Genomic DNA, 141,092 nt, shown 5'->3' with positions numbered 1-141,092 from the left:
GGCACTGGAACAGATGAGATACATTTAGGGACCCCGCTGGGGCTCCCTGGTGGCCTAGGGGTTAAGTCTCAGTGCTCTTACCACAATGGCCTAAGTTTGATCCCCCGCCAGGGAGCTGACCTACCTGGCATAGCAGACCTCTCCTGGCTCGCCAGCTGCTCCCCTCAGAGCCTCCTGTTCTGCTCCCCACTCTGTCTCTGGTGAATCCTCTCAGCCACCGCACCTCTGGCCTGCACCCCAGTTCTTCTACACATACACAAACACACAAAAAAAGATTTAGGGACTCAGTTACTCATGGGGAGAAGGTGCCATTGGAGGTGCCTGACCTCCAGCTGGAAGAAACCGAATATTCCAAAGAACATTCGAGCTTTTCTTCCTCACCTGAAGGAAAACAACAGGCTCTTCCACCCTGCATATAACCACCTTATATATAACCCAGAAGGACAGAGAAGGCTCTGGACTATGTCGTCTCCTCACTTCACTGCTATTCAGTTTCCTGTGTGCCCTTGAGAAAGTTACTCTCCCTCTCTGGCTCTTTTACCTTCTGTTCAGTGGGAAATCCAAGAATCCTTCCCCCTCTATACGGGTATAGTGAGAATGGGTAGAAATAAAATGCTTCCTATATAGAAAAACACTTGCAAACAGACAAAAACAGAAGAATATTTGTTTGGAAAAGGAAAAAAGTGATCTTGATGTCCCTGCCTCCTCAAGTGATTGTTATGCTTTGGGATATTGGTAAATTTGGGGGAGTCGCCGAGCCCCCATAACCGAGGCCACCCTGTGAGGTCAGCCTCCTCTTTCCTCCGAGTTTCTGAGGCAAGAGTTTAGACGAGGTGACCTTAGTGATGGAAGGAGAGTGTCACTGGCAACGGAGGCGTCACCAGAGCTGGAAATCATCAACCTGATGACTGAGCCACGCTTGAGTCTTGCGAGTCCGGGATTACACAACCTCAGGCAGAAACCGTGAAATTAGAGCAGAGGGCTGAGTAATGAGTAGACCTGGGGGTTGCTTCCAGGTGAGTGGTGTTGTTGCCCAGCAGGTGAGCTTGTCTTACACCGAGACTCAGTGCTAGAGTTAGAACCACATCTGCCCGACCCTGCTCGCCCAACAAGGGCCTTTCTCAAGGTGTTCTAAACTGTACCCCCAGCCCCCTCCCAAGAGCATGCCTCTCAAACAGGACTGTGCATGCCAATCACCCGGATGCTGTTAAAAGGCAGCTTCAGGTGCTGTGAGGCCCAGACACTGCAGCTCTGCCCAGCTCCTGAGTGATGCTGCGGTGTGTACAGTGGAGGCCTAGACTGTCCCCATGGACACTTGGGCCTGCCCTTCACCTGATAGAGCAGGGGTCCCCCAGCAGTTTGCATTCCAGAAAGTGGACCAGTTCAAGGAGCCAGCAGCGCTACTATAAACTAGATCCCTCATAATTTCTTATTTTGTTGGGGAAGGTGGAAGATGGGGTATAAAGTGAATGATGTGTAGTCATTGGTGGCAGGGAAATTTAGTGAAAGGTATTTTCCCCCCAGGATATCCACTCCCCCCATCCCCATCCCCACACAGCCAGGTAGCAAGACTCTGGTGCTGTCTCACCATAGAGATTTTTAAATTACAGCTAATTACAGTAGTCAGATGCTTTGCCTTAAAAACCAGAAGGCTCTGGATAAAGCTAAGTCCTCTATCACCCCTTCTCCTAACCCCTGCCTGAGGACTCCCTGGCTTATGCAAAAGTATTTTAAAAGAGGGGTTTTGTGGAATAATCTTGAAGTGGCTCTTTCTTTGCTTTTTTTTTTTTTTAATGACCTGAGTGCAGTATTTCTTTCTTTTCTTTCTTTTTAAGATTATTTTATTTATGCATCCAAGAGCTGGGGTATAAGCCAGAGGTGCGAGGGTGAGAGGATTCACCAGAGACAGAGTGGGGAACAGAACAGGCAGACTGACGAAGTACACTGCTAAGGGGAGCAGCAGGCAAGACAGGAGAGGTCTGCTGCGCCATGTGGGTAGCTCCCTGGCCAGTCGGGGATCGAACTTGTGCTGCAGAGGCTACAGATTGCTTCATAATGCGGTGCTTAACCCTTTGCGCCACCGGGGAGTCCCTCCTCTTTCCATTTTGTATAAGATGTAATGGTGGCAAGAGCAGTTAAGTCTCCAAAGAGGGGGTATCGACTCCACTGGGACCCCCTCCCTAATTCTTGAACATAGCTTAGCCATAGCATTCTGGGGGTGTGGGTGCCAAACACCCAGAGGATTCCCACCCATGGGGACCAGTCCTGCAGGGGGTAGCAAAGCTGTGCCCATGGCTGAGATGGCCAGGGCTGATCCTCAGATAGGAGCTCCCAGCTCCTTGGGTCAAGTGGTTTCCCTACGGCACCCCAAGACCCCAGGATCCAGAGGCAGGGCGCCATTGTGCCAGCATCAGAGACCACGACACTGACCACGAGGCCCAGCCCCTGACTCTGGGTGAGCTCCCCAATTCTGCAGAAACATCAATTCATTAGCAAAGCTCAAGCGCTGGCTGTCACTGCCCACTGTTTTTCCCCAGGAAGCAGATCTAGGGAGGTCCAGCGGCCCCAAAGCTCTTACAAGGAATCTATGTTCACCCCTCTCCAAGGGAGTTTGGGGAAAGAAGCTAAGAGCTTCAATAGCGATTTTTCAAGTGGTGTCATACCCCCCACTGCACTCAGTCTAACGATATTTACTATTTACCACTTTATTTATAAAGCAATACATGAGCCATGGTTTAGAAACACATTCTCGAATAAATTATCTGATAAAAAAAATTGTTAAAGATGACCATCTGTTAAAATAATCTCTTAGTGTTGTTTCCTAGTTCAGCTCTCCATGCTTCAACTCTCCTAGACCCAGGAAGCATCTGTCTGTCCCTGAGCAAACTGCCCTCTCTGACTTTCTTCAAACAGTTAAAAAAAAAAAAAAAAGATTGCAAAGGTTATACATTATCACCCAGATCGTTTATTATTCAGTAAAACGTTCACCTGATCCTTTCTTGGAAGCTCTAAAATTCTGAAGTCTCTGTACAATAAAAATACCTTTAGAGCCTCCCTGGTGGTGCAAGAGGTTAAGACACAACCTATGAAGCTGTCTGCAGCCACCGCAGCACGAGTTTGATCCCCGGCCAGGGAGCTACCCACATGGCACAGCAGACCTCTCCTGACTCGCCTGCTGCTCCCCTCAGCAGTGTATTTCAGTCAATCTGCCTGTTCTGCTCCCCGCTCTGTCTCTGGTGAATCCTCTCACCACCACCCCCACACCTCTGGCCTGTACCCCAGTTCTTGTATGCATAAATAAATAAATCTTAAAAAAAAAATGCCTTTAGAGATACATTGAGGGGGTGTGTCTACCGCACTCAATTCTGCAGAAACATCAATTCATTAGCAAAGCTCAAGCCTTGGCTGTCACTGCCCACTGTTTTTCCCCAGGAAGCAGATCTAGGAAACAGGAGGAGGTACCTGCCTGGGATAGTAAAACTAGGAGGAATAAAAGAGCAACAACAAAAGCTTCCTTCCTTGGCTTTCCTCTGTGCCAAGCCTGACAAGATCCCTGCAGGGCCCCTCCACCCGGTGAGTAAGCTCGGAGGATGATCTCTTTTGTTCTAGGCATGCAGTCATGGGAGAGCTGCTCCTCTTCCCCCAAGGCGTTCCAGCACCGATATTTGAGTCAGTGATCAGCAGTTTTCCTCATCAGGTTTTGGCAACAGTCAAACAAAACAAAACAAAAAATATCAATATCAGGGGGCCTCCCTGATGGTGGCCCAGGGGTTAAGTCTCAGCACTACCACCGTGAAGGCCCACCACGATGGCCTGAGTTCGATACCCAAGGCAGGGAGCTACCCACATGGCGCAGCAGACCTCTCCTGCCTTGCCCGCTGCTCCCCTCAGCAGTGTATTTAAGTAGATCTGCCTTTCTGCTCCCCACTCTGTCTTTGATGAATCCTCTCACCCCCCGGCACCTCTGCCTGCCCACAGTTGTATGCAAAAATAAAAAATAAAATAAAAAATCTTTAAAAAATCAACATCAAATCAGCTCATTTATCCATAGGGGAGAGAAAGAAACAATTGCCTCTTGCATCCTGGCCTGCTTTGAAAGGCAAAGGAGGGTGAGTTCCAAAAAGCAGTGAGGACGCACACATGGGAAATAAAGCGCCTGCCCTACCACTCTGATGGTTTGCATTACAACTCTCTGTGTGGATTTCCTGGCGTGACCAACGCGGCTTGAATAAGCGCACTTGTCTATTGGGTATTTCTACATAGGGTGTCTTCCGTGACTTCTCATGTAGAACAGCTCTATGAGATAACCATTACTCTCGCCTGTCCCGGTTCACAGACTAACAGACGAGTCAAGTGACTTACTCAAAAGGTGCATGACTAATAAAACTCAGTTCCAACCCAGACACTTGCTCCTCACTTTGGACGCTGGCGTGAAACCCAGCCAGGGTCAGTGTGGAAGCCCCTCCACCACTCATGGACCTTACCAGACCCTCCTGGAAGAGTTAAGAGTATTATTTTCTCTTAAAATACTGCATGGTCACACTCATAGCAGGAATTTAGAAAACCTAAATAAGGGACCAGGAAAAAGACTAACTATAATAAAGAAAAAATCAAAATCAACAAACAACTATAAACCAGAGACACACTATGGGGGGAGGGGGAAGTGGGGAGAGGAAGGATTGGGGTCAAAATAAGGGGGGTGGGAATTGTATGGGGAATATAACCAAAATAAAAATGCACACATTGTGCAAAAAAGAAAAATGATGTAAGAATTATATAAAATAATGGGCCTCCCTGGTGGCGCAGGGGTTCAGACGCAACCTACGAAGCAATCCGCAGCCACTGCAGCACAAGTTCAATTCCCGGCCGGCCAGGGAGAAACCCACATGGCAGACAGACCTCTCCTGTCTCGCCCGCTGCTCCCCTCAGCAGTGTATTTCAGTCAGTCTGCCTGTTCTGTTCCCCGCTCTGTTCTCTGGTGAATCCTCTCACCCCCCACATCGCTGGCCCAATTCTTGTATAAAAATAAATAAATCTTTTAAAAAAATTATATAAAATATTTTTTTAAAGTATAAAAAAAAACAAAGAAAAGAAAAAGGATGTGAGGGCAACCAATATGCAATAGTTCAGAGAGTGAGAGGAAGGAGGGCAGGTCCCAAGAACAACAACAACAAAAAAAGCCACAAAAATAAAACAACTGCCAGATTACACAGATGTGATTGAATACTGACTGAGGAGATACACACTTAAATTGAGCAGTTTGAGGATAAAATGGGATTTCTTGACAACCAAGCAAATAAAAAAATGAAATAATCATTAGCTCTGGGGGAACCAAAGTTGTGTATGAAAGGAAGTAAAACAGTACTCTGCATGACTAATTCACGAGTTATATTTATGTTATAACATATAAATACTGAATATTGACCTTGTCAAAAATTATGATCACTGTTTGAAGGCTGGGGGTAAATGAAACAGGTATGAAGAGAGAAGATGAGAGAGCTAAATTATCTTCCTCCTACGTAGGAAGTTTTAGACCTTGTCATAAACAAGGGCAAGGATGCAACAGCTAAAATAATCTGATAAAGGGCTAAAGTTGCTGAAGAAGTTGGAGAGCTCATCCAAGGTGAGAAAGAAAGGATAGAGGGCCTTCCCGGTGGTGCAGTGGTTGAGCTTTGGGCTACGAAACTGCCCGCAGCCTCTGCAGCACCAGTTTGATCCCCGGCCACCGGTGAGGGTCCCACATGGCGCACAGACCTCTTCTGCTGCGCCCGCTGCTCCCCTCAGCAGTGTACTTCGTCAGTCTGCCTGCTCTGCTCCCCGCTCTGGCTCTGGTGAATCCTCTCACCCTCCCACGCCTCTGACTGTACCCAGTGTTTGTATAAATAAATAAATAAATCTTAAAAAAAAAAAAGAAAGAAGGATGGAGTTTTTCTGGTCTCAGGCTGAAAATTCCCTACATGTTATTGAACTGTCCCCAAAAGGCACAAAAAGAACACAAAAATGTACACACTGGCCCCCAACATATCCTTTGGGGTTTTCTTTTCAGTTCTTTAAAGAAACCCCACAGGCTCTGTTAGTCTCCACAGGTTTCCATGTGTGTAGTGTGTAGTGTGTGTGTGTGTGTGTGTGTGTGTGAATGCTCATGAGTATGTGTGTTTTGCAAGAGAGACAGGGCTGGGGAAGGAGGCAACACGGAGGAATTCAGTCACCTCAGTGGGGAAGAGTGATCACAACACTGCAAGTGTAGCAGCAAACAGGAGCTCGTGTTGCCTAGCAACCATTTAATTGACATTTTCATTTTTGCAGCATTTGTTCTGGGGTGGGGTGGGCACACAGGTGTCCTCAGGGATGTATGAGAACGAGAGGGAGCCCATTTTCCACTGGTGGCGTTCACAACAGGGGGGTTGGAGTCGAGGTCTTGGGCGGTCAGTTCACACAGAACCCCGCGTCTCCTCCTAGCAGCCTTGTGGGCAGAGCATTGTTGCAGTGGAAGAGGTAGAGGCTGAGGCTCATGTGGAGAGTCATGAAGCGTAGTTGTGGCAATTGTGGCTCTGGGCTCGGACCCAGAGCCGCTGACTCCCAGTGGCTGATCCCCACTCACTCGCTGAACCAGGATTAAGTAGTTGGGGTTGGGGGGCAAATAGGAGGTGAGGAGGCAGCAAAGCACAGCTTCCATCCTTTGGCAAAGCAGGGACATCTTTTATTTTCTTGAGGCACATTTTCCGTACCAGGCTATGCACTGCCAGCAAATCTGCCACCCAGGGACAAAGAAAAGTAAAATGGGGGTGGGGCAGGGGGAGGCAGGAGATGAGCAGCACCCCCAAAAACAGCGATCAGAGGTGGAACTAAACTTGGGTTCACCTACAAAAGCAGCTGATGTTTTAGCTGCAGCTAAAACCTGCAACCAGCTTCTGAGATTGGGAATTCAGGGCTCTGTGAGCTGCGCAGTGGCTGAGGCAGTCGGGACTGGGTTCTGGCAGCTCCACGCACTCAGAATACTAAGCACTCCCCGGGAGTTCCAGACATGCCACCCGGCTCCAGCCCTGCCTGCGCTTGTCTGCTGCAATTTCCCTCAAAGGCGAGGCTGCATGCGAATCTGTTACCAGGCAGGGCTCCGAAAGCACAGCTCCGGGAGGGAAAATATGAGCCATCAGCGAGTCATTTTCACAGGGGCAGGAAAATCTTTAGATGGAAATTATTGCTTTATGACTTCTCCAAACGGGCTGAAATTGCTATGGGGCTGCAGCTTCCACTTCCCACAAAGCAAGAGGCTTTCCTGGGTTTGGTGTTGTCATCCTGCTTCTGGAATGGTGCCTGCATCTTACAATTGCAGCAAATCTCATCCTGGAAAGATCTGCAGCGTCTGTGTGTGTGAAAAGCGAGCAGCAAAAAGGCCCTGCACGCACAGATGTGGGAGCTCCTGGTGGAGTGGAGACTTGGCTGGAAGGCTTCCAGGATGAGGAGGAGGCCTGGCTAGTCCCTGCAGAAGGAAACTCAGTGGCCGGGCCCTAAAACCTTATTGGGGGTGGTATCCCTCCCCTAAAATAATAAACAGTGTCGGTAATTATCTCTGTAACCGAAAGAGGGAAAAAAAATTCCTCTCTATTCAAGACTTCCCTCCCTGGCATTCCCTTCGCTTTATTTTAGATTTTATTGACATTTATTTGAAGGTAATGAAATGTTGGCTAACATTATTATCTGAAGCTTTGTGCTCAAATGGAATCAAAATGTCAGTTTTATCTAAATTTGCTCAGATCAACTTTTGGATCTTTTCTAAAATTTCATGATCGTTGAGCAACACATAACTGGCAACTTGACTATTTCTCCAGTGGTGTAAGTGCTTTCTTTTCCACCAGCATCTTTTTCCACTGGCAACATCGCCTCTGAGTCTCGTGTCTTCTCGCTGGCTTCTCCCTCCCCAGCTGTTCAGTGTCGTCCTCAGTTGCTCAAGTTGTTATAGGACAGGGAGAGGGGCAGCCCAAACCCCGCAAACCTGCCTATTCTAAATGGGTTCTGCCATCCGCCGCATCAACACAAAACATAGGAGACTTTAATGGGAAGGAACTTTAATAAAACTAGGAAACAATACAGGTAAGGCAAAGAGTCTAGTTTCTAAATGAAGCACCCAAAGTTACCCGTCCCCTCGTGGGTAAAAGTCCATCCCTATGGGATCGGCCCAGAGCAAGGCCCCAAAGCCTGCCCCAAGTCTCAAGCATCTTCCAGTGGGGACCCACAGCAAAGGGTCAGAAACAACCAGACAAGCCCGGAAGGAAAAGAGCAAAATCAACATCAAGATAAAAGCTGCCATTGTCACCTCCCCACGGGTCTCACCCACATCTGTGTCACCCAGTCCATGACCAAAAGACAAGCACAGTTTCTTCACGTGTCTCTAGGCTCCATGCGCCTCCTCCAGGTCTCCTGGCTCCATCCTGCTTCCTTCCTCAGTCTTTTCTGCAGCTTCTCTTCTTCCTGCTCAGCTCCACCCTCCCTTGGGTGGGGCAGGGAACCTCCCCCTTTCCTGGGGACCACCCTGTTACAAAGTCAGAGATCTGGATCGAGTCCTCTGACTCCAAAAACCCACCCGCCAGCCACTAGCAAGTCCAGCAGGCCCTACAGGCAAGAAGTCAAACCAGACCACTTCCCACTGCCCTCATCCTAAAAGACAGTGGGAGCCTCCTCTCTAGGTTCCCTGTGTCCCCCAAAACCTGCTTCACGGGGAGTCAGAAGAACCTTGTAAAAGCAACACTCACAACATGTCACTCTTCAATGTGCATTCAACAAATATGTGTGCATCTGCTCTGGGCCAACACTTTCTAGATCTAGACCTTTCTAGTCCTTTCTAGACCTGGACCATTCTAGAACTGGGTCATTCTAGATCTTGCATTCTCATCAGAGAGTGAAACAAAATCAAAGACTGAAACATAGAGTGTGTTCAGGAGACAAAGAGCTGTGGAGACAACACCACCAGGTAGGAAGGCTGGGGTGGTAAGTGGCTGGATTCAGGCCTGTAAATAGGGGGTTGCAGTTTTAGGCCAGGTGGCCAGGGAAATCTTCACTGAAAGTGCTTTGAGATCTGAAGGAAGTGGGAGATGTAGCCACATGATACTTGGGGGAGGGGGTGGGTTACTACCCTCCAACAGCTCCCAACACATTCAAATAAAACCCAGATTCCTTACTATTACCTGTTAGGTGCTACAGGGCCTTCCCTATAGCTCCCCTCATGTGCTTTACCCCCTGTTCTTCACAAGGGGCCTCTCTCAGGTCACCACACCAGACTCTTTTCCATTTCAGGGTGTTTGAGATTCTGTCCACCCTGTCACCCCGCCACACACACTGCCACCCCAGCTCTCCCTTTCTCAAGGCAGCTCCTGTGCATCCTCGGGTTCCTCAGGATGTCACCTGTTCAGAGGGCCTTCCCTGACCACCCCAGCCTCCAGCACCTGCCCGCCTTCTGCGTTCTATTCTCATCATGATTCTTGTTGCCATCTGGAATCATCCTGTTGTCTTTCCGCCTCCCCACCAGGAATGCAAGCTCCAACAAAGACAGCCCTATTAGCCTGCTCACAGCCGGGACAGAACAAGCATTCAGTACATATTTATTGAGGGAAGAGCTCAATCGATCAAGTAGCGCAAGATAACACACTTGTAAATAATTAACACGATCCAAGGCCACAAATGGGGAATCACTCAACAACTCATCAACCCCGTCTCAGGCTCTGTCATTTCATCAACAGTAAGAACAACAACAATAGCAAAAAAAAAAAAAAAAAGAAAAATCTACTCCATAATAATTCAATAATTCCATTTCACTAAAACAGGTCAACCACACACTAATAAGTTAGGTCCATATTCCAAGCACTGACTATCTCTTTTTATCTCCATGCAACCCAGTGAAAGACAGTCTTTTATTTCCATTTTAATAGGTCCCCAAACTGAGGTTTAGGAGAGGTTTTGTGACTTGCCCAAGGTCACACAGCCAGCACAGGGCCCAGCCAGGATCCTAACACAATTATATTCAAGTTCCTCTAAACAAACATGGTGGTGTTCCTGGAACTGAAAGAATTTCAAAGATAAGTTATCTCAAAGGCAAATTAGATAAAAGGATTTTCAATTCATTCTGAACAACTTGGAGTTCTAAGGCAGTATCTTGAGAACAGAATACTAACCACCAGTAATTGAGCGCCTGCTGTCAACCAGGCCCTGGGCTATGCCCTTTCTATGCTTCTCCTCATTACCTACTTTACAAATGAGGAAACTGAGGCACAGAGCGATTAAGAGATTTGCTCAAGATTCCACGGCCAGGAAGTGATGGAGCAGTACTGAACTCAACCCCGGCTGCATAGACAAACCTGATCCCCAGCTCAGAGTTGTGCAGTTAACAGCTTTCTGAGAACATGCTAGAACATGCTAGAAATGCCCACATCTGTCAACCTTCAGATGTGTTTGCAGGACAGATGTCCATACTCTATCCCGGAGAAGCTTCTCTCCTCCTTACCTGCAAGTTGCAGACTGTTACCTCTGAGAGCTGGATGCTTTCTGGGGACGGGGCTTGGAGCTGGGTGAGAACAGCTTCGTTGGGGGCACCAGGTTCAAGCCAGTGCCAGCAGTGACAGCTGGGGGTGGCCTCCTGGCCTGTGACTGGGTGCCTCTCCCCTGGTTTCCACCGCCCCCGCCACTGGGCCCAGCAGTTCGAGCTCAGCCACACCAGGGCTGGAACCACAAACATGACGGCCTCGCCCAATGCAGGCTATGAGCAAAGTCTTCCAAACTGGAGCCTGGGAGAGCCTGTGCCCTGGAATTTTCTGCTCGGTTCACCAATTCCCTGTTGGATCAGCTGTAGCTTTGGCATTGAACAGGCAGGCATTCAGTCTTTTGTCCAGCAATTAAAAGGCTTTGAGAGCAGTCTCTCCCTCAGCTTCCAGGGAACGACCCTCGTTTCAAGCAAGGGTCTTGAAATGCTGTTCTCCAAATTTTCTAGCCAGTGAGTCCTTTGGGGTTCATCAGTCTCGAGAAGAATTAGCATTTTTAGAGCGGGGTGGGGGAGCAAAATAAAGTTAATTAGGTTCCTAACATGCAAGTGGAAACATAAGACATCCGAAATTAAATGCTGATTTCTATCCCCCCCCAAATCCTGCTTCACCCCCAGCCTTCCCACCCAGCTAACCACAGCGACATCCTTCCTCAGGACGCAGGGAACTTTGCAGGCATCTTGGACTGTCTCTCTTTCACATCCACCTCCCAAGCTCTTCCTGCCCAGCTCCGAGTTACAACTTGTAACTTGTCTCCAATCTCATATATTCCAGAATCCGACCCCTACTCCCCGCTGGCACTGCTCCCCCCAGCTCTACCTGGATTCCTGCAATAGGGGCCACTGGTCTCCCAGCTCCTGCCCTTGACCCACTAGGAACACTTTCGGCTCAGTAGCCAGAGTAAGCCTATTAAAATCAAAGTCAAGCCATGTCATCCTCCTGCTCAGAACCTTCCACGGCTTCCACATCACTTCAAGTGAAAGCCAGAGACTTCTAGTGGCTGCTGCTCTAAACCTCCCACTCCTTCCAGGGCTCCTGAAGTCCACCAGGACCTCAGGGCCTTTGCACAGGCTGTTTTCCTCCCCTGAACGTTCCTACCCCAGGTACCCACCTGGCTCCCTCCTGCCCACCTTCACCCTGTCTCAAACATCTTGACCTCAGCGCAGCTGCCTGCCTTATTGAAAATGACAACCCTCTCCTGCCTTCTTGCCTTCCACTTCTGCCCACCAGCTCCCTGACTCCCTCACCCCTATTCCACTTTTCCCTAATTCCTTCTGCCAGGCCTAATGATATCTTTAGTGGTTGTGTCCACTATTCCTTGTTTTCCTCTGCAGGGGTTGGCAAGACACTCTACAAGGTGGAGCTCTGTGTCTTTTTTATTTTGTACAGTACCTGGCATGGGAAGGGGTTCAGTTAAGATCAGTAAAATGAAGGGAGACCCCAAGAAGCATGCATTTCTGTCAAAGATGAGAAAGAGACAGAGAAATAGTTTTGACTTTTCTGCTCCTCCGGGAGAGGAGCTAGAGGGAGAGGGGCTGGGACTGGAGACCATGTAGGCGGCCCCCCATCATCACCACTTGGAAGCCACCACACCCCAACAGAGGTAGGGGGTCTCTGAGCTTAGGAGCTAGTGGCTGGGCAGAAGAAGCACCCTACCCTTGTCCCTGGGTGGGGCTGGCCAGGGGAGGACTCCCACCCACTGTGTCCTTGCTTGCCTTGAGAGCTCTGTGGTCTCCTGTCTCTGGAGCCGAGCAGGCCGGAGAAGCAGAGCGTAGGACGTGTCTTTCCCTACCTGTGGCCTCTCCGCTGCCTCCAACCTGAATGCGGGGCATCTGGGCACTCAGCTTTCTAAATAAAAATAAGGATTGCAGAAGAGAGCGAAGGGAAAGTGATCCCATTGGGAGTGGCTCGCTGCAGACTCTGGAATGTGCCATCCTGGGGGAAATGAGCTGCCGGGCCAAGAGGGATGGGGGCTTCAGCCCTAACAGGTGCAGCACCTCAGCAAACCCTCCCGCCCCGACTTTAATGCGCCAGTCCCAAGCGGCCCGTTCCCTGTCCTTCCTCTCCCCCTCCATCTGGGCTTAAGGAGAAAAGCAGATTAGAAATTTCACTCCTGGGCTGGTTCAAAGTGGTACCACCACGTGTGTCCCATGCCAGCAGCTCCAGTTTCCTTCCCAGACACACCCTTGGGTATTGGGTTTTGAGAAACCTCCGACTTACATGAATCTCACGAGCTCGACTATGACCTGGGGTCACTCTTTTATGAGCAAAACAAAGAAATGACCTGCAAAGGAACTTGTTTTGCTCTGATTCCAGATAGAACAGGTGTGTTTCTGACCCACGACGGGCTGCCCATCTTTTTTTTTAAAAAAATTTAAGATTTTTATTTATTTATGCATATAAAAACTGGGGTGTAGGCCAGAGGTGTGGGGGGGTGAGGACAGAGTGGGACAGAGTGTCTCACCAGAGACAGAGTGGGGAGCAGAACAGGCAGATCTACTGAAATGCACTGCTCAGGGGGGCAGCAGTTGAGACAGGAGAGGTCTGCTGCGCCATGTGGGTCATCTCCCTGGCCGGGGATCGAACTCAGGCCACAGTGGCTGGCGACAACTTAACAGCCCTGAGACTTTAATCCCTGTACCACCAGGGAGGCCCTGCCCACCTTTCTGTAATAAGCAGGGGACACGGGTCTCCAGAAGGGGTCTGCAGGTGGTGGGGGCATAGAAAGGGAGTTGAAGATTTCTTTTCCTCTCTCTTATTGTTCAAGAGTGTGTCTTTTCAGATTAAGTCTAGATGTGTCCAGAGGAGTCCTTTGCAAACCCTTTTAAAATACTCAAACAATTCTTGCCAGCTCCTGTCCCAAGGCTGCCCACCTGTGACTATGCAGGCGTCCCTCTAATCAACCTGTCTCTTTCAGGGGCAGCTCTTTCTGCCAGACTATGTCTCCTTTTTTCATAATAAACTTGCCCTTTTGGATATAAATAAAATAATAAAATAAAATACTCCAAAAATTATTGTTGGAGCGTCTTTGTGGTTCATGAAAAACCAAATAGAAGCTAACGCTGTGTTAAGTTATTATTTTAGAACCACAGCCTTGAAATTGAGGCCTATTTTGGGGGATCCACTAAAGCTGTAGGCTCACTCTGTCCAGATGGGTGTTCATCTGTTTCTATGACACCCTTGGGAAGTGAGAGGTGTGCTGCTTCTGCTATGTCGTCATTGTTTTCTTTAGTGTAAAGCTGGAAGCGAACAGGGAGTGATTTACCTGACTGGAGGAAGACCACACACACAGCTGAAATTCAAGGCCAGCGTGAAGATGCACATGAATCTCAGTTTCAGTTCTGTGTATAGACACGATAGCGTCTCTCACTCTCAAGAAGCCCCAGGAATGACTACGTAGTGGTTTTTGCAAAAAGAGGGGCGTGTTTTAGGACTTTATGCATGGGGTACTCTCAGGCAGCCTGAAAGAGAAAGCTTGCAGAGTTTTAGACTCTGTTCAAGGTTGCACAAATCTGTTGGAAGAAAAAAAAACTAAAGGGCCTCCCCGGTGGCGCAGCGGTTGAGCGCTGGGTTGCGAAGCTGCCCGCTGGCTCTGCGGCGCCGGTTCGATCCCCAGCTGCTCCCCGGCCACCGGAGGAGGGTCCCAGATGGCGCGCAGACCTCTCCTGCCGCCCGCTGCTCCCCTCAGCAGTGTACTTTGGTCCTTTTGCCTGCTCTGCTCCCCGCTCTGGCTCTGGTGAATTCTCTCACCCTCCCGCGCTTCTGACTGTACCCAGTGCTTGTATAAACAAAACAAACAAACAAACAAACAAATAAATAAATATGCCTCTAAAAAAAAAAACAAAAAAACTAAAGTATTTAGATTCCCTGGAGTCAGTGATCTTGAATGTCACTTGGTTCTCAAGGTGGAAAATATTTACATAAATTCCAGCTTTGTGGGAGAATTCCTGTGATGACTTCATTTCTTCTCTTCTTGTTCTTCCCTGGATGAAACATTAATCCAAGAGTCCTAAAAATGTTTTCCCTTTAGATGTCATGATGAATAACGCTCTTTGGATGTGCTTTTTAACAAGCAGACAACAATAGCGCCGAGAGAGCAGATGGTGCAGGGATTAGCCGAGAGGTTAGTAATAAGCTTTGAGGTTTAAACCTGTAGCTCCATTAATCTGGGCGACGAAAACCCTGTTAGCCAAGTCAAGGCAGCTACTGGAACAGTTTCTGATCCTGGTGATGTCCGCAGAAAGGCTAAGTTAGAAATAAGCACAGAGATGAAACCTAACTTCACTCATCGGTGTATTCCCTACACACCAGTTTCATTGAGACGAATTACCTGGCAGAGAAGGATGGCAAACTTGCCCACACCAGGTCCACGGAGATCAACTGCTGGGTGTGTGTCACAAAGGCGCTGACGTGCTCATGACCAATGGAACTGTCTGAAAACACTTTTCAAAGTGCTTGGTGGGCACAGGGCGGCCCTTGTCCAAGAATCAGAAAGTATCTTCAACTCCAGAGTCAATGCCCCCCTTTGTTTAACGAAGGGAAGAAATAAACTTTGCTCTTAACAGCTTTTGCACAGAGGTGCTTAGGATGGGGCTGAATGTGCTCTTCCCGGATAAGTTTTAAGATTGCAAAGGATTTCCAGGGGTGCACTTTTGTTTGCAATGGGGATTTTTGTTTTGTTTTTATGGCTTTCTTGCTTTATTGCTGCTCACTTTTGTGCAATATTTGATTTCTCCCCTCAGGGATAACCCCCACAAATCTCCCATCACATCACCACAGTCATCACCACAGTCCCTTGTGTTCCTCTAGCCTCTGTTTTGACCCTGCCGCCTCCTCTTCCCCTGCTTTTTGTCCCAGATTTATAATTTGCCTATTGTCTTTTTTTTTTTCTGACTCCTTGTTTGGTTTCCCTATATTTCTCCTATAAGTGAAACCATCCGATACTTTTCTTTTTCCTTCTGACTTATTTCACTCAGCATGATCCCTTCCAGCTCCATCCATGTTGCTGCAAATGGCAGGAGTTCATCTTTTTTGATGGCTGAATAGTATTCCATTGTGTATCTAGACCACATCTTCTTGATCCAGTCATCTGTTTGGAGGCATTTTGGTTGTTTCCATAGCTTACCTATTATAAATGGTGCTGCAATACACACAAGAGTGCAGGCTTCCTTTCGAAGGAATGTTTTTATGTCCTTTGGGTAATTCCTAGGAGTGGAATTGCTGGGTCATATGGTAGCGCCATTGTTAGTAATTTGAGGGTACTCCACACAGCTGTAATGGGGATTTTTTTAAGGGGGCTGGGGCGCAGAGCCTGGCACCCTTGTTGTTGGAGCCGGGGGTCTGCTTCCTCTTCTCCCAGGGATGCAGTTCAACATCAACCTGCCCAACTGGAATCTTTATGTAAGAGAAGGATAAGCTCCTTTTCCTCCTGCCCTGAGAGGTGGGATGCTAAGAGAAAAACCCACTGCAGAGATGGCTGTCCAAGATGTGACTCCCCCCACCCCCAGCAGGGCACTTGCTGCCTCCATTATGGGAAATTTCCTGTGTTACTTAAATATTTCCCTCCCCTTCATTTTCTTGGTCCTCTCTGAAACACACATGAGTCTGTTTTTGGGAATCCCCGATTTGCTGGTCTCTTTCCTTTCTCTTCTATTTTTCATTTCTCTTTCTCTGTTGCAGCTCTAGGAAAAATCCCTCAGCTTGAAGTTGCAACCCGCCCTGATTACCCCCTAATGTTATATTTTTAATTCCCTAGAGGTTTTCTTATTTTTTTTAACTACTCTTTTATTAAATAACATCTCAGGAGTACAAGTGGATCTCACCTCTCTGGAACTATTGATGATAAGGTAGGTGTTTGTAATGATAAGGTGGGTGTTTATTGTTGTTTTTCTGCCTCTCTGGCTGTCAATGGGATGTTGGCTTTGTGTCTTGTTTTTCCTGTTTGTTTTGGCATCTATAGTTCCATTAGAGACTTCTTTTGGCTTGACCTGATGTTCTGTTAAGGGTGGAGCCCCCCAAAGTCAGCTGGCAAATCTGTGGTGGGTAGAGATGGGGATTGAGGATTTCCTGCAGGGCAATGGGGGGATCTAGACCTTGCTTGGAGGGACTCTGCTGTCAGGAGCTCAAGGTCCTTTCTCGAGCTGATCAGTCTCCCTAGAAGTGAGTTGCCCCGGTTCCAAAGTTAGGCATACACCTCACCACCAGTCTCCTGAGACTCAAGAGAAGGAATGTGGCCAAGGGCTCATTGTTCTGAGTCAGAGTTTCACTTCACCCCTGTTTTGGGTTCAGTGCCTCATCGCTCCCTCCTCTGGGCCAAGTGTCCCTAAATCCAGATTCCCCTACACCTTTAATCAGCTATTGTTTCCCGTTCTGGTATCTTCATCCTTGTGGGGTTTCATCTTTTTAATCCTTTATGGTCATTGCATTTGGGTTTAGGAAGGGATGAGAATAAATGCGTATATTCAAACTCCCACACTGAACCGAAGTCCTGCACATTCATGTTCTACTTCAAGAGGGTTAGTTGAAAGCACACTTGTGTTAGCAACCATCACTGTTCCACGAGCTGATGGGGGAGGGGGAGGAAACCAGAACGTCAGAAGGTTTCTACATTCCACTCAGAGTGATGGGGTATCAAATAACCTAAAAGAGGGCAAGGAAAGGCAAATACAGGAAAAAAATGAAGGGAACTAACAAAATAATAATAATAAAATGGTGGATCTAAAATAAAACATACTTGTCATTACATTAAATGTAAGAATCTAAACACACCAATTATGACACAGAAAGTGTTAAAGCTACTCTATGCTACTATAAAAACTCACTTTACTATAATGGTATAAGGTGATCAGAAGTAGAAAGATGGAGGGGCCTCCCTGGTGGCGCAAGGTGTTAAGACACAACCTATGAAGCTGTCCACAACCACTGCAGCATGAGTTCCATCCCCGGCCAGGGAGTTACCCACGTGGCACAGCAGAACTCTCCCGTCTCCCCTGCTGCTCCCCTCAGCAGTGTATTTCAGTCAGTCTGCCTGTTCTGTTCCCCACTCTGTCTCTGGTGAATCCTCTCACCACCCACACCTCTGGCCTGTACCCCAGTTCTTGTAGGCATAAATAAATAAATCTTTAAAAAAAGAAAAAAGTAGAAAGATGGGAAAACGCATCCCATGCAAACGAAGCCTGGAGTGGCTGTATTAATATCCAGATAAACTAAATTTCAGAGTAAGGAAAATTATCAGGGATAAAGAGGGACAATACATAATGATGAGTCCCTTCACTAAGGAGAGAGAACAATCCTAAAAGTATATGCAGCAAACAACAATTCCTCAAAATACATGAAGCAAAAACTGATAAAGCTAAAAGAAGAAATAGACAAATCCAAAATTACGGTTGAAGGTGTCAACACACTGAGCTCAGTATTCGATAGAACAGGCAGAAAACTGCGGATCTAGAAGTGAACATGATCAACCAACTGGATGGAATTGACACTCATGGAACATTCTACCCCCTGTCATAGCACAACACACATTCTTTTCAAATCCACATAAAGCTTTCACAAAAGCAGGCCACATTCTGGGGCATAAAGCAAACCTTCTCATCCCAGTCTCTTCTCTCATTCCTCACTCCCTAGGAGGCCCCAAAACTTCCTTTCTTCTCATTTCAAACATCCTGATACTCAAGCAGAGAAATTTAGCTTTTTTTCATCTCAGAACCTCATCACCCCAGTGAGAGGCCTCAATAAAGTCTTCCTAGAAGCAGCTAATGCCAGTCTTTGTTGCATTTTAATTTGCTTTTCATTTCATTTATTTTTTATTTTTCTTCTGGATACACTTGAATGGTGGAAAGACAATGTGCGTTCTGTGTGGACGCAAACCCCAGCGCACATCCTGACAGTCAGCATTGTTTTTCTCTGGTCCTGCTCTAAGTGTGTAATTAAACACCACTTGCTTCCTATTGTTCATTAATTTACAAGCACGCCTGTATTTAACCCACCCCTCCCTCACACATGAAATGACAATACCTATTTTATTTCTTGAAACAAATTTAACTCCCCTGGGTATCAACAAACGCACAGGAAAATAGTCAATGAAATAGCCTTTGGTTTTATGACAAAAGGGAGTAAACAAAAAGACACCTTTATTTTATATTCTTAGAATTTTGTCAATAAATAGGACCACCACCCCCTTTTTGATTTCAGAAGACTGAACCAGTTTCTATTCTGGAGAAATTAAAGGAAACTTTCTTTCCAGATGTGCTTACACAAACTGCTGGACTCGGCAGCAGAGGTCATATTAGGCCTGACTCCAAAGAGAAGAGGCAAAGCTTTTCCAGAACCTTCTATCTAAAAGACACTTCCCGCACACTAAAAATAGATTGTTTACTAATGTATATGCTTTGAGTATTATTCCTGCTTCCACTTCCAAATTTAAGAAATCGCTGTCTCCAGTGTCCCTCCCCCACAACTTTGTTTGGAGCTGTTAAAATGGCACGAACAGCTTTAATTAAGGGTAAAAAGGATATTACTTTAAAAGATCCTAATTACAGCTGTTTTCACCAAGCTTTCAGAAGCCCCACCAGGGGGCTCACCCATTCGTGCTGAGCTGCCAGGGACCCCGAGATTATGTTGTCTACATTGGCCTCGGAAACTCCCCTCCCACTGTTCTCCCACCGCACCCCACCAAGGGAGGGCCACTGTGTAAATAAGCAGAAACGCTGGAGTATTGGTTTCATTTCAAAACACATCACCTACAAAAATAAAAACAAGGCTTGAAATGGAAGTCTTTTCTCGGCTCCCAAGGAAAAGAGGTGAGGACAGAACGAAGTGTACAACGTCTCCATGGACACGCAAGTGAAATTAACTTACATGTTGTCACACATCACCGAATCTGGCTTCCATCGTCTTGTCCGACCCCCTTGAAAACTTAGGGTGTTCATTCGTCCATCTCATTAATTAGATGGGACCAGCCTGGAAGTGCTGGAGGAAACTCGCGGCTGGCAGGAATGAGTGAAACTAGAGGCCCCTCCCCACAGCACACTCAGAACACAGTGCTGTCTGCAGTATGGAGGTGCTACAGGACAGGGTGAGGGGCCCCACATGCCCCAAAACTGCCTGCTCTAAATAGGTTCTGCCATCCGCCCCCTCAAGACAAAACATACTCTAGGCCTTTTAATGGAAAGGAACATTTATACAAGTTGTGTGCAATAAAGAGGACAAGAATATAGTTAAAATAGTCTTCACAGGGCCTCCCTGGTGTGCAAGGGGGAAAGCACACCACTGTGAAGCTATCCGCAGCCTCTGCAGCACGTGTTCGATGCCCGGCCAGGGAGCTACCCACATGGCGCTGCAGACCTCTCCTGTCTCTCCCGCTGCTCCCCTCAGCAGTGTATTTCGTCAGTCTGCCTGTCCTGTTCCCCACTCTGTCTCTGGTGAATCCTCTTACCCCCCTCAAATCTCTGGCCTGTACCCCAGTTCTTGTATGCATTTTTTTTTAAAAAAAAGTCTGCACATGGAACACCCAGTTACCCATCCCCTTATGAGAAAATGCACAGATAAACTGGGTTGGCCCAAAGCCAACCGTTGGACCGTTGAAGCCCAGAAGTGTGTCTCATATATGAGGCACCTTCTGGTGGGGGCCCATAGGAAAGGGGAGAAGGTGCCAGACTAGTCTTGGACGAAAGGAGCAAAGTCAAAATCGAGATAAAGGTTGCCATTGTCAATAGTGGGTGCAGGAGAGAACAAAGGTGTCCTCAGTCCTCATCAGTGGTGGCAGCCAGAAGACTCTGATGGAACAGAATTTGGACAGTTTCACTTTCCCAGAAGATACGGAGGCTGGAGAAGGCGGCAGGGAGAGGTCTAGTTCTTCCTAGTGCTGATTAGTCAGAGCTGAGGGAGGAGGCTGGGGCGGTGGATAAGTGATCCTTTTAAGTTGGGGGGTGCTCTCCAGGGTTGTACTTCAACTTGGAAGGCTATCAAGATGCATTTTAAAAATAACTTTGAAGACATTATCCAAGTAATAAGTGCATTTACTTAGAACAGTTTCGCCCACGCTTTATAAGTAATCCAAGAGGTAGAGATGCAGCGACCCTCTAAAGACACCGGTTACAGGGCCTCCCTGGTGGCACAAGGGGTTAAGCACTGCACTATGAAGCAATCTGAAGCCTGCAGCATGAGTTTGATCCCTGGCCCACCAGGGAGCAACCCACATGGCACAGCAGACCTCTCCTGTCTCCCCCGCTGCTCCCCTCAGCAGTGTATTTCAGTCAGTCTGCCTGTTCTGCTCCCCAATCTGTCTCTGGTGAATCCTCTCACCCCCCGCATCGCTGGCCTGTGCCCCAGCTCTTGTATGCATAAATAAATAAATCTTTTAAAATAAATAAATAAAAATCTCATATATTTAAAAAAAAAAAAAGATACCGGTTACAATCCCAAGCACTGTTTTGTTTTTTTTTAAAGATTTATTTATTTATGCATACAAGAGCTGGGGTACAGGCAAGGGGGGGGTGAGAGGATTCATCAGAGACAGAGTGGGGAACAGAACAGGCAGACTGACTGAAATACACTACTGAGGGGAGCAGCGGGTGAGACAGGAGAGGTCTGCTCTGCCATGTGGGTAGCTCCCTGGCCTGCTGTAGCGTAAATGGTTTTCAGGCTTCTCTGCCCTCCCACCATTAGGATTGCCCTGTCTGATGGGGCACCTGCAGTTGGTACATTGTTGTGTTATTTACTTCTGTGGGCCATGGGAATATTGAGATAGTCTGCAAGAGAAGCAGAAGCAGGAGAGAAGCAGGAGAGAGAAGGGGAGAAAGAAGCCAGAGAAGACCAGAGTGAAGACTTGCCAGGGGCTTAGAAGCCTGGTGGCCTCCTGGCCCCCCAGCACTCCTGCCTGCCGTGTACCTGTTAGCCACACTACATGTAAAGCTCAATAAAAGCCTGAGAAAGCCACTGAGGGCTCCAGGACTCTCCTTTACCCGGTCTGCTGGGATCATAGAGAACCTGCCCTGTGCCCATCCTGCCCCTGCACCGGCTGGGATCGAACTTGTGCTGCAGAGGCTGTGGATTGCTTCCTAGTGTGGTGCTTAACCCCTTGCATCACCAGGGAGGCCCCCAGGCATTGTTTTGCAGAGGAATCTCTGGGTTCTACCCCTGAACTCTCTCCCCTCCCATCATAACGCTGCATCCCTGAGGCCTTCAGCCACCCCCCACCCCACCCCACCCCAGCCTTCCCCAGATTTCCTTGCCTCTGCCTCCGGCCTGCAGGCACTTGCCACCATGCTCTGAGCTCTCCTCCTTCCTGGGCTGTCACACGACCTCAGGATCAAGGGCAAATTCCCAGCATAACATCAGGATAAGGCCCTCACAGTGGTTCCCTCCTTCCAGGATTGCCAGACCCCTTGGCCTTCAGTGTCAGCCACACCCCAGCCCCTGCACCTCCACTCAGGGTTTTCTCTGACTTCGAGCCCCCTCCCTTCTCAGGAGCCTCTGTGTCCTCAGCCTCAGTCTCTCCATATCTCCCCTTTAAATCCTCATGCATTTGCTTGAAAAGTCCTCTAAGCAGAGTATACTACCATACCCTCTCTCAGAACATCTTTCATTTAGGGTATGATTGTTTTTTTCTCATTTCTGTATTTCCTAAGACATTGTGAGTTCCCGGGACCCTCTTTTTTTTTTTTTTTATTCCCCTGCCTAGCACTGTGTGAATAAACGAAGCCCCACAGCCGCCAAGGTGCTCTTCTACAGAGGAAATCTAACTGCATCACTCTGAATTTTATCCCTTCCTGCACTCACTCTCGGGTGATGAGGTTACACTGGAGCTGTTAACAAGCAAACAAGAAAAAAAATGCAGCACAAGGAGAGGTCAACAGTACACTAAAAAATTAGTTATTTTCACTGAGTTCCTGTTTCCTCGTTTGTAAGGCAAAAGTGCTACCTGGATGAGATTTGAAGGGAGTTTCCAGTTCTCAAATTCCAGTCCACTTGGCTCAGAGCTGGACCACTGATGCCCTGAGTCTCTGCAGTGATGAGCCAAGGCTCAGCGCCACCTCGTGGCAACTAGGCACCATAGCAGTGAGGAGAGCGTCGACAAACCCCTAGCGTCATTATTTCACCAACAGCAAGAAATTAGGTCAAGTGTGAAGTCAAACCCAGAGGCCTGACTTTAGTGACTTTGAGTCCTTTATCCTGGTGATGGTATAACTAATTAACCTGCATAAAGCAGCCAATTAGGATGCCTGAAACGTGAGAAAGACAACAAAGCATTTCCTGTTTACCCTGGTCTCCTTGTTCTTTTATCAATTTACTGCTTGTTATCCTAATTAAATATTTTCCTTGGGAGGGAAGAACCCATAGCATTGTATGAAGAACCCATAGCATTGAATGCTAATAACCCAACAAAACCAAAGTGTTTCATTAAGAATATATATATGTATTTTTCAAATTGTTTTCATCTTTATCGGAGTGTGGTAAGAAATGTTAAAAATCCAAACGTGGCCGATGAAAATATTATAGAAGATATTGAGGATGATGTGAGAGAGGCAGCAAAACAATAATCAGACTCTAGTTCAAAATAACGTTCATGTGTAAGTTCCATCAAACTTTCTTCAGCCCAGTATTTGTTTTCTAAATTACTTTTGTTAGCATAATCAAGAACCAACCAAATTTGCTAAGTGATTTTTTTTTTTTTCAATTGAACATTTGCTGAAGAACAAGGACTCTGAGGCTTGCAATAATCTGTCCACAGGTCCAAGCTTTACCCCCACTTTCTGGGCAAACATCTAGACACTTAAGAGGCTTTCTATGGGGAGCAAGACAAATCAGACCCACATTTAAACAATCTGTAAAGGAAGATTCCATTGTGGGGCATAATTACACTTGCAAATAATAATAACCCCATCACAGAGTGTGTTCGTTTATAAACCCCTTCTTAGGCATCGTCCGTTCTTGGGGTCTGGGAAACTGTTGATGCACAAGCTGTGCTTATTACGCCCTTGGAAATTCTGGCCCATCTGGCCCTGCAGTGACCATCTCTTCGAAGGCCAAAGCCAAGGCCCTTCGTAACGACGAGAATGTTATGTGGCTAGAGACAAAGAGGAAACTGAGAAAGCCAAAACAGACCACCCCAGATATTTCTCCCTTGTGATATTTATAACCTGGAATTATTTGGAAAGGGAAAAGACTCCAGGAGAATAAAGAGACTTTTTTTTTTTTTAACTGGGATCAGAACCCAATGGGTAGATTTTGGAAGCTGCTTTGAAGGAAGGGCATGATGACTGGCTGGCCCAGGCTAGCACCTTACAAGAATGTAGCAAGTTCTGGGTGATGGACTGAAGAGGCAGGCTGGTGCCTGATTTTTATATTTTACCTGCCATTAAATACAAGCCTCGGCCCGTCTGCTTGCTAGATGTACCTTTCCTTTGCCTAATACAGTTACATAAAGGATGAGATGTTCTGTTTGGATCGGCTCAATTTTAGCTGACAAATTCAGAAAGAGTTTCCAGCACGCAGAATTGAAAAACAAACTTCACAGAAATAAAATGCTTAAATTCAAATAACGCTTACCTGGGTAACCAAAGCACTTCCCAAAGAGGGTCCACCCGGGAGCCCAGGGCAAAGCCATCTGCTTTGTAATAAAAAGCGAGACAAGGAAACACCTGCAATTAATTTCATGGTGATTTAAGATAGATTAGGTTGTTGTGAAAAATTACCTTCTGAGCCGGCTCCCGTTGAAATGTAAATGTGTTCCTATTCTCCAAACTCCCCCATTTTATCCTAAGATTCCATTTGGAAATTCTGTGTCTCCGTGGGTGCTTTTTTGTTGATAAGTGGGTTCTGCTTGGCGGTTTTCAGAAGAGTCATTTTTCCCTGTAATGAACACTCAGCAATCCAAGCCCGCCTCTCCGGCTTGCGGGATATAAGTGTCCCTTGATTAATGGACCTGTCACCTCAATGAGCTGATGCCACACAACAAAGACTCAGCTGGAAAATGTCACTTCTTATCTTGGGTGTCCAAGGCCCTCTGAGGCACCCTATTTGTGCACCTATCAGCTGGACCGAGCATTTCATTTTGGGTTTTCTTAATAGTAAGGAAAGTTACATTGAGTGGATAAGTGAATTATTTAATTCGACAGAAATCATTTCTTTTGTTCAGAGAATGAGCTTCCTAGGATGGAGGCTGATTTTTGTGTGGGGTTTTTTTTCTCTTCTATTTTTCTTTCCTGTCGGCTAAACTGCTAACCATTTAAATAAAAATATAGATGAGCAGATATGCCCATTTTTTCCATTCCCACCTGGAGCTAAAACTGCACAAGAATCAAGTTGTTGGAAACAGAAAAACTAAAGTCCTCAAATGAAAATGTTTTGCTTCAATCAGTCAAGGTCAGGATCAGTTAAAGTTTAAGCTGGATGAGTTGATGGTCAAATTTGCTGGTGCTTTTTATGTTGTCAGTAAGATTCCATTTCACTGGAAGAATTAGAATGCTCAGATTATAAATGAACAGAACTATCGGCTACTCTGAGCTTCTAACAGACACTATTCTTGAAAAATTTCATGATCATTTGGGCAGAATAAATTATAGGGGAATCATAAAGACTAGTGGTATCAAAGTTATAAAACAATGGACTACCCCATATGAGAAGAATAAAGGAAAATTCCAGATGCCACACTGGATCCCAGATTAAAAAAAAACAAACAAAAACCCACTTCTTTGATGTTTGGGTTCTTTCTTGCACGCGTAAGATCCACATCCTAAAAATCTAAAATGCTATGAAATAATAAGAAAGCCAGAGTCGAGATTGCAAGACCCAGAACCCAATGGAAAGGAAGCACAGGGCAGTGCATCCGGGGCAGAGGCTGGGACCCAGATCAGGCACAGGACTACAGTGCTCAGTGAAGCAGTGCAGCTCACACAAGTCCAAGTATGAGCAATGTCAAGACTAACTTCAAGGATCCGATGAAGAACCAGGGACAACATAGGCGACATTGCAGAGATGGTTCACAACCGAACAGCACCCAGGACAGAGGAGCTCCCCTGCTCTGCCTAAGCATAGAACACTCGGTATGCAATGGGAGCAAGCTCACTGAAGATGCCACAGAGATGCAGCCTGCAGATACACAGAATATAGAGTCAAAGCAAACTCAGCAGGAACCGATGTTTATAATGAAACAAAACTCTCAGGAAAGGCATAAGGTCCCCAGAGCTGACCGCTTCTGTTGCTGTATTGTTCTCAGAACGTAATTCTCTTCTAGGTATGCCACCAAGGTCAGAAGACGTTGTTAAGCAGAACAAATCCAGATCCCAAGCGCACATAACTGTAAGTGTTGTTTGTAATGAGCCAGGAAGGCCCAGAGCAGGATCTCTATGATCCAAGCAGGTTGGTAAAGGGTCCTGGAGGTTGAGGGTCTCTATGATCCAAGCAGGTTGAGGGTCCTGGAGCCCTCAGTGGCTTTTCAGGCTTTTATTGGGCTTTTACGAGGCAGGGGAGATGGGGGTGGGGGGGTGGGGGGGTGCTGGGAGGCTGGCAGGCCTCCCAGCCCCCGGTGAGTCTTCACTCTACCTGGGCTCTCTGGCGTTCTCTTGTAGTCTCTGCTTCTCCTTTGCTGCTCTGCTGATTCTGCTCTCGTTCTGCTAGTCTCTTCCTTCTCTCTCGTTCAGCTCTCATCCCTGTGATGCTGCCTTTAGAAGCCCAGTCTCAGCCCAGGTGTGCCCACCTATGCACGCCCACACCCTACCCCAAGTGTCCGCCATCAGGCATGCATGTAGGATCACAGGGTTCCATCATTAATGCTAATGGCAGGAGGTTGGAAAAGCCTGATAATTTTTCACTTACCCTACAGCCACTCACTGTGAAATCACTTGCTGACAAGAGCAATATCTTATATATTTTTTTCATTTTAGCCATCTTGTGCAGATAGTATAAGGGTCCTGCAATTAAAGGTGGGTGGGTCCCCTCTGATGGCTTTCTAAGCAAGTAGGAGACACCCTCTGACTCAATGAGCATTAGTCTTTGTTTCAGTTATTATCTCCAGGGGCATTACTCATATCTGGAAGAATTACCCCAGACTGCCATGGAGAATTCAGACCTGAATCACAGTTTGTAATCTCCAATTTTGGTCTGCAAGCACTTATTCCCCATTGTCATCTTGTAACGTTGCAAAAAAAAAAAAAAATCTACCTACATCCTCAGTTCGATCCTTTCAACTAAACTTAGATTCTGGTTAGCACTGTATTCTATAATTGAAATTTGCTAAGAGAATTTAAGTGTTCTCGCTCTCTGCGAGCTCGCACACATGCACACACACAGACACACACATGGGAGGTGATGAATGTTTTAATTAACCAGAATCCTCACAAGGTACACGTATAGCAAACCAGCCATGTGTGCACTTTAAATATCTAACCATTTTACTTGTCCATTATACGTCAATAAAACAGAGCAAATTAGCTTCTGATAAAATGCAAATGAATCATTTTCTGTACAAGCTTTAGTGGCTCATTCACCTTCCCCCTCCTGGAAGTTTTCCGTTTTTGGTGGGTGCTGCTGGTTACAAATTTTCCGAAAGTCACCCATTAGATTCTGCTCCATGGACTTGAGGTCAATCTCAAGATTATAAACCTTTTTACTTCTTTGAGGCTCACACATACACGAAGTCTTCAGTGTGATCTGATTTATTCTCTTGGACTTGTCCAGAAACATTTCACATTCGTTTTCCCTTTTCTTTGAAGAGCAAAATGCTTTTGGTTTCAGCTATTTGAAAAGTGGAGTTGACCATTGCAACCTCTACTGTAATTTTAATGGAGACGGAGAATAGGGAAGACAATTTCTGTGGCTTTCTCTGTGTTCTGGGGAAAGAGCCCTTATCTCCTGAGATTCTTCTCATGCTGTGATCATTAGATATGTAGCCATTTACCTGGTTAATGGCTCTCCTCTGAAAGGCGGACAAAGTTCCCCTTATCCTGGGGAGAGGCCAAATGACTGCAGCTGGGCTGGGTCCCTAGGCTAAGGCCCAGGTGTGTGAAGTCTCCAGGGAGACTCCCTGTATATTTACCTGTCACAGGAGGCGAAGTCCTAGAACTCAGAGACTTGACCTGATGAGACTTTATATACCAAGGGTTGGAGTCAGGTTTCAGGCCTGAGAAGTTCCCAAGAAGGTGCTTTCAGGAAGGGGGAATCGTGGGGGCCCTTGGTTGAGGAGTCTTCCCATCACCCTTACAATTCCATGGTGGGAACTGGATCAAGTGGCCCCCTCAGCCTCAGGCGGGCAAGTGGGTGCCAGATCAGAAGGGCAGCCGTGGCCTAAACCATTCCCCTTCCTGAAAGAGCCTCCTTGGGAACTTCTCAGGCCTGAAACCTTGGCTTCGTCTCCCACTGGGCTGGGCATGTTGCTCCCCAAAACTAAATCAAGGAAGAGGGGGCAGCCAGGGGCTCTAGTTCTCAAGACTCAGCTCCCAGGACAGAGAACCAACTGGCCTAACCAGGGTCCCATGCACAAGTGAGAGATGACCTTCCAAAAGGGACGCTGGATCCTGTGGCTGGAAGGACAGAGAAGCTGAGCACCCAAAATACACATCTCCCCCTCTCCCTTTCGGATATCAGGGGAGATCCCAAGCAGGCCAGAACAGGTGATTTCAATTGTGGGGCCCAGTGTAAATACAGAGGTGGGAGCCCTTGTTCAAAAAAAATTAATCAGAATTTCAAGGCAGTGAGAGCAGAGCATTAAGCAAACATAGGCGCCTTCTGAGTACAGGCCAGAATGGAGTGATCGTCTCCAGAAGATAAGCTGAGGTGTTTTCCAGCCTGATTTTGTATGAATTTGAATTAAATACATTTGTGGCTGGTGGGGAAAGCTGTGATCTATATTATTATCATTAACATATGTCCAGGCCTGCCTTTGCACAAACTCTCAGTTGAGGAAGAAAGAATGAGCCGAAACCCAGGCAGAGGCAGAATTGGGACTAGATGGAGTTCTAGGGGGTTTCCTCTCTACTTCAACCGCAGCAGAGTCAGAGGTGGAGAGCTGGCTTTTTTTTTTTTTCATGCCCATTCAGACTTGCCAATGCCTCTCTACCCTTCCAGCAGCTCAGTGCAGGGCAAGGTGTTATGTCCATGGAGCTCGCCGGGGTCATGGTCAGCAGTGGCTTGTGGTCCAGCTGGGCTGGGGGTGGCGGCCAGGCAGATCAAATCCAGAGCTGAACCTGTCAGTATTCTGCATCACTGAACAAGTCCAAGTGCAAGGGGGTGGGGAATCGGAAGCTCACAACTTGGTTAGACCACTAGGTGAGATTAGACTTAAAGGGCTGGTTTTGAGGGTTCAGGATCCTAGGGAACTCGTGCAGGTTTGATGGGGTGTGTCACAGGAAACCCCTCCAGCAACAGGAGTGCAGGATGGATTCCAGCCCCGTGGTGTCTGCAGATCAGCTAGGGAGCGAGTGCAGAAATACACTTAACTTTTCTTACCACAGTGTTTACCATTCTCATCCATTTCCAAAATGAAGCCACAAGTCAGGAACACTTGTCTAAATGCTTTAATTAAAATGCACTCTGATGGGCCTGCCCGGTGGCGCAGCGGTTGAGCGCTGGGTTGCGAAGCGGCCCGCGGCATCTGCGGCGCCGGTTCGATCCCCGGCTGCTCCCCGGCCACCGGAGGAGGGTCCCACATGGCGCGCAGACCTCTCCTGCCGCCCGCTGCTCCCCTCAGCAGTGTACTTCGGTCCTTCTGCCTACTCTGCTCCCTGCTCTGGCTCTGGTGAATTCTCTCACCCTCCCGTGCTTCTGACTGTACCCAGTGCATGTATAAACAAAAAACAAACAAACAAATAAATAAATAAAACATGCCTCTATTAAAAAATAAATAAAAAAAATAAATAAATAAATAAAATGCACTCTGATATGATGAAAGCCAGACTGTAAATGCAGTATTCATGTTTACTAAGAAAACAGAGAAAACTATTCCAGGTAGTGGAATACATTTTGATAATAGCATTTTAAATAGGTTCTAGGTTTTGGATCTCATTTAAAATAGTGATGTAATTAACAAAACAACTTGCTATTTACTTTCTACTGAAATGCAAGACATGATGAGCCATTTTAAATGAGTAGAGGTTCGATAAACATCAATAAAGGGCCTGTTTCAGCTGCAGAATTTCAGAATCACTGTCTTCCTGAACTGTGCCAGCCACACGTTGGTCACCAACCAGTCCAATTCTACTTGGGGCATAAGACCAGCCTCAAATTCAATTTATCTACTATCCCAGTTTTATGAAAGTGTCAAGTTTAATGAGATAGTTCAGTGAAATTAAGACACTGCTAATCTCATTTCAAAATCAATTTTTCTCTCTAGTACAATTTTCAGGAACCTCGAAAACCTCTTGCTTCATATAATAAGCAGCATATATTCAAGGGTTGATAGCTAAAGGTTGAAGTACATTCATATAAAAAAAAGATTCCTTATAAAATAGGATCTCACAGTGCAGGTGCCCTTGAAATGTTTTGCCATCTACTCTGAAGGGCAATACATTTACTTTATTGATGCATCAGAAATACTTGCTAGAATTGGAAGCATTCGCTATGCTTGTATCTCAGAATATGTCTTACAAATATGGGAATGGTAAAGGAAAAAAAAATTGCACAAACTGCCAGACTTCCCTTCTTTAAAAAACAGAGTTTACCAGTGAAATTATGTCTGTGTAAGATTTTTGGTTGCAGCAATATTTTTTTAACAGTGTGAGATGGGAAACAGCAAAGATGCCCATCAAAGGAAAAGCAGTGAAATGCTCTGATTTCTCCACACAACCAACTGGATTGCAGTCATTGAGACACCCTTATGTGCCAGGAAACAGAGACGCCCTTATGTGCCAGGAAACAACCTTCGAAAGAAATCAGGTGAAAAGTAACAGCAGCTTGAGTATGTTACCATTTGTGTCACAAAGAAATAAAAAGAGAAGGGAGCAAAAATGAATTTACACATTTCCTGTGTAAGCTCCAAAAATCACTCAAAGGATACAAAAGGGACAGATTAACAGTGGTTGCTTTCATGGAGGGGAATAGAGCAGTCGGGAGTCAGGGAGAATTTTTTCTGTGAAGGCTTTGCATCCATGTAAATGTGCTGTTACCAAACGAGAAGGAATTAATATAAGTCTTTTTAAAGGATAAAATAATCACATCCATTATTGTTCTATTCCATATGACGATTACTCAGATCATGAGATGTGTCATTGAAAAGACAGATCTGTTTGTTACTCTGGGATTTAGTAATGTTTAGGCCAGCCTGGGAGCTTCCATATTGTTTAATTTTTTTCAAAGGAGAAGTGAGTGTTCTGTTATTAGCTTGATGAGCAAATAACACACATTTACAAGCACCCTTCTGCAGTTTGCAATGTTCCGTAATTTTATATAAAGTGGGCAGCACCCATTGGAATGGCAGACCTTTTGGGTCTATTGATGTTGGTGGAAACAAATGGTCCAATACAAGCTTTTGTGTTTAATCACCCATTCCCCTAAGCATCAATCAATATGCAAATAAAATCTTCTCAATAAAATATTCATTGACTGAATGACTTTTTCCTTCTTGTTTTGAATCATAAAAGCAGCATGACATGATCTGGAGAAAGCTCGGAAGCTTACGCTGTGAGATTTCTTTCATCTTCTCAGATTAATTGAAGTCTCTACCATCATCTCTATGCAAGGGTGTCAGAAAGAAGCAATAGATTAATCCGTGCAGATGAGAGTGGGGTGACAGGCAGAAGGGTGTGCCCAGAATCACTCACAGCTCCTTGCCAACAAGCCCTTTCCATTTAATCTGTTCTGAGATAATGGTGTCCACTCTGAAATGAGCAGAGTCTGGGGGCGATCAAGTTCTCAACACCCTAACCACGCCTAATGTGACTGCCCGGCAAAGATAAATGACATGGGCGGATGGGATCAGGTTTGCTATATCCCCCCTTAGCCAAACCCAGTACATTTCTGCCAGAATGTTTCCTACCCTTGAATGGAAGGAGTCAGCGGTGAAGGAGAAACCCCCAAGCACTCAATACCCCTTCAATTCTCCAGCAAAGCTACGGATAGGGGCTGGAGTCCCATTCTGTTTTCTGCCTGTGAACTTTTAGAGCAGGAAAGAATTTTTTTTTTCTTAAAAATAATAGCTGTGGGGGCTCCCTGGTAGTGCAAGGGGTTAAGACACAACCTATGAAGCTATCTGCAGCCACTGCAGCACGAGTTCGATCCCCAGTCAGGGAGGTACCCACATGGCGAGGCAGACCTCTCCTGTCTTGCCCGCTGCTCCCCTCAGCAGTGTATTTTCGTAGATCCGCATGTTCTGCTCCCCACTCTGTCTCTGGTGAGTCCTCTCACCCCCGCACCTCTGGCCTGTACCCCAGTTCTTCTATGCATAAATAAATAAATCTTTAAAAAAAAGATAACAGCCATGGAGGGAGGTAGGGCTCTCAAGGGAGGGGCTGGAACACTATACGAGTTGATATCCAGATCCACCCTGGAAGAAGCTGAGGTCAAGGCAGGAATGTTGGTGGCCACTACTGACAACAGGCGCCTTGGCCTGGGGCATGGATCGGGGGTGTGCAGCAGGGGCGGACCCCAAGTTGCACCTGCCAGTAGCTGTGGTGGCGGTCACCTCATTCCGTGTCCTTCTTCTCCTCCGGGATCTCCACCGACAGGGTCTGTTCGCCGGGGTCCGGGCCGGGGCTCATGTGAATCCGAACCGAGTGCTCCTGGGGTCCAGTCGCCCTCTCCCCTCCTCCCTCTGGCTTCTGAGAGGAGGCAGGTGGTGGTGAGCGCGGGGCTGGGGCTTCTGCGGGCACAGGAGGCGCGGGAGGCGCAGGAGGTGCTGGAGGTGCGGGCTGGCCCGGGGCAGCAGCCTGGCCAGCTTCTCCACCATCGCCCTCTGAGTTCTTGGCCTGCAATCCAGAAAGGGTGACGTATGAGACAGAGAAGACCCGAGGGTTCTTAGAAGGGCCAGGACATCTCTGTTCTCGCCTTCTCGGACTGCCCCAGTGCAAGGAGGGGGATCGTGTACCACACAGGGGGTAGGAGCCCATTAGGGTTATTTGGCAGAAACCGGGTATTATGGAAAGTTTAAGAATGCCAAGCCCTGGTTGGATTTGGAGGGAATCGTGGGACTATCTCAGGCCTCAGTTGAATTGCAGAGCTGGGCCCTTGTGTTTAAGCCTCTGAGCTTTTGAAGGAGGAGAGGCTGTGACTAGGAACCCCCCAACCCCCTCAGCCTTGGCAACACTGAGCTCCCCGCCCTGCCCACCCACAAATGAATGCTCTTGGGTGAATGAAAGAAACTTGAAGCCAACCAGGGAAAAGCTGACGAAGGCAGGAGCTGTTATGGCTCCTTCTGGAAGCTCTCAAAGGTGGAGACCCCCAGGGGTAGAATGGGCTGGGGACCAACTGGCACTAGGCTGGACTCAGCCCCCTTCAGCGCCCTGTTTGGGGACTTGGTGGGACCCCAGCCTCCAGCCTGCTGGTTCCCATGAGAGCCGGTGGCTGTCTGTGTATCTTTGCGGACACCCGCTCTGTCTGACTCCATGGAGGAAGCTGGGGGGGCGGTGACACCAGAGGAGGGGGTCCGAGTGGTCCACAGCCATCCAACACCCGCCTGAGCAGTGATAGAGCATTTAAGGCACCCCTGAAGTTGACTCAAGTCATAGGGCATTAAAGGAAGGGCAGTGGAGCGGGGACCCGAGGCAGCTTTGGGGACCTGCTACCCTTGTCCCATGTTTCTCTAGGTCTTGGGGTACCTGTTCCCCTCCCCTGTCCACCTGAACACTCAACACACACTTCCAGGGCAGAATGCCCAGACGGGGCGCATTTCAGGACTTCTGGCAGCGTCCGGCTGAGACGGAGCCCGGAGCCCCCAGGGCAGGCTGCTCAGGTGCCTCACCGTGTTCCAGTGCTTTCCTGAGAGGTGTCCTGCCCCATGCCTACAACCCTGGCTGGCACCCTGAGTAATGTGGTGTTCAGAAAGCTTGAGGGGCTTCCCCAGGCGACAGAGCTGGTGGCGACAGAGCCAGGATTGGGGCCTGAGTCTTTAGACTTGCTGTTTCAGAGCCCCTTGCGCTCGCACCTGGTGCCCGGGCTGTTCTCAGTTGCAGGTGGGTGAACTTTCCGTAGAACATGTGTGCAAATTTCATCTCCAAGCTGCCTCAACACTTCAGAGCCACAAGTCCTGCTTCAGAGGAAGCCTCTGGCTGCCCTGAGGCTTGGAGCTCATGCCCACTCAGTCCCACTGAAGACCCCAACTTGCCAGCCCGACCTTGGCCCTGACGGGTGTTGAGTCAGGCACTCACATCTGCCCCGAGTCCAGGGCCACGGGGGTGGGGGGCTGAATCTGGAGAATGTCTTAGAAGCCCAAATGTCATCGATAATCACTCATCAAACTCCTGCCATCAGGTGGCCTTTGGACAGGTGCCACACTGTGACAACAGTCTAGCTGAGACTGAGTTCACGGGATTGCTGCCCCGTCCTCGAAAGAGGCCTTGCCACTGAGCGCCTGCCGGGCCCCACCCCCAGTTCCCAGCAGCCTCCCCGAAGGACGGTCATGAACAGCCATAATTAGCGCAATCATTCTAATTGGCGTTCTTGGCATTAGTCACAGACAAGAGTCCCAGAACTAATTTTAAAATTCCCTTTGGATTTATGGGGGTAGGGGCAGACAGCACTGTGCCTGTTGGCAGGGCTTTCTCCTTTCAAATCTTTTAAATTGTCACAGACACGATATTAAATATGAGAACATGACTGCCATCTGGGGAGGGACATTCCCTGCGCAAAGCAACTGTTCCTGCCTCTGCCACAGCAGCAGGACTCCCTTTGGGGAACCCCCCCCCTCCAACTCTCAGACCAGGCGAGGCATGTGAGCCAGGCCTCTCCAGAGCACCCCACTGAATGGCCCAGGAATTGACCTATAACCCAGTCTGGCCAAGGGCAGTGAACCTGGGATTTTTGTCTGGAATCACCGGGTCCACTTTTTACAATGGTGTGAAAGCAACATGGATTCAGTAGGTTGGGCTAAAGCTCAGTACGTACCGAACCATGATGTTCGGTGGGGAGGTGGCAAATGCATTATTTTTAGCCTAAGGTGGATGGTTTATCAGGAGAAGCCTCATCGCGAGGCTTTATATAAAATGGGGCTTGTTCTGTTGCAGTTGCTAAACTGGAAGGATGCAACCCTTGAGCTCTTGGGGGCCTGCCTCTTGTGGGAGCAGGGGGGCATCACTGAGAAAGCTGGGTGCTAGATGCCAAAGCCAGCCATTGGCATTGTGCAAACTTCTGGATCTAGCCTTGCCAAGCTTTGCAGTCCTTAGCCCAGTAAATTCCTTGTTTTCTCAAGCTAATTTGAGTTGCTGTGTCACTTGCAACCAGACAAGTTCTGATTAATATAAAAGGGGGAGCATTAAATGTATGGTCCACTCTGGGAGACCCCAGCTCTCTGGCTAGCACACAGCTGAAGTGGATGGGAGGGCTGGGCGGCCGCCAAGTTACCTGTTCCAGCAACTGTTGCTGTCTTGCTGCCGCTTCCAGCGCTGCCAGTTCTTTGAGTCGAGCTCGGAGGTGGGCAAGCTTGCCACCCTTCCCTCTGGCGCCCCTTCCTGCTAGAGCCAGGGCGGCATTGAAGAGCTTGGGAGTGCCGGTCCGTGGCGGGAGGATAAGCACACTTTTCTTCTCTTCTTTGGACTTGTTTTTCTTCAGCATGCGCCTGAAAGAAAGCAGCCTCTGCTTATATCACGTGCTTGCTCTGCGAGAGGAAATAAGGTGCGTGTGCACGGACTTCATGGTGGAGTTGTGTGGCAGGGTTGTTTTGCTAGCGATTTTTCAATGCTTTTTCTGGAGCAAGAGCCGTGCTCAGTGTTTTATGCCTAGTGTCTCGCTGAGTGATGGAATAACCACATTGACATGGGTCTTATTGTCTGCAAGAAACTCAAGCTCAGAGAGGTGGAGTACATTCTCTGAAGTCACACAGTAAAACACTGATTCCATTTTTAACATATGGAATCAGAAATAGGATGCCCGGATGAAAAGGGCCCAAAACTTTTGCTTCTTTTTCTTCTGCTTCCTAGTCATTTTGCCATCAGCACCATTTTCCATGGGTCCTGTCAGACCCATGCTTATCCCCAACAGGTGACCCTGTGATCTTATTTCTGGAGTTCATGCCTCTGTGTGATCCTCTTGGCTTGAAGGGAAGTGGGACATGTGACTTGCTCTCGGCCAACAGGATAGAGCAAGGTGCTGAACATCACTTTTGTGAATATCACATTGGATTGTCTCCCTGCTGGCTTTGATGATACAAGTAGCTGAGGGGAGGGGAGAGAGGGAGGCCCAACTGGCAGGAACCTGAGGGCAGCCACCAGCCAACACCCAGTTAGGAACGGAGACCCCCAGTCTTACAACCACAAGGAACCAACTCAGCTACCCTCTGCCGATGAAAACTTGAAATGAGACTCAGCTCTGATCAACACCCTGATGACAGCCTTGGAACAGACCCATCTACACTGTGCCTAGACTTCTGATCCACAGAACTCTGAGATAAGACATCTATGTGGGTTTACAAAATAGACAAATGGATCAAAAAGTTGTGGTATATTTATACAATGGAATATTACTGAGCAATCAAGAAAGAAAACCCATAGCATTTGCGGCAACGTGGATGGACCTGGAAGGGCTTATGCTAGCTGAAATTAGCGAGAAGGAAAAAGATAAATATGGAAAGGTCTCACTTATATGTGGAATACAAAGTAAGCAAACAAAAAATCAAGGAAAAGTCGAAACTAGCAAACGGACTGCAGAACCGAGGCATATAGCAAAGCAGAGGGTGTGATGGGGGCAAAGCAGGGGAGGAATAAACACAGAGGAATACAGTGATGGTTCTTGAGTAATATGGTGGCAGGAGAACTATAAGGACTACAACGATGTAAGAAAAAAATTTTAATGAATAAATAAAATTATAAAACAGAAATCTTTGTGGGGTTTAGCTGCCGAATTTGTGTTGGTATTGTTTTGTAGCAATAGGTAACTGGTACTCTGTCATTTAAGTCTCCCAGTCATCTTCGGGGATGGGTCCTGTTATTCTCCCTCATTTCAAATGAGGATCTGGAAGTCCAGAGAGAGTAACTTTCCCAAGGCCTCACATCTAGGAAGCAGCAGAGCAGATTCCAACCCGCACCTCTGACCCCAGCACCCCAGATTGTAATGGTCACAAAGCAACATCATGGTCACTACCTTCTAAGACACTGACAATACTCCTGTGACATGGGAAAGATTAGGATTATTGCACCTATGACAGTTGGGGAAACTGAGGCTCAGAGTGGCAGGGAGCAACTTGCCCAAGATTGGTAGGAAGTAGCAAAGGCGGAGCCACAGCCCAGATCTAAATGCAATACATCACCCTGCTTCTCTAAATTAGGATAGAATTTCCCATCAGACAGCCCTGGCCTTTTATAAGGAATTTTTCACGCTACAAATACATAATGAGTAGTTTGATTCAAGAACAAATGACTCTGGCTTGCAATCTATCTAGCGGGCCTATGCCATTAATTGGCAAATTCATTCATCAGGGTTCCAGCAAAACTTGTTTGTTTAAAAATGAGCCATTACTGGCTGCTTATCTAATCCGAGGCAATGGATTTAAATTGTGCATATTGATATTAATTGCCCAAGACTTGCATTTTCTAGCCTGGGCCCTGCAGGAGGACACAAACATGGTAATTCATCAGAGGCCTCTCACAGGCCTGGCACTGCCACCTGTGTCACTGGAGTCCATAACTCAGAGCACGCTGGTCTGTGGGGAGGCTCAGTGGGTTATTGAAATGACATGCTGATCGCTAATGGCTGTCTCTGTTTAGAAACATTGAGCTGGCTTCTGGAACCCATCCAGATAAATCCAGGAAATTGATCCTCATTTTCAGATGGTATATGCTTCCCTACAATTAGGATTGAGCTCTTGTCCCCAGATAAAGTAGCTGGCAGGAGAGCTTTTTGCCCCAGGATGGTCAAACCAGAGAGCCGAGCACTTTACTTAGTTGGGTCCCCCATCTATAAAGCGGGGAGCTTGGACAAAATCTCATGCATGACTCTTGCCAACCCAGATGTGCCTCGGCCCTGTGGCTCTCAAACCACACCTCTCCTTTCAAGGGCACGGCCCGTCCATGACCTTCTGCCTCTCTCCTGGAGCTTGCTTGTCTAGAAAGCCAGCCTCTCTGATGAATCTGCCAAGACCCCCAGGCCCAGGGCCTTCATCCTACAAATTACACTAGCCCTCGACCTTCTCCAGCACCGGGCGCAGGCTCACCACCCGCACAATCAGGCCTCTTCAGAATTCCAGCTGATTTGCAAACCTTTGCCTAACCAGCAAGAGGAACAGAATGGCAGCTGAACTTGGCTTTGCTGAGACTTGCTCCTTCTACAGGGGAGCAGAAAGGGGGAGTGGGATCCTGGTGCCAATTCTCAGACATAAACAGTCCATTCTCATTATTCATGGTATTTAAGTTCCAGAAAGTGCTTGCAAACAACGCATTAGTGACTAGTGAACCATCGCTTCTGGGGAAATTACAGGGTTCATTTCCACCAGCCTCTCATCCCATTTTCATCAACCGATCAATACACAAGCCTGCCTCATGTGCGTTTGTTTAAAGTGTGTTATTTAATATGCGCTGTTGATTCATTCACATTGAGCTTGTGGTGGACAGCTCAATAACTCACTTCTGAGCCCACCGCAGCCTTCCTGCCCTTAGCACAACGCCTAAACTTGGAGGCCACTTGAAACAGTGCGATCACACACAACAACAACAAAGACTGAAAAACGTGGCACATAATGGCCCAGAAGACACATGTTTAGAGTGGGAGCAGAACCAAGAAGGCAGAGTGTCACCTGCTCAACCTCAGATGGGAGCGTGCCCTTTGGGTGTCTCTGTACATGCCCACGAGTGACTAGGGAGGCCCTCAGGTATTGAGTTGGGGGTTACAAAGACATTTTAGTGAGTAGGCGGATTACAAATACAAAATCTGCAAATAATGAGGATTGACTCTATTTCCCTCTCCCTTGGCCGAGGAGGGAGACGCGGGCAGATTCTGCGGGACAAGTTCAGAATGACCAGCCTTTGGAAGGGCCCAATGTCTTCCCTGAGAACAATCAGGTAACTCGAGTCACAGAGCAGCTTCCTTCCCTAGGGGACCCTTCTGTCTTGTGTGTGTTATATGCTGATGCCAAGGCTATATCCACTTGCCACCTTTGGGGGTTGCTAAAGGGACCCTGTAGAAGGGCTGAGTCCCATCCAATCACTCCTCTGTGTAAAATTCTGCCTATCTTCCCTATCATTAAGCGTAAAAGCCAAAGCCACTGTGAGGCTTCATCCACAAAGCTCTACAAATCTCATCCATGCTTGTCTGCACACACACTATGCCTGTTCCTCCTTGTGGCCTTTGCACATGCTGTTTCCTCTGCCTGGAATGCTTTTCCCTGCAGTCCCCCAGCTCACTCTCATTTCCTGCGACTGACTTGACTCAAATCACTCCCTCCTGGACTCTGTCTCCTAACATGGTTTTACTGTTTTCTCAGCCCTCATCCCCAGTGGATACATTATATAATCATTGTTACTCCACTAGAATGTAAGCTTTGTTTGCTTCCTGCTGAGTCCCCACAGCCTGGAATTATGACTCAATAAATTATTGTGCTACATGTGTGGATGTTGGTGAGTTTGTTCCCTTTGTCATCACCACTCTGTGTCATTTACTCATAGTGTCACCTCATAGGACAAAGCAAAAATTAAGAATATGTGATGAAAGGCAAGGGGGGAACAGATGTGTGGATTAAAAAGACTCTATCCAATTGAAAAATTCTAGAGTATATTTAATGGATAAAGAAGAGCTATTGTTATTGTTATTATTGTTATTGTTATTGTTAATATTGAGTACTCCCAAATACCAGGGACCCTACTGGAGAAATCCACATACATTATTTTGCTTAATCTTCTCAAAAACAAAGCCAGGACTTATTAGTCCTATTTTATAGAAATATATATGATTTGGGCCTCCCCTGGTGGTGCAGTGGTTGAGCACTGGGCTGCGAAACTGCCCACAGCCTCTGCAGCGCTGGTTCGATCCCCGGCCCCCGGCAAGGGTCCCACATGGCATGCAGACCTCTCCTGCCGTGGCCTCTGCTCCCCTCAGCAGTGTGCTTCATCAGTCTGCCTGTTCTGCTCCCCGCTCTGACTCTGGTGAATTCTCTCACCCTCCTGCACTTCTGACTGTACCCAGTGCTTGTATAAATAGATAAATAAATGTTTAAAAAAATAAATTTAAAAAAAAGAAAGAAATATATATGATTTTACAGAAAACAGACCAGAACGGTTAAGCAACTTTTTTACGGTCACACAGCCAGTGTCACACATGGGTGGGATTTGAGCCCTATCAGTCTCCCAAGCCTATCTGGGTTTTCTTCTATACCATGCTGCCTTCATCACTCAATTAAAATCTGATCTTATGTGGTACATATACACAATGGAATATTACTCAGCAACCAAAAAAGATAAACACATGCAGTTTGCAGCAACATGGATGGAGCTGGAAGGGATCATGCTCAGCAAAATAAGCCAGAAAGAAAAAGAAAAATACCGGATGGTCTCACTCATAGCAGGAATTTAGAAAAACCTAAATAAGGGACCAGGAAAAAGATTAATTAATACAAAGCAAAAATAAAAATCAACAAGCAACTATAAACCAGAGACAAACCACGGGGAGGGGGTGAGGGGAAGGGGAGAGGAAGGACTAGGGTCAAAATAAGGGGGGGTGCAATTGTATGGGGAATATAACCAAAATGATAATGCATACATTGTGCAAAAATGAAAACTGAATGGCCTCCCCGGTGGCACAGCGGTTGAGCGCTGGGTTGCGAAGCTGCCCGCAGCCTCTGCAGTGCCGGTTGGATCCCCAGCTGCTCCCCGGCCACCGGAGGAGGGTCCCGCATGGCGCGCAGACCTCTCCTGCTGCCTGCTGCTCCCCTCAGCAGTGCACTTTGTCAGTCTGCCTGCTCTGCTCCCCGCTCTGGCTCTGGTGAATTCTCTCACCCTCCCACGCTTCTGACTGTACCCAGTGCTTGTGTAAATAAATAATCTTTTTTAAAAAAAAATGAAAACTGATGTAAGAATTATATAAAATAAAATATTAAAAAAATAAAGTAGTCACTTCTCTTGATAAAAATTTTTTTTTTAAAAATCTGATCTTAAAGTTTCAAAACCAAAAAACCTGCTTTTCCAAAAAAAAAATCACCCATCCCAACACTACAAAACAGATGCACAAGGTTATATATTGCAGTGCTGTCTGCAACTGTAAAATATTGGAATACCCTGGTGGTCATGGGTAGGTATGTTCTCTGCAGCTGTCAAAATGAGGAAAATGAGGAATAGGAAGCTGAGCTGGTAGAGGATGTTTCCCAGGATTTGTTGCCACATGAGAAAAAGCAAAGTGCAAGAGCAAATCTACAGTACACAATCTTTTGTGTAAGACAGAAAGGGCAGTGAAATATCCACAGATCCGCCTATTTTGGGCCAAAGGAAAGTCAGGAGAGAGAAAGCAGACACTGGTGAGTTGGGCACCATAGGGGGTGGGCGGGCACAGGTGGGGGAGTCGGGACACTTCTCTGTGTATACTATTTTGTAGAATTTTGATTTTTGGTACCATGTTAATGTTCCACATTTTCAAAACAAACATACAAAAATCAACACAGATCGGGGTACCCAAAATGGAGCACAAACCAGAACACACAAGCCTAATTGTATTTCAAGTGAATTAAATAACCCATAAAAGGGAAGAAAAAGAGAACGTACCCAGAAAAGTTTGAACACAACACTTACATTATCTGTGTCAAATAAAAGACAACTTTCTTTATATGGTAAGACTGATCAAATGAATACTTGTTATGAGGATGAAAACAACCATGGAGAAGAAACATACAAATGTAGAAAGGGAGAGTAGATGGTGTTATATTAAAATAGAGACATGATAGACAGTTGATAGATGGGTGGATGGATGCATGGGTAGATTAGATAGACAGACAGACAGACAGCTCAATAGAAAGATAGATAGATAGATAGATAGATAGATAGATAGATAGATAGATAGATAGATAGATTTGATTGATAGATCCAGAAAACAGATGTGACTATACATTTCAGCATATGTGTCTACATGTGTGGGTATATACTTGGGTACATTTCCCAGCTCTGTCTCTGTTGGAGCCTAGTAACACCCCATAGTAATAAGCACACTTAGTATTCAGATATTGGTTTTTAAAACCATTCTCCTCTAAAAGGAATCAATCATCCTTGGAGAAATGGCCATTTCCAAGGGTGAGGCAGGAAAAGCAGGGATGAGGCTGGTGTCAAGCCCAAGCTGTGCTATAAGCAAAGCAGTGCCTGGACAGGTGGAGATATTAGCAAAGGGTCACAAGAGCCAGACTCAGGGGGTGCCCACTGGCCATATCTGGAGCCTTTGAACATCAAAATAATGATTGGGATAAGATACTGTAATACAATAGGATTGTAATATAATCAAAATAATGATTTAATAGGGTGTTCATAAGGTAACTCCATACTGATACAAGTAGAAAAATGAAAAAATTCTTGCCAAGAGTAGAAGGCTAGCTAAGAAATGCAAAAGGGGGCCTCCCTGGTGGTGCAAGGGGTTAAGATACAACCTATGAAGCTGTCCGCAGCCTCTGCAGCACACATTCGATGCCCCAGCCGGCCAGGGAGCAACCCACATGGCGCAGCAGACATCTCCTGTCTCGCCCGCTGCTCCTCTCATGAGTGTACTTCAGTCAGTCTGCCTGTTCTGTTTCCCCCTCTGGTGAAACCTCTCACCCCCCCCCCACACCAATGCAGAATGCTTGATGGGGTGAAAAAAATTATCATTCTACAGCCATCATGGTGATCCCTGATTTTGCAAAAACCTTCCGTAGATTCTGCAAGCAGAGGGAACAGAATGGGAACAGGATCTCTATGGCATCTTAAATGACATCCCATTAATTACTGATTCATTGTGAGAAGAAAAATAGTAACCCGAGAGTACAGAAAATTTAACCAAGTGATCAAGGTAAAAATTGTCAGTCCTAGGAAAAAACAGTGTCCTAGGCCTCTCAGTACACAGCACCGAAAAGGAGACAACACTTCTGAGTGTTTCCTGCCCCAAATGCAGAAGCAGAAGGTAATCATGAGAAAACACCAAATAAACTTAAGTAGAGGGGCATTCTTCAAAATAACTAGCCTGTCCCCTTTAAAGAAGCTGAAACCATTAAAGAAAGAGGCTGGAGAACTATCTGCCTAGAAGGAGACTGCAGCTCCCTGGGGACTTAGTGTAGCCCGAAGGCCCTCAGCTGGATGCAGGGATGGAAAAGGAGAATTAGACAAGCCCCTGGGGGCAATTAGCAAAATCTGAATATGGACAAGGGATGACAAAATAGTATGGTTTCAATATTGAATTTTCTGATTTTGATCTAGGCATGACTGAGCTCGCTAAAGGTTATGTAAGAGAAAGTTCTAGTCCTGCTAAAATGCACACAAAAAGTTAAATGGACTTTTTTTTAATAAGGAAAAAAAAAATGTACCTGGCCTTCTTTCGGAGTAACTTCTGAGACTCAGGATAATGCACCAAAATCTCATTCAGATCCTTCTTATCCAGAATGAAGAGGTTGGTAAAGCCGTGGGCCACCACGTTGGCCGTGCGCCGGTTGCCCCCACCGATAGCCAGCAAACTGGGGCAGAGAAAGGGGCAGGTGAGACCCTCAGGGGCTGCGGCTTTGACCCCACTAAATTCTTGACTTTACCTTGTCACATGCAGGCAAGGGGGGTGCACCCTGCCGTGTCAGCTGGCACCTGTGCAGCATTCTCAGATCCCATGAGGACAGGGTCCTATCGATGGTCCCCCACCCCCAACCTCAGCCCAGTCCCCCCATTTCACCCCAGTTCCCCTCTGACCTTATTTCTCCAAACACAGATCCGGCTTTCAGCGTCACCAGCACAGACTTGCCATCCGGGCCACCCAGGACCCGCACCTGCCCCGCCTGGATGATATACATCTCACGGCCTATCTCCCCCTGAAACAGAGAAGGGGGGCCCTCGTCATAGCCAAAGACTACAAAAGCAGCGGGAGAGGGTGCAGAGGCGGGTGGTACAGTGAGAAGGAACCTGGGCTGGTATCCAGCCCTGCTGTCTACACGGGATGTGGTGTGGGGTCAGACACTTCTTCCCTATGCCTCAGTCTCCCCATCTGTGAATGGAGGGCCGTGACCACCCCCAGCCTGCATGACCCACAGGTCTGTGGAAAGGAATTAGCTAGATGTGTTGTGAGGTGCAGGTGTGATCTGCAAAATCTTAATTGTATACCCTGTGGGGTGCCGACCAGTGCCTCATACAATAAATGGGCACCTGTGCCCAGCACACAGCACACCAGGGGCTCAGCAAGTATTTGCAAAAATTTGAAATAGGAATAAGCAATAATAATGTTCATGCTTACACAGCAATTCCTTGCACCAGGCACTGTTCTAAGTGTCTTATGTAGCCGAGCCTACTTAATCCTAACAGCCCACTGAGGCAGGGACACTTTGCCCAAGGTCAGAAAGCCAGGCCTACACAGAGCCAGGATTCAAGCCCAATGTCTGGTCCCAGACCTCATGGTCACCATGAATGGGAATGTGTTCCCCTGAAAGTCATATGCTCAAGTCCTAAGCCCCAGTTCCTCAGAATGTGACCTTACTTGGAAATAGGATCATTATAAATAACATTTGTTAAATTGTAGGAGGTTATACTGGAGTCAGGAGTGCCAACATGTTAATCTTGGACTTCCAGCCTCCAGAACTGTGCAACAATGAATTTCTGTTGTGTAAGCTTTCTGGTTGGTGGTCCATTGTTACAGCAGCCCTTGCAGACTAATACACAGGTCTAACTCTAAATTAAATCATAATGAATGAACGAATGGTTATTGAACTGCAGCTTGGACTGCAATCAGAAATACCCAGGCTGCTATGTACTTCCAATCCTCATGCCTTAGAGGTCCCTGCCCTTACCTGCTACCTGTCAGTCACACCTGGCACGTATAAAGGGAACAGACAGGTCAGGATTACATTTGTGATTCATTTGACAAATGTCTGGGCATCTCATAAATGCATGTGCTTCTTTAAAATAAAGGGGGGGCTCCCCTGGTGGCGCAGGCAGTTGAGCACAGCGTTGTAAAGCTGTCCGCAGCCTCTGCAGAGCGGGTTCAATCCCAGCCAGCCAGCGAGAATCCCACATGGCGCGGCAGACCTCTCCTGTCTCACCCGCTGCTCCCCTCAGCAGTGTATTTCATCAGTCTGCCTGTTCTGTTCCACGCTCTGTCTCTGGTGAATCCTCTCACCCTCCCGTGCACCTGGCCTGTACCCCGGTTCTTGTATGCATGAATAAGTAAATCTTAAAAAAATAAAAAAGAAGCTCTAAAAAAATTTTAAAATTAAAAAAAAGGAAGGAGGTTTCATTTCCCTGTTTCTGTGTCAAAGTTAACACAGCGTCAAAGTGGGTGAGACCTATGGAGCTTCCCCTCACCTCACTAACTAGCCTTGGATTGCCCCAGGATAGCCTGGGGTGTCTCTGTGAGACTGTCACTGAGCAAAACCAGACAGCAGAGGGCGCCATTCACACATTCACCAAGTACTCCAACTACCTGCAAGCTGATTCACTTTTCCTGGTCTGGAGCGAATTTTATGTTACCCACAAGGATGATTGCAACAGCAGAAGCACCTGCTCCATGCCAGGTAAGGTGCCAAACTCCTATGTATGTCCTATTCAGTTTTCACAACCACCCCATGAGGGAGGCCCTCGCAATATCCCCACTTTATCCATAAGAGAGGGCAAACTACCTGCCCAAGATTGCAGTGACTCCAATGTCAGACAGATCACTCTAATGTTCCCAAATATCTCTTGGACTCTCAGGCTGCAGCTTGAGAATTTTCAGCCTCCTGCAGCAACTTTTCCCCGGCCCTCTGCTTCCAGAAACTTCAAACAGCATGGATAGGTATTCCAGAGTCTTCCGGGGGTTGCGTGAACAATTATTTTCATCCCAGTACACACATCTAGTCTTATTAACAGCTTTTTAGTAAGAGGAATGAAAACTAGTTCTTCGCCCCCTCCCTCAAGCACTCACCAGGTGACCTTGATGAGTCTGACCTTGAATCCCAACGAGTGAGAACAGAAAGTGCCCCAGACACCACCTAACCCCAAGATTCAAACCCAAATGTTTTCCAGGCTCAGGGGGGTGATATAAAGGAGTGAAGTGGGCCTTGTGTGGGCCAATGGGGAGTGGCAGAGTCTGTGGCATCAGGAGAGATCATGACGTCCCTCCAGGGGCAGTGCCTTCTCCACTCCTGTTGACTCCTGTTATTTGGGACAGTGTGGCCCAGCGCTAGCAGATTTTCTGTTTTCAGCCAGAAACTGGATTGTTATGCGACATCTTCTAATTTTTAGAACTAATTCAACTTTTCTTTAAAAATAGGCATTTTAAAAAACCCACAAAACATGGTTCTGAAACCAGCATGGCCAGTCTACAACCCCTGGCCTGGCCCCAACCCTTCTTCCACCTGATGGGAGGGCCAGGCCGAAAGCAGTTCTACCTACACTGCTTTCCTACCTTTTAAGGCTCCCAACTTTCCTTTTCTGTAAAATGGGGTTCCTAGTGCTGACCCCATGGTCCCCCTAAGGGAAATGTAATGCAGATATAATGCAAAACTGCAAGCACATCCAAGTTCATTGCACAGAGCTGGACAAAGCCCCCTCGTGCCAAGCACCCAGAGCCCGGGACTCCCTGACCACATCGCAACTGCTCCGCACTCACCTTCTTGCACACGTAGTCGTTAGGCAGGTAGACGACAGAGCGCAGCCTCTTCAGCATGTCAAAGATCATCTGCCGGTCACAGCCCTGCCCCAGAGTGGGGAAAGGAGCCCCATTTAGAGGAAGGTGTGGGCTCTGGGTAGCCCAGGGCCCTGAGGGTGGGGTCGCCAGGATGGCACTACCTGGAAGAGGGCCACTTTGCTGACAATGTCATAGTTCACGTCGATGGCAAGGTCCAACCGCATCTTGTCTGGAAGCTGCACCATTAGCTCTGACTCATCTGCAAACAAGACCCTGGCAGAGGTCAGAGGTACAGCCAGGCGCAGGGTGAGTCTGCACTGGCTGGTTGGCTCTATTCCCTGTGGCTCCAGGTGAGGAGAGGACCCTCTCTCACCCTTGCTGATGTTTCTGCCAGGGACGTCCCTGTGCATCCCCCAGCTAACTCCTACTCATTCTTCAGAACCCAGTGCTAATGTCACCTCCTCCAGGAAGCCCACCCTTAAGATCCACCAAGTAGCAATTATGCAAGCGTCCTGTGCTGCAGTCCTTGTCACTCCCTTTATGGAAATTGTGGATGAACTGTCTTCCCTATTCACACCATAGAATGTTAGCAACAACTGTTTCTACAAAGTGTTTTACAAATATTATTTTATTAAATCCTCCTAGCAGCCCACGAGGTGCCTGCTACATTAACCCCCACTTTACAGACAAGGAAAGAGAGGCTCATTGAGAGCAGTGACTTATCCACAGCTCTGTAGTCCTGGGGGACAGAATCAAAACCCCCATCCAGGCCATGCAACTCCACAGTCTGCCCCAGGAGAGCAGGGATGGAATTGGCTTGGCCACAGTGGAGTCTGCAGGGCCCAGCAGAGAGCCTGGCATGGAATGAAAGTGGGTAACTGCAGACAGGAAATGTGCTACCTGATCCCAAACCCAGAGCCCCTCCCGCTGTGCCACCATTATTCAGGGGCCCAAGCACTGAGGCTGTGTGACATAAGGCAAGTCAGGGCCCTCTCTGGCCCTTCACATGTGCCCTTCTGAAAAGGAACAGCAATGCAGGTGTCACAAGGCTGTCACCAGAATGGAATGGGGCAACTGGGGGGAACACGCCTGTAAACTGTAGAGTCATGTGCACTAGCAGTGAAGGGTAATGGAGATTCTGCCATTCAGTGTCCACAGACTTGCCAATACCTGGCCCCGTATCCCACCCCAGCTGGCCAAACAACTTCAGAAGCAAAGTATAACATAAAGGTTACCAGATATATATCTGTCTACCCATCCATTCATCTGCAGAAAGAGGGTGGTGAGAGGGAGAGAATGCCTTCTCTCCTGATTTCGACCCCTCCTGTGTTTCCACCTCCGACGGGGATGCATTTCAAGGTGGGTACAGTGAGCTGGGACAGGGTGGATCTTCAGGGGTTTCCTGATTGCCCAACGTAGGGCACCTCAGGGGTCTCCCTGAACCCCTCTCACGTCTATGTTGGGGCTGCAGCCAGAGAGGCCCCAGTAGCCTGGGACTCAGGGACACAGGATGGGACGAGCCCAGGATGGCAGGCTTGGGGGAGTCGGTGGGGGGAAACCCCAGGGCCATGGGGCGCCATCTTACCCAGCATGCCTTGGGAGTGCCAGGTGTACTCGTACCAGGTCTTGACCCGGTTTTGCACAGACCTCGGGATCTTGTAGAAGTTCATGTACTTCACGGTGCTGTCCATGCAGCTGCGGTAGTAGGTCTGTCCCGCAGTGGCGGCCCCCACTACGTCTCTCATCTGGGGTGGGACAGGGGAGTTAAGGGGGCTGCTGGGCCAGAGTGGGCCAATGACCACACTTTGGGGATTTGGGGGGCAACTTTGTACAGACTAGGGGCATAAACGTGAGTGGTAAGGGAAATGGGGAGAAAGAGGAGACATGTGCCTGCACACAAAGGTTTGGTGAACAGAGGCAGCTCTGGCCCCAGCGTGGGGGTACCCTCTGCAGCCTCAAGCCCCCAGGTTGCAGAGGAGGGGGTGCCTCACTGCAATGGGCTGATTCTGGTGTAATGTAGCCCCTCCGTGCCAGAGGCCCTTTGACCTCAAGCTGGAAGACAGATGAACCCCATGCACTGCACGATGGTGGCCTCATGTACTGACCAGAATAGCAGATGCACCCCTACATGTGAGAAACCCCCCAGGACTTCTCTCCAAGGGAAGAGCCCAAATCCTTAACCTTTGCAGAAAACTATTCTGTTCAGCCATCCAACATATCCCTAAGGGATTGACATTTCAGCTGGGCAACCTCAGAGAGGGAGAGGACCTGGAGACCAGCACCCCATTTATCCAGCGGGGCCCAGAGTTCCAGGTGCCTGACTCCTGGGCCAGGGTTCTTTCCCGGGCTGGGTCCCACAGGAGAGAGCACAGATGATGACAGCAATGGGAAGGAGAAGGACCTGCAGGCAGGTGGGTGGGGAGCTACACTAGTGACCCAGCTACCTGTCCGATCATCACGGAGAAAGCAAAGACGCCCGTGAAATAGTTCAGCAGCTGGAAGACAATTTCAAAGAGAGTCTCGGGGTCAGGCAGCCCACCAATGGTGATGAGGGTCTTCACAGCCCAGTAGAAGCAGCGAACGTAACTAGGGACAGAAGAGAAGGTGTCCTTGGTCGTCACAGACCCCCCCCCATGACCCTGGGTGGCCTGACCGATAGATGTGCGTGGAGCCCCAAAGGAAAATACAAGGAGAACCACCTTTTAGGTCCAAGAATGTTCTGAGATTTGCAGCAAGAGCAGACCCTGGAAGACGCTGTCTGGTTTGGTCCTGACTCTTGCAGTTCCTGATGCCTGTGCTCCTAACATTTCCCACAATATCCTTCCAATATTTCAGTCTTTCCTTCGCTACCCCATCATGTTGGTTCCCAGAGCACAAGAGCTATGATGATGTTGGAAGACAGCTCAAGGCCCACCTTCCCTGTCTTCCCACTTTCCAGATGGTGAAGCTGAGGCCCCCAAAGGGCAAGGGAACACCCATGATCACCAGCTGGCAAGTTCCTGGAAGCCAGGGTGTCATCTGTTCCTTGGCAGAGGCCCACGAACCATCAGGAAGGGAGCTGTGGGTGAAGGGGGCCTGTGTGTGTGGTCAAAGGCTTAGGAAAAGCCTGAGCTTGGCCATCGTGAAGCAGCCAGAGCCACTCAAGCTCCTGTCCATACCTGCAGACCGTGCCTCCCAGCATGGGGTGAGGCTCACAAGGCCTCCAATCAGGCCAGTCCTGGTCAGCTGTCCTGGACCTTCCTGCCCTCTTATCAGGGCACTCGGCAGCCATCTGGAGTTGGCCCAGGTCCCTACACACCCATCTTCCAGGGTCCTTGCTCAGCTTCAAAGTCAAGAACATCAGCTAGTCGGGAAATAATTGTCCGCTCTGAGGATGACCCCAAACCAGCCCATGGCATTGGAACGTGGACTCTGGAGCCAGGCTGGCTGGGCTCAAACCCAGCTCTGCTGCTTTCTAGCAGAGTGACGGGACAAATTGCTCCATCTTGCCAAGCCTCAGCTTCCTTCTCCTGAAATGGGCCTGGCAATAGAACCTCCTTGGCAGGGTGATCATGACCACAAAAGGGAGGCTAGAGAGGGCCTGGCACATGGTGGGCTCTTGGTAAATGTCAGCGACCAGCAGCTCGCTGTCACTGGGCAGCCGCACGTCTGCAGGACACAAAGAACAGACTGGCCTGTGTCTCAAGAAGCTGAATGGGTAGGGGGAACAGGCACAGCCAGTGTGCAGTGGGCACGGGGAGGGGGACAGGGAGGTCATCGGGGAGCTGGGATGGGGGTCTCTGCCTCTGACTAGCTTCCAGGTCTGGAGCAAAGATCTGGCTCTCCCTGCACAGCATGACCACCTGGGTGAGGACATCTAAGGAGGGCCCGTCATGCCGGTTCTGGCCACCAGAGGGCGGGTGAGGCAGCCGTTGGCAGGACGGAGCTGGGGGCTCTCCAGATGCTGGGGTGTGGATGCAACGGGACCACCCACAGAAAAAAGACAGGAAAAATGCTGGACTTTCTCCCTCCAGCCTCTCCTGATTGGCGCACTCGCCATGGCAAGGGACATCCCTGAAGTTCTGTTTTTCACATGCGGTGAATTTGCCAACTCTACTAGGTTTGGGCCTGCTAAGCGGATCTTTGTAGCAGGGCTCGTTCATGTCCGGGTCCCAGCTGCCTGGAACGTGGCTGGTGCTCTGGCAGCATTAGCTTAGTGAAGACATGAGGACTTGGGCCTCATCGTGTCAGTGATTCCTTGGGAGCAAGGTGGCTTCAGCAACATGGTGCTGAAGTCTGTGTGCCCTGAATTTGGCCCCAGGAGGGTGACCAGCTCACCTATTTCCCACACCGTTGTAAACCCAGTGCGTGGAGCCGATGCCCTGGTAGTCCGATGCCCAGTAATACAGACAGGAGTTGACATGTAAACTGTAGAGCAGGTAGGCGGTGGTCCTGATCACTCTGCAGAAGACGAAAAGCATGAACGCAGCAGCCAAAAGGGTGGTGCCGGTCTCCCTCCCCAGGGGCCGGGACTGCAGGGAATAAGCCAGCCTTGCCCTCCCTCCATGCCCACGTTGAGATTGCCCCCTTGAAGCATCCTCCCTCCCAGCTGCCAGGCGGGATGGGTGCTGGCCCTGGGAGCACTCCGTGGCTGGGGTGGGTGAACTTCATGCTCTCTTGAGAGGTGCCAATTAGGAGTGGCAGTGCAGGAGCACAGTTGTTGCAAGGGGGACTGGAGTTGGCACAGAGCTCCCCACAGACAATTTGGGGCTCCAGTGAAGACAGGTGCCGAGGAGAGGGACAGACGGTGTGTGGAGAAGGGCAGCGCCATGAAATGTGGAGCAGAGCTTGTCCCTGAGCGTGACCTGACGGGTCTGGCACCCCATCCTTGGGTGCCCCTGATGGCCTACTGTGTCCTTGCAACTGTCACCCAATGTTTGAGCTGGGTGACGGGCGTCCATTCCCTTAAGGGAGACCAAAATGAGACCAGCTCCCTGGAAATGTGGGTGAGCCGGGCGTGTCAACCTATGTCTGTCCTCCTCACAATTGGGGGAAATGGGATAGTCCTGGTTCTCTAAAAAACAAACATCCCTTGGAGAAGAACCAGGAAGAGGCCCTGCTTCCGGTGGCAGCAGGGCCTGCCCGGCCAGGGGGGCTTGCGAGAGGAAGCGATGGGGGTAGAGAATGTCTGGCTCCATTCTCGCTGCAACGAGGCTCCATCCTCGATGTGAGTGCACATACGTGTGTGCCCATGTGCATGCCAGTGGTGTGCACACGTGTGTATGCAGGGATGGAAGAGTCTCACCTGTAAACGTAGGCTTTGCTGAGAATGGCTTCCAGGCGGTTGTTAAATTCAAAGAAGGCCAGGTACTGGGAAGAAGGACAAGGTATCAGGGTCACCCCTGCCCTGTGGGGTGGCTGTGCATAGCACCCCAACCCGGTCCCCACACCACGCTACCAGGCCTGAGGATGCTTTCTGCAGCCCCTGGAGGGAGGGTCCTGGAGAGCCAATGTTGACAATCAGAAGTCCTTACCCCTTGGGGCTCCATCACGAATCTGCTGAAAATCACAGCTCATCTTCCCACAGAAAGTTCATCTGCTAATCACACTCTCATAGTTGGTGCAATGTCAGGGGGCACTGGCCCTGAATCTTATCACGAAACTTTTAGGGGTCCAAGCACCCCCAGCTAAGGACCCTGTTTTTGATGGTTTTTTTGGTTGTTGTTTTTTAAAAGATTTATTTATTTATATAAGAATGGGGTACAGGGTCTCTCTCCCCTGGTGGCGCAGCAGTTGAGTGCTGGGCTGCAAAGCTGCCCGCAGCCTCTGCAGTGTATTTCATCAGTCTGCCTGTTCTGCTCCCCGCTCTGGCTCTGGTGAATCTTCTCACCCTCCCACGTTTCTGACTGTACCCAGTGCTTGTATAAATAAATCTTTAAAAAAAAATGGGGTACAGGCCAGATTTGTGGGAGGGTGAGAGGACTCACCAGGGACAGAGCGGGGAACAGAACAGGCAAGCTGATGAAATACACTGCTGAGGGGAGCAGCAGGCGTGACAGGAGAGGTCTGCTGCGCCATGTGGGACCCTCACCTGCTGGCCGGGATGGAACCGGCGCTGCAGAGACCGCGGACAGCTTCACAGCGTGGCACTCAACCACCTGCGCCACCAGGGGAGGCCCTGTTTTTGATGTTTTTGTATAATGAAAATAATTCTACAAAGAAACAGCATCCCTGACACCCCCCACTCATGCTGTCCTATGGCTCATTCGTGATGATAAAAGTGTAGTAACAACCGCTCCTCTTGGCCAGGGCCTCTAATGGCCCTGCTTCCCAGGCATCTCTGTATCACATATTTACACAGGCACTGAATTGGCACAGGGAGTCCAATAACTTGCCTCAAAGCACCCTGCTGGTAAGTGTCAGTATTTGAACCACATCTGACCCCAAAGGGCAAGCTCTTTGCATCACGCTACACCCCCTCTAGACCTCTACACACAGGCTTTTCGATGTTTGGAAATAACATCGATGCCATAAGCATCATCTCTGTATTGGTCCTAATTTCCATCCAGAGTTTGCACTGACTGCAGAAGGACCTTGGACTTGGGCCCCTCATGTGAGTCTGGAAGAACCACATCTTCAATGGTTCTAAATGTAGGCGCCTGAGAAATGCACACTCACCACAGCGAGGATCTCCCTGCACCCCATCTCCCCCTTCCCAAGAGAGGAAGTGACCTCTGCAGCTCCCAGGAGGCCAGCACAGGTCAGAGAAGGCTGCCTCTTCCTTCCAGTTTCCCTCTTCCTCTCGGCAGCCAAGAAGCTCAGCAGCAGCGTCTATGCCAGAGCCCAGCAAGAGGAGCTTTCTTTTCGATAGGTACTTGCATCCTTCCTATTTTTGCTCTGCCCAATCTCTCCGGGTTATTAAAGGTCAATGCACTTGCCTCTTTTGTAAATCCCCTCATTACCATTTTAAGGAAGCACCATAAGCATCAATGAGAAGAAAGATGAATTTAATTAGTTGACAAAAAACTCAGGTGGTTAAGCACAGCCCTGTGAAGCTGTCCGCAGCCTCTGCAGTGCCAGTTCGATCCCTGCCGGCCTCAGAGCAACCCACATGGTGAGCCAGACCTCTCCTGTCTTGCCCGCTGCTCCCCTCAGCAGTGTATTTGGTCAGTCTCCCTGTTCTGTTCCCTGCTCTGTCTCTGGTGAATCCTCCCACCCTCCCGTGCATCTGGCCTGTACCCCAGCTCTTGTATAAATAAAAAATAAATCTAAAAAAAAAAAAACCCCAGTTGGGGACTCCTGAGTACTGGCTATTCAGCCTGGTCTCTCTAATGGACAGTTGCGGGTCTCTGTGCCACACTGAGTCACCCTGGCAGGGACACCAGCATCCCCAGAGGCAGCAGAAAGTGTAATGACACTGAACAACAGCCATAAGGAAACAGGTTGCTAGCTACACATTCAAATCCACCCTGCCACTTCCTGGGATCCTGTGACTTGGGCAAGTCAAGTTGCCCTTGCTTTCCAAGCCTCAGTTTCCCCAACTTTGGAAGGAGACCATCAAGAATCAGCAATCCCGCTGTTGGGAGTCCCTGTAGTAACTGAAAGCATAGACAGAGGAGATAGATGGTCAGGGTTCAAATCCAGACTCCACTCCTTCCTACCTGTGTAACGTCAGGCAAGTTACTTAACCTCTCTGTGCCTCAGCTTCTCGTGTGTAAAATAGTGGGAATACACACCCACCGGGAGCAATGTAAGGGCAAGCCTGTGTGAAGCACCAGAGAAACATGAAGAGTTGTCCTGAGCTTCCCTTGGGCCACCCCACCCAGCACCTCCCAGGTGCACCGCTCAGGCTCAGGGCTGATCTACAGGTGCAGGGACACCTGCTGGAACACAGCGTTGGCGCGGGCCCGGGGAAGATGCCCATCTTACCTTCAAACAGCGGGGCAAGCGGAGGAGAGGATTCACGCCCATTTTCAAGTAGAGAAAGTCCAAGGGCAGGAGGCAGAGCACATCCATCTGAAATCCCAGGGGACACCCCAGTGCGTGACCCAGGTAAGCCCAGGGATGTGGGGTGCAAAGGAGGGCTTGGAATGCCCAGGGAAGGCCCAAAACTGAGGGCAGGAGGCATCCCCCCAGCAAGCCACAGTTTGGCTCCCAGCCTCTGGCAGCCCTGGAGGGGACCCAGTTACCCTGCCCTGAAGCAGCCAGACCCTGGAGACCCTTCCAAGACCCGGTGGCAGCGAGCACCCCTGCACCCACCTTAAAGCGGCGAGATTTCATGTAGTTCTGGCGCATCTCTTTTTTGTCCGTCTGCAAGAGAACGAGCCATGAGTACAGGGTGGCCTGCAAGCTCATCCCGACCCACAGGGCTATGGTGGAGGCCCCGGGCACCCCACCTGCATGACGGGAAGGCCCTGAGTGCACAAGGTGCATGTCAGGGAAAGCCTTAGGGGCCACAAGTGAGGAGGCTGGTCTCCCCAGGCCCAGGGTCACCAGGTAGATGGAAAGCGAGGATGCTGGTTTTCTCTTAGTATGGTCTCACTTGCACCTTATTTGCTGAGGAACTGACAGCCGCCTGGATTCACCAGGGAAGAGGTTGCCCAGGAAATTCATTTTCCTCGAAACTGTTTTAGAGGCACATCCTCCGCTTGTCTGCCACAGCGGAGTAGGCGCTGCCAGTCAGAACTGGGACGCCAACAGTGACTGTGCTGGACACTGCGCCCGTCTGCTACAAGGCGGGGGCGATTACTAGCCCCACTTTACAGGTGAGGAAACTGAGGCTCGGAGAAGGGGTACAGCTCGCTGTGGTGGGGCTGGGATCTGAAACAGGCCCACGCACACGGTGGAAGCCACTTCTCCACCTCTGACGCCATCAGGTGCCCTAGCGCCACTTCACCCAAGACTGATAGGTGATAATTGAATGTATCAAAGGCGCGTGAAATAAGCAACGGGGTTGTTGAGGGCACATGTGCTGAGATTTGCCTGTACATCTATCTTCTTGTCTACTACCACCTCCTGAAGGTTCTGGCAGCAGGGCCTACTCCCAGGCACCCCCAGACCCCCCAACCTGCGGGTGACTCACAATGATATCCCCCCCTCTGACAAACTGCAGGCGCAGCTGGAACACGGTGATGTCCAGGAGGTAGATGAGGTCGCACAGGTAATCCATCAACAGCCAGAGGTGAATGTTGTCAGATGTCTGGTACGGGAAGGACCAGCGCACTGGAATCAGCCAGATATTCCAGTTCCAGGCCAGCACCACGAAGAACAGCCACAGGATGTACATCAGGTCTGGGAGCAGGGAGAAGGCAGGAACATGCTAGAATGTCAAGCAGAGCAGGGCTCCTCCCGGTAGGGTTAGATTGGGGCTTCCCTCTTCTCATTTGTTCACACTTTCCCATAAGCAACACATGTGGCTCTTCTGTAACTTAGAGGCAAAGGTAAAACTAGCTTTGATTTAGAAATAAATGACTGATTGGCCCTAATAAATCATAGCATTCTGAGGAAGGGATAAGGGAGCATGTAAGATAATAGATGGCTATTAGAAAACACCTGCTTCCATTCTTGTTGAAATTATTCTCCCAAAATATATATTTCTAGTCTTAGTAAAGCATTCATAGGAGATGGACAGATGGTTGGACAGATGGATGGATGGATAGACAGACAGGTGAAGATGGACGGATGGATGGGTGTATGGATGGATGAGCAGATGGATGGACAGATGGTCAGATGGATGGATGGATGAACAAACAGGTGAATGGATAGATGGACGGATGGATGGATGGACATATGGATGGATGGACGGAGATGAATGGATGGATGCATGAACAGATGGATGGATGGATGGATGGATGGATGGATGGATGGATGGATACCACAGGTCACTTTTATTTTATTTTTTAATTTTTTAAAAAGATGTATTTATTTATTTATACAAGCACTGGATACAGTCAGAAGCGCAGGAGGGTGAGAGAATTCACCAGAGCCATAGCTGGGGGCAGAACAGGCAGAAGGACCGAAGTAGACTGCTGAGGGGAGCAGCGGGCAGCAGGAGAGGTCTGCGCGCCCACAGGTCACTTTTAGAGACCCACTGGGCACAGGGTTGGAGTGCTTCCTCCCAAATGACTGCTTATGTGACCTTGGGAAATCCTTCTCTGGCACCTGTCCTGCCCTCCTCAAGTCACACCAAAAGGTGAGATAAGAAACTAAACTGTGAAGTGCTGTGCACACATGAAGGGTTGGTATTCCTGAGAAACAAAACATGGCTTTAAAGGAACATGAGAGAAATTCACTTCAAAATGGAGGAACTTCTGCCTTTCCCAGAGGAGCAGCTTTGGGAAGGAAACAGCAAGAGCAGGGAAGACCTGGCCAAGTGTCAGGAGCCCTGAGTCTGCCACTAACGAGTTGTGTCTTCGGCCAGTTAACTGTTCTGTGCCTCAGTTTCCTTATCTGTAAGATGGGTGTGATCCTCTGTTCCTCACTCAAGGATTTTGTTCAGTTTGGGGTCAAGAGTCCTTGGTTTCCCCTCCCACCACCTGCCCTCTTATATCACATGATGGCAATGCCCAGGGCCAACCCAGGACTCACTGGTTAGTGGGTCGATGCTCTGGGGAAACTGGTACTTCTTCCAGGGACGGCGCTTGAACTTGCAGCACAGCATTTCGCAGTAATGCTCTTCCTCAGCTGGTGCCTCGGCCGGCTTCACCTCTGGGGCTGGCTCTGGGGTCTTCTTGGATGGGGCTATAGGATGACAGTCACCATCTCACCCAGCCCTGAGGCTCAGGTAGAGGGTGCAGAGAGAGAGCTTATAGCTGCAGGCCGGGGCGGGCTCACAACCAGCTGCAAGCTCTGTATGCAGAAAACAGGGCGCTCTCCTGGGTCAAACCCCACAGTTCCTCTTAAACAATGACCCAGGTACCCTCCCCAAACTCTTAGCAGCTTCTGGTCTCAGGAGTTTTCCAGAATAGGGTATTTCTGGGCAAGATGGATGCTTGAATTGAATGCCTGCTTCTATCTATAATTGGGCTCCCTTGGTTTCCTCTGGAGGGCTGGAGGTGTTTGTACCTGGGACTTCAACCCCCCAGGGTTGAAAGTCAGGGAAACACTGCCCTAGGTTTCTCAGAGCAGGAATCTCAGCCCCTTCATCACTAAAACAAGATACTGAATGGGCTCTGCCTTCTCTTGCCTCAACAGCGATGACTGTTGGCCCCTGGAGAGTAGCCTTATGGGCTCAGTATGGCTGTTTCCAGGTTGAGGACTGTAAAGACGGGTTCTGCGAGGCCCAGTGTTGTCACCATGAGTTATAAGGTGTAGCTGTCTTCTGGAAAGACCTAGAAGGCCTCCCTGATAAGACAGCATGGTTCTTAAATCCTCCTGGGACCTCAAAAGCAAGAAACTGTCAGTAGCCCCATAGGGATATTGCAGTGGAAGCCTCTGAAAAATAAGCTCTCTAGTTCCATCTGAGTGTAAGAGTTGGGGACACATCCTGACCCACTGCCGGCCAGTGGGAAGGGAGCAGGTCAATGAGGGCACCTTTCCTGCAGAAGGGGAGCCGTGTACAGCTGGGTCATTGGCCAGAACTTTCACCTCCTTTCCTGATTATTCAACTAACCCTTTGCCTATGGACCCACAGTCCAGAGAGGGGCCCTGTGCTTCTCTTGTGCACCCCAGCATTTCCAGGGGCCATGATTTGACAGGAGATTTTAGGAGCCCCGCTCCACCCCTGGGCACGTGGCCATTCCCCAGCTCTGGACTCACAGGGCTTGGGGGTCTCCTCATCGGAAGTGACATCAGGATCGATGAGCTTCTCCTTCACCTTCTCCGTCCGTTCCTTGAAAAGCTTCACCAGTTCCTGGAGACGGTCATTGATGATGGCGCTGTTCTGGCTGGCTGTGGAGGACGCGCGGTCCTGGCCACTGTGGAAACACCCACTGAAGCTGAGCAACTGAGAGGGAAGGACCCACGAGGCCTGAAGGAGAAAATCCTGCCCCAGTGCCCCTCTGACATCAGAAACAGCAAAACTACTTTAATATGTCCTTGGAGGAAATTCAGCCTGGGGATAATGCCTGGTGCGCTGGCCCAGCTTCTAGAAAATGGACCAAGTTGCCTCTGACTCAGATGAGTTACTCTGAATAGACTGATTCCTCTTGAAATAGAGGGGGAAACTGTTGGGACTCAGTTCAGGGCTGTTAGTTCCACTTTGGGGGTCACATGAAATACACATCCAGGACAGATCACAGAGGGCAGGACTACTTCTTTAGGCTTAGGAAATAGTTGGTAGGAAAAAACAATGCAGATATATTATATAATCCTTCAGCTATATGCCTTAACTTTAAGAATTAAATTTGATGAATTTTCAGAGAGAGAGACAAAGAAACAGACAGAGAATGGATGAAGGGCTGCCTGCCCTTCTGCTCAGGGTGGGTGAGGACCCTGGGGGAGTGGAGACACCTGTGAAAACCAGCTTCCTGTAATTGACTCACTGAGCTGAGTGTAGGACTCATGTACACAGATTTTTCCCCATATATTAAGGCATCAAAACTCCAGTCAACTGTTCCTCTCGGGTTCAGCTGAGGAAGCCAGCCCGGAGACAACCTGTGGTGGGTCCTGATGGGATGCAGCACCCAGATGTGGTAGAGGTAAGAGCCCACATCACTCTCACCTGCTGGGAGTACTCACCACCCAGGAAGGGCCACATTTCCCAGGTGTGGCCATGTGAGCTCTCAGCAATGAAATGTGAGTAACATGCTACTTGCAACTCACTAGATCTGGAGATCTCCCTTTCTAGTGGTGACAGCAGGATCTTGGAAGCTACACCAAAGTAGCAGAGTCTCTGCTGGCTGGGTTCCTGAATGACTGCATGGAGCAGAGCCCTCCACCAACTTGAAACACCCCTAGTGACACCACTGTGACATCTAAGACAGCTTTGGTTTCTTAAGTCTCTGAATCTTTGGGGTCTATTTGTTACAGCAGCTTCACCTACCTAATACGTGCATCTCCATGTTGAGCTTATTAAGAATTTTCAAGGGTAATTTTTAATATTAGACTTGCCTGTTTTAATATTATTTCTGCTTATTTTGTGATATTAGGTCCCAACCTTACTCCTTTCCCCACTGTATGAGATGTGACCCCACCACATGCCAAAATGGACAACCGGACTATAGGTGAAACTGAGATATTGTCCTGTTCCTTTAGCCTTTCTGAGCTTTCCATGACTCTGTTAAACATAGGCTCCAAAATTATGGGTAGATTAGCAGAAGAAAAGCCCAGAGTTAACTGCAGTCATACTAGGAGCTGTGATGGGGATTCCAGACCACAGCCCAGTCTCAAACCCTTCAGGAACACATCCCCCATTGACCCAACCTTCGCAGCTAGACGTCAGAGATACTAGTCCTAACACCTTCACTGTGACCTCCAAACATTGTTCCGCAGACCAGCTGCCTCCAAATCACCTGGGAAGTTCGTAAAGCTATGGACTCCCCAGGGCCCACTGTCTGTGGTTCTGGACAGAACTGGCCAGCGAGAAGCAGCCTGGGTTCAGCTCTGATTGCTACTCAGCAGCCACCGGTAAATCTTCCTTCCACACAGACACCTCCCTTGGCCTGCTCATTTCTACCCGCCCTTCTGACTCTGAGGCCCCAGAGGGTACCCCCACTCACTCAGTGCCCTGTGGGGTTGTCGGATCCGACCAGGCGACCACAGGGGACTCAGCTGGCGATAAAGCCTTGAGCTCTTCAGCTTCATCATCTTGGGAGGGCAGCCTCTTCCTGCAAGGACACAGACATGGAAATGTCTTCAGTGAAGCCAGGGATCCAGGGGGAAGTGCATCCACTCCAAGTCCTTCGGATCACCCCAAGTGAATCCATGGGGTGCTGGGGGCAGGGGATGGTATCACTGAAGGGTCCTAATTTCCCTGCAGGGAGACACAAGGAGAGAAGAAGGGCACCGCCATCTCTGGACCCCAATCTTGGCATCGTCCCTCAGCCTAGCAGTAAGTAACGACTATGACTTGGCAGCCCTGCCCCTTAGCAGCGTGTGACCTTGGCGAGCCACTTAAACACTCTGAGCCACCTCGGTGTCCCCCTCTGTAAAATGGGATCAATCCACCCAACTAAATACCTACCATCCAGTTGAGCCTCTGCATGAACATCTTTCTCTCTTCTAGTCTAGTCTAAAGTCTTCTAGTCTAAAGTCTCTGCCCTCCCAACTCAACACTACTTCCCTTCTAGAACACACCACTCTCAGCTGCTAGAGAATGCCTGTGGCAATGAGGTTCAGTCTCCAGCTCAGGGTGTGACCCTGGGAAAGCCCCATATCCTCCTGAGCTTCCGGCTCCCTACTGAAGAACAGAGACTGCATAAGATCAGGGTCCCCTGTCTTTCAATTCAAGTCTGCCACGCAGTGCCACCGTTGGAGCCCTGGGGTCTTAGCTGACCCTGTGTAAGTCTGCATCTTCTCATGCTCGACCACCACATTTTGGGATTCCACCAGCTGGGCTTCTAGAGGGATCCAGAAAGAAGGATATGCAGCCTTTGCTTGAGTCCAGAAGTCTCTTAAACTAAGTCACTTAGGAGAGCAAAACTCATGCATTTGCCTCTTTCACACTCTAAAACATGACCACACATGAGAAGACTGGGGGAGGGGGGGTCACGAGTCCCAGAGCAGGGACCCACACCCAGCCCTCCAATACCCAGCCTGGGTGCCCTCTCCTGCAGTCCAAGAGTCCTGAGGGTGGAATTAAATCAGCTGCTACACCCCAGCACACCCCATGCCTGACCCAGTGCTAGGCCCTTCTCAGGCCATAGCTTGCTGAACACACAAGCACCAGGAGACAGGTGAAGTCTCATCCCCACTCAGCATGGGAAAACGGAAGACTAGAAAGGCTCCACAACTTGCCTCTCACCCCACATCTGGAAATTGGCAAGCAGGGATTTACTCCAAACCACCGGGTCCCTCTGCCCGGCCTGCGCTTCCCGTGGCTCTTCAGCTCATATCAGTTGCCCTCAGTGCTGATTCCATCCCTGAGCCTCAGAATTCTCCCCTCATGAGCCAGGCTCCAGCGCAGGCGCCCAGTTTCTCCCAGCCACCTTCGCCCTGGCACTCTCTGCCACAGCCTTGCTTACGTGATGACTTGTTCATTGCTCACTCTGGTGCCACTAGACTGGCAGCTCCACATTCAGCTCCACTAGAATGTCAGGCCTTGACAGGCCTCCCCAGCACCTAGAGCAGAACCTGACACCTGAAGACATCGACAGAGGCTTGGGGAGGGATGCAGGGAGGGAGGTATGGATGGATGACAGGAACAAGGTAGCCACAGGCCCACTCCATCAGCAGGAGGCAGGAGGCTGGGGTCTAGGCAGGAAGGGGAGTCGAGGGGATGGAGGGAATGGAGAAGAATCCCCAGTTCTGACACCAACTCGCTGAGTGACCCTGGGCCACTACCTCTCCTCTCTCCCCTCTCTGTCCTCAGTTTCCTCATCTGACAAATGGGAGCAAATGTGAAAAGGCCAAGAGAAGCATAAAAGGTGACCTGTGGGTCCCCGTGGCCGATCCCGGGACAGCGAGGGTGTCGGATTTGGCTGGAGAAGGTGGTTGCCCCACAGGGGAGGGAGGTTTCTTTTCCACTATAAGGGGGTGGCTGTCCGCATCAGCATCTTCCACCTGCACCTCCGGGTGCTCCTTCGTGGCAGCCACTGGGGAGAAGATGGAGGGGACAGAGTCAGTGAGAAAGAAGCCAGCCCCGGGGCCTGCTGTGTTGCTGCAGAAAGCCACAGGAACCACATCAGGGTTTGGGGAGGGGGGCTTCTTGTAGCCTCCCCTCCCTGCAGGGCCCCCAGGAGAGCTCCATGCAGGGTGCAAGAATGCAGAGCCCAGGGCCTCCCTGTTGGCGCAAGGGGTTAAGCACCGCACTATGAAGCAATCCGAAGCCTCTGCAGCATGAGTTTGATCCCTGGCCTGCCAGGGAGCAACCCACATGGTGCAGCAGACCTCTCCTGACTCACCCGCTGCTCCCCTCAGCAGTGTATTTCAGTCAGTCTGCCTGTTCTGCTCCCCACTCTGTCTCTGGTGAATCCTATCACCCCCCGCATCTCTGGCCTATATCCCACCTCTTGTATGCATAAATAAATCTTTAAAAAAAAAAAAGAGAGAATGCAGAGCCCAGGGGCCTGAGGCCACGGCCACCTCAGTCACAAGGCCGGAAGACACAAAAGGAGACACAGCAGCAGGGGAAGCTCCTGGACACCGCCCGAAGCCCCGCTCTCCAAAGCACAGTCTGGTCTCCAGCCTGGAGAACCATCAAGGACCCAGGGCTCGGGAAGGGGTCACAAGGACACTGAGTCCTAGAACCAGGCCTAGCAAAGCCTGGCTCAGCTGCTTCCCCACTCTGGGCCTCAGTTTCCCCAATCTCAAGGTAGGGGTGACCATGCCTCCCCAGGCCTGGGCCAGGGGACATAAGTTTTCACGCTCTTGTAGTGCTTCAGTGGAGACACCTGGAAGTTTCTCCAATGGAGAGCAAGCTCATTTCTGTAGTGTGTTTCTCCCCTCGTTGGATACCCGTTTTGGTAGTTCCTTGTTTCTGTGCATCCAGAAGCACCAGAAATTCACCAGCTCAATCCCTCTCCCAGTCTCTGACAGGCCTGGGGCCATGTCCCACTGAACTGAGTCATCCCAAGGAGCCTGGCATGGCCCTGCTCAGGACTCCTTACCCACTCTGGGCCTATGGGGATAGGTGTGCCCTGAGGCACAGCTCAGAGGATGCTGAGGGACTGGCAAAGGCCCAGATACACCACCATACATGAGCACGACCCCCAAACAGCAGCCAGGAGCAACCTGGGCTCTACAAGGCAGGTGCATACCTTCCCAGTGGGGAGCGGGGCATGTATGTTTCAGGGGTCCAGGGTCACACCTCTACAAACGGTTCTCACGCCACACCCCAGGACACCTCCACCATAGCCCCAGTGAGGGGAGGGGGTACATTTTGAAACAAGGGAGAAGTTTTGCCAGACAAACTGATGTCCCAGGCTGTGGAAAGCAGTAGAGAGCATGAGGTGGGCCTGAGGCATAAGTTGGAGGGCGGCCGAGGGGTGTGGAGCAGCCTGGACAAGGGCACCCACTCAAAAAGGGTGGGTGAAGGCTGCTGAGTAACCCCCAGCATGATCCCCCTGGGGCAGAATGTGCCCGGCCTCTGCATCCATGAGCCTGGCTCTGGAGCCTGCGCCCCCCAGCAACTGCCTCATTGGGAGTCAGACCCTGGTACCCCAATCCTCCCATAGATGTAGAGAAACCCCTAAGCCTGGTATTTCATTTTCCACCAGCTTGGCAAAGCAGAATTCAAATAGGAATGATATTAGTTTGTATTATATTGATTTAGAGAGCAGGGATAATACTATTAAAAATATAAAGAATAAGATTGCCTGATTAAATTAGTTCAGACGATAATAATATTTACAGTCAAGCACTTCCTATGTGCCTGCCAAGCATTTGTTTCACTGAACTTGCAATGCTTTATATATATTAACTCTCCCCCTGCCCAGCCACTCTGCCAGATCCTTATTTCTGTTCCCGTTAGGTGGATAAGGAAAATGAAGCAGAGACATGGAAAAACTGGCAGCAGAGCAGGGATTTGGATGCCAGCAGCCTGGCTCCAGAGATGAAACCCTTGCTCATCCTCAGGTCGGTGACCAGCACACACCACACAGAGGCACCGAGCAGGGGCATTGAAAGCAGGTGCTCCCTGCACCACCATTCCCTTGTCTCTGTAGACAAGCCAGCCCACTGGCCCAGGACTCTGGGAATATTTCCAAAATTTGGAGCTCCCCAGGGCTAAGGGAAACACAAGTTGATTTGGGATGACACAGACAAGGCAACAGGTCACGTGGCAAGAGAGCATTAGTCCCATTTCAATTCTCTCTGGATGCTGAATGTGCAGAGAAGTCTCCATTAGCGCTAGGATGGCCTCCAGGCCCCCCCCGACACCTCCTTATCCCCCTCTGTGGCCGTGAGAGCAGACCTCAGTGGAGATTCCTCAGCAGACTAGCAGATTTCTCTAGAAACTATCAGCACGACTTTGTTTTCAGCTTTTGTGCCTGTTTCTGTATATGTCTTCGATTTATGGCAAGCCATGCTTCGATTTATAGGAAGATCAAGTTTCCTGTTTGAATACACTTAACTAAATAAAAGAAGTGAATCCATGGAAAGAAGAAGTAAGCAAATAAAGGGAGGAGCTTGTGGGGGTGGAGTTGGAGCCATTAGAGAGAGTAGGTTTAAGGTTTGCCTAGAAGACTAAGACTGGGATGCGATCCCAGGCCCCCCAGGGATGATTCATGGGCTACCTCCCTGCCCACTCTGTGCCCACCCCAAGCCTGGTAGAGGGGAGGAGAGTGGATCAAGGAAATGTTCAATTCTACCTGTCTGCTTATCACAGAGGCACCCTCGCCTGGTGTTGTCCAAAAACAAACAAATCACAAGGGAAAGTAGACAGGCCTGGCTGGAGTCAGGGCAGAAGGTAACGGTGCCAGCAGTGGTGCCAGGATGACCCCCTAGCACTCCGTCCTCAGCCAGCAAGCACCCAAAGCCTGCAGGCCACTGTGGGGCCTTGTCATAATTGGATGGATCCTCCACATTGGGCCATTGGTCTCCCAGTTGGCACCTGAAGGTCTATTTCTTCCCGAGAGGGATTTGCTGGGAGGATATCAATAACCCTTAGAAATTTTTCTCCCAGCCATCTCTCAAGGACAGTAGATTTTATCCACAATGGACCCCCCAAAATTTCTTACACTCTATTCCCCTCTGCTCACTCGTCTCGGTCACCCAACTCCCTGCCCCAACCTCTTGTGTCCTGGAGAGTTGAGTGACTTATTTAGACTCTGGTGTGAGTGACTACCTGTCAAAAAAAAAAAAAAAAAACCGATCTGCAGAAAGCCTTAAATAACCCAAAGAAATGAATTGCTAATTGTGGAATTTTAGCCGCCAGGAGAAAGGGATTAACACCTTTCAATCACCACACAGTAAGAAGAAGGCACTGATCAGCAGGGGAATTGGGGGTGGTTTTCTGGGCACCTAACTAGTGCTCCCAGACCATGGCACGGCCCCCAGGCTGGAATCAGCACAAGCCATGCAGAAGCACACATCCCGGCCGAGCATGCTGGGTGGGCGAGATCACGCTACCTAGGCGACGGATGGAGCTCCTGGTTTCCTTGGCGAAGCTGGAGTTGGACAAGGTTGTTCTCCGGGAGACCAGGACAGGGATGCGGGTGATGGGTGGGCGGTAGCTGGGCACATTGGGGAGGTGGTCCACCAGGTTTGGAGGGGCCGCCTGGCCAGGCAGCTGGTCCTGGACCAGGCGATTCAGCTCCACGTCCCGGCCTGGCTTAGCCATGTTGCTGAGGCCAGCGGGTCTCGGGTAGAGGTCTGGGGGCTGCAAGCAGGAGCACAGGTTTGGAGGAGGCAAGGCAGCAGGGCTGCTCCCTGCTGGCACCAGCACAGACCCGCCTGTGCTTGCAGCAGCCCCGCCCAAGGCCTGCAGCATCACTCTTGTCCCTGGAGTTCAACCTCGAATGCGTCACCAAGTCACAGGACTGATGTACCAACAGCTCTGATGGACAGTCCCCAGGCCCCAACTTCGCATGTTCTCTCTCTGCTAACCAACCCCCAAGCCTTTCCCATCTCAGACTCAAAATAGTTAGAATGAAAGAACCCAAAGCTCCTCAGGCTCTTAGACTCATGAACTCCGCGCTCAAATATTCTTAGCCAGTCAGATTTCCATCCCAAGGAAACTCGGAGCTTAATTTCACAACCAAGCAGAAGTGAGGCCTTCCCCGGAGCCCCGGCTTCCAAACCGACCTGCCTATGGCAGCCTCGGCTAGGTTTGGAAACGTCTGTTGCCCAGCCCCAGGCTGGAGAGTCTCACTTCCTGGTCTGGGCGAGCCCCTGCTCCAGACGTCACCCTCCCCTGTGCTTCCGACAAGCAGCAGCGGTCAAGGCCATCGCCTCTGCAGCGCTGAGGTACAGACAGATGACCAGGAAATCTTGTTATAATGCAGATCTGGTTCAGCAGGTCGGGGGCGCGACCTGAGAATCTGCATTTCCAGCCAGCTCCCAGGGGACCCGGCGCTGCTGGTTCTGGGTCCACATTGGAGAAGAGGCACACGGAGGTCACGTCTCCAGGCCACTGCGTCTGCACCTGGGTGAGCTGGTCTTACTCACCTGTGTGAGGTAGAGATTTAGTAGCTTCCTACAGCCTTGTGCTGAAGCTAACGAGACACAGAACAAGCTCAGGATGCAGGGGTAGGAGACCTGGGTCCAGGCCCTTCTCGAGGCTGCCTGGCGGGCTCCTCCCTCAAAGCCAGCCACAGGGCCAGGCCCTTTCAATGCACTGTCTCCCCTTCTCTGTCTCCCAGCAACCCACGACAGTAGGTATACTTGCTGCCCCCCTTTTCTTGATTTAGAAGCCAGGAGAAGCCAGAGCACTGGCTCTGAGTCACACAGAGAGACGGCGGGAGGATCCGAGAGTGGAACGTGGGTCTGTGCCCTTGACCTCACGGCCACATCCTGACCACATGAGCCTCAACTTTCTCATCTGTGAAATGGCCCATCCGCCTCCCGGGGCAGCCGGAGTACTTGGGGCTTGAGGGAGGTTAGTAAGGAGCCAGTGTCCAGCCCCTGGGGTCCGGCCCCCATGTCGTGGAGTTGTCGGGACAGGGTGGTGGTAGGTAATAGCCAAGTGTGGTCAGGGGACACCTGCAGGTCTCAGCAAGAGCAGCTCAACAAGAGGCGTGGAGTCTGGAATACACCTTAGCAAGGGTAGCCCCAACCTCCGCTGGTACACGTTGTATTTGAGGTGACCAGGAGCCCAGAGAGCCACAGCCCTAGTGAGGGGTAGGGGTGGCAGGAAGGAGCAACTGGGGTTCAGGGGCCTCAGTGCCATCCCCCCTGAGACTGGTTTTTTCTTTTTTTTTTTTTCTGCTGAGATTTTTTTTGTAAAACTGCATAAACACCAGGTGTACAGCTTCTCCCCACATTTGTCTACACCACCCCAGGCCTACACCACAGGCTAGTCTCCATCCGCACACATCCAGTCAAGCCCTCCACCCAGCCCACCTCCTGCCTGCTCCCCCAACCCCCAAGGGTAACCCCCATTCTGCTGTCAGAGTTGAGGTACATGTTCCCTGTTTCATTTTGTCTCTTTACCGTCTACGTATGAGTGAAATCACGTGGCGTCTCCTCCTCTGACTTATCTCGCTGAGCATAAGAGCCCAGCACAGCAGAGGGGCTGGGGCTAAAGAAGGTGTGGCCTGGTACAGCAGAGTATACCCCTAGAGCTTCTGAAACAACGTGACCCCAAGATGCGGGGGGTGGGTTCTGCCTGAGGACGGAGCGGGCAGAGGGGCTGTCAGGATGGAGATGGAGGGAGGTGGCTCAGCCTGAAAGTATCCCCGATGTCCTTGTGCAACTGCCACCCACCCCACCCCACCCCACTCCCCACACCTACCTCCGGAGCGGGCGGCCTGGGCCTCCTCCTGCAGTGCCTGCAGAAAATCAAGTGGAAACAGCAGCTGGGGCCATGCCCCACCCCGTCCAGGACCTGTCAGGAGGTCTCCCTCAGGAGTCCTCTCGGGCCAGCTCTGCTCCTTGCCCTGATGTGCTGGTCAGGTCCTGCTTTCTGGGGCGCCCGGGAGGTGGCCTCCACCCCGAGGAGAGCAGTGCACACGGCAGCCCGGGCCCCAACACCTGGGCTTGTCCCACGGAACAGGGGAACTTCCGCAAACAGCCCTGTGCAGGTGGGGACCAAGCAGCCACAGCAGTGGCCACGGCACCCCCACTGGCACCACACTGCCCAGTGTACAGCTGGGTACACCCCCCAGAGAGGGAGTTGGAGCGCCATTTACAAAGGTGGCCACTGAGGCCTGGCATGGGAAGGTCACTTGTCCAGGCCACCTTCTTCCCACCCACAGCCCCTGAGTGTCACCCAAGACCCCTGGGTGGCGACACGATCTGATCCCTGATGTGAGCAGGCCCCACAGTCACATCCCCCACTGTCCTGTCTGAAAATGCCCTGTAAACGAAGTAGACAAAGCCCAGCCCCCTCCACTGATGCCAGCTCAGGCCTCAGAGGTCTCCCAAGAGCCTGGCCTGTGGCTACATACCTGGCGTGCGGCCCTCCTGGCCTGGGTCCCGCCTACTTCACTTGGGTCCTGGCCGATCTGCGCCACCAGACAGCTATCCAGTCGGACACTGTGCACCCAGGGGCGGGAGGAAAGGGTCGGGGTTAGAGGTGTTGAACTATCCCTGAAGCCTGCAGAGTGCCAGGTTCTGTGCCCTGAGCCAAGCACAAAGATGCCCAGGAGTAGGTCTCGCCCACACCAGGCTGCCGGCACAGGGGTCGGCAGATCCCAAGTCCAGCTAATGATCCCCCAGTCTGAGACACACACACTCGAGCAAAGGACAGTGAAGGGCACAGCCAGAGTTCTACCTAGGATGGAGGGCTTCCCAGAGGAGGTGTCTGTGACCCAGCTCTTGAAGATGCTGAATTGACTATGAGAAATAGGCGGGGAAGGGTGTCCAGGAAGGGGGAACAGCATGTGCCAAGACAAGCATGAAGGATGGCTTGAGGTGCTGTTCTCTGGCGTGTGACCAAAGGATATTACATCGTGTTCAAGATAAGATATATGCCCAGCATTTCTCATCTGAGAGTTTCCAGTCACCTCTGATGATACAGGGAAAGGCAGGGAATATGAGAAAAATAAGGCCCAGACAGGTAAATTGACTTTCCCATCATCGCACAGCAAATTGTACCACAGCACACAAACCTCTACCGCAGGCCCTGGTCCTTTCCAAGTCATGAGATCAGAGCCACACTGAAGCTTCTGAATGTCTCAGGGGTCCCTGGTCCCTGCAGGCATACAGGAGTGATGGGGTCAGGGGGAGGTTATAGGGAGGGAGCAGGGAGGACTATGGCAAATCAGAGAACACACGCTCTTCTGAGTTGGCAACCTCATTTGGCTAGAGAAACAAGGGCCCGGTGACCACATCTTCCAGTTTTTATGTCCCAATTTTTAAAAGGAACCTGAACTACCAATTTTAAAAATGGAATCTTCTAATTTAAAAAATAATAATAGGGCCTCCCCTGGTGGCGCAGTGGTTGAGCGCTGGGCTGCAAAGCTGCCCACAGCCTCTGCCGTGCCAGTTCGATCCCCAGCGAGGGTCCCACATGGAGCACAAAACTCTCCTGCCGCACCTGCTGCTGCCCTCAGCAGTGTGCTTCGTCAGTCTGCCTGTTCTGCTCCCCACTCTGGCTCTGAATTCTCTCACACTCCTGTGCTTCTGACTGTACCCAGTGCTTGTATAAATAAATATTTAAAATAATAACAATAATAAAAAATAAAGGTAGAATCTCTGAATTGTTAGATGCTGATAGATAATCCAAATTAATATGTCTATATTAACATGCAGATACCCCAAACAGCATGTCTTCCAGCTAGAATGGACCCTTAGATGTCTGTGTGTGACCTCTGGGTTAAAATGATGACTCAGGGGGCCTCCCTGGTGGTGCAGGGGTTAAAGTCTCGGCACTATCATGCTATCAGCAGCCACTTCAGTATGAGTTTGATCCCTGGGCAGGGAGCTGATCCACATGGCACAGCAAACCTCTCCTGTCTCACCCGCTGCTCCCCTCAGCAGTGGATTTCAGTAGATCTGCCTGTTCTGCTCCCCACTCTGTCTTCTGGTGAATCTTCTCACCCCTGCCCCCCCCCACCCACACACCTCTGGCCTACACCCCAGTTCTTGTATGCATAAATAAAAAAAATAAATCTTTTTTTAAAAAAGATGGCTCAGGACCAGGGGTAATGTGATTTGTGTATTGGAATCAGGTTCTGTTTCCTGACAGCCCCAGGCCGGCCCACAGACTACTGTTACCAGGGGGTTCACCGAGGACGCGCTGCTGTGCCTGTTACCCAGAAAACCTAGATTCCCTGGGCTAAGTGGCAGCCCTCCCAAGGTGGTTAAGGAGGTGAGGGTGGGACAGCAGCCCCAGACAGTTAGGAGCCAGCAGCCTGGGCATGGGAATCAGCAGGTGATCACATTAGCACAGCAGATCCCATGGGCTGTGTGCCAGGCACAGGGTCAACACAGTGGCTCCCCAACCAGTGATGGATGCTGCCCCCAGTTTAGAAATTGGAGGCCCAGAGACGTCAGATGGTCTGTCTGTGGTCACATAGGCTCTGCAACATGTCTCTAACCCCAAGGCCATGTCCTTAATACTCCGCTGCCAGCCTCTGAGCACCTGCTTGGTTCCTTGTGACGGGCAGGGTTGGGGGGGAAGAAAGGGGGGGAGTCAGGGGTGTCTGGATCATCCAGACACCCCATTCACTTGATTTCTCCTTATTATACAGATATTTCCAGGATTAGCAGAGTCAGACTTTCCACCCTGCCCAGGAAGAAACAGATTTCCTTAAGGAGACAAGTCATAAAAGCTAAAGCACACTATGACTTTCACAGGGCCCCTTCATTTGTAAAAATAGAATTAAAACTATTTTGTGACCGCATTTCTATGAAGATCCCTATGTTCATAACATAGCTTAAAACAGTTTCTTCCATCTACAAGCCCATTTGGGGGGATTTGACTTCAAAGGAAATTAAAATGTCTTTGTGGGTCCCTCAAAAATAGTGAGGGGAAGGTGTCCCCCACTCTTGAGGGAGACATCTGCCCTAACAAAACAGTGGGCTGGGCCACTTGCTGTGAGGGGTCTGAGTGGATTTGCTTTCCCTGAAACAGACATAGGGGACTCCTCAGTTCTCAGAGCACAGTCCCAGTCAGGGCTTCTGGTCAAGTCAATCCCAGAATCAGGTCAAGAAATCACTGTATGGGGGCCTCCCTGGTGGCGCAAGGGGTTAAGTCACAGCTCTATGAAGCTACTTGCAGCCACTGCAGCACAGCATGAGTTCGATCCCAGCCAGGGAGCTACCCACAGGGCGCAGCAGACCTCTCCTGTCTCGCCCATCCGCCTGTTCTGCTTCCCATTCTGACTCTGGTGAATCCTCTGACCCCCTACACCTTTGGCCTACACCCCAGTTCTTGTATGCATAAAGAAATAAATCTTTGAAAAAAAAAAGAAAAGAAATCATTGTATGGCCCTGGGCAAGTGCCCTAGAAGATTCCCTCAGTCTTTCCGCGTACATGGCTTATTTGAGTGAGGGCAGAAGGGCCAGCGGGGAACGCATGGATTAATGATGCACGCCTGAAACTTACAGGGTTATAAGGTGATGTTACGTCAACAAAAAGTTTAAAAAGATCAAAAAGCCTCCCCATACAGGTGGTCCTGGACGCTTCAGCTCTAAACACTGGGCAACAGCTTTCTTGCATTGTGGTGCCAAGTGAACCCCAGTTCTGCACTTGCCGGCAGAACACCCCCCCCCCCGCCCCAACAGGCAGGGCACTGTCATTGAGCCTCAGCCTCTCATCTGTGAATTGGGATAATGATGTTATCTCCCTTCACACAGCGGGAAACAAGTGTGAGTCAAATGGAAGCATTATTTTGATCGTTCTTATCACGACTGGTATTAATCCCTGGGGAGTGGCGTTCTGTAGGGCTATGAGCCACCCACGTGGTTCAGGAAACATTTTGCACAAACATCTCCGGCCACCAAGACATCTAGCAAGTTCTGGGGGGGGGGGGCTGTCAGCATTGCCAGGGGCTGTTTTGGGACCTATGTACTCAAGGTTGGCTTGTCCTACTAGCAGTGTGCCCAGTCCCTGCCAAGCCCCTCTTGCCTGGCCCAGAAGCAGCGGGCCATCAACTCCTGGAAAGTTCCCAACTCCCAGGGATTTCCAGACAGAGGAACAGACGGACTGAGGTGGGTGGGCATCCCAGAAATTCCCTGGCTCTCCAAGTTAAAGTTGCAGGGTGTAGCAGCCCACTTCCCTGCCCTCCCCCAGGTCACCCAAAAGGCTGCACCCCAGGTGAAGGTCCTTACTGTCAACTTCAGTAGAACACTCCACCCGACACAATAACCCCAAAAGAAGGAAGGAGGAGAGCCCTCAGGGAGAAGCAGCCACCTACTTGGGTCTCGCTGTCTTTGCCAACAAGGATGCCCATAGTGCGGGGGTTCAGCCGTGGGCAGGGACATTCATCCCAAACCGGGGTCTCGCGCAGCGTGGAGAACCGGAGCGTGCTAGCCCGCTCTGAGTCTGCGAGGCAGCTCCAGAGCCTTCCTGCTTCTAATCAGATTGAGGGGACAAGCAGGGAACTCTGCAGAGATGTCCCTAGGGAGGCCAGGTGGGGACCGAAAGGCTGCGGTTGCTAGGAAAACAGGAGCTGCTGCCAGCAGAGACCAGGTCGCTAGGCGACAATCTGCCCGTTACCAGGGCCCGCGCGTCATCAGTAACCCCTGTGCCTCCGCAGAGCTGGCCAAGAGCATCCTCCCTGGCAGCCACAGCCCAGACTGCCTGTCCTGAGCCAGACTCCCTCTGGCATGTCAGACGCCACCCTGGGCTCACTCACTCACTCACCACAAGCCTGCATCCCTCCCCAGGCTCCCTCACCCCAAAAGCTCTTGAGTTTGAAACTTGGGTAAACATTTGTGTGCGTGTGTGTGTGTGTGTGTGTGTGTGTGTGTGTGTGTTTCTGCAGCATTGGGGGGTAACTGTATGCATGTGCTGTTTGCATAAAGTCTCTGTGCATGCATGCTGGCCGTGTGGGGGTGAAGGGTGTGTGTCCCTGCACACGTAAGTGTGTGCATGGCCATGTGCGTGTAGCTACTGCATGTGTGTGAGCACTGGGTCACCAGTCTTCATGTGTGCTCAGTTCAAGAGCAGAGGCATGAAAGGGGTTTTCAGGCCTAAGCCCTGGGCACACAGGTTTGATGGGGGAAAAACCCCCATGCACTGTAGTCTACACAGAGGGGTGTGGAAAGCAGGGGTGGACAAGGCTGTACTAACCAAGCTATGTAGCCTCCGAGGTCTTCTCTGAGCAGCCTGGGGGGCTGAGGGCAGTGTTTGGGTGGGTGATAGAAGCCACAGGGAAGGAAGCACATGTGCTTTGGTAAAAAAAAAAAAAAAAAAGATTTTCATAAGTCAGAGGAGCATATGGATGGGACAGCCGTAGTGTGGTTGTGAGCTCCCCGTCGCTGGGGGCAAGCAAGTGGCCAAAGATGGAATTTCTATAGGGGAACTGGCAAGGACGGCTAAAAGCAATGCCACTGGGCAGACCTCCAGTTCTGAAATCCTGTGTTGGACTCAAGGTTTAACTCTTTCCCAATTGGGACTGAAAATGACCCTTCATGGGGAGAGTATCAGTGACCATCAGTGGGACACTCACTCCAGGCCAAGTCCCGCCACATTGGTTATCACGGCTGTGCTTCTCACCACTCCAAGGGTGATGATCAGCCCCCACTTTCCACTGTGGAGGCAGGAATTCTGTGGCATATGCCATGTGCTCGGGTCACTCCACTAAGTCCGTGCTGTCCTGCTTCCGAGGGACAGCTCAGGGATGGGCATGGGCTGGGGTTAGCATGGACAGTGGAGTGGAGGAGACCGCAAGAGGAGAGAGCAAGAGGACAGATATACTCAGCCTGACCTGACAATGACACAGCCTCCTCGCTGCTCTCCCTGCCATAATCTCTCCACAGCTGCCGGGTGGTGACACTCGCCTGCTCAAACCTTCAATAGCTCCCCATTGCTCCCTTCCAGGTGATCAAGTGTAAGGCCTTCACAGCCTGGCACCACCACCTCAGAGGCATCACCTCCCACCCCTTCCACCAGCTACACTGTCACATCCCAGACATGCGTCCCGCAGCAGCTCACACCTTCCTTCTCGAAACACTTTCCGAACTTGGCCTCCAGGCTCTACATTCTTGCCAACTCCTTCTCCCTCTCTCTGGTACCACATCCTCAGTCTTTTCTGCTTCTTCGTCATCCCCTGGGCCTCTACTCTGACCTTGGGGCTTCTCCTGTACCCACACTTCCTCCCTGGCAGCCCCTCCAGCCCCATGCTTTCCAATTCCACCTAAGCAACCACACCCCAGACTTCACACCCCGTCACCCCCACTGTCCAGATTCCAGACTCCTGTTCCACTGCTAGTCTCGCCTCCCGCGTTCAGCAATCCATCCATCCTCCTGTCCATCCCACCTTGCTAGACGCCCTCTCCCTCTAGGGGGGTCCTGATGTCTATTTTTCACCTTTATTTTAACTGTGCTCTTCTGTGGGTGTTAATGTTGACATCTTTGTGGATGCGGGTGGGGAATCACTACAAATGGGCAGGAGAGCAGAATCCAGGGCAGCTTAGAAGGCATCTAAAGCTACCAGGGGTGGAGAGTGTGAGGAGGAGACAGCCCTACACCTCGGCTGTGTTCATTACAGGGGAGAACTGGACGCCCCCGTGTGTGCCCACTCACTCATCCATCCAGGCATTCGACCAGCTCTTACGTGGTGCCCACGGTGTCGGCACTATCCTCAGCTCTGGCTCATGGCAATGGATGTAAGAGACCCACCCTCGCGGAGGTCACGTTCTAGTGTCTGTGTGGGGGTAGGGGTTAGGACGTGTTGAGTGGGGGACATATGAGTCTGGGGTCATAATGAGCACAGTGGGGGAGCCCCAGCTTCCCGTAGCCTCTCTGCTCAGTACCCAGCAGCACAGGCACAGAACAAAGGAAGGACCCCCAACATGTCCTCACCCCAGAAGCCAAGCTGACTCATGGTAACCCCACTTCCCCGGACCATCCCTTGGGGGTGGGGTGGGACAAGTGACTTACTTATTCTCCACCTTTTCCTCTTCTTTTTCCTCCTCCTCCTGCTCCCTCTCCTCTTGAATCCCAGGCAGCAACCTGAGTTGAGGTCAAAGGCAGATGAGTCCACCTGCAGCCACGCCCCAAGCCCATTCGTGCCCCCCGTCTTCATCAGGATGTTGTAACCCCTGAGACTGGATTTGAACTCCCCAACCAAGACTCCATCAGGGGAGCCCCGCCTGAGCAGCCCTGGGCTCCCTCCAGTAACAGGGCTGCTTCACCATCCTGGTGGTGACCCCCTGCTCCCTGGTTTCCCCATCTCTGCAATGCAGAGCATGGGCCTGAGGACCCAAGACCTCCGTCCATGGGAGCTAAGATCACTCCAGCCCTGGGGCAGCGACTCTGCAGCCACGGCCATGACTACACACTCCCCTGCCCAGGAGCCCGTCCCCGCTCCTGGAAATGCCTCCTGCCGACCTGCTCCTGCGCAAGGGCGCATGCACGTGTTTATAATAACATGTCTTGGAATCGATCTAAACATCCATCAGTAGCACACAGGTTAAGTAAGTGCTGGCACATTCATACGAAGTTGTAAAAAAAAAAAAAAATCTCGAGGTATATTGTGGAATGAATATAGGAAGGAACAAGGTCCAGGGAAGGCGCTGTCTCCCCGTCCCACCCTCGAGGGTCTCCAAGGCCCTCTCTGAAGCATCTGATGTTTAGGTGCCTGTGACGTGCTATCTTTTGTGGGGGGGAAATAAAGAGAGGACAAGAAGGGAATCCACGGCCTCCCCCGGTGGCGCAGCAGTTGAGTGCTGGGCTGCGAAGCTGCCCGCAGCCTCTGCCGCGCCGCCAGTTCGATCCCCGGCCACCAGCGAGGGTCCCACATGGCGTGCAGACCTCTCCTGCCGCCCGCTGCTCCCCTCAGCAGTGTACTTCATCAATCTGCCTGTTCTGCTCCCCGCTCTGGCTCTGGTAATTCTCTCACCCTCCCGGGCTTCTGACTGCACCCAGTGCTTGTATAAATAATAAATAAATCTTTTTACAAAAAGAAAGAAGGGAATCCACGTGCCCTGGAGTGGCAGCCACTCAGCCCGGGGAGAGCATTGGGTGCCTCGGGATTGGGGTGGGGAGCAGCTTCAGTACCCACACTTTGTCCTTTTATACTTCAGGGCTCTGTACTTTGTGCCTGGTTTCTTCCCAACTGATCATGGGTTTTAGGCCTTCTCCAGCTCCTACCTGGGCATCTGCTCCACGGCCTCGTCCTCCTCTTCACACGCCGGAGCCGCCCCTGAGTCCTGCGGGCTGGTGGTGCCCACGTGACGCTGGCCCTCCTCCCAGCAAGGGTCAAGCTCTTCTAGGACAAGATCAGGCTCCTCTTGCCCTCCAGGGAGGATACTGACTGCAGGAGACACAGAGTGGGGGGCTGGGAGAGCAGCAGGGAGCAGGCTGGGGCTCCCTAGCGGGCGGGGACCACGAGGGCACCTGGGCCATCACCACCCCTGGCCAGCCCAGCAGTGGAAAGGCTGTTTCCAGGGACCACAAACAACCAGGTCAGTGCTAAAGTGCTGACCGAAGCTCCCCATCGGTCACCCTGTCTCCTTCCATTGGTTCCCCCCTCTTTTTAAAGTCCCTGAGACAGAGCTTCAGTTGCGGCTGGTTTTATTTTGATTGAGACCTCCCTCCTGGCTGGGCAGAAGCGGAAACAGTGCCTCCAATCACAGCATCGCTGGTAATGTCAAAAGGCCGGACTCGGAGTCTGCCAGGCCATCCAGATGCGGGTGCTTGAGTGTCCCGAAGGGGCCAGGAGGGCTTGCCAATCCCTCACACCACATCTGCTGCTGCGTCTTTCTCTTGGGGCCTAGAAGCACACCTCAGGGGAGTCCACGGCAGAAAGAGGTTCCACCTTCAGAGAAGAAACTACAATCTTCAACATTTTTCCATCTCCCCCACCCCTGACAGTGAAACTATTGTGGCTGTGACGTTGGCAGCAGGGGATAAGGAGAGTCTCGTCAAGAATCTAAAGTGAGGGCCTCCCTGGTGGCCCAAGGGGTTAAGATGCAGCACTATGAAGCCATCCACAGCCACTGCGGCACGAGTTCAATCCCTGGCCAGGGAGGTGACACACAGTGCACAGCAGACCTCTCCCGTCTCGCCCACCGCTCCCCTCAACAGTGTATTTCAGTTGATCCACCTGTTCTGCTCCCCACTCTGTCTCTGGTGAATCCTCTCACGCCCACACCACTGGCCTGTACCCCAGTTTTTGTATGTGTAAATAAATAAATCTTTAAAAAAAGAATCTAAGGTGACCCCCCAACCAGAAGAAAGAATGAGCCTGCCTGGCTATCAGGTGTTCCCACAAAGTCCCAAAGGGCTAGCAGCCCTCAAGCCAAGCATCAATTACTAATGGTGACTTCCAGTGGAAGCTGACCTCAAACTGCATCCTTGACTTGGGGAGTTATTGTTCCTGGTGTAAAGCAGTAATAATGATAATAATAATAGATCAATAATAACAATAGTAACAGAAGCTACATTTTTGAGTCCTTGCTATGTGCCAGAGCCTGCACCATGAGTCACATGTATTAACTCAATTAGTCCTCGTGCCAACCTTCTAAGGTAGGACTAAGTATTATTCCCATTTTATTTTCCCTCATATATTTTATTCCCCATTTTACAGATAAGCCAACCGAGACCCAGGTTAACTCTTCTTTTTGGGGGTGTTTCCCCTGTGGAGGCATGGGCTCCCTGCTTTCCAAGCATTGTCACTCTCGGCTCCCACCTGCTGTCCTCTAGGTGGAGATGTTACCTTGTGTCACCTGCCTGTTACCTTGTGTCCTATGGTCCTGGTTCCTCCAGCCCTATAAGCACCTCTGGAATTTGCCTCCCAGGAAACGTTTCCAACTATGGCCCCAAATTCAGTGGCGGGTGGTATCATTCTATGCCGTCATCGGCAGTGGTGTCGCATCCCCATCCCAAGTAGCCACTTGTGGGCAAATCCCGGCCTGAACACGTCTTGGCCTGTGAGCTCATGAGCTTTTGTGGCAATCCTGCAGGGTGAAAAGAGGACTCTCCCCATTTCATAGGCCAGAGAGCTGGCTCAGAGAGGCTGAGGGTCTTGTCCAAGGTCACACAGCACACTGGAGGCAGTGCCAGGCCTCCCAGATCCTGTTCCCCGGTGTGCTGGCCCGTGAGTGCCTCCCTGGCATCTCGGTAGTTCAGAAATGGGCCTAAATGAGACAATACAGAGTCATTGTCTGTGTCCTCGCTTCCTTTCTCCCTAACCTTTTCTATTTAGGGACTAATTTTAAAGATTTGTTTATGCATTCAAGAACTGGGGTACAGGCCAGAGGTGTGGGCAGTGAGAGGATTCACCAGAGACAGAGTGGGGAGCAGAACAGGCAGATGGACTGAAATACACTGCTGAGGGGAGCAGTGGGCAAGACAGGAGAGGTCTGCTGCACCATGTGGGTAGCTCCCTGGCGGGCCTGGGATTGAACTTGTGCTGCAGAGGGTGTGGATAGCTTCACAGTGCTGTGCTTAACCCCTATTTCAGGACTATTTAGTGAAGAAGAATTTCCTCCTTTCACCCCAGGCCAGGCCTGAAAGGCATGTTCTCCACTGTCCCCATCAGACAGCCAAAGATTTGCAGCTCTGAGAAAAGGGCTGCCCCAAAGTACAGATAGGAAGGGTGTTCATGGGCACCTGCCACACTGATCCTGGGGCAGAGCCCCGAGCAAGACCGGAGGAGCCGCTGTCCCACCACCCCTGGGGCTCCAAACCCTTCTCCACAGGCATCGGATTCCCAGCTCTCCTGGCTTTTCCAGGCCCCCACCCAGGTGGCCAGGCCTCAGATGATATCCCTAAAGCAACACTGCTCATGTTCACATGGAAACTGTGCTCCATCTGGGGACCCCCACAGTCCCTCATCAGCCCTCTACCTCCTAGCCAGTCTTTGCCCTCCTAGGATGTCAAATGGGGTTCTGATTCCAGCAGTGAAAGTCAGCAGCCCAATCTGAGGAAGGGGCTCCTGTTTCTGGGAGCAGCAGAGACAAGGAGCCCAGGGGCATGAATTCTAGGCCAAGGGACCCATTGTGTCCCTGAGTAACTGGTAAAACACAAACCTCTGCCCAAAACCTCCTTCCTTTCTGGCAGGTCTGGGTCCCAAGTGCTTCAGATGTGGCCTAAAGTTAAGGAGCCCCCCCTCCCCCGCCCTCCATTTCAATTGCTTCCCCTGCCTTGAACACGGTCTCAGGCTCAGAGCAACCTTTGTGTAGTCCCTCTTATGCTCAGCCACTTTCAATGGCTCCCCATTGCCTACAGCCTAACCCCTTAAAATCAGGCCTCAATTGGCCTCCCTGGTGGTGCAGGGGGTTAAGCACCGCACTATGAAGCAATCTGCAGCCTCTGCAGCATGAGTTCGATCCCCGGCTGGCCAGGGAGCAACCCACATGGTGCAGCAGACCTCTCTGTCTCGCCCGCTGCTCCCCTCAGGGGTATATTTCAGCCAGTCTGCCTGTTCTGTTCCCTGCTCTGTCTCTGGTGAATCCTCTCACATGCACCCCCTGCACCTCTGACCTGTACCCCAGTTCTTGTATGCATAAATAAATAAATCTTTAAAAAGAAAGAAAATTGGGCCTTCCTGGTTGCACAGGCAGTTAAGCGCAGCACTGAGAAGTTGTCTGCAGCCTCTGCAGCATGGTTCGATCCAGGCCGGCCGGCGAGATACCCACATGGCACGGCAGACCTCTCCTGTCACGCCTGCTGCTCCCCTCAGCAGTGTATTTCAGTAGATCCTCCTCTTCTGTTCCCCAATCTCTCTGGTGAATCCTCTCACACACACCTCCCCACACATATACCTCTGGCTTACACCCCAGTTCTTGTATGCATAAATAAATAAATCTTTAAAAGGAAAGATTTATTTACTTATTTATGCATAGAAAAACTGGGGTGTAGGCCAGAGGCACGGGAGGTGAGAGGACCCACCAGAGACAGAGTGGGGAGCAAGATCTAAATGCTCCTTTTAGCCTTATCCGAAGAACAATATCATGCAATCAGAATTTGATGCTTTTTAATGTCAACCAAAGCGTTGGTTGCTGTCCACTAGGGGGTCTCTGACCATGGGCGACAGACAGGGGTCAAGTCTGATTCTTCAGGGAGAATTGTGTCCTGCAGGGTGGACAGCTGTGCCGGGCGACATGCTGCGGGCTGCACCGGAATCTTCTCAAAAGACAGTCCAAGGCCTTCCCGAGCCCTCGGGTGGGAGGTCCTCCTGCTGCCCAGCTCACAGCCCATAGGCTGCCCTTGGCGACCTCCCCCAAGGGGCTGCCCTGGGGTCTCTGAGGGGTGACCCTGGCTCCCCTTCCCCCATCTGGGAGCACAGGGAGGGGCAGGAGTCACTGTTCAAGGTGGTGGGGCTCCATGGCCACCTCTGTCGCCTTCCCTGCCCTCCCTGCCAGTCTTTCTTCAGGGCACCCTTCCTTCCTTCTGTCCATCTGTCCGTTTGTCTGCACTCCCCCAGGCTCCCGTCTCCTTTGTTTCAGAGGCCTCCAGCTGCTGCCACCCCTTAAACAAAGGAGAGGACAGAAGGGTGGGCCGCTGGGCGGGCTGGGTGGGCAGGCGAGGGGGTGAATGAGTGAGTGAATGGGTAGAGGGAGGTAGGGATGAAGCAGGGAGAAGGGAGAGACACCCACCCCGGCCCTTCAGAGCCACCTCGTTTAACAGGCTGTACAGTGCCCCCCAAAATATACATCCCAGTCCTGACCCCCGCTACCTGTGGCCGACCTTATTTGGAAACAGGGTCTTTGCAGCGATAAGAAAGAGAAGGCTGACAAGGGGAGATCATGTGCACATGGGGTGAGCCCTAACCCCAATGGTGGGTGATCTTAGAAGGAGAAGGCCAGTCTGTACTCAGACCGAAATTGGAGGGCAGCTGAGCTGGGGTGCCTGGGGTCACCAGCAGCCACCAGAGAAAAGTGGGGAAGGTTTTCTTCCTCAGAACTTCCAGAAAAACCAACCCTGGCATCACTTTGACTTTGGACTTCAGACTTCTCACTTCCTGTGCTCTGAGAATAACCCCTGCTGTTTGGAGGTGCCCAGTCCATGGTCCTTTGTCATGGCAGCTCCAGGAGGCAAATACACCCCAGTCCTGGGCTGAGTCTGCCCCAAGGACATCCAGTGCCCACCACGACCCACAAGCTCCAGACACACGGGAGCCCTGATGATAGCCGCTGGGAACACTGCTTCCTCCAGAGAGCCTGGTAAGAGGGGTAGGGTCAGGGCCTCCCCTGGTGGTGCAGCGGTTGAGCACTGGGCTGCGAAGCTGCCCGCAGCCTCTGCAGCGTCGGTTCGATCCCCGGGCACCAGCGAGGTTCCCACATGGTGCACAGACCTCTCCTGCCGCCCGCTGCTCCCCTCAGCAGTGTATTTCGTCAGTCTGCCTGTTCTGTTTCCCGCTCTGGCCCTGGTGGATTCTCTCACCCTCCCGCACTTCTGACTGTACCCAGTGCTTGTATAAATAAATAAATAAATCTTTAAAAAAAAGAAAGAAAAGAAAAGAAAGAGGGGTAGGGTCAGCATCCTGGGTGGGGATGGGGTGTCAGCTCCAGAGAACACCCCCTGTACTGTAACTTTGCTCTGGCTGAGCTGCCAGACAAGTGGACGTGGCTCGTCACCCCAGGACATCTAATTCTGTGAACTGGGGCCGTCTCTGGCCCTCTGCTCGCCCCTCTGGGGTGCCCATGACCTCCACAAGATGGAGCAACCCCTGCTCAGAGCCTCACAATGTCCTTCCACAGCTGCTGCCAGACGCCAGCTCCACAGTCAACAGGCCAGTCTGTGCTCAGGCTGTTGCAGTTGTCGCAGCTCAGAGCGCCCAGAAAGACCACCACAGGCCAGACACAGTTTTGGGAAGCCCTGAGGGCCACAGTCCAAGGTTCTGTGTCCAGGGTGGAATAGGGCCACAGCCGTGGAGCCTGAACTTTGCTTTGTTCATCCCTGGAACTCATCACAGGCCTGGCACCTAGCAGGTCCCCCTCGATCCTTTGTTATGAATGAATGAATGAATGAATGAATGAATGAATGAATGAATGAATGCTCTGTCTATCACATGCCTCTCCAGAGGCCACGAAATGAAGGCAAACAGATTCTGGAGTCTGGTCCTCCCCTCCTGGCCTCAGTCTGCCCCTAATCCTGGAGCAGGGCAGGGATAAAAGGCATCTCTCTCCTCCGGTCCAGACAAAGACCAGGGGACACTATTCCCACTCAAGGCAGCTGAAGCCTAAGGGTCTAGTCCCTCTTCCCTCTGGCCCCTGAAGTCCAGGACTCTGTTCAGCCAACCCCCAGGCCCTGCTGAAGGGCAATGTGACACGCTCTCTCTCCCCATGTTCCCAGCAGGAAGGGGGACCACGGACTTGGCCTCAGAACTATTTTCTCTGGGGAGAAGCTGGAAGGCAGGGGGGGTCTGCTCCTATACACACATCCCCCGCCAAGCCCCCCCTCCAATCCCAGCCCCTAGCAGAGACCTCCAGCCACCACCAGCTAGCTCTGGGCCAGGCCCTGGCACCCTTTGCAGGCTGACCTGACCCGAGGACCCTCTGCTCCACGTCAGAAGACCCTGACTGTGCCCCCTAGCGAGTCCAGCAGCAGACCCACTGCCCTTGCACACTCAGACTAAGCCATCCCCGGGACATGCTCATGAAGACACACGTCTCACTTACTGGTCTGCACGTCACAGGTCACAGGGGTATCAGGCTCCTGCGTGGGGAGAAAGGGGAGAAAACGTCTGGGGTCCTCTGTCCGCAGGGCCCTTCGTACAGCACCCCCCTCTACCTCCTCTCACCCCCTGAGGAACTCCCCCTTCAGGTCTCAACTTGGCAGGCCACCTCCACTGGGAAGCCTTCCCTGATGTTCCTGGGAGGCTCCTTCTCTGCACCCCTTTTCCCGACTGCTCCCCCCATGGAGGCACCTCCCTCCACAATTTGAGCTCCTGATAGTTGAGGCTGGGCCAGCACTTCTTAGCCCTGAGACCACAGTGCTGGGCAGGCTGGACTCCTGATGCAGACCCCCTTCTTCCTTCTGTACCCCACCCAGGGAGCACCCCACTCTTGCCCAAGCTCCTGAGACCCCTTCCCCCCAGCACCCAGGGCCCCACGCCCTGAGCTCAGCACCCACCTGCTCCCCAGCCCTCTCCTGGAGCACTGGCTGCGGCAGGACCTTCTCCAGCCTGTGCCGGAGCCACGCCACCAACCTGCAGGTGGGCGAGAGAGGTGGCGCCTGATTGAGAGGGGTTCTGGGGAAACTGAGGCCAGAGCCAGACCTGCCCCAAGGCCAATGGCAAGGCAGACCAGTGCCCAGGTCTCAACCCCAAGCACACTGCCCCTCCCTGTTCTCCCAGGCAAGCCTCAGGCTACTCTGCAGACCCCAGGGGGACCCCACCTCCTCGGCCCCACCCTCACTCAAACAGGAGCTCCCTTCAGGCCCCTCACTCAGGCCTGATGCTGATTTTCAATGCAGGTATCCCTTGACCCAGCAGCTCTACTTCCTCTGATTTCTCCTGCAGACTTGAGCTAAATGATGCCCGGATAAGCAGTGACTCAGCACAGGTGGAAACAAGCCGATGTCTGCGAGTTAAAAGCATCCACGCAGTGGATTCTGTGCCGCTGTGGCAGGAATGAAGCCGACTGATAGGTATAAACCACCTCTAAGGCACCTTTTTAGGTGAGAAAAGCAAGATCACAGCAGTATATATAGTTTGCTCTCGGCAGGTGTGTGTTTAAAGGAGAAACATCCTCATCTGCTTGGCTGGGCTGAGAAGGCGGGGTACAAGTGGTGGGGGGCTGGCAACCCCTTTGAATGTTCTCCCAGGTGCCTGTGTTGCTTTTCTAATAAAACAAAGTAGTTTTGTGAAGGTTGGCGGTTGGGCGTTGGGCTGGGAGGAGGCACTGCTCCTGCTCCTGGGGCAGGCATAGCATTTGGGGGCTCACCTGGCAGTGTCCCCGGGGGGCGGCAGGGAAGAAGCCTGGAGGGCAGGCTGAGGATCTGGAGTGGGCTCCTCTTCGGGCTCCGGGGGGCCCAGTGTGGGCAGGATGGGGCTTTCTGGCACCTGCAGCGTGGACTCTGTTTCCAAACGGGGCTCAGGGGTGTCTAAGTGGCAAGCAGGGGAGAAACTAAAGATGAGAGGACTTCATGAGATCCCTCTGACCCAAGGTACCGACATGACTAAGTTGGAGCCCGCTGGGACCACCCCAAGTATCCCATCATCAGACAGCCATGAAACTGAAGCCCAGGGAGGGGAAGGGGTCTCAGACCACAAGTGTCTGTTCTGGGAGGTTCCAGTGCTCCCCAAAATAGCCTGCTCCCTACAGACACTGAACACCTCTCTAGGAAGGATGAGGGCTAAGATGCTGCCCCAGGATGCCCCAAGACCCCAGTTGTACCCCCGGCCCAGCAGTGACCATCCCAGTCAGCCTCTCTCCAGAGCCCCTCCATGTACCTGCGCCCCAGGCAGCATCAGCAGGCTCGTCTCTGCAACCCTGGATCAAAAGCAGGGAAGGAGGTCACAGAGCAAAGCAATCCTGTGCACCCCTGCCCTGGTCAGCTGTGCCCCGCCCTTCTGCGGCCACTCCTCCCCACCTAGGATGCTCAGGAAGGACAGAGCCCTCTCCATGGGCCCCAGAGAACAAGAAGAACCTTTTGAGTAGACTGGCCCTTCCTGGGCCCCCAAACCCCTCCCAGATAAGCAGCTTCCTGCTCCCCTTTTTCCTGGACTTACCGCTGAGGATTTGGGGGGCTGTGGCAGCACCTTCTCCAGACTCAGCTCAACCCATCGGAGCAGCCAGGGTCGGGGCCTACACAGGGGCCAGTGGTCAACTGAGCAGCCTGACCACCTGCTGGGTCTCAGGTTCCAGCACCCCTTCCAGGCCTTCAGCAACCTTCCGCATTGGGGGTGGGGTGGGGGGAGCCTCCTCTATCAGAAACTCTCAAAGGGCCCAAGGTGGTGGCGGGCACTGCTGTCAACCTCAAGTTCTAACCTAAACCTGGGCCAGGCCTGGAAAAACTGGCCCAGCCATGGCCTCTGTAGCCTGGGAGCTCCCAGTGACTGGGGCACACCAGCCTGGCTTCAAAGTTTGTGGCCTGTGCTGTCTACAGGGACCCACACTTGCAGGGACCCATTTTGGGCTCCACACTGTCCCCACAGTCTTTGGTCTTAGTCATTTTGCAAGTTCTGTTTTTTCACTTCACACTGGGCCCCACAGTGCACAAGTCTCCTCCTGGACAAACTTTGGGTCCCAGGCCCATCTGGCCTATGGGCAGCCCCTCTCTCCTCTGGGAAACTCCATGTTCCCAGGGGACTCCATCCCCCACCAGTCTGGTGCAAAAGCAAGCTGGCAAGTCCTCTGGGTGCCTTCGTCCCATGTCACTTTACGGCTTTATGAGTCAGCTCAGTGGCCCTGGGGACCCCTGATCTGGGCAGCCTCCAGGGGCAAAAGAGCAAGTGGGAGCCACGAATTAATGAATGGGGTATGTGAGGATCCACATCATTCATTCACCCCTTCATTTCACCCCTCCGTGCTGAGTCCCCCCCAACTCTGCTGGGTGCCAGGGGTGCAGCAGTGACCAGGACAAACGCCCCTGCTCTCACAACCTGACAATCCAATGAAAGGATGAGGGGAGCGGGGAGAGATGAATGGATTCCCAGCAGAGCTTGCAAATCAGAGACTTCAGGCTTACTCTGGAGGCCCACTGTATTCTGGAAACTTGTAAATTACTGACATCTACAAACAAAGGAGTTTACATAAATATCTAAAGTTCTAGCTTCTCTTGATAAACTGGAGGATCTGGCCGCCCTCAGCCCTCACTCCTGCAGGGCAGAGGCAACTGGAGCTGAGAGGGACCCTCCTTGGAGAGGGATCCAGGCTCCCTGTTTTGCTTAGTCTTCATCTGCCGGCCACCTGGATGACAAGGCGACCACCGGGCAGTTTTGAGGATTTGAAAGCTGTGCAGCTGCCAGGCCAATCTGACCACCAAGAGCCCCACAGAGAGGCAGGCCCCGCTTCAAAGCTGCACTGGGCACCCACCACACGAATCTCGTTGGTGAGGAGCTCATCCACACCCCCTCTCCATCCTGAGAAGGGCCCCCACTAATTAGCACAACCGTCCAGGGGCAGCTCAGGCCCACCCTTGCCATTTCTTAATGAGAACGTGAGGATGGGATGAGATGAGAGGCACATCCAAGGTTGTCCACTGTGGTGATGGTGGACCCTGCTCCCAACCCAAGCCCCTGGGCTCTGGGTGCACTGCACCCCCACCACACATACTCCAAATGAGGCCTGGACTCCCAAACCAGTGCTCAAGAATGGGTACTCACCCAGTATCTGGGGCCCTGAGGGCCTCCTGGGCCCCATCTGCAGGGTCAGAGAATAAAGAAAGGCTGTCAGCAGCTAAAGACCTGCCCAGTGTCCTCTGGTCAACCCAACTCAAGCCCAGGTTTGAGCGTTGGGCCAATGAGATGAGAAAATCCAACCCTGTGGACTCTTCCCAGGGGCAGGCCTGTCCCTCGGTCCCGCTGCTGCCAAGGGCCCCCCGTCTCTGGGCCTTACCTGGGCCTCCAGTGGCGCAGCGCCCAAGGACCTGAGCTCCTGCCTATGGGAACAGACAGATGACATGGGGAACAAGCCCACGTGCACGGGCCACCCCCCTAGCCTCTCCCCCTCCACCACTCTGACCCCAACAGTACCTGAGCCGGGCTCCCCAGGCCCGCAGTGCTCTGCGCTGGGCTGCTGCTGTGGCTGGGCTGCGGGGCGATCTTCTCCATGCCTGTCCTGAGCCAGGTTAGCACCCAGCTGCGGGCACTGTCCAGGGACAAACGCACAAGCCCTCAATGTCCCCAGCCCCAAACTGGCTGAAGAGGCAGTCCCCGCTGTCCTAAAGAACTTGGCTGAACCCCAAACCTCCACCTCACCACTGTGAGGCTTCAGACATATCACCTCCCCCTTAGCCTTATGTCCCTGTCTGGAAAATGGGGGACGCAACCCCTGGTGAGGCCAGCATGCCTGGCCAATCTGGGTGTGCCCCCGCCAGATATGTGGGTGCAGAGTTGCTGAGCCCACTCTCTCACCCTGCCTCCACTTCGCCTGGCCCAGGGATCCCTGGGGGCTGCACTGGCTGACATCTGTGCTCTAGAAAGGTGAGGGCTTCCTGCAGCTGAGGCTGATCTTTTTAAATACGGGCCTCACAGTTGCCCTCACTTGTTCTGGAATGTCTGAGCCAACTGCGAGATGGCGTGGAAGTCTGGATTTCTGGCTTCCTTGGGAAAATCAGACGCTCTGGCCACGCTAGACCTGCATGTCATCCACACAATGAGCGACCGCTGGCCCCCAGCCTCCATTTCTCTTGGTTGTCTCGCCATTTGAGCGTGAGAGACCCCCCACCCTCTGCCTGAAGTTCCCTGCAGCCAGTTCCCGTGACGTTGCAGGTCTTTACCCGGGATTGGCTATAACTTGAGAGTAGTGCCGGTCTTGGGCCCCTGTGGCTCCCTGGCTTGGGGGCGCACGGGGTGCTTGCTGAGGTGGAGAGAAGGAAGGGGGTACAGTACCTGTTCACTTCAGGGCCCACAGCGACCTGGGCTTGGAGGGATGTGACCAGAGTGCGGGCAACCTCCTGCATTTCTGGAAAAGAGTCCCTCATACTTTAGATCAGGAGCCTCAGCAAGGCCTGTTTCTACCCTGCAGGGGAGGTTAAGGCAGAGGCAGAGGCAGGGGAGAATGCTAAGGGGCTAGAGGTAAGATCTGGCTTGGCTCAACTAAAGAAGTCCCCAGGAGCCCACCCTTACCTGCTCTTAGCCTCAGTTTCCCCCTTTGTGAAGTGGGCCTGCCAGCCTCCTGGGCCACGGCAAGGCTCTTGGGGAGACCCTGCCGAGCTGGGCTTCCGCCACTCACCCTGAGGGCTCGCGTAGCCTCTGTCCACCTCGTCCCCCCGGAATGGCTCCTCAGGTGGCTGGAGGGTTCAAATGGGACTGTGTCAGCCGTCAGCGAGGCCAGCCTTGCTCACGCGAGGGCAGTCCATGTCCCAGCCACAGGGATCCTCACACATCCCCACCCCAAACACAGGGCCAAACAACTCTTTGCTCAACTGACCCAGTAAATCCTGGTACCTCGTCTTCCACTTGGAATATTCCCTTCCTCCCAGCCGCAGGGCATTGTATCCACCCTCGATCCTCGCACACCCCAAGGTGGCCCCCAGGTCGATCACATGTGCCAGGAAGCTGTCCCACTTCACTAAGAGAGCGTTATGAAGCCTTGGGGCAAGCAGAGGGGACGGGGAGGGAAGGAATCTACCCTGTGCCAGTGCCCAACCTTCTCCCTGCCCTTCAAGGCCAAGCCTTCCACTCCCCTCTAGCAGTCAGGGGGGTTCAGTCTCTGCCACCTGTCTCACAGTTGCCTCTGCAGCCACACCCTCTACTGCTGTGCACACATATGCCCTGACACACACAGACAGACATGTTGCAAGAGGTGTGTGTATATGTCTGCAAGGGTACAGACACAGAGGCACAGGCATTTGCATAGATACGCAGGCATTTGCATACACACGCAGGCATGTGTGTGCTGTACACACACATCCACATATACGTTATTCCCATTCACATAAACATCGGCAGGTACACAACTTACACGTGCAGCCTTGCACTGATGCACAAACACATTCTCATGCACACATCATTCATATATGCACTAAAGCACAATAAAATACACACAAATGAGCATACTGCAAGGCACACAAACATGTGTGCACACACATGCGCCTGTACATGTGTGAACTAAGCATCTGCTCTAAACACATGCATGGGCACACAAGTACAGACAACAAACTGCGTGCACACATGCATACACAAACATGTGATATTGTCCACACACTTGTATGGACACATAAATATGTGCACACAACACAAACATGTGAATACAGTCATGGATTCAGTGAGTGACCTGGCTGAGTCTATAGATTCCCAGGGGCAAGGCTTGTACATCATCATGCTCCCAGCACTGCACATAGGGTCAGGCGTCAATTAGAAGCTAAATCAAATCTGTTCAGTTGAGCTTCTGAATTCATCATCATCAAGCTCCTGAGCAGAAGGGATGCAAAATTAGGAAGCTTTGAGGCACTTGCAGGAAGTTTCTAGAGAAATATTGCTCTAACTGTAATCCATGAACCAGTGTCAGTCTGTAAACTGTGACTGGTCCACATGAATAAGCAGTATGCACCAGAATGTAGATCAATTATCTACATCCTTCATGGAGAAAGTCTTACTACCAAATACTGCACGAAGGTACATTGTAGATTTGCAAGCTCCTGATCTCACCATGGGCTAGTAACAGAGTTCGTGGACTGAACTCTTTGAGTAGCTCTTGCTCTAGATTCTAGATATCAGCAGGCAATGGCCCTTGGGCCAAACAGCTGCCTGCTTTTGTAAATAAAGTTTTATTGGAACACAGCCATGTTCATATATCACCTGTGAGTGTTTTCACTTCACAATGGCAGAGTTGACTATTAACAGAGATGGCAAGACCCACAAAGTCCAAAATATTTACTCTCCAGCCTTTGAACAGAAAAAGTTAGCCTTGAGCAAGCCCTATCCATTCTCTTTCCTCCTTGGTGTAAAAAGAGTGCCAAGCCAGGTGGCCTGGAGTTTTCCTTATGACTCAAATTTTGTTGTGGAAGGCCTGTGGCGGGAAGCTGGCCCAAGCTGGGAAGTCCTGGGCAGCGAGACCAGCATGCCCTCCTCGCCATCATCTTCCTACCAGGGTTGCGGGCTCCTCTGTTTCAGGCTCTGGTTCTGGCTCTGCTTCCGCCTTGGGCTCTGGTTCTGGTTCTGCCTGGTCCTCCTCCTCCTCCCTCTTGGTCTTCTGAAGGGTCCCTGGGGGTTGAGGCAGCACCTTCTGGACCCAGCCCAACATCCTGACACCTGTAAGAGATGGTGTCCTTAGATTTCCCCCAGAGTGCTCACAGTTGCACCCATTTGGGGGCTGCTTTTGTGGGTTACACATTTTCTTTTTTTCCCTCATTATATTTTAAAATCGCTTTGCAATTCTACCTCCAAGTATTTAAATTTAGAAATATTCAAATTCACAAACACATAAAGAAGTTGGTACAATGGTGTTGCAGCAAAAGACGATAAACACCCAAATATTCATCAGTAGGAGATGGGTTATTAGAAAGTATCTAAATGTTTATCTGTAGGAGGGGTGCACATTAAAGAAATTACAATACAGTCAAAAATGGAATATTCTAGAACCATCAAGAAGAAAGACGCTAACATGGGAAGATGTACATGATCTGGACTCCAGTCATGAACAAATCAGTTAAACTCTCCATACCTCAGTTTACTTGTCTGTAAAATGGGAGTGTTAATGGTATTTGGTGGAGGTGATTAGGAGGATAAAACACACTGATAAGAACAGTGGCTGGCACACACCGAGGGCTTAGTAAACATTGATTGTGACTATTATTTGGTGTCAAGCAAAACTGGAATATCTGCTCATTATCATCCCATTATAAAAAAGATTTTAAATACATGATCAGAAGCCTCTGAACAGAAAATCTGCTTTGTTGAAGATAAAATCAACCTATTTTCATGACTTAAAAATGCTTAAGATAGGGCCTCCCCGGTGGTGCAGCGGTTGAGCGCTGGGTTGCGAAGCTGCCCGCAGCCTCTGCAGCGCCGGTTCGATCCCCGGCTGCTCCCCGGCCACCGGAGGAGGGTCCCACATGGCGCGCAGACCTCTCCTGCCGCCCGCTGCTCCCCTCAGCAGTGTACTTCAGTCCTTCTGCCTGCTCTGCTCCCCGCTCTGGCTCTGGTGAATTCTCTCACCCTCCCACGCTTCTGACTGTACCCAGTGCTTGTATAAATAAATAAATCTTTAAAAAAAAAATGCTTAAGATAGAATGACAGTTAAACCCCCTTTTCATGGTTCACCGTGATATTTCAGGTTCAGTTTCTGGTATCATTTCTCTTCCAGGAATGGGAAACCCAGGCCCTTATAACTACATTCCTGCAGGGTATCCTGGCTGCTGGCACCACACACGTCAATGCCCACAGCTCTGAGCCCGGGAGAGCGCTTTCAAAGCAATGACCAACACGGTGAGCCCTATTCCCGCCCCAGCGATGGGCAGCCAAAGCATTGCTAGAGAGATTCCTTGTCCCTCTTCCACTAGGGATGCTGGTTCCAGGTTTAAAAGGCGAGCACAGGGCCCAAGATCCAACCCAAGAGCCCAGATCCTGGCCATGGTGCCTGCCTTTCTAAGTGGGGGACAGAGCTCGGGTGGGGAGTCAGATCTCTGACTCGGCCTCCAAAAAAATGAACATGGGCTAGATACAAGCCCTCTGGTCTTCCATTTCGCTGTTGGGTTGAGGGGTGTAGATGCAGTGATTTCCCAGGTTGGTAGAGCCCCAGGTCACACGTTGAGGGTGGCAGAGAGACTGGCCCAGGCAGCCCTGGGCAGCCCTGTGAACTGAAACAGTGCTAAGTGTTCTGGCCATGATCACACTCAGCCTCCGTCTCCCCACTTCCTCCCGGCCTTAATAAAGTCATCACTGTTTTCACAGGTAAGGAAATGGAGACACAGAGAGGTCACTAGACCTGCCCAAAGTCACACAGCCAGCAAGTGGCCAAGCTGAGTTCATACTCGCGTCTGGAGCCCCACACCTACCCCAGGGTACTGGCATTTGCCTGGGACTGACTTCTGCAAGCCAGTCCTACAAATCCTTTCTGGTTTACCTTTCCAAACCTTCTGGAAATGGCTAGGGGAATTCTTCCTCATTCCCAATTGTTCTTCTCCCAGACTTGGTCATTTTCTCCCCAATGGAAACGTTTCCAGCTCCTTCCCAAATTTTTGTCTTGCCCTTGCTAAGACCACGCTGATGAGGGAGGTTCAAGTGGGAAGCAGAGACTGAGGGTGGCAGCCCAGGGCAACTACAGGGCTGGGACCACCAGCCTTTCAGAATGTTCTCGGGAGCTGGTGAAAAAACAGATTTGAGGCTCCCAACCCTCTGGTGGGCCTGGAATCTGCATTTCACAAGTTGCTCTGAAGACTCTGAAGCACACAAAGGTTTGAGGCCCCTAAAGGGAGATTCCCCAGCCTTGCTGGGTTCTCCAGGTCTAAATGCTAGAAGGAAAGCTTGGGGTCACGCCGAGTCCCACTGAGTTACCTGTTCAGGTGCCAACCGCCAGTCAGGAACTGCCTTCTCCCTGCCCCTCAAAGCCGGCCTCTCAGACACGGGAGATTACTGGGCAGAAGCCGGGCCGTGTGCAAAGGATTAGCAGGTGCCCAACAGAGGTGGTGGTGGAAGAAAGGAGGGCAGGCTAAGGGGGCCACCAGGGATCTGGGCCCCAGGAAGGAGCCCATGTTGCTGGGGGACCTGCTGATGTGCCAGGGACCTAGCTCCCCACATATCTTGGCCAAGACACGGAGTGACTTATGAGACAATGAAAGTTCAGAGTCCCCATGCAAATCTGAGAGACTCCTTCAGGTGGCAGGGGCTTATCGAGTCTCAGTCAGCAGTGGCAGGAGCCACACATCAGCTTCCAGCCCCAGACCAGACCCTAACAGAGCCCCTTGGCCCAGTGTCTTCTGCAGGCCTGTCTTGGGCTGTGGTCCCAGATCTGGGCCTTCAGGAAGAATCCAGGGACTAGAAGGTGACCAGTTTGGATGAATCTCATGTGTATCTATATGGAGGAAAAGAAGCCAGGGTTCAAAGACCCCAACTGTCCTTGTATACAGAGCTCAGAAGGGGCAAAATTAGCCTGTCTTGCCCAAGGCTGCAAACATAGTAACACTTTTCTCTTTAAAGCAGTGGTTATACTATGTGGTAAGGGAGCAGTTACCTCGTACAGGGTTTGAGGGTTGTAACTGGGAAGGGATATCTGGAAGCTTCTAGAGACTGGCAGGGCCCTAATTTTTGTTGCCTTTAACATGCATCTATTTTTAAAACAATTTTACTGAGGGATGATTTATACGGCATAGAATTCTCCTGTTGCATCCGCAATGCAATGTGTTTTAGTCCATTAACTGAGCTTTGCGAGTAGCTCCACCTAGTTTTGAAAAATCTCTTTCACCCCAGTAACATCCCTCCTGCCCAAGCTCAATCACCCCCAAAACCCAGGCCGCCACTCATCTGCTTTCTGCCTTTAAAGATTTGCCTTTTCTGGATATTTCAGATCAAGAGATCATTCATGTGGGACGTTTCTGTGTCTGGCTTCCTTCCTTGAGCAAAAGAGATTTGAGGTTGCTCCACACTGAAGCGCAGATGGGGCGTCATTTTTCGCTCTCAGGAAGTTTCATGGTCTAGATATACCACGGTCTGCTTAATCCTCACTAGTCAGTGGACACCTGCATTGTGTCCACTTTGGGTTATTAGTGATACTGCTAGGAATATTTGCATGCAAGCCTTTGGGTGAGCTTTTTCCAGTTCTCTTGGGAAGATTCCGAGGAATAGAACTGGAAGGTTAGATAGTAAATTTAGGTTTCACTTTTTAAGAAAGTGCTAAACTGTTTTGCAAAGTCGTACTTCGTGTCTTGACCTGGGTGGTAGTTATACAGGGTCCCTCTTTATAAATTATCAGTTACATTATATTTGTATGCACTTTCTGTATTTTGCTATATTTTATGATCTTAAAAGATTTAAATGTTAACTTAGGGGGAGGGGTGGGTGGAGTCAAGTCTGGGAGATTTTCCTGATGGGTGGGGCTGGGGATGCTGCTCTGGCTGGCTGGACCAAATCCTACATTCTCTCACAGTAGCACTCCCAGACCCATCAGGCTCAGCACCTGGGCAGGTGTATGCACAGCATAGGCCAATGTATGCAAATAACTTAGACTTTCCCAGGGTTCTCTCACTGGTGCGGGAGGGGGAATCCATCTCCAATAGTTATGATCAGGGTGGTGGGCAGGCCTAGGACTTCAGGGGGCTGGACTTAGACACTCATGACCTTGCTTTCCGGGAGGGAGGGAGAGAGGGAGGCTGTAGGTCTTCAGGGGACAGGGATTGGAGTATCACCTGCTACTAATCCCTGTCCTGCTGAGTCCACCAATCTCCCTGATCTCCTTATGCTGACCCTGGATACCAACTCTCAAAAATCTCCATCCCTGGAGACCCAAGGGCTGGCAGGAGTGCCCTCTACCCTGGGCTTTATAGGCAGGGGAAAGACCCCCAGATCACAGACAACCGTTCCTGCTTAACACAGTTGGGGTCTTAAAACCCAGAAAGAGTAATTAGCCCAGGGCCACACGGCCTGCTCTGGCCAGCCTAACTCGGCCACCCCCAGAGAGCCCCAGCTCTTGACATGTCTCAAGATGCCTGCCTAGGCTGAAGCTGGGGAGATAGCAACCTTGGGGAAGGAAGATGGGGCGGGGTTGGGGGTGGGGGGCAGTGCACAGGACCTCTGGCAGCGCCTCAGAGCATGAGGTTGCCAGGGTTGCGGACTACAGGGTGCCCTCACAATCAGGATGTAAGGGCCATTGTCTTTGCAGAATGTTCCTTTATTCTCTGCCTGCCTCACAAGACGCTGGGCCCCAGCTCATCTCCCTCCCCCTTCTCCCCACTGAGCTGGCAGAAGAGGAGAAGATCCTTAGAAGCGGGTGCACCTAGGACTTGGGCCCTACAGATGAGGTCGCTGTGCTGCCCTGGGTCTGAAGCAGGGAATCCTCACTTCCCTCTTGGTTCCATTTCTCTGTCACTTCCCAGGCAGGCCTGCCCTGGAGATAGCTTCTCAGCCTGTCGTGGACGCTTTCTCCGTGCTCCTCCAGGGCCTGAGTCCTCCCTCCTCCCTCCTCCTACCCCCTGCCACCTGCCCCACCTCCCCTCTCACTGGGGGGGGTCAGAAAGCAAGCAAGCAAGCAAACCGAGTCCACAAATTTTTGATAAAGTTTAAATGACTAAAAGGCTCCTGGGAATACCTGCCTTTTAAGGGGAGACACTGGGTCACCAGCCATGTTTTTCTGCTTCATATCTATCAAGTCTCTCCCTGTCTTTAAAACTTTTCTCTGCCTCCCTGTAGAATTCTGAGTAAATGCCAGATACCTTAGCTAAGGCCAAAAGTCCATAATTAGTTACCCAGAGGTATTCTGAGCTAAATTCTGAACCCGCTTGCTGCTGATGCTTCTTCCTGCTCAGTATTTAAGAACAGACTCAAAGTCACCTCTTCTGACCATCCTGAGAGCCCCCACCCCGGCCTGGCCCCGCCCCCTGCACACACACCCTATACTGATGTCTGACACAGAGATCTTAGCACATCCTGGCATGTGTCGGTGTCTGAATGTCCCTGATACCACAGGCGGAGCTCCTGGTATACAGCAGGTGCCCAAAAAGTGTTGGACACGTAGATGAATCAGCACTGGTCAAGGCTGCATTCCCACATAAAAGGGTGTCTGGGTGGCCTGAGCCCCAGGTATGCTTCTTAGTGCCTCCTGCTCCGCAGCCATGGCCCGCATCACCGACCTGCAGCCCTTGGCGGACAGCTCCACCCACGTGTGCGCAACCCCGGTCATCCTGCTCCCGATGCGCAGGCGCAACCAGCTGGCCGGCGTGAAGCATCAGCTCTACCACCCGGCCCTGCCCACCCTGCGCCGCATGGACATGGACTCCGTCAGAGGCTGCCTTTCCGATGAGCACAGCCAGTCCACTACCTACTGCCGAAAAGGTCAGGCCACACTTGGGGTCTTTGAGGAAGGGGTGGGTGGTTTTGAAGAGAGAGGTCTCCCAGAAAAATCCATGAGGGCAGATGACAGGCCTAAAGGGACCAATGCAACAACCCTTTGTGGACTGAGAAGCTGGGGCATGCAGGCAGGGGTGCCACGCTAACATCCAGGTTCAGCGTGGGATACTGTGCTGGGACTGCAGGGGAATGGAGGGCATTCCAGCTAGAGGGAAGAGCGTGCGCAAAGGCCTGGAGGAGGAACACTAGGTGAGGTGTTGGGTAACCCTGAGAGGTTTGGTTGGACAGGAGGCCAAGAGCAGGTGTGGCAGCTGCAGATGGCAGCACAGCTCAGGGAGAGAGCCCTGTTGCTAAACTCAGGGGCCTGGACTTTCTCTGGAGACGACTAGGAACCGGTGAAGACTAAGCAGAAAAGAGGTCTCGGCCTGGGAGGGAGGGTGGTTGATGAGGAAGGCGGCCCAGAAAGACCAGAGGTGCATAAATCCAGAGGCAGTGGGGGGTACTTGGATCACTGGGAGAGACCGCAGGCTTCAAGAAGTGATGATGTTTGACCAGTGGGGAGGGTTTTGGAAGGTAAGAAGGAGATGAAGTACAGGGGACAACACTTCCTCCTCCTCCCTCACCCTCCTGGCTTGGTCCAGATTGCTAGGGGAGTTTACACTGCTAGGGGGAACGGCCCCTTATCTGTAAAACAAATGGTGATAATTTCTCATTTGTTTTCTGACTTCTCTTTTGTTGATTTTGCATGCATATGTTCTTTTTTTTTTTGGGGGGGGTGGGACCCTCACCGTGACGGGGATTGAACTGGCACTGCAGAGGCTGCGGGCAGCCTCGCAACCCAGCGCTCAACCGCTGTGCCACCAGGGGAGGCCCAATATGTTCATTTTTATGTAGCCAGTTGCCAATCTTTTCTCTAAATCTAGCAGATTTTGAGTCGTAAGGCCTTCCCTCCCCCACCCCCAAATTTATAAAGAAATGTACTTGTGTTTCCTGCTAGTACTTCCATGGTTTCGTTTGTTTACACTGAAAGCTTTGATCTATTTGGAGGCTATTCCGTTGTAAATGCGCACAGTAAAAATCAACTTGAGCTTATATGTTTTCAGTTGTGGAATATTTCAGAAGGATAAAGCAGTGCGGGTGGGCCCAAGCCCTCCTGCGTCCCAGGGGCCACTCGTGCTGGAGCCGCCTCTTCTTCCTTTCCAGATGAATTTGACAACGCCTACTTCACACTCCTGGGAGTCCCCAACAAACCCCTGCAGTGCTTGGTGAGTATCCTTTGCCCCAGGCCTTGGGTTTGCTCAGGGAAGGGGCCAGGAGGGCCCTGGGCACCCACCGAGTCCCAAGCTCCTGGGATCCCAGGTTCTGCTCCCGGTATTTCCTCAGCCACTGCCTTGCCCCCCCACCCCTGTCTTTCCCATCTCCTTCAGGGGCTTCAGGGCCCCTCCTTCAGATGAGCCAAGAGCCCGCAGCCTAGGGGTGCTGTGGGTCTGCCCCCGCCCCCCAAGTTTCTACACCTGCCTCCGCGGTCATGACTCCCCTCGCCCTGGCAGGACATCACACAGACTGGCCGGAGGGTCCACGACAGGTGCCGCGAGGGGAGGCTGGTGCCCATGGCGCCGGGCATCAGCAGGGTCGACTGGCCCTGCCTCACGAGCGCCATCGAGGACTGGTCCCGCTTTGTGTCCTCGGCTGGCGAGTTCAAGCTGCCCTGCCTGAGCAACAGGGGTGAGTCCACCCCGCGGAGGCGGCCCCAGGGCTCTGGGAGAGCCTAGCGGGGTGTCCCTGGAGCTGGACCCGAAGCCCAGACCACAAACCCAGGCACATGGGGAGGAAGGGGTGAGGTGTGGGAAGGTGGGGGTGACGTGTCAGGGGTGGGCCCTGGCAAGGAAGCAGGAAAGCTGGGGGGCAACTGGGGTACTGATACAGCGGCAGGACGGAGCCAGGCTGGGGGACCTCCAGGTGATGTTGGTCTGGAGGAGGGGACAGGGGTGTGGTCCGGTCCCCAGGAGCCACTGAGGCTGGCTGTGGGACTCGGGGAGCAGGGCCTGGGGGCGGGGCTAAGGCGGACCGGGTGGCGGAGGCAGGGCTGGCTCGGGGGACAGGTGTGGGGCGGGGCTGTTCGGGCCGGGCCGGGCCGAGCCGGGCTCTCTCTGCGCAGTGCAGGGCTTCAGCGGCTACGCGGTGCGGCACCTGAAGCCGGACGTGACCCAGAGCTGGCGGGTAGGGGAAGGCGTCGTGCTTACCTGTACCTGGGGCCCGGGGGGTTTGGGGGGGACGGGGATCACCCACACTGAAGGGGTGACACCGGGAGGCGGAGACGACACCGTGAGCGGGATCTCCCGACCCCAGGGCCTCTGGACCTCAGAGAGCACTGGGGGGTTTCGGAGGGCGGGAGAGGGACTTGGGGGGCCCCCGGCTCACCCACTTCCTTATCCCTTTCGCTCTCCCCAGTACTGTCTCAACCAGAGCCCCAGCCTGGATCGCTACGGACAGAAGCCCCTGCCTTTCGAATCCCTGTAAGTAAAGCCGCGGGCCCCGAGCCCCGCACCCCGGGGCGGTCGGGTGGGGTCTGGGCCGCCTTCGCCAGCGCACACTCCGTGGCCCTTGAAAATATGAGACCTGCGAGGAGTTGCTTGGCTCCGGGACACCGCAAGAAAATTGCACGAAATTTCAAAATGAGTAATTCCTCCTTCCCGGGGCGCCCTGCAGCCAGCCCCTGGCAGCCCCGCGTGGGGAGCGGGGCGTTGCAGGGGAGCCGAGGGGCAGGGACCTTCTTGCGGTGGGGTGGTGGGAAGGGGGCGACCCCCGACGTGGGAGTCAGGTTCCGGGAGGGGGTCGCCACTGCCCCCACCTCGGACCCCCGCTTCTCTGCCCGCAGGAACGCTTTCCGGCGCTTCGGCTCCTCCTACAGGTAGGGGCGGGCCCCGCGCAGGTGTGGCCGCCGGCTGCACACGCACAGCCGCCTGGGGGCGCCACTGATTCTCAGACACCCTCTCCACCCGCAAAGCGCGCCCCCCTACCCGCCCCCCGCATGGGAGGCGCCGGGAGGGCTTTACCCTCCTGGTTAATGGGGAGGGGGTGGGCGTGCCCCACCTGATTGGGCTCAAAGGAAGCCAAAAGGGGTCACCTGGGAGGAGACCTGGGGCCGGAAGAGTAAGCGGGCAAAGAGGAAAGGAGATGGAAGCACCGAGAAACTGCCTCGGGGTATGGGCGGGTGGTGAGTTCTGCAGCCAGTGCTCCCAGGGGAGTGGGGGAAGCCGGCTAGCCCCTCCACCTCTCCAGCCCCACCCCTGCGCTGCCGCAGTCCCAGATTCCTGGGTGCCACCCAAACGCTCCACGCTGTGGTTGCCACCTCCGTGCCTGGTGAGCTTTCCTTGTTCCTTCTCTGCTGGAAAACTCTTGGGTAAAGCCCTGACAGTCCAGCCTCAAAACCCCTGCACCTGGTCACCCCTTGGACGCCCCCCTCACCCCGACCCGCAGCATGGGGACTACTGCTCTGTGGTGATTGGTGGCAGGTCTGCCGTCTCACCCACCCAGTGCGCACACAAGAATGATCTATATTTTTTTGTTTTGTTACTATATACTGCCTGCCAGAGTAGGTTTGCTAAATGATTAAAAAAAAAATGAGGCAGGCATTACATGATCGGGAATCGGTGGGAGAAAAGGATGAGGCCAACTGGAAGGGTGCGGGGAAAGTCAAACAGTACAGCTTTGAAAATACATGAAAGGAAATAGGGAGCCATGGAAGATTCTGGAGCCATAGAGAGACAGAATAGAAGTTGTGTTCAGAGCCTTGAGGACAGGAAGGTGAATTTGGGGGAGCAGCCTAGGGAAGAGCAGACTGATTTCCTGCAGGCCACCTGGAGGCCCTAACTCACTTGTTTTTCTCCACAGTCGTGTCGACTACCTGGTCCCATGGCATTAATCTGCGAAAAGGAGATATGGACCCCGGGCTGCTGGACCATGCCACCACAGGCTCCTCAGCAGGACAAAGGGTGTATGGTGGCAGCTCCCTAAGAATACAGCCTGATTGGAAATAAACCTAATGCTCCCAGAGGGAGGCACCAGGCTCGTGTGTGTGTGTGTGTGTGTGTGTGTGTGTGAGAGAGAGAGAGAGAGAGAGAGAGAGAGATAGAGACTAACAGAGGTCAGGACCTCAGGATGACAATGTCTTACTCTTACATGTCCCTGTCAGCTCCTGCAGTTGAAAGACGTCTAGTGATCCCAGGTAGAGAGTCAGGGTCTAAACCCCAAGCCCAGCTGGGGATGAGGTACAGAGGCAGGCCTGCAATTTGGGTTTTCCTTGTGCCTCCTGCCCCCTGGAGGTAGCCCCACAGCCAAGCCTCTCCACCTCACACTCTAGACTTGGGCCCTAAAGGGAAAAAGGGGGGTTCAAAATAGAGCTTTAGAATCCTCTCTCTGCAGCTCTTGCCATCCCAGTGTATTCTGTGGGACTTCCCTGAGCCCTGGGTCCCCCTGAAGAGGTGGAGTAAAGCTCTGGTAGACCCATGCCTCTGTTCCTGTGAACACTGTTGGCTTACCAACCTACAAAAAGAAAGACAGGATGCACCAAGAGACAGCCATGTGTACCCCAGGCCAGGCCCAGGGTGTCCCCACCCCAAGGACCAAGGGAGAGTGTCTCCAGCATGGTTAGGGGGCTACAGGGCATTAGCATTTAGCTCCCAGGCCTGGCTGACTCCTGGCCCCAGCCCACCTGAGGGCAGTCTGCAAGGACAGCCCAGAGCAGGGTAAATAGCCACCAAGCTGCAGAACTGTATGCACAGGACATCTGGGGCTGGGGGCTGAGCCTGCAGGGATTCCCACACCTCCTGAAATCACATGTGAAACCATGTGTCCGCCCCTGTGCATTGTCTATGGGAAGGCCTCTTATTTTTATCTGATTCTCCAGACTCAGTACCCACAATGGTTAGGAAACCCCAGCCACACCCTCTGCTCCCCTCCACTGCTATTTACTGGGCACCTGTTACATGCAGGTCAGGTCTCAGGTGGGAGGAGTTGAAAGAATAATGCCAGCCCCCCGCTTGGCGGCCCTGTGTCATGCTGTTTAGAAGACATTATCAGGAGGCCCATTTCCGTCCTCCCAGCTTCATACCCCACGGCACCCTGGAAAGTGAGCAGAATCACTGCGCTCCTGACTCACAGATGGAAACGGAAGTCGGGATCAAGGAAGTGGTTAACCTCCAGCCAAACCCAGAATCCGGGATTCAAAGCAAATCCCAGCACTTGGCACCAAGGTTCCCATATCATTTGTGCTCAATACTCGTAGATTTCACTATTTGCCAGAGCGGCGGTCTTCAGCCTTGGGTGATAAACCAGTGCATGAGCTGTGCTGTTGTCCGCCCCGCACTCAGAGCCTGCTGGGCAGACTCAAGGCTGATTTTAATTTCATTTAGGAGTGGAGGTGACGATCCTCACCCTGAGGCATAGGTGAGGGACCCTGGTGTCCATCTGTCCTGAAGTATGGACACAGAGTGGGTAGGAGACAGGAGCAGCATGAGGAGGAACAGACAGGAAGTAGTAAGACATCACAAAGCCCCTTCCTCCCCGAGGACTGTTCAGGGGGTACTGCCCCCTCCCCCGTTTTCATGCAGGGAGAAGCCTTTCCTCCGAGCTCAATGGGCAGTCCAGCTGGCTTGAACCTGGGGGAGTCATCGGTAGAGCACCCAGCGTCAAAGCCACATTCTGTAGCCCTGAGTGCCCCCCTAATATGACAGCTGAGAGAAGAGCCCAAGGCTCACAGTGGGGACGGTTGAGTCCTGGCTGGGAGAGACTGGGGACCGGTGAGCTCCGGAGAGCATCCCGGGCAGCGAGCGCTGGGAGCTTTTTCCTGGCCCTGCTTCCTGGACACCGAACGACTGAGCACACCCTGGAATTTGGCCCAGCAGCCACTTGAGGCCTCGCCAGGCCCCATGCTAGAGGCTGGAGGACACACACCGGATGCCATCGCTGTCTTTGAGTTGTTTCCAGGCCAGTGGGAGAGACAGGCACAGCCCATTCAAACCTGCAAGCAGGTGAGAATGTGGGCCCACCTGGCTCACGTTCTTCCAGCCCAAGATCACGTGCATGGTAAACCACACCAACGATTCAACCACTTCTTGCTCACCAGTTGGACACTGAATCCCGATTGCACAAATAGAAAGCCGCATGCCTGCCTAAGTACAAAGGAAATGCAGTTGAGGAGCATTAACAAGCGTGATGTAGTATGTGCTTTCTATTTTTTAAGTGCAAGGCAATGCATTAAGCAATTTGCAGTTCCCACACGGTAGGTAATTTTAGACCCACTTTTTGGATGATGAAATGGCCACTGGGAAGTCAAGTGACCCGAAGAGGAGGTCACACCTGAACTGAGCTGGTGGTTGGCAGAGCTGGGAACTGAAGCCAGCCTGTCTGCCCCTAGCCCGTGGCCACCACACCACTGCCTCCCCACTGTGAGAAAGATGCCAGCTGAGAGCAGGGAGGGGACCAGAGAGGACGTTTCTAGGGGTGGGGCATTCGATGGGGCTTAGAGGAGGCAGATGCCCCGCCAGGTCTGCTGTCAGTGGCAGAGCCTCCAAGTTGTAAATCCCACCCAGAGATGGAAAGAAGGTCCACACCCCAACCCCCCCCCCAACCCAGCCTGGACCACCTCCGGGTTAAAGTTCCCTCAACCTCAAAGGGGATCTTAGCTCATCAGAAATAGATCCTACTAGAAATCCTCCCTGAGGCGGCTGCCTTGGGGACAGCCCAACCTCCTTGGCCTTCCTGGCCTAACCCCAATCTACTACCGGGACCCTGACATTATACCCCGACACAAACCCCGCCACCAGCCTGCTTGCTAAGGCAAACACCTGGCTCTCGTCTGCCTCCCAACTTTGTTCAGAGGCTTCTTCCCCCTGACATGCCTCCCCATCTCTTCCTCCCCAAAGCCTGCCCTGCCCTTTCTGCCAGGAAAGCCTCTTTCAAGTCTCCCGGCTGCCCCCATTCTTTGTCACCTTGAAAACAGGAACTCATGGCCTCCAGCCCACTGGGGGGTTCTCTGGAAATACCTGCAGGCCTCTCTGGTCTCTACCTGGACCTGGGGCTCAGGAATGGGGCTCAGAACCACACAGAGACCTGTACTAAATGAAACAACTATTCTACAGTAATAGTTGTGTTTATTACAAATAACACACAGGACACATCCTCACCCAGGGCTTGGGGGTAGCAAGGGGAGAGGATGAGGAATGAGGCGGGTCCTGGCTGAGGGAGGGGAGGTGTGTGGGTCAGGGAGTATTTAACAGTAAATATCAGAAGCTTTGACATTGTCACTGGACCTTTTCATACACAGAACCTCCAAACTCTCTTCTCTGAAGTTCTTTCTTCCCGCCCTGCACCACCAGCTCAGTGCCTAACAAACAGCAGGTGCTCAGAAAGCTTGTGGGTGAACAAAGGCAGGACCGCAGACCCCACACGCAGTGAAGGGGGAGACCCCACAAACCCCCTCCCACCCCTACCCCTCCCTTTGACCTCCTTTTCAGAGCCCAGAGGAGGACGAGGCATTCCAACCGGAATCTTTGTAGATTTGTAAAAATCAATAGCGGCCAAGGCTTTTCCTGGAGGCTTGACCTTCAAGGAACAAAGAAACCACAGGTTTGAGGATGGGATGCAGAAGGAGCTTATCACAGGCAGCCTCGCCCAGGCTGGGAGGCCCTGAGCCAATTCCAAAGCCTCTGCAGCCCAGGATCCTGCCTGCGGCCTGGTCCGGAGGAGGGGATGGAGTGGGAGGCTGGGGGTCAAGTTGGAGACACAGAAGGCCCTGCACAATGGCGCCGGGGGAGGCCTGGGCTCTTTATAGAGCTGCCTCAAGAAGGATGGGAAAAAGTGCAGCAGCTTCAGTCCCTCAAGGAGTTAGCTGAGAGCGGGCCAGAGGGCAGGCCGCCCCCCTCCGCCTGCTGGTGAAGAGCTTTCCTGCTCCCCTGGGTAGGCCAGTGCCAACACCGGTCCCGGCCATTGTTCCCGCTTCCTGGCCAGCAAAGAGTGGGTTGGAGCCAGAGCCCCATGCTGCAGCCGCTGGAGCTGGAGGCCAGCATGTTAAGAGCCAAAGGCTGTCCCGGCAACACTGCCTACCCCCCACCTGGCCCACCTGGCAGTGCCCACATTCCACGCCTCTTTCATCACTGTCTGAACTGCATGTGGCTTCGGGCAGCCCCTGGACTTCTCAAGGATTGGACAAAGTCATTACTCCTGTCTGCCCCGAACCGTCTCATGGAACCGGTATGAGGGTCAGAACATCTGGTGGATGAGAGAGGCCTATGGATGGGGTGTCAGGGTCGGGAGAGCATGACATCCCAGTGGGAGAGCTGGGCTGGCTGCGTCCTGCCTCAGTTTGTGCTCTGCTTCCCGTCATGGCACCTCAGTGCCAAATACCCTGCACAGTCATGCCAGTGTGCCCCAAAGCCCAGAAGACGGCATGACTGGCTCCATTTCACAGATGAGGGGTTGAACCACCTGCTCAAAGGCCTGCTGCCACTAAGTGCAGAGGTAGGACTCCAGCCAGATCTGACTGCGGTGCTCTTAACTACAAGCTCGCAGCACCGCCAGCCGGTTCCCGCACACCAGCAGCGGAAGATGTTCCTTCCTCTCCCGCTGTCCCCCTGCAGGGCCAGCACAGACTTAGCAACACACAGGATGATGGGCTCCCAGGAAAGCCGCCATCGGTGGCCCTGCCTGCCTAGCATGGTCTTCTACGCCCATCCAAACCCCCGCGGCCCTCCAATTCAGCACCTCTTTTCCCAGCTAGGGGGAATGACTAATTCCAAAACGTGCTGTTTATGCCAGTCTCCCCCCTCGCCCCTCCCAGCTCAGGCCTCATCCAGATGTCACCTCTTGCCCCGAGGCATCACCCTTTTACCAACCGGTCAGTGGTTTGGGCAAAGGGAACTGAAAGAGACTAAAGACAATCCCAGTTTCTATCCCCAGCCGTGATGTCTTAAGTCCCCACGAAAGCGCTATGCTCGGAGAGAGGGAGACTCCATCAGAAGGGGTTCTCCGGCAGGTGGGAGAGACACCTGCGTGTGTGTCCAAGTGCAGGGGTGGCTGCTCAAGCCAGTGTGTGCTGTTCTGTCACTTACACCCGGGAGAGCAGAGCAGGCAGGAGGGGGAAGGCTGCAGCGAGATAGGCAGCGAGGGAAAAGCCTCCCCAGAATCAGAGCAGCAGGTCCCCAAGAGCCCTCCAAGATCAGGGCTCCAGACCTCTGCTTCAGATGAGGAACTGAAGTCCCCAGAGGGGCAGCACCCTGCCTGAAGTCACTGGTTATGTAAGGGCTAGGACCTGAACCTGACCAACCCGAGGGGTCGAGGCCCAGGCTCCATTCACTCCTGGTTTGAGTCCAGGCTGAAGCTGGAGCCTGAGGACCAGGTGGAGGCTGGTGGAGCCCTTCTGCTTTGTGAGAGGGGTATGTGGGGACAAAGGGAAAGAAACTCATGGCTCCACAGGGGCTTGGCCACACCTAGCCCAGGCTGCACCTGCCCTGGCATTTGCCCTGGCACACACGACCCACTGCCCACTTAGGAAGGGCAGCCTGCAGCTGTAAGCAGAGGCACAGGACACATTGGTGCTTTCCAGGAGGCTCTGCCAGCTGGGCAGGTTTTACCTACAGCCACTCAGCTAGAAAGGAAGCCAGGATGAGAGCCTGGCACAGATACCAGGACCCTGAGGGCAGGAACCACATGGCTTCTCGAGGCTGGGGTCCTGCAATGGCCACACACACAGAGGGAGCCAGGAGTGTGGGGTCCAGTTCACATCCAGGGACCCCCTGGCATTTCAAACTAAGCCTTTTACACCCAGATTTTGAGTCCCCTGCAGCGTGGGTATCTCCCTGTCTTAACTTTCTATCCACCCCCACTGCCTCCGGGTCTGGGTATCCCTACTGCCCACCCTCCACCAGCTCTCAATGCTCAGACCAGAGGAGACTGTTGCCCCCTCCCTCCCAACCTCCATGCTTGCCTTTAAGAAGCAGGGGCCTGAGTCACAGCTGGCTGGCGGGGTGACAGCAATGGGATAGAGAATGGGGTGATAGGGGAGGTCGCTGGGTTGGTGTGCAATGGGTCACTGAGACAAGGTGAGTAGAAGTGGGGCGAAAACAGGTGACCCTCGAGGAGAGGGCCCTGGGGCCAGGCCGGCCCTTGGTTTACCACTGGGGCGGAGCAAGCTCTCATGCTTACAGGCCCAGTCCCTTGGCTCTGACCATCCGGGAGCTGCTGGTCTCTGGCAGCCCAGCTCCCTTCTCAGGTGCTGCAGTAAAACCCCAAGGTCAAGTGGTTGTGGGCCACTCCCGGGGGCCCAGCTGTCTTGCAGTTGGTACCGTCAGTGTCTTCCCACCTTCCCCACCAGGACCTCCAGACGCGACTCCATCTACCAATAACTCTCACCATAAGCCAGCCAGCCAAGGGTTAACCGCCCCATTTCACACAAGAGGCAACTGAGCTCCAAAGAGGTTAAGTGACTTACGCAAGGTCACAAGACCAGACTATGCACCATTCCCCGCCTGCCACCCTAGCCTGCCCACCCCAGCTCACGCACCATCATGCCCCCATAGAAGAATCACCCGCACGAGCAGAGCTTTGGTCTCTGGTGGTCAGTGTCTTTACTTCTAAAGCATACGCTGGACTCACTATATATATATTAACATCAAAAGGGGCTATCTAAAATGGAGTCGTTTTAAAAAATCCAAATTCTCACATTTTTATATAAGATCCAAAATGACATGAAATAAACTATACAATGTTATTGAATAATAACTGCTTTTAGAAAGCAAAATGAAAGGGAAAAAATGAGCAGTTGGGACATGGTAAGCCTGGGCTCTATGTCTTGTGAGGCGTCGTAAAGGGGCGCCAGCACAGGGGCCGGACCAGCCCCTCTGGGCGGGCACAGGAAGGGAACCCAGAGAAATGAGGCGATGGGGCTTCTCAGACTTCTGAAGGGGAGAGTAAGACAAGGGTCTCCCTGCTCCTCTGGGCTCTTGGTACATGCAGTGATTAAAGTCTTCTTTCAAGACCCACAACCAAGAAGGGGGCCTGCAAGAGGTCAGGGACAGAGCCACGTTCAAAACTACTGTTTTGATAATGACGGTCCTGCAGACTTCCAAGCAGGGCCCCGGCCTCCAGGGAAACCAGTGGACTCCATCCCCCTAGTGGTTTCTTAACAACCTTCTTCCCCTAATTGCCCACTCCGTGCCCCAGACACCCTTGGCTCCATAAGGCTCATGGGCAGTCGAAGACCTGGGAGGACCCAAGGGAAATGCTCTGGCCTTGGAAGTATCCGGATGTTGTCCAGGGTGTCCTGGCGGCACAGACCCCAGGGTCTAGGCCAGAGCCAGGCTGATGGGGGAGGGTTTCCATGGGCTAGGGGACTGCGGGGTCAGAGGCCATGGCCAATCTGCTCGCCTCCCCGCCTCTGAGTACCTAGGCCTGGTCTTGGCCCTGAAGCAGGGCTGGCGCCAGCGTGCTTCTCACAATTCAAGAGGGAGGACACTGGTTTGCACCCACTGGGAAGACTATGGGCTTGGCCCTGCTTCCTCCAGGCACCAGGTGGTCTAACACTGGTCCTTCCTTTCTTCACGTCAGCTGGTCCACCTGGCTGAGAGCATCTCCCCACCATAGCTCAGAACCACTGCGGAGGTGAGGTGTGCTTAGCCTTCAGTGGGATTAGCCTTCAGTGCAAAGGCTGTCTTCCCTCCGCTCCCTGTGGACACACTGTGGCTGAACGCATCACAGGAGAGCTTCTCGGCTTCCTCCCTCTGGCTGGGCCGCTTGCTCTCCAGGGAAGACCCAGGCCACAGAATGCACCGCCTGTGAGTCTGGCCTGGCAGAAACCTAGAAGACACGTGGCCACTGGCTAGCACAGGCAGAGAGCTGGTCTTTTGGTCTGGCCTCCTGGTACCCAGGACGACGTCACAGTTTGGCCTTTTTGCTCAAAAGGTAACTTGAAGGGGGATCCCCTACACCTCTGGGGTCCAGCCCTTCTGCCAGTTCCCCCCGTGACCACCTTCTTTTCTAACCTGTCTGCTGGTGAAAGGTCTGGGAAAGTCGGGCTGGTACCACACCCTCCTTGGGGTAAAGAGGCCACCTGACTTCCAGCCTGGTGCCAGACTCCCAGAGACAAGGGAAGCTGGCAACTCAGAAAGCAAATCCTGATTGGGAAAGAGGTTTGTGGAATCAGGACCAGTTGGAGCAATCTGGTTCCCCCAACCTCCAGGCTAGTATCAAGAGAGCCAGGCACCACCCCCTCCCCACACACACACACACACACACCTGCCCATTGTCCGTCTGTCCTCATGCTCAGGACCTCAGCGCACACGGCCGGGTGGAGGGCTCATGCCAGCCTGGGAGGGGCCACGGCCGGGCTCAGGGCAGGCAGGCGGCCACCTGGTAGGCGCCCTCCGCGGCAGCGGCGGCAGCGCTATGCTGCGCGCTGTGTTCCTGCAGCAGGGCCACGTCCAGGAAGCGCTCCCCGCACCACACGCACTTGAACTGCTGCTCGCGGGCGTGCACCCCCTGGTGCTTGTTGAGATGCTCCCGCTGCTTGAAGGCCTTGTCGCAGTTGGGGCACTTGTAGGGCTTCTCGCCGGTGTGCACGCGCCGGTGCCGCTGCAGGTCCGACGCGTACTTGAAGCGCTTCTCGCAGTCCGGGCACTTGAGCGGCTTCTCTCGGGCGGGGTCGCAGCGGTGCTGCACGAACTCGGAGGAGGAGAAGAAGCGGCGCTCACACAGCGTGCAGCGCAGGGGCTTCTCGGCCGCCGAGCAGTGGGTCAGCTGGTGCTTCTGCAGGGCGGACGCCCGCTTGTAGGCCTTGTTGCACACCGGGCACTTGAAGGGCCGCTCTGCCGCGCCGGGGAGACACTTGTGCCGCAGCAGCTCAGCCGACTGGTCGAAGCCCTTCTGGCACACGGGGCACTTGAAGAGGGTCTCGAGGGTGTGCACGTGCTGGTGGTAGAGCAGGTGGCTGGGCTGCCCGAAGCCCTTCTCGCACAGGCCGCACTTGAAGGGCTCCTCGGTCTTGTGCGTGCGCCGGTGCCGCATGAGCGCGTACTGCTGCTTGAAGCCCATGGGGCACAGGTCGCACTTAAACGGCCGCTCGGCGCTGTGCGTGCGCTCGTGCTGCCGCAGGTCCGAGGGCCGCTTGAAGGCCTTCTGGCACTCCCCGCAGCGGAAGGGCCGCTCGCCGCTGGGCGTGCAGGGGTGCTGCAGCAGCTCCGAAGACTCCTTGAAGTGCAACTCGCACACGTTGCAGCGGAAGAGGTGGTGCTCGCCCGAGTGCGCGTACATGTGGCGCACCAGGTGCGAGCGGTGCTTGAAGGTCTTCTCACAGACCGCGCACTTGTAGGGCCGCTCCGAGCTGTGCGTGCGCTTGTGGTGCACCAGGTGTGACGACTGGCTGAAGCTCTTGTCGCACAGCGTGCACTTGTACGGCTTTTCGCCCGTGTGGATGCGCTCATGCCGCGACAGCTCCGACAGGTGCTTGAAGGGCTTCTGGCAGATGGGGCAGCTGTAGGGTTTCTCCACCGGGTCAGCAGGGGCCACGGCCGGGGGCGGGGCGGAGGGGGGCAGCGACGGGGCCGCCGTGGCTGCCGGCTCGGCAGCCTCGGTGGGCTTGTAGGTCTTCTCACAGATGGAACACTTCACGATGCCACCAGTGCCAGTGTGTGCGCTGTGGTGCTGTGCCAGTGAGGTGAGCAGCGAGAAGCCCATCTTGCAGACGCCACAGACAAAAGGCTTCTGCTCAGCCTGCACGCACTGGTGCTCCAGCAGGTCAGTAGCCTGGTGGAATATCTTGAGACACTGCGTGCACTGGAATGAGCGGTCATGGCCCGCCAGGCACTGGTGCTCATGTGGGCTTGACAGATGCGCCAGGTCGTGACCGCACACACCACACTTGGGGCCGGGCTCACCTGCTGCCTGCAGGGGTGCATGCTGCGGGGGCTGCAGGCCAGGGTCTGGCTGCAGGAGGATGCCATAGACCGCACAGCCCAGGGGGTTCTCAGCCGTGCCCGGGGGCAGAGTGTGCTCAGCCAGCGCCGGTGGCGGCTCTGCATGGTGTTGAGGTTGCGGGGGCTGCGGCTGCTGTGGTTGTGTCTGTGGCGGCTGCTGCCAGCTTTCCGACATGCTTGGGAAGATGAAACAGGGCTTGGAGAGTAACGGCTTCAGCTTCCCGCTTAAGGTGACCCAACCCAGAAAGAGAAGCTGCCCGGGATGAGGGGGTGGACAAGGACCTCAGGCAAGGCACAGAAGAGGGACTGGTCGGACAGCCCGAGTCATTAACCAAGACCAACTACAACGCTCTGCCTACAGGATGGGGAGGCTCTTCGTGGCAGGGTCCCAGCAATGCCAGGGAGGCTCTGCCTTCCCCGATGATGGGTTCTGTGGGGAAGAGAGAAAGCATGAGTTTGAGGCGGCGACGTGCAGTTGTTCCCTGAGCATTCTCTGTTCTGCGCGCACTTGCCATGTGGACATAAGCCACATCCGGGAAGGGAGAGAGGCTCAGAGCTGGGAGATCTGCGCCCTTCACACGTACCACAAAGTCTGCTGGCCACTCAGCTCCTCCAGCAAAGGAGACGGTGCTCTCTCCACCCCTGCCCACCCTCAGTTCCCCATCCCTGGGCCTGGGCATCTCAGGCTCCGAGGTTCCGGTAAGCCCTCCTGAATCAGGTGTTTCACGGTGAGAGTCTGGGGTGATCTGCTCACAATACAAAGAAGTCACAAATTCTGCCCAGGCGCTAAGGGAAAAAGGGGAAGACCAACCTGCCAGGGCCACGTTGTCTAAAACAATAATTTCCGCAGTAGAACTTATTTTGCAAATAAATTCTTACAAGGAAGTTGACTCTATAAGTCAAATAAAAACAGAGAGGATTCTCCTGGAGCCCTACCAGCCCCTCTCACATGGCAGCCTGGAGTCTCAACCCGGGACACAATTGCTCAGAACAGCCTGCTGGCTTCAGGTCTCCCATAGCTAGGGCCTGGCAAAAACAGCCTCAGGCAGTCAATATAAAGAACTACATAGAACTGAAGACTCTTTCAAAAACCTTCTCCTGGAAGGGGCTGGCTCTCTACTGTGCCCTGCGGCCCCCGCCCTGACCATACATCTGTTGTTTCTCCCCATATATGTATGGCTGGCACTGCAGGGGCCTGAGCCAAAATATGATGATGGGGGACAGGTCCACAGAGTCACGCTGTCTTGATGTCAACACAGCAGAACTTCCCTACTTTATCGATGTCCCATTCAAAAAAAAAAAAAAATTCCTAAATCCTCTGAATCTCTATGACAGTATCAAGACCTAGAGGAGGGCCTCCCCGGTGGCGCGGTGGTTGAGCCCTGGGTTGCGAAGCTGCCCGCAGCCTCTGCAGCGCCAGTTCGATCCCCGGCCGCTGGGCGAGGGTCCCACAACATGGCGCGCAGACCTCTCCTGCCGCCCGCTGCTCCCCTCAGCAGTGTACTTCATCACTCTGCCTGCTCTACTCTCTGCTCTGGCTCTGGTGAATTCTCTCACCCTCCTGCGCCTCTGACTGTACCCAGTGCTTGTACAAATAAATAAATAAATCTTAAAAAAAAAAAAAAAAAAGACCTAGAGGAAAATGTACCCAATTACGAGTTTACCTCTACGGTGTGAGAAGGCATGCTAGCCGCGGAGCATGTTCCCTTGCTAGTGTTCCCTTGCCACAGAGCTGGTTCCCTTGCTCCAAGATGATAAGATTCTGGGTCATCAATGGAATTTAAAGCCCACCCAGCCCAGGCAAATCTCTAACTCACCACTTTGTGGCAGCATAAGGTAATGACAGAGAGAGGAAGGAACTTTTAGAATCAGATACAACCCACTTCCAGGTTCCCAGCTCCCGTGCTTCTAACAGTAAAAAGTTTCTAAGTTTTCTCCTGAGGACAGGAGAAGGAAGGGGGTGTCTCCACATGTCCGCCTGGCCTCTAACTGCTCTGCCAGAGAAATATGAGAGTCAGGCTAAGAGCTGTCATCCTCAGAATCTTCCGGGAAGGGAGGAAGGAAAGGAGCTGCTGATCTGGGTGGAGGCAGCAGGTTGCAGGAGCAGCAGGTACCCACACCTCCCCAGGACAGAGGAAAGCCTGGCTACTCTGAGCAAGGTCTAGGGCCACCTGCGCCCACCCAACTGATTTTTCCCCAGCTTGAGCCAGACGCAGGGAACCCAGCCCTGGGCCACCAGCTCCACTGCCCATCCCTGTCCACCTCCGGGAAGGTGCCTCCAGGAGGCCTCTCCGATCACTCAGCTCTGCAAAGAGGAGAGACGACGGCTAGGGGAAGCCCCAACCTGGGGCCCACCCCAGCCAGCGCTTCCCTCCTTCTTAGGAAACCTAATTTAAACCGATCACTTCCCCGCCGGCCCAGCTGGGCTGCCTCCTGTCAGCCCTCGGCCGGCGGGGATCTCCAGGCCACAGCAGCCGGAGCGCCGGCCCCGCGGGCGACTGGGCGCAGGGGAGGCCCCGGGTCTGCAGGCCGGCCCCGGGAAGCGGCTGCGCGTCGAGGCCGGCCTGGGCCGCCCCGGAGCTAGAGAGGCCGCCGGGTCCGGCCGGAGGTGGGGGGGCCGGAGAGCCGGGCGGGCTGGGGAAGCGGGGCGGCGGGGCGGGAGGGGCCCCCAGACGCGGCCCCGGGCGCCCAGCCGCTCACCTGCTCCAGGGCGCCCGCGGGGTCTGGCGCGGGACGAGTAGCGACCGGCTGCCTCTCCGCCGCCCCTTTATTCCGGTTCCATCCAGGGCGGCGCGGCCTACGCGCGCTGCCAATCCCCGGTCTCGCGTAGCGGCGGCGGCCGGCCCGGGGCGGGGGAGGGGCAGGGAGCGGCTGGAACCGAGGAAGCGACGAGCGCAGACGGGACGGCGGCGCCGGGGCGGAGGAGCGCCGGGCGGGCGGGCGGACGGACCGATGGCCTTGCGGAGACCGGCGGACGGGCGGGCGGCGCGGGGGCCAAGGAGGCGGGGCCGGGGGAGGAGCGGCAGCCGGGGCGGCCGCGGGAGGCGCGCGGCGAGGCCGCCCCCTGCCGGGGACCCGGCGGCCGGGCCGGGTCGGACTGGCCCGGCGCGCGGGGAGGCGCTCCCGTCGCCGGCCGGCGCGCCCAGGTCCGCCGGGGAAGGGCGCTGCGCCCCGGAGAGCCCCGCCCGGCCCCGGAGGAGAGGCGCCGGGGCTGCTCCGCCCCGTCCGACCGCAGCACCTGCAGGCCAGGTGGAACCCCCAGGTCCCCCGGCCGCTCGGGGGGGGGGGACTCTCAGGAGAGGGGCTTCCAGGCTCGGGCTCTGGGCAGGTTAGACGAGGGGGCTCCGGGACTGCGCCCCCCGCCCGGCCCCGGAGAGCCGGGGTCTCCGCTGGGTCCAGTGTCCTGACCGCTGACCCGGGGACGGTCCCGGCTGGGAGTCCAGCCCCCGGGATGCACACGGAGCCGCGGACAGAGGGCTGGGCCCAGAGTGACCTGTGAGACGGGCACACGAGGCCCGAGGGGCGGGGGGCGCGGGCGGCTGCGGGGGGACCTCGGCGCGCAGCGCACCGGCCGGCGGCCGAGCCCGGGTGGGGACCGTCTGCGCGCAGGTCCCGCCAGCCACGCCCAGGCCACGCCCCTGGGCGGGCCTAGCACAGGCCCCGCCCCCTGGCGGACACTTCCGGCGGCGGCATCCCGGAGCCCACGGCCGCGGTGCGGGCGGGTCGGCCTGGAAGACCAGGAGGCCCCATGAGCGCGGCGCCCCTGGTGGGCTACAGCAGCAGCGACTCCGAGGATGAGGCGGAGGCCGGGGCCCGAGCCTGGTCAGTCGGTGAGGGGCGAGGCGGGCTTTCTGGTGTGGGTTCGGGTCCGCGTGAGCTTCGGGAGGGGTTGGGGGCAGGGTGCGGAGCGCCTGGCGAGGGAATGAAAAGGGGGCGCAGCGAAGAAAAGGGGGCGCAGCTGGGGAAGGAGGAGGCCGAGGACGCCCCTGGACACAGCGCCAGAGTGCTTCCACCTGGCTAGGTCAAAGTGAGGACCTAGGAGGCTGGGTTTGGGTTCAGCCCCGGAGACTGGCCCACTATCTCCGGGTACACAGCACTGTAGCACCCTAGATCTCTCTCCTTATTGGATACAGTTGCTGTAGTCATCGTTAAAGCGTTTTGGAGGGTTTTTTCATTCATCCAGTAAGTATTCACTGAGAACCCACTATGCCCTAGGCTTGAGGCTGGAAACTCAGCAAGTGAACAGAACCATCCAAGTCTCTTACTTATGTAGCTTCCTCTCTGAAGGGCCAGGTCTTATGCCTGCTGAGTGCTTTTCAAGCAGTGTCTCCACTGATCTTGCAAAAACTTCAGCAGGTAGAAGTCCACTATATGGATGAGGAAACGAGGCCCCCCTAAAGGCACATGACTAGCCCAAGACCTCAGAGCTAGGAAGTGCCTCTGAAGCGTATGTTGCTGCTTGTCCAGTTGTTTCCCTGGGGACCATGCTCCAGGCTAAGGACTTGTCCCCACGTGGTTGGGAGACCCCAGGAGAGAATTCTGGGGAAAGAGCTTTGTGGTTATCTAGAGGCTGCCACAGCACTTGGCTGGAAATAGACTTTGGTTGGGTGTGCAGAGGTGGAGGATGCAAGGAGCATAAATATGTGCTCATTTTCTTTTTCTCTCTTGCAGTGCTCAGAGCCCCCTTCCCAGCCAGAGGCTGCCATTACCCGACAGCGTGCTGCACATGTTCCCAGGCACTGAGGAGGGGCCCGAGGACGACAGTGCAAAACACGGGGGCCGGGTGCGCACCTTTCCCCACGAGCGGGGCAATTGGGCCACTCACGTCTATATACCTTGTGAGTAGGATGTGAAAGGCAAGTGGCTGGGACCGGTAGGTATCTCCTGATGGGAGGAAGCTGGCCCAGACCAGGAGGGAGAAGCCAGAAACCTCTGACCTTGGTGGTGGGAAGGCCATTGACTCAGTAGAACTAGAATGAGGTTCAGGAATTGGGGGATTTTTCTGTAGACTTGATTTCAGTTTTGAATTCATTGCCTGAAACATTTTTTATTAACTGGGTATAAATGGTCTCCCTGCTCATGGCAGGTCAAGGAAAGTCTAGGGCAAAGTGTCAAGGCCATGTCGGGTACAGCTGCTTAGCTAAGAGGAATCTAGGTGTTGGGGGGTTCAAATCCCACCCCAGCCCTAATGAGCAAGTGGCAGCTAGTTAATGCCAGGCTTCTGTGTCAGCCCTCACTTCCCTACCCTCTGCTCTGATGCCCTTTGGCGAGATACTAGCCTTTTAAGAACCTCAGTTTCCTCATCTCTATAATGAGGATAATGATCATACCTGTTGCCTAGGACTTCTGTAGAGGTTAAGGTATATGATTGATGTCAAGTTCTTAGCACAAAACACAGGATAAACAGTGGCTCTCACTGCTGTGTTTGCTCAGGTAATCCCCGGGCCTGCATTTCCCCATCCATGTGATAGGAGTGATTCTCCACACTGCCTGTTCACCAGGGCATTTTGGCAAATTGAGCAGCATCGTGGGGGCCTCCCTGGTGGCACAAGGGGTTAAGATGCAACTTATGAAGCTATCCACAGCCACTGCAGCATGGGTTCAATCCCTGGCCAGGGAACTACCCACGTGGCACAGCAGACCTCTCCTGTCTCGCCCACTGCTCCCCTCAGCAGTGTATTTCAGTCTGCCTGTTCTGCTCCTCACTCTGTTTCTGGTGAATCCTCTCACCTCCCACTGCTCTGGCCTGTACCCTGGTTCTTGTATTCATAAATAAATCAATCTTTAAAAAAAATACAATGGGGCCTCCCCAGTGATGCAGCAGTTGAGCACTGGGTTGTGAAGCTGCCCGCAGCCTCTGCAGCGCTGGTTCGATCCCCAGCTGCCGGGTGAGGGTCCCACATGGCGTGCAGACCTCTCCTGCCGCCCACTGCTCCCCTCAGCAGTGTATTTCATTGGTCTGCCTGTTCTGTTCTCCGCTCTGGCTCTGGTGAATTCTCTCACCTCCCGCACTTCTGACTATACCCAGTGCTTGTATAAATAAATAAATAAATAAATAAATAAATAAATACAATGGTAGTCATTACAGGGTCTTTGTGAAGAAAGAGGAATACCCTGTCTTATAAAAAAGAAAAGGAAAAAAAGAAACGTCTATCAGAGGGATCTGAATGTCTAACAGGAGACTGATTTTAAAAAATGCACTGTTTCTGGTGATGGCTTACTATGGAGCTGTGACCATGAACTTGCCCTTGGTACTGAAAGGAAAGCTATCAACCCACAGAGTATTTATGAAAAAAGCCAGTGGAAGAAGTTTGCATGATATGCGGTCATCTTTTTTAACACACAAAATACATACTTAATTTGCCCTGAGAAAAGGTGGGGGAAATAGGCACCCAAGTTTGATAGTCTTTATCTCTCAAGCAATGATCTTGAAAGTGGAGTGTATGTGCCCCAAGGAGAGGTCAGGATGATCCCTGGGGGGTGAGAAGAAAAGTATTCGCACATGTTTTTATGTATTTTTATCTCATCTTTAAAATTGCCTGTTCTTGAGAGTGTACTTTTTTGTAGCATGTAATTGTAGAGTAGCATGTTTCTGATTTATAAATAAATACATGTGTATTGCAGGTATGCATGTAAGCTTGCTTTACTAATGGCCCATGTAGAAAACAATAGTTTGGAAGGCACTGCTCTAGGGATAGGGTGTCAGGGCCTCTGCTTTCTCCCTTGCAGAATTCTTTTTTACTTTCGTTCTTTGCAATGAGCATATGTGTGTGACTTCTATCACCATAATCACCTACTAGAATATGTAGGCACAGAGTCCTCTCAAAGTAATTTTCTCCTAAGTCCCAGAGTAACAAAGTCTTTCTCTGCCTTCTGGGCTTCTTCATTCAGCTCTGTCCCCCTGGCTAAGAGAATGACCCCCCCACCTTCCCTTCAGATGAAGCCGGGGAGGAGTTCCTGGACCTGCTAGATGTGCTGCTGCCCCGTGCACAGGCCTGCGTGCCCCGGCTGGTGAGGATGGGGGCGTTCCACGTCAGCCTGTCCCAGAGCGTCGTCCTGCGCCATCACTGGATCCTCCCCTTTATTCAGGCCCTGAAGGACCGCATGGCCTCCTGCCAGAGGTGAGTGCCTGGGCCTTCCCTCTGCTCTCTTCCTCCGATCCTCCAAGGCCCCTCTTTTCCTGAGTGGCCGTGGGGATGTAGGTGTGGGCCATAGTGGCCAAAAAGCAGGCCAACTTAGAGGTGAGGATGCTGGTCATCTCCTGGGCATCCTGCCATCTGTCTGACGCTGAACATGCACACACCATGCAAGCTCTGGAAGCCTCTGAGCCCTCGGGGTACAGGTCATGGGGTGGCGTGGCTGCCTCCGAGGAGACTGTGAGGGTAAAACTAGGTCATGGCGTGCCCTCAGTGTGAGCTTAGCAAAGGGTCGGAATCAGACCCAGCTTCTGTGCTAGCCTCGCCTTCTTTATCCTTAACTACTTCAAGCATCTTCCTACCAGAAATGCCTTTCCTCCTAGACTGGCCAGACGCAAACCTCCTTCACTGAGGTTCTCCCAATGGGCACTTCCCCCAGAACCCCTCAGTCCCCTGGATTACCCAGTCTGTGGTTATTTACGTCCCTAGTGCTCATCCCACGCCTCCCAGTCATTCCTGTATCTCTCTCCCCTTTGGAGCCCAGGTGCCTCCAGGCCCAGGATTATAACTTCTCTCTGAATCACCCCACACCTTTTCTCCAGGTGTATTGCTTTCTGTAAGAATCACAAGTAGATGTTGAATGATTAATGAAAGAGGGAGCCCAGGAATCACCCTCTGGATCACCTGAATGTTGGTCTGGCCTGATCTGCAGAGCCCTTGCAGCAAATGAGGCACTGCACAAAAGCCTGATGTATAGATGTGTGTGGAAGAGAAAAATGGAGGTCTCCCAGGCTAAGGCCTGCCCCACAGCTCAAGAGGCCTTAGGCACAGGAATTCCCTGGAACTAGTCTGCTGAATTGGAGAACCGCCCGTTCTCAGAACTACTTCTGAGGCTCAGAGGAAGGAAAGATTTGCTGCGGTCCGTCAGGTAGCCAAAGAACCAGGATGAAAACTCATCTCTAAGCGTAATCCAGCTTCTGCCCACCCCCCTTTTTGTTGTCACTGTCAAATGTATTGTACCCTGTGTATTTTAGGCTCAATATTCTGATATGTGCAAAATGTTGTATGTCCTTATAAGCAGTATACTGCAGTATTTTTATATTTCAAGATTGTAAAGGCACAAGCTTTCAAGATTTTTTTCTTTTTTAAAATAATGTGGAAAAAACTTTCAAAATCACAATCATCAATTTCCCCCCTCCTGTAGGATTGGCACAGACCTTGGGCACCATCTCATCTTACCAGCCCTTCCCAAGTTACTTTCTCATGTCCCATGACAAAACGGGAAACTGTCCTAATATTATATTAAGCCCCCAGCTGTTAACCTTGACATATGAATGGCCCGGTTTACTGTGTGCATCAGGACTCTTCACTGCAGGTGCCAGAAATACCACCCCCAAAAAGGCTCACTCTGAGGGGGAGTTCAAAGGCAAGGATAACTAAAAAGTGCAGAGGTAGCACTGGCTCCAAGTATGAGGGAGAGGTGGGCAGGGTTGGGGGGCGGCCAGAAACTGTCAGATGGCCCCTCACCATCTAGGCCCTGCCCTTCTGGGTGTTGCCTTCGTTCTCATAACAGCAAAGGCGGCCAGCAGCCTCTCTGGGCTTCAGGGCTGCCCACCTAGAAACTTCTCTCTTTCCTAACACCTTCAGCAAAATTCACTCAATGAACCTGATCAGCCTGGCTTGGCTAACATGCACTCCCTTTGCAAGTGAAGAGTGAACAGAACCCTCCCTCCTCTACTTGAGCATGCTTCATCTGCCCTGCCTCTAGCCATGCTCCCCACACAAAGACGGAATGCCAGCCCGATTCGTGGGCCACATTAAAATGGTAAACATGACTTTCTGGCCAACCGTATCTGCACTGAGCCTGAGTGAGCTAAGCCCCCCGGCGGAACTTAGCCCTGCTTCAGGCTTCCTGCATGCAGCGGCTCTTTAACTGGCAGGCCCCTTGCTGGGACTTCTGGAAACTTCACCTGAAAGCCATTACAAGAGATATTGTTCCTGGGGGTAAGGGGCCGTGGAGGTGACTTGGTCTCTTACTCACTTGAGGACCAGAGAACAGCACCTGGCCCACTGGGTTGGCCTCCCTGGACGCTGCCCTGCTGGGGCACAGTGTTCCCTGCCTGTGCCTGTGTCCTGAGTGAAGCCAGGCCAGCTGGCCTCTCTTCAGGTGTGTCTGGGTAGGCCCAGAGGACTGAGAGTGGGCAATGTACCTTTGATGCTCTTCCTGCACCTGAGGGAATATAGGCCTGGGGCAGCTGCCACCCCTGGAGTAGGGTTGTAGAGACCCCCAAAATGGAAAGCAGTCCTATAACAGCAAGTTACCAGAGGGGTGTTATGTATTAGTCAGGGTACTCCCGAGAAACAAAACCAATAGGAGATCCACACATATACGTGTGTGTACGTACATATGTGTAAGAGATGTGTTGCAGAAGTCGGTTCGTGAGGTTATGAAGGAGAAGAAGTCCCAAACCCTCTGCAAACCGGAGAACAGGAAAGCAAGTGATATTATCTATTCTAAAAACGTGGTCTTGCTTCTTCTGAATTTCAGATTCTTCTTTATTGCCAACCGGGTAAAGATATATACCAATCAAGAGAAAACCAGGTGGGTCCCCCCCTCTCTGCCTGAGTCACTTCCTGAAAAAGATCCTTTGGCATAAAGATGGGAGGAGAGTGGGGGGTCTTTGCTCCTGGCCTTGTCTGTCCCAGATTTTTGTTTGTGTGGGTTTTTGTTTTTGTTTTTGTTTTTTTTCTTTTTTCTAGATTATTTATTTATTTATACATGCACTGGGTACAGTCAGAAAGCGCGGGAGGGTGAGAGAATTCACCAGAGCCAGAGCGGGGAGCAGAGCAGGCAGAAGGACCGAAGTACACTGCTGAGGGGAGCAGCAGACATGGCAGGAGAGGTCTGTCGTGCCATGTGGGACCCTCGCCGGCGGCCAGGGATCGAACCGGCGCTGCAGAGGCTGCGGGCAGCTTCGCAGCCCAGCGCTCAACTGCTGTGCCACCAGGGGAGGCCCTGTTTGTGTGTTTTTTAACCAACTCTCTGACTACAAAGGCAGCTGTTTCCAAATCTGAACCTTTCATTAAGAAGCGTAACTTGGGGAACATGAGGGGAGGGGAAGATACAGAGCAAAACATCTTGGAATCTCTCTCCCCAGTTAAGCGTTTAACTCATGTCTTCACTCCCATGCCTTCCCATTTCCCGGCCAGCTCACCCTTGCCCTCGACACAGCCCTCACTGCGCAGTTGTGAGGCTTAGATTAGACACACGTATTCAAAAGTAATCAAATAGTAGGTGAATATATAGGTCTATCGAGACTTCAAACCAAGCTTCCCTGTCTGATCCACTCCCGACTTCTGGCACCTCTGAAAGCATGCTGTGTACCACAGATTCAGCAGTGAAAAGCTGGGCACCATCCCTGCACCCCCTTATGCAGGGGAGACAGATAACGAACAAGTACATGAGATCATTAATAACTATCGTGTGACATGAGTCAGGAGCGGTGCCCAAGGAGGGCACCAGGAAGGTGGCTGCAAGGGCCCACAAGCAGAGGACACAGGAATTGAAGGGACCCGGAGGCTGGAGAGAGCTGGGCTTGTCTGAAGAGGCCGATGAAATGGAACCTGGGGAGCATGGGAGAGCAGCAGGCCAGGAGTTGGGCAGGGTTAGTTAATGCAGGGCCTTCAAGGTCACGGTAAGGAACTGGGATGTTCAGTGTAATGGAAGCTGTTGGAAGGATCCGAACAGAGCAGAGCGTGATCCGATCAGGTCTGTACCTGTCAGCCTGGCTGACCCCTGAGCGGAGAAAAGTTGGAAGGAAAGCAAGATGGATGCAAGGAGAGCAGAGAGGAGGCAGGTGAGGGGCTTGGAGTTGGGGGATGGAGGTCAGGAGTCAAGAAGTAGACACGTTCCTGAGATACTAGAGGTGGAATCAACTGGAATCAAGTGATTCCATCTGTGCCAAGTAAAGGGAAGAATCAAAGTGCAGTTGACCCTTAACAACTAGGGGGTAAGGGGCACTGATAACCTACCCCCTCTGCACAACAATCTGAGCATAACTTTTGACTTCCCCCAAAATGTAGCTGGTGATAGCCTGCTCTTGACTGGAAGCTTTACCAATAACAAAAACAGTTAACACATACCTTGTATGTTACATGTATTATAGGCAGTATTCTTAGAATAAAGTGAGCTAGAAAAAAGAAAAGGTTATTAAGAAAATCATAAGAGGGCCTCCTTGATGGCGCAAGGGGTTAAGACGCAACCTATGAAGCTGTCTGCAGCCACTGCAGTGCGAGTTCAATCCCTGGCCACCCACATGCACAGCAGACCTCTCCTGTCTTGCCCGCTGCTCCCCTCAGCAGTGGATTTCGGTCAGTCTGACTGTTCTGCTCCCCAGTCTGTCTCTGGTGAATCCTCCCACACACCCCCCCCCATGCCTCTGGCCTGTACCCCAGTTTTTGTATGCATAAATAAATAAATTTTTAAAATCATGAGTCATATACTAACAGTATACTAGACTCTACTTTTTGACACCCTCTGTTTACAAGATGAACCATCTGTACCTGCCTCAGTATTGTCATATATGATACAAAACATGTAGATATGATACACATTGGTAACACTAGACCTCAAATCAAATTTTGTCAATATTTTGGGAAAGAAACCCACATACAAATGGACCACATTGATCTAGCTCAGCTGTAGATTCCTGGGTTTGGGGTTTGCACAACCAGCCTGGTTTTCTGGGATGGGAGCCACCTCAGGGTGAATCACATTAGAAGCTCTTAGGGGCTGTGTCCCTCTTAGGGGCTGCCCATTAGACCCCCGGGTGGAAATGTCACACATACAACCGGGGGCACAGGAGATTGCTCGCAGCAGGTAGAGATCTGGGAGTCCTCGCCCAAGGTTGAAAGCAGGGCAGGGTGAGTGTGGCTGCTGGAGGGCTGGGGTGCAGGAGAAAAGAGGGCTGGGATGAGCTGAGGCCACGGAGAGATTGGAGCGAAGAGAGGGCAGCAGGGGAGACCGGACAGGGCAGCCTGAGGAACAGTCAGCCCAGCGCCGGGCAGTGTGTGGTGTCTTGGAAGAGAAAAGGGTTTCAAGGCGGGGAGAGTCTGCACTGTCAGATACCGCTGAGCCTCCCAGGTAAGGACAGAGAAGTACTCACAGCCCTAGGTGACCTGGAGGCCGTGGGCAGCTTCGATGAGAGAGCAGTCCCTGGGAAGGGGGTTGAGAGGAAGTAGAGACTTTGCAAAGAAACCAAGACTAGTCATCTTTAAAGCAGCTTTACTGAGGATGCGCTGGATACTGGCTGAGCAGGGCGCAGGCAGGGTTTCTAAAGCTGAGGGAGCACCTCTGCCTGCTGATGGGCGATGGGCGGGTTGCTGGTGCCCCAGCCCAGCCCTGGAGGAAGGATGAAGGATGGAGATGATCGAAGCGTGAATGCAGAAGCCTCTGGGGTTCAGGGGCTAAGTCTCCTCCCCCTTCCTGGGGAGAAAGGAGAGACAGTTAAAACCAAGGAAGGAAGATTTACAGACAGGAGGGAACAGAGCTCAGAAAGCAGGAAAAGGACTTTCTGGGAAATGAGGTAAGACGTCATGGCCCCATCCTCTGCACTGTGTGTCTGTCTGTCTGTCCATCCTCTGCCCCAGCGTATGTTCTCAGAGGCTGCATCTCATGCCCCACCCAGGACCTTTGTTGGGCTCGAGGTCACCTCAGGGCATGCCCAGTTCCTGGACCTGGTTTCAGAGGTGGACAGAGTCATGGAGGAATTTGACCTCGCCACTTTCTACGAGGTAATGAACCTGGGGGGATGGGGGCTTTTTCTCCATGGGCCCACTACAGCCGGAACAGAACCAGTCTCAAGGAAGACAAACGAGCCCTTTCCAAGGCGAAGTGCACACCCCTGGGGAGATGAGGGCTCTGAGGTGTGGCAGAGAAGCCGCCCACCCAGAGCCCAGCATTCCTTAGAAGTCCTGTGTCACATGTTCATATGCACCGGGTTTATGCCCCTACCCCATAATGGCGCCATGTTCACTTTTATATTTCTTAAAAAGTCATTTTCTCCAATATTTTTTCTGGAAATTGACTCTCCAGAAGAGATGTGGCTTCACATACCTCCCTGCTCCTGGCCCAGTCCCCGCCGGGGGTACTTGAGCTCCGAGTGGAATATCAAGGCTTTAAGGAGTCATTGGTTTTCCTTGGTTTGTTCTGTAAACCAACCTGTGGTTATAGAAGTATGGCTTCGTATGGAGATGTTTGTTTCCTTTTAATTTTAGAAATTTTGGATTTTGTTCATCTTCAAAAGCATGGCCTCTATTAGAATCTTCTAGATCAGAAAATAGACTCAGAGCCTGGGTTCGCTCAAGTGTCCTACTTTTGATGCTCTGGCATTTAAAGGAAAGCCGCTGAGAACTTAGCAAAACATCTTGGAGGGGGTGGCTTACACACAGAAATGTATTTTCTCACAGTCCTGGAGCCTAGAAGTCCAAGATTTAGGTGCCATCACGGTCAGTCTCTGGTGAGGCTTCTTCCTGGCTGGCAGACAGCTGTGTTTTTCCCGTGGCTTCACAAGATGGGGAGAGAGCAAGGTCTCTGTGTCTCTTTTTATAAGGTGCTAATCCTGTCGCCAGAGCTCCATCCTCAGGACCTGCTCTCAACCTAATCTCCTTCCAAGTGCCCCATCCCCACCTTCAATATAAGCATTTGGTGGGGGGACTCAATTCAGCCCATACCAAGGACCCACCCTAGGCTCTTTTATCTGCAGCGGGTGCTTGGGATCAACTCCGGGAACCCCACTCCTGTGGAGCAGGCTGGGGATCCGGTAGGGACCACAATACCATGGCAACTCTGCCATAGACCTGATGGACACCACCCCCCAATCCCCACCCTTCCTCTGCAGGACCCCTCCTTCCACATCAGCCTGGCCTGGTGCGTGGGGGATGCCCGTCTCCAGCTGGAAGCACAGTGCCTGCGCGAGCTACAGGTGAATCCCAGGATAGGAGCATGGGGGGGGGTACTGAACCCCAGAGGTGATGGGCTAGAGGGTGGGGAGTGGGTGGGGAACTGATTCACCCTGAGGCTTAGGCAGGCCCACCTGAACTCCTGGGCAATAACTCCCCTGATAGGAGACCCTCACCCCTTACCTTGGGGTCTGGCCCAGCTGCATCTGCATCACCTGGGAGCTTATTAGCAATACAGACTCTATGGACCCAGCCCAGACCTAATAAGCATTTTAAAAAATGCATTTTAACAAGATCTATAGGGATTCATGTGCATGTTAAATTTGGGGAAGCTCCTTCGTGGAACACTGATCTAAAGGGATGCTACAGGCCTCCCCCTAAGTCCCAGCCCCTTTCCCAAAGGTCAAAGGCTTGCGTGCCCACAGGGGCCTGGCAAGTATTGCAGATGAAACTGGGTTGGGGGGGGCTTAGGGAGGCTGATTCCCCTCAGTGTGACTCTCTTCTTCTGGCTCCTGTTTAAGGAACTCGTGGATGAGTTTGAGGACTCGGAGACACTACTGCGTGTGCACGCCGAGCAGGTGCGCTGCAAGTCTGGGAACAAGTTCTTCTCCCTGCCTTTGAAGTGAGGCCAAGCAGAGATAGAGGAACCTGATCAAATGAATGGGGTTGCTCCCAGCCTTCCCCTGGCCCGAGGGGTGGCCACTCCCCTCTTTCTACCGCGGAGCCACGCTTGCTCATTGGTGGCAAGTCAGTGCTGCTGGGTCATGGTCATTCCCAGAAGTCACCAGTAGAGGGCAGCCTGGACTTCCTAGTTCTTGCTCTTGTGATGGTTTTGCAAAAAAAAAAAAAAAAAAAAAATTTTTGCTCCAGGGGCGAGCCCACCCTTCCTCAGCCAGAATCCGCACTGTAGACCCTCCAGTAACCCTTCCCCTGGCCACTGTTTGCATTTTGATGTCACTGGCCTCAGACCATGGTTTTTGTTCATCTTCATGCTAGGACACAGCATGCTTGTGTGGATACTTCACCCTCCTTCCTCAAAGCATGGTACTTTTATTTATTTACTTTTAGCCACACCCCCTCCTCTGCCAGGGAGGCCACTTCAGGGCCAAGGTACAGGGTGCTAATTTGTGATTCAGCATCAGTTTTCTCCCTTCCTTGCTCCTACTCACCCCCCACCAGGGGAGATGTGAGCAGATGTTTCGTTTTGGCCAGGCAGGTGGCTTAGAGCCAGGCCTCCAACGCTGTGACCTCTGGCTTCCAACCAGGTTTCCCAAAGAGGCAGAGACACACCTTCCCCCAGCAGGTTCTCCCCCTGCTGCTCCCTGCAGCCTGCCCTGGCCTGCAGGCCTTCTGAGGGATGGGGGGTTGGGGGGGCGGCTGGTGTGACACAGTTTTATTTTTTCATTAAGTTCTCACAAGAGCAAACAGCCCTCTGCAGTAGCCATCTGGCTTTCTGGTGATGAATGAAGACATTTTTATGTTATAGTTTTCAATGATGGTCAACAAATAAAAATTGCCGTTTTTATTTTGGATTTTGTTGTGGACATCCTGTACTCAACTCTGTGAAAAGATGACTTTCCTCTGCCCCCAATTTCCCCAGCTATGCTTCACAATTTGGGGGGGAAGTGTGGGAATCTTGGTTAGGGTTTCTCAGGTGGCCTTGAGCAGCCTGAATGATGCTGTGGTAAAACGTGGGGGTGCCAGGCCTGTTGAGCAGAGAAGATGCACAGATCACTCTAGCTGGGCCTTGGCTACAACCTCATCCATGTAAGTGCCAGACCGCTAGCCCTCGTGCTGCTGTACCACTTCCAGAGTCCTTCCTGGGACCTCCTCATCTGGTCCTCCCAGTTACACCCCTCCACCCCCAAAAGGAAGCTGGGTAGAAATGATTGTTCTGCTTCTACAGTATTGGTTACCTGACTTGCTTGGGGTCACCTGAGGAGTCAGAGATAAGGGCCTGGCCCTGCCCTATCCTCACCCCCTGCGGCCCCCACCCACCAGGCCCCAGGTCTGGCTGCTCTCCCCTTCTACCCCAACAGGCAGCATAGGGGCTCCTGGCTGTGGCTCCCAGCCTGCCTTCCGCACCCCTGCACCCTGGAGCAAGCTCCCAATTGCTGCCTGAAAGACCTGAGAAATCACACTCTGCCTTGTCCTGGACCCCCACTGCATTGATCTGCAGATTCAACTCTTAAGAGGGTCCAAAGGTCACACCAGAGAGGGAGAAGCCAGGCATCCTCCCTGGCCTGCCAGGGACACCCAAAACCCTGTGTGCAGCCGGCACTGACACCTCTGCCAGGCCCTGAACTGGACAGTGGGTGAATCAGATTCGCCCCACCCTCGCAGTCGCTGGGGGTGTGTGTGGGGGGTCTGGATGCTCTCCACGGGAGGCAGGAGGGGAGAAGGAGAGAGGAGAGGCAGAGTGGGAATCCCCATCCCCAACGTTGCGTTTCTCAGGCTACGAGTGCCGGCAAACCCACCCAGTTTCCTGCAACAGCGGGATGGGAGCCCGGCGCCCACAAGGCAGGGTCTGTGGCCACAGATCACCTGATTTCCTCACCACCGCCACCGCCACCGGTCTCCCCCGGGCCCTGGCTCTTCCTGGGAGGGGGCTGGGGTGGGGAGGTGAGAAGCTCCACCTCGAACCCACCCAGGAGGACGCACGGCCGCCCCCCGACGCCCACCCCCGAGAGGACGCGGCCCCGGATGGAATTAGAGCGCAGCAACTTTGAGACACGGGCCAAGATCAATAGCTGGCCCTGCCATGGAGAAGGGAAGGTGGCGATGGCGGAAGGAAGCAGGAGATCCACCGAGGGGAAGGGGCCGGGCCGCGCCGGGGCGGCCGGGCGCAGGCACTTGGCGGGCGCCCAGCCCGGAGCGTGCCGCGCGGGGCGGCGCGCGCGGACCGCGCTCCAGCCGCGGCTCTTCCTTAAGAGGAGATGTGCTCGCGGCCAGCAGCCCACGGGGCCGGCTGCGGTGCACCCCGAGGCGGGCTGGCGCGGGATGAAGGGGCGCCCTGGATGGGGGTGCGCTCGCACCGGGGAGCGTGCAAAATCAACACATCTGGCCTCGGCGTCCTCAGATGTTGCTGCGGGGCAGGGAAACCATCATCTCTGGCCTGCTTGGCCCATTTCCACCTGGCACTCGTGGCGCCCTCCGCACGCCTCTCCAGACCACCCCGGCTTTGTTTCCAAGGAAGAGGGAAATCACCTCGCTTGTTTGTTTATTCCTCGTCTTGGTACCCGAGCCAGAGGGGCCGTGGGGGGTGGCCGGGTGGGGGTGGGGCCCTGGGCGGGTGCCAGCCTACACGCCCTTCCTTTGCAAGGGGCCTGGGCTACTACCTGAGCTAGAACCTTCCATTTACCAGTGGGGAGATAAACCCAAAGAGGGGAAATAACTTGCAGAGATTGCCCCCGTAAATTAGTACCAAGGAAGGAATCCAGTGGCCTGGCTTCTAAACCAGAATTTTCTGTAGCGCCCCTCACACCCCATCAGCGTCTCAGAGTGGAGCTGTGCTTTGAAACAACCCAGCTGGGGTTTAATGCAAAGGTCCCCAAGAGAAAGGGGGTGGGGAGTTGGGGTCTAGATGAAACAATACACCAGAAACTACTTTAAATGTGCATGTTTAAAGCTGGTTGACCAAAGGGCCGGAGTTCACACACTGGGTCCCACCGGTCCCCACAGGCCTTAGGTGCTGGGGACCCACAGACCCTGTGACCCATCAACAGACCCACCCAGGAGAACTGGGCTACCGGGAGGGGCCCCAGCCAATCTCTGGGACCAATACCTTAAGGCAGGGTTTGCCCCCCTAAAACGAACCTCAGGTAGAGAGAAAGCAAGGACCAACTCCTCCCCACAGGCCTCGGAGAGAAGTCCACAAGGCCCAGGTCCTTTACTGAGGAACCCCTTCAACTCAAGCTTGGTTTTGTTGTTGTTGTTGTTGTTGTTTTCTAATTGGTTAAAAGAAATCACAAAAGATCGCAATGCTTTCAGTTCAACCGAGATAGCCCAGTTATCCATTTCTAATAACCACTGTCCATTTCCTGAAAGGGAAATTTCCAAATTGTGAAATGCATTTCCCCAATGAAGGACCCCACAGAGAAAAGAGTCGGTGGAAACAGATGACCCTGCCCAACCTTTTCTCTAAGCTCCCACTTCCTCTCCCTGAGGACATTCTGCCAGCGGATGTCCTCCATCTGTGCTGAAGAAGATTCTTTGCTTGACCAAACTTTAGTCAGGCTCCCCACCTGAGTCTCTTCCCCAACAAGCCATCTCTACCCCATACTTCCTTCTAGAATATAGGGGTTTTTTTTTCTGATTTTAGCAAGATCCTGCTGCTTCGGGTCAGCAAGGATTTCCCCGGTGATGTCTGATCACTTCTGCCAGAACCCCTCAGACTCAGGTCTCCTCTTGGTCACTTTGCATCCCCCCCACACCTTCTGCCACCTGCTCTTGAGCTATAAACCCCCACTTGTTCTGGATGTATTGCGACTTGGGTCCAGTTTTATACAGGCCTCTCTTGCCCTATGCCAGTAGGCTTTTCACTTTTTTTTTTTTTTTAATCTATCTTCACCACTTTAATGTATGTCCAACTATACGTCTCATTTATTTGTTTATTTTCAGTGCTGAGGCTTGGATCTACATCGGAATTCTCAGGTGCAACAACCAGGCCTCCCCACGTGCACGGAGACCCCTATATCCACCCAGTCTGCTTACTGGTCTGAGTATCTGGTGGTGAACCTGACTGCACAGATTCCTGTTCTTAGGACATACTTCCATTCTGAATATACTGCAGATTCAAACTCTGCAGAGTTTCAGAGGAGTCCAGGTCAGGTTAGAGTCCGCCGTGTCTCTTTCTAAGAGGCTGGGTCCCAGGTAACAGGTTGGGTTAGAGCACTAAGTTTTTCTGATTATAAGAGGCTGCTTACTTTTAGGAAAAGCCTGCACAGAGTCCTAGGATTCTCGGTCCCCAGAGCTCACAAGAACCATTCGTCAAGATCACGGAGCTCTCAACCCACAGAACCCTCTCCTTCCCAGGCTCCTGCAGACTAGATGCTTCTCCACCCTAACACTGCCCACTGTCCGGTGAGCCTTCTCATTGCAAAACTTTGCTTAAAACCCTTTTGATCTACAATAGCCCTGTGGGGCTCTTGGGGCTCAAATTAGTCCATCTAAGGGGAGCCCCAGGGCAAAAGTGAGCAAAGATCCCTGAAGTACCTGGTCTGCTTTTTCCCCTTGGTGTGAAGTTGTCAAAAAGCAGCTAAATAATTCAAACCTCATTGAAACCACTGATGTTCTTAATGTTTTCAGAGAGAAATTTCTGACCCAGTAAAATGCCTAAAGCCCTTCACCACACCCGTATTCCTCCTCAGTTCTCCTATCTCTATGCTATCCCAGAATGTCCTTCACCACGGTACCCCCAGGCCCTCAATTCCTTGTCACTGTAAGGCTTGCTGGACCCCCATCTCTTAGAGGTGAGCCCAGGTGCAGCTGCTACCTGTTCTTGTAAGGCCAAAAGAAGAACTAACATTTGAACCTCAGCCTCATCAGAATTTCTACATCCACCAGCAAGGACTTTCCTGAGCTCCCTCCCCCCAAAAAAGGAAAGATTCGTTGAGCCATTTAGGATTTTTCTGGAAGCATGCGCTCCAGATTCTCCAATTTTATTGATTCATCCACCTAGTGGCTGGCCCTGGAGATGCCTCCCTTTGGTTTGAGGAGACCCCATGGCACACTATCCTGAAGATTTTGGGGGTCTCAGGCCCCCCCTGATTCCCATCATAAATGGAGGGAAGTAAAAGGAAAATGAGTAGGACCTCTTCCGTCCAAAGTGATGGGTTATGTATTCAAGACTGTAGACAACAAAGAGATGAAGCTGTGTCTAATCAAGGCCATCAACAAAAGCAACATGGCGGGCCTGACTGGCTTCTGGTGGTGTGACTGGCAGCTACTGACCGCAACTTGCAATGCTGAACCAAAATCTCCATTCTTTTAGTATAAAAACGGAAAGAGCATCTGGGGCCGGAACTGACTTCCCGAATAGTCCCTATCTGGCAGCAAGCTTTGTAAATGGTCTCTTACCGGAGCTCCATGAGACATTATTGAGAAATAATATTAGCTGGCAAAATAAGAATGAGTCTGAACTCCAGATATTATTAGCCCAACATTATGAAGATAGTATTTCCAAAAAGCTGGGAAGTCCACAGCACAAGCTTATAGGGTTTCAATTAAAACAGCTGGAAAGAGCTGAGAAATTTCATCTATGCAGACTTCAAAATCACAGCCTCCCATGGATCGGGACGCGTGCAGAAATTGTCAGCAATTGGAACGACACTGGATCAGACCTCGAGGGGAGGGGAAAAGTCTTGAGTCCCCACCTCATCAGAAAATGGTGATTCTCCTCCAGGGAAGTAAATATCCAGTGCTTTTTTTTTTTTTTAATTTATTTATTCATACAAGCACTGGGTACAATCAGAATCGCAGGAGGGTGAGAGAATTCACCAGAGCCAGAGCAGGGAGCAGAGCAGGCAGAGGGACCGAAGTACACTGCTGAGGGGAGCAGCGGGCGGCGGGAGAGGTCTGTGCGCCATGCGGAACCCTCCTCCGGTGGCCGGGAAGCAGGTGGGGATCGAACTGGCGCTGCAGAGGCTGCGGGCAGCTTCGCAACCCAGCACTCAACCACTGCGCCACCGGGGAGGCCCTCCAGTGCTCTTAACTGCCAGTAAACTGGCAGGAAAAGTAGCCAGGCCATTGAAGGTCAGCACATTCTACCCTATCATCACCTCCTCCTTGCTTGGCATCACCAAACTTTACCAGTGGCAGGTTTTGCTGTTCCTCATGACTTGCCTCTAATAATTCCCTAGGATCTCCTAAGCTCAGCACAGCTTCCTTCTCGGTTCTAATCTACCCAGCAGAACTGCTAGGAAGGAATCTTCTCATGAACTGGAGTATTAAAAGCTCATTGTGGGTCTCCCCGGTGGTGCAGCAGTTGAGCGCTGGGTTGCGAAGCTGCCCGCAGCCTCTGCAGCGCCGGTTCGATCCCCGGCTGCTCCCCGGCCACCGGAGGAGGGTCCCACATGGCGCGCAGACCTCTCCTGCCGCCCGCTGCTCCCCTCAGCAGTGTACTTCGGTCCTTCTGCCTGCTCTGCTCCCCACTCTGGCTCTGGTGAATTCTCTCACCCTCCCGTGCTTCTGACTGTACCCAGTGCTTGTATAAATAAATAAATAAATGTTTAAAAAAAGCTCATTGTGCCCCTGAAGGACTTCTAGGGAGTCCCTGACTCTCCCCTGAGTCCCTTGGTTCCTTTCAAACAAACTTCTACTTCACTGCAGATCTAAATCGACTGTTAGACAGAATTCTCTCTTCTTCATGGGCAGAAAACTCCACCCAAGTTGGACACAAGTGGAGGCAGAACCCCTCAAGGTAGAAATCGATCCTTCCATGCCCCTCCTGAGGATTCCTCAGTATCACTTAAAGCCAGAAGAAATCGAGGGGCTCAGTACAATAACAGGTTTACTAGACTAAATACTTCCAGTCCCAGCTCCAGGCCATGCAAGCCTCCCATTTTGGAACAAACAGCCCAACGGGCAAGGATCTCAATGATTCCAGGTCTGAGATCTATCAAAATCATCAAACCCAGATTTGACTTGGTGCCTAATCCTAATACGAGCCTCCCTGCTATTTCTCCCACCCCCCGGTCATGCACTGTCCTTAGTTGTGATCCCCCTTATGTCATAGTCCCCCTTCAAAAAGAACCCCAATTCTTGTTTGTCTTCACCTGGAGTAACCCACAATACACCTGCACTGATACGCTCCATGGATTTACTAAGCCTGCTACCTACTTCTCCAGCACCCTAAATGCCAATTTTAGGGGCTTAAAATTCCTAGGAGATTCCATTTCCATCTAATGTGTAAATGACCTCCTTTTGGACACTGAACACCTTCTTAAGGCATTAGTAAGAAAGGGCCACCAGGTGGCCAGAGACAAAACTCATCTGGTATCTTCTCATCTGGTATCTGGGACATGGTATTTCAGCTGCAGGTATAAAAAAAAAACATCTCCAGGGCCTCCCTGGTGGTGCAGGGGGTTAAGACGCAGCACTATGAAGGTGTCCGCAGCCACTGCAGCACAAGTTCGATCCCCGGCCAGGGAGGTGACCCACATGGCACTGCACACCTCTCCTGACTTGCCCCCTGCTCCCCTCAGCAGTGTATTTCAGTCAGTCTGCCTGTTCTGCTCTCCACTCTGTCTCTGGTGAATCCTCTCACCCCCCACACCTCTGGCCTGTACCCCAGTTCTTGGATGCATAAATAAATAAATCTTTAAAAAAAATCATCTCCACAGACAAGCCTCTACTCTTCCAACATTTTTCTGTCCCTGAACTTTGGATCTCATAGAGTACCATAGAATGTAGATCCCTGTTTTCTCCAGGATTGCCTCTCTCCTCTTGCCATGATGAAGGAGATACCCCCAGACCCAGAAGTCTGGGTCACCCTATCCAAAGATGCTGTTGAGAATTTTCAGCACTCTCCATGCTCACCTCCCACCCTTGGACTTCCCCATGACTCTTTCTTTGCTTTTTATCTTGGTTTGTGCGTGGACAAAGGGTCATGGCCTGGGAGGGGTATCAGAAGCAAAATGGAGAGCCGGGACCTCTGGGATGTTACAGTGTGACCTTCAACCCCATAGCTAAGGCATATTCCCCTTGCCAGTGAGCCATGGCTGCAACCCCCAAACATCCAAACCACCCCTGATTAGAACCAGGTCATGCAGATGACACAAGTGTCCTGCTGCACAGACCCTATCGCTTAATGAAAACGCACGGCACTTTCACGCCTTGCTGACATCTGATGGAATCTTCCTACTCTCTTTTCCTCACTTTATTGTACCTCTTTGTCAACCCCTAACCCGCTTTCTTTATCTACTGATGGAAAGCCCCACCACGGTGTCATTAACACTAGATCATTATCCTGTCCTAGGCTAGCTAGGTTGATCAGAAAACCCCTTCCTCCAAGTTGACCTCACTCTTCAAGTCAGTGGCTCCCACCATCAGGAGTACCTCTTTGTCAACCCCTAACCCGCTTTCTTTATCTGCTGATGGAAAGCCCCAACACTAGATCATTATCCTGTCCTAGGCTAGGTTGATCAGAAAACCCCTTCCTCCAAGTTGACCTCACTCTTCAAGTCAGTGGCTCCCACCATCAGGAGGATGGGCCCTTCCAGGCTGGCTAAGCCATCGCTGATCAACATAAAGCCCCAGGATGCCGAGCCCTGCCAAATGTCAAATCAACCCAGGCAGCCGAGTTCATTGCTCCCATTCCGGCTTGCGCAAGAGCAGAGCAAATAAAGGTTAAATTTCTATTGATCGCCACTGTGCCTTGGGGGTAGTGCAAGGTTCTGGTATATTAAGGAAACAGCCAAGCAGCTGGTTGCCCAGTCCAAAAGGGACACCACCCGAATAGCAGAACTTCTAGAGGCATTTTATTATCCCAGCAGATCACTGGGGTTAGAACTGAGTGACAGGTAGCTCACTGGCCTCCTGTGTCAATGCAGGCGTTCTCTTTCCATTTTCTCTTTTCCTAGGTAAACTTGCTATGTGCTGATTTAAAAAAAAAAAAAAAAAGACAACCTCAGGGAGATAGCACAACAAATTCAGATGGGGAGGTGGGAACAGTGTGGCAGAGACATATGCCAAACGAGCAGCCTCTGCCCCAAACACCTAAGAAACCCAAGCAGTTGCTAAGCTATAGGTTATCCCGCTTCCCATTTCAAGGCCCCAGGATCCCCCGGTGAGATCATTCTCCTTCCCTTGAGGGAGAACATCATTCAGGATGACTCCTAAGGAAACCCAGAAAGAGACCCGAATAACAGCTTCAGGTTCAGAAAGAACTGGACGGGGAAAACTGGAAGTTCTGTCCATTCAGATGGACTTTGGAAACACCGAGACGGCTGCCCGGGAGCTCCCAAGTCTAGCTCTTGTGTCTGGTTTCTAGGAAGTGATTTCCCACAGAAGGGATGGAATGTCGAATCTATTAGGCAAACACTGGACTGGACCCTTTTTTTTTAAGATTTATTTATTTATTTATACAAGCACTGGGCACAGACAGAAGCGCGGGAGGGTGAGAGAATTCACCAGAGCCAGAGCGGGGAGCAGAGCAGGCAGAAGGACCGAAGGACACTGCTGAGGGGAGCAGCGGGCGGCAGGAGAGGTCTGCGCGCCATGTGGGACCCTCACCAGCGGCCGGGGATCGAACTGGTGCCGCAGAGGCTGCGGGCAACTTCGCAACCCAGCGCTCAACCGCTGCGCCACCGGGGAGGCCCCTGACTGGACCCTTTAGCTTTTATTTGGACCAAGCAGCCACCGCTGGCCTCAACTGCCAGAAACATAACCTTGGAAAGGTGAGGTGAGGAAGGGAAGCTTCCTGCACTGCTTGGTAGTGCTTCCCCAAAGCACCAGGCTACCAACACGGACTCACTCTCGTTGTCATGCTTCCTAATGGTTAGAGGCTGCCCCTGCTGAATTGCCCCAGTGATAGCAGTGGCTGACGTGTTCCTGAAACAAACAGTACCTGCTTGGGGCATCCCCTCTACCATCTCTAGTGACCAAGGGTCACATTTCATTGGTACAATAATATGGGAAACGAAAAAGGCAACGTGTTAGCCAATGACCCCACCACTGCCGTGCCATTTCTAGTCATCAGGCGCATGGAAAGAACCAAGAGCAGCCTTAAGATGGAGCTGGCTGCTCCCTGAAGAACTGGACTTTCCCTGACCCAGCTCTCAGACCCTCCCCTATCTCGGCATAAACCACCCCTTTTGGAAATGATCACAGGAAGGCCCGTGAGGACAACTCATTCATCTTGTCTAGGGAAAATTTCTAACTTAACAATTCCCATTCCCTTGATACTGTCAAGGGTTAATAACACTCAATCCTATAGTCAATAAGACAAGGCTTCCCTTGACTGCCTTCCCTTTAGAAAGTCTTTAAAAAAAAAAAGATTTATTTATTTATATAAGAACTGGAGTACAGGCCAGATGTGCGGGAGGGTGAGAGGATTCACCAGAGACAGAGCAGGGAGCAGAACAGGCAGACAGAAACACACTGCTGAGGGGAGCAGTGGGCAAGACAGGAGAGGTCTGACGCTCCATGTGGGTATCTCGCCAGCTGGCCAGGATCGAACCCATACTACAGAGGCTGTGGATGGCTTCACGGCGCTGTGCTCAACCGCCTGTGCAACCAGGGTGGCCCACTTTAGAAAGTCGTGATCATCCTTTACACAACACACCAGCAGATGACTGGGTATTCTGGAAATGCCACCACTGGAAAACTAATTTGAGCCAGATAGATGGCTCCTCCTACCTTTGTAATCATTGCTGACATTGCTGTATCACAGATGCTCAACCTGGACTTTGAGTTCTCAAGTAAAGAAATACAGGAGCATTCAGACTGGAGAAGTATCCCAGGAGATCTCAAACTGAGGCTCTAGCAAGAGCTTCTAGAAGCAGATGACAGCCTGAAGCAGTCAGCTGCCCTAAGACCTGAGGACAAGTAGCTCATGTCAGGTTCCCCCCAAGGCCTCAGAACAAGACCCACCTGGGTGTTTCCTCTTTCCACCTGCTTCTTCATCTTCACCATTAGCCTAGAGATACACCCCAATCCCACCCCACCCCCCAAAACCCTCCACCCCTTCCCATGATCAGTCCCTGCCTTCACTGGGACTTTTTCTCACCAGAGATGAACCTTCACCTTCATTTTCCTGCCCCTAAGTTTAAGAGTTCCAGCTCTCTTCCTACTTGGTAACCCCCACTTGCCCCCCAGCAAGTCAGTTTTGCCCACAGAATCTTTGGCAGGGTTGGGCCGAACTAGTTACCACCTCCTGTCATGCCCCAGGCTGCTGGTGCTGTGCTCCCTTCCTGTGGGCACATCCCAGACCCCTGAAAGCAATTGGAAGATTTATTTTGCCATAATTCTCCCTTTTTTCCCCCACTCTATTTTATTTTATTTTTTTCTTTTTTTAAGATTTATTCATTCATGCATACAAGAACTGGGCAACAGACCAGAGGTGCAGGGGGATGAGAGGATTCACCAGAGACAGAGTGGGGGAACAGAACAGGCAGATTAACTGAAATACACTGCTGAGGGGAGCAGCGGGCAAGACAGGAGAGGTCTGATGTGCCATGTGGGTAGCTCCCTGGATGGCCAGGGATCGAACTCATTCTACAGAGGCTGTGGATAGCTTCACAGTGCTGTGCTTAGCCCCTTGCACCACCAGGGAGGCCCTCCACTATTTTAAACTGGACAATTGCCCGATGAGAAAATGCTTGCCCCTCTTCCAGTCTCTCTTCACAAGGGTCATGTCTGTTCCCACCATAATCCTGCCACACGTGCCTTTCTGGGAATGTACACTTGTCCATCACACTCATCTGTAATTAAACCCAATGTAAGACCCCAGGTCACCAGAGGTTCCCTGGGTATCCCTGACATGAATGGAAAAGTCCACTGCCCCTCCCAGCCTGATTTCTTGGCCCCAGCGCAAGGGCACATGGAACACCTCCCACAAATCCTTTCCCCACCCTCGAAATTAGCATTTTTTGGTCACTGTCAGCCATCAGATACCTAGAAATATACTATTTCCATAAATAAATCATCTGGCCCCAATGATTTTTATTTCGAACCTGCCAGCTAGACTTTGCCAGTCTTATTAATCTCTTTCCCTTACTCGATTCCCCACAACTTTCTCCCTCTCTTAAACTCTCTCTGCAACAATCACCCATTCCCTCTGGTTCACCTTGCTCTCATTATAGGAACAAGAAGTATCCAGAATATCACAAGAACTTTTGGAGGTGATCCTGGTTCCTGGAGAGGCGAATTATTGGGTTGTCGGAAAAGTATTTTTTCTTTTTTTTTTTTTTAAAGATTAATTTATTTATACAAGCACTGGGTATAGTCAGAAGCGCGGGAGGGTAAGAGAATTCACCAGAGCCAGAGCGGGGAACAGAACAGGCAGACTGACGAAATACACTGATGAGGGGAACAGCAGGCGTGACAGGAAAGGTCTGTGTGCCATGTGGGACCTTCGCCGGTGGCCAGGGATCGAACAGGCGCTGCAGAGGCTGCGGGCAGCTTCGCAGCCCAGCGCTCAACCACTGTGCCATCAGGGAAGGCCCAGAAAAGTATTTTTTCTATGCAAAAATGTGTTATGACTTTTCTGACAACCCAGTAGAAAACAAGCAGCTACAGAACTAGGCTTAAGGACCATCCCCAACTTCATTACTTTGGGAGAAAGCTTTGCCCAGAACCATCTCCAGAAATCTATCACTTGATGGAAAAAGTCAGGCCGAACAACAGACTCATCAACTCACTGCCGAAACAATTCACTTTGTCCCTGGAAAACCTCACCACTGGCCTCAAATCAGTGACTCACCAATTAGGAGGAACCCAGCACAATGTTCTCCATAATTGAATCGCCCCCGTGAGGACCTGGGCTGCAGAAGGGGCACTTGCATGGTGGCTGGTGGCTGGCACTCCTGCTGCACCTTTGTCCCCGGCCATCTCTCTGATGTCTTTGCAGAAATGAGCCAAGAAATGTGCACATCACAGCCACGAGGGCTCATGCCACTGAGGAAGGATGACAGTCCTGGATCCCTGAAGGTCTATGAAGTTGGGCGGACAGATGGATTCAGCCGCTAATCTCTGTCTTTCTGTTTATCTTCACGGGATCGTTCTCATTAAATGTCTTGTGGGTGACACAGCACAGCAATTAGCAACCATCACCAAGTCTCAACAGATGGTTCAGTTGGTCCTAAATGAACAAAAGGCAACCAAATGAGACATGGACTTAGATGGTTCGAGAAAAGAAGGAACATTTGTACAGAAAGGGGACTGGCAACAATTCTTTGCTTGATGGAACTTTGGTCAGATCCCCTGAGCCCTCTCCCCTACCAGGCCCATCTCTGGACTTCCTTGTAGGATTCAGTTTTAGCAAGAATCCTGCCAAGTCAGTTTAGCAAAAATCCCCACCCTTGATATCTGATCAAGCTAGTATCCCCTCTGCTCTTCACCCCCATATCTGATTACCCTGACCCGACTTCACCTGAATCAGCCCACACTTGATGTTTTCTCTTGGTAGGTTTCTAGCTAATAGTGTGCCCCCCAAAAAACCTCCCTCCACTTGTTCCTTGTTTATAAACCCCCACTTGTGCTGGCTGTATTCTGAATTGAGCCCAGTTCCATCCTAGTTTTTTTTTTTTAATATTTATTTATATTTGTGCATACAAGAACTGGGGTACAGGCCAGAGGTGCAGTGGGGTTAGAGGATTCACCAGAGACAGAGTGGGGAGCAGAACAGGCAGACTGACTGAAATACACTGCTGAGGGGAGCAGTGGGCGAGTCAGGAGAGGTCTGCTGTGCCATGTGGGTAGCTCCCTGGCCGGCTGGGGATCAAACTTGTGCTGCAGAGGTTACGGATAGCTTCACAGCACTGTGCTTAACCCCCTGCGCCACCCGAGTTTTTTTTAAATAAAACCAGGGAGGCCCTCCATCCTAGTTTTTAAAATAAAACCTCTCTATCACTCATTTCTGTTCCTTCTCTTTGACAGTGCTCTTTTTCTTCATTTGTAGGTTCAAACAGACCTTTTCTGAAGCTCTGCCAGACCTCTCCAGATTTCCAGAGGTGAGGCCCTCAGATAAGGAAAGCTCTCATTTCCCGGGCTGGGAGGTGGCACAGGCTAAGGAAGGTCTCTGCCCTGCTTGCCTATGCCTCACCCTCACCTTCTGACCTGCTCCCCACTCCTGTCCAACAGGTGGTCTGGGCACTCAGCCCCTTTGGATCTTAACCCCACTGGATCTCAAACCGAGCGTCACCCCCCACCCCTCCCCCAACATCAACAGGCCCCCAGCTCAGGCCTTCTCCTGCACACCAACCCCAACTCAAACTGCTCCTGGAACAGAATTAAATCTGGCATGTTAAGCTTGGCAGGCAGGTCCGCCCAATGGTCCAGCCTTTGTGGGACACAGTGTGGCATTGCACTTGCACAAAATAGTGGCCTCCACTTAGACTCCTAATGTGCAGCTAGGCCAGGAAAGAAAGCACACCTAACCCTCACCCTAGCCTTCGCCCCATGGTACAGATAAAGACATGGAGGCTAAGATAAGGAGGGTAACTTGCCCACCTCGACGTCCCAGGTGAGGGACCCACGGGGGACTTCTGCCTACTGACCTTACCCTCTGGGCCCCGCAGCGAATCCACGGCGCCCAGCCCCTCACCAGGCAGCTGAGGAAAGGCACCGAGGACCAACGCCGCCTTGGGCTTTTGAGAAGGGCCCTGGGGCCAACAAATTTCTAAATGTTTGTTTGTTTCAGCCTAAAACAGAAACTCGGGTCCCTCCTCCCCCATCCTCTTTCGGGCCTCGGCTGCTGCTCCAGTATCCCACCTACCAGGTGGAAGAAAGGGGGGACTTCATACTTCCTCTCTCCATCTTTGGGGAAGCCGCTTCTGGAGTCAACCTCACTCTCCAAAAGCAAGACTGGGCGCGAGGGAAAGGCGGGCGAACTGAGTAGGGAAAAGGGCCACCTGCGCGTCAGCGCCGCGGGCACCTGCTGACGCGCAGCCCCGGGCTGGGGTCCCGCCCCCGCCCCCGGCCCCCGCCCCCCGGCCCCCGCCCCCCGCCCCCCGCCCCCCGCCCCCCGCCCCCCGCCCCCCGCCCCCCGCCCCCCGTCCGGCTCCGCGCGCAGCCCGAGCGCGCGGGCCCTTTAAGAGCGCGACGGCCGCGGCGCGGGGAGGGGGGCCGGGAGCGCCCGGAGCTGCGCCGAACTCGCCGGGGACGTCGGGCGCCGGCTCCCTGGCTGCTCGCTAGCGGGACCGGCTCCCTGCGCCTCCTCCCGGGACTGCGCGGGGGCCCGGGCCCGACAGGGCGCGGGGCGAGCAGCGTCCCCGGCGGGAGGCGCTCTGGGCAGCGCGCGGCCCCGGGCATGGACAGACAGAGCCGGGCGCGCAGGGGGCGCCGCGGGACCGGGCGGCCGGAGCGCTGAGCCAGACAAAGGCGCGGGAGTTGCGCTCGCTCTCGGGAGCCGGGCCCCGGGCGCCGAGGCTGCGGGACCCCCGCGGCGGGCGGCTCCGGCCGGCCGCCTCCCCCGCGCGCGGGCTCCGCGCCCCGGGACCTGCCCTGCCCACTTCTGCCCGGGCGTGGGAATTGGCCGAGGGGGCCCCGGCGGCTCGGGCGGGACCGGGACCCGGAGGGCTGCCGCGCGCCCGCCGGGCGGGGAGCCAGGGAGCGTCGCAAGTTTCCGAGGCGCGTGCGGGGACCCGGCGCCGGCGAGCGGGCGAGTCCCGCGCGCTGCGCCCCGAGCCGGCCTGGGCCCCGAGAGCATGGGCAGCGGCGACCGGGGCGCGCCCGGACAGCCCGGCCGGGCGAGCGGCCCCCTCGGTGGCCGGGAGACCGCGGTGCGGCCGCGACTGCTGCCGCTGCTGCTGGTGTTTCTGGGCTGCCTGGGCCGCGGCGCGGCGGCGGAGGACGCAGAAGTCAACGCCGAGGTAAGGACCCCGGCTGCGTCCCTTCGCGGGGGGCTGGAGGGGCTGGGAGGTGGCCACGCCCGCAGTCCGAGGCCGGGAGGTGGAGGGGGCTGAGACGAGCCGAGGTCCCCGCGCAGGGGTGCCGGGGCGGGGAAGAAAGGGGACCTGGCAGGATGCCCCTCCCCGCGCGCCCGCCGCGGCGCACCTCTGCCCAAACCCCGGGGGGCGTCGGACCGGCGCGCGGTCTGGACCCCACGGTCCTGCCCCGGGCGCCGACCCGCCCCGGCCGCTGTCCCGGGAGCCGCTTCTGCGCCCCGGCCCTGGCCTCCCCGCCTCCCGGGTGCTCGATTCCTCGAGAGCCCGGAGGGCGCGCCGCGCCGTGCTTTCCGAGTGGGGAGGGGGCTGGTCTGGGGGTGCGTCGGGGCACCCCGGCTTGGACCGCGAGCGCTCGCGTCTCGGTAGCCGCTAGTCTGGGTGACACGGCCACACGCGGCGGGCCAGGATTGGGGAAACCCGGCAGCAGACTCGGGTGGCGGGGGCGCATCGGCCACTTTCTTGGGCTCTTGGTGGAAAGCCGAGCCACGGACAGGTGGGGTTCAAGAGAGAGACCCTGTCTCCCTCCGCGCTTCCTTCCACAAGAGCCCGGCACTGATCCCCGGGGTCAGAGGGCAGACCCCGAATCTCTTTCCTCCGGGAGCCCCCTGAG

General features: G+C 52.4%; 5 protein-coding genes across 8 annotated transcripts in view; 3 read left to right on the top strand and 2 right to left on the bottom strand.

The window, feature by feature from the left end:
• Positions 1 to 32,058: 32,058 nt before the first annotated feature.
• On the bottom strand, positions 32,059 to 90,056 carry CNGB1 (cyclic nucleotide gated channel subunit beta 1; the record flags this gene model as incomplete). Its single annotated transcript, XM_084256865.1, has 34 exons — positions 32,059 to 32,428; positions 35,019 to 35,232; positions 43,132 to 43,278; positions 43,502 to 43,620; positions 46,389 to 46,472; positions 46,568 to 46,665; positions 47,992 to 48,151; positions 48,851 to 48,992; positions 50,724 to 50,846; positions 51,691 to 51,755; positions 54,315 to 54,401; positions 54,645 to 54,695; positions 55,468 to 55,676; positions 56,973 to 57,125; positions 58,143 to 58,300; positions 60,044 to 60,151; positions 61,915 to 62,077; positions 65,553 to 65,802; positions 66,591 to 66,637; positions 67,876 to 67,912; positions 68,531 to 68,618; positions 75,136 to 75,207; positions 76,348 to 76,510; positions 82,824 to 82,860; positions 83,278 to 83,353; positions 84,090 to 84,222; positions 84,599 to 84,638; positions 84,878 to 84,953; positions 86,474 to 86,510; positions 86,706 to 86,748; positions 86,843 to 86,957; positions 87,701 to 87,773; positions 88,044 to 88,101; positions 89,901 to 90,056. The coding sequence occupies 34 exons, from the start codon at positions 90,054 to 90,056 to the stop codon at positions 32,147 to 32,149; spliced, it is 3,864 nt and encodes a 1,287-aa protein (XP_084112991.1). The 3' UTR covers positions 32,059 to 32,146.
• A 5,521-nt stretch (positions 90,057 to 95,577) lies between these two features.
• Positions 95,578 to 99,852, top strand: SPMIP8 (sperm microtubule inner protein 8; the record flags this gene model as incomplete). Its single annotated transcript, XM_084256864.1, has 8 exons — positions 95,578 to 95,797; positions 97,016 to 97,077; positions 97,363 to 97,537; positions 97,971 to 98,032; positions 98,264 to 98,328; positions 98,691 to 98,723; positions 99,117 to 99,175; positions 99,707 to 99,852. 8 exons carry the CDS (start codon positions 95,578 to 95,580, stop codon positions 99,850 to 99,852), a joined length of 822 nt encoding a protein of 273 aa, XP_084112990.1.
• An 8,344-nt stretch (positions 99,853 to 108,196) lies between these two features.
• On the bottom strand, positions 108,197 to 109,954 carry ZNF319 (zinc finger protein 319; the record flags this gene model as incomplete). The annotated part of the gene is made up of 1 exon (XM_084256863.1): positions 108,197 to 109,954. The coding sequence occupies one exon, from the start codon at positions 109,952 to 109,954 to the stop codon at positions 108,197 to 108,199; it is 1,758 nt and encodes a 585-aa protein (XP_084112989.1).
• A 3,573-nt stretch (positions 109,955 to 113,527) lies between these two features.
• USB1 (U6 snRNA biogenesis phosphodiesterase 1) lies at positions 113,528 to 124,793 on the top strand (the record flags this gene model as incomplete). 4 transcript variants are annotated; one of them, XM_084256726.1, is made up of 7 exons in its annotated part: positions 113,528 to 113,601; positions 114,451 to 114,617; positions 116,717 to 116,900; positions 119,464 to 119,517; positions 122,603 to 122,708; positions 123,815 to 123,898; positions 124,397 to 124,793. In XM_084256726.1, 7 exons carry the CDS (start codon positions 113,528 to 113,530, stop codon positions 124,499 to 124,501), a joined length of 774 nt encoding a protein of 257 aa, XP_084112852.1. In that variant the 3' UTR covers positions 124,502 to 124,793. The 4 variants fall into 4 exon arrangements, with proteins under 4 accessions (XP_084112852.1, XP_084112851.1, XP_084112850.1 ...); XM_084256725.1 differs by having other exon boundaries at positions 113,528 to 113,625; XM_084256724.1 differs by having other exon boundaries at positions 113,528 to 113,635; positions 114,458 to 114,617.
• Positions 124,794 to 140,242: 15,449 nt separating this feature from the next.
• The window catches only part of MMP15 (matrix metallopeptidase 15), a gene marked incomplete at both ends in the record, with an annotated part of 17,675 nt that continues 16,825 nt past the window's right edge, over positions 140,243 to 141,092 (top strand). Inside the window, one exon of the mRNA XM_084257112.1 lies at positions 140,243 to 140,407. Within this exon, the coding sequence (XP_084113238.1) occupies positions 140,243 to 140,407 (165 nt within the window). The remainder of the gene's footprint in view (positions 140,408 to 141,092) is intronic.

This window comes from Talpa europaea, assembly GCF_964194135.1.
Source record: "Talpa europaea genome assembly, chromosome: 16".
Classification (NCBI taxonomy): Eukaryota; Metazoa; Chordata; class Mammalia; order Eulipotyphla; family Talpidae; genus Talpa; species Talpa europaea.
This window is presented reverse-complemented; position numbering and strand designations above follow the sequence as displayed.